The following is a 144,179-nucleotide window of genomic DNA, read 5'->3' as shown; positions in this document are numbered from 1 at the left end:
GTCAGTGATGGGAAAGTGGGAAGAGTTCAGTCACAATATAGTTGACTTTCAGGAAGCACAAGTTGATGAGGATGTTAGTGTGGGAGACTACTACGAGACACACAAATTGGGGTTGTTAAGATTTTATTTGTTCACAAAGACCCTGACCAGTGGAGATGACACAGAGGAAGGAGTTGATAAACAGACAGATGAACAACATGAAAACACAACAGAATCTGGACAAGAGAAACACACAATGGAAGGGGTCGAGCAGCTGACACAGAAAAGACATAACAGTGAAAATCAAATACACACAGTCGAAGATGATGAGCTAAGCACTGCCACAATGTCAGCTGTTTTCTGCAGATGTTCAGATTATTGATCTTACATCTTTGTGTAATACATCAGAGGTCATTTTTGGTCCTTTGACAGGTGGGCCGTTTTTAGGTGATCTTGATGACACACTCATACATGAGCCAATCCTTGCAATAGAAGACTATCAAATAAACACCCCCACCTACACCTCAACTCCTATTGATGCTGAGACAGCTTCTGCTAGACCACCAAGTCCTGCCAATGAACTTTTGCATGTGACTGTGAAACTTCACAGAGTGACTCTCTTAGATGAACTGATTGCCCAATTCAAGGATGAAGCAATGATGACCTACTCTGTGAAATACAGCTTCATTGATGAAATGGGGGCAGATGCTGATGGTGTGTCCAGGGATGTATACGCTGCCTTCTGGACAGAATTCCTAGACTGTGCAGCAGAAGGTGCAGATGTGAGGGTGCCATCACTCTCCCCAAAATGGCAAGAGGAGGAATGGAAGTCTGTTGGCAGGATATTGGCCAAGGGACTGGGGGACCATGGGTATTTCCCATTTCGCCTGGCACAAGCCTTTACAGCAGCAGTCATATTTGGTGAACACTCTGTTTCACCTGATTTACTGTTTGACTCCCTGATGTTGTATCTTAGTCAGTCTGAGCGTGATCTCTTGTCCACTGCTTTGCAAGAGGCTGTTGTCGGCGATGATGAAGAAGAGCTTCTTGATCTTATGGATCGCATGGGAGTAAGAACAGTACCAACACAAAATAACTTGAGAGCCGTGCTTCTCCAGGTCGCCCACAAGCAAATTATCCAGCACCCAAAATATGCACTGGATAATATTGCAGAGGTTGCAGGACCAATACTCAGGAAGTTTTTCCCCAGTGTACAGGATATGAAGAAGCTGTATGAGGACATTAAACCAACAACACGAAAGGTGATTAAGATGATAACAGCTTCTCCAGGTACTTCAGCAGAGAACCAAAGTTTGCGATTTTTACATCAGTACATAAGGGGATTGGATGAAATAGGTCTCCGGAAGCTGATGAGATTTCTGACTGGGTCTGATGTCATCTGTGTAAAAGAAATTCAAGTCACATTCACCTCTTTGGAAGGGCTAGCGCGGCGGCCAATTGCCCATACTTGTGGCCCAACCATGGAGCTGCCATCAACTTACAACAGCTATCCTGAGCTTCGAGCTGAAATGGAGGCTATACTGTCCAGCAACACGTATGCAATGGACATTGCATAAGAGTGGCTAAGTGACTTATGAACACATACACATTTTTCTCTTCCCCATCAGTGCCAACGTTATAGGTTTAGACTGTGTGAATGTGGAATAGAGCATGTAAGGAGAAAATGTGATTAACTCAGGTGCTGTGTGATTAGTGCAAAATTATTTTTATTGCATTTCAAGATTTTGGTTTTATTGTATCAAGAAACAATAACTTACACAGACTTACTACTTACATTTTTTGTTATCAGAGCATGTAAAAAGAATATGTGACTAGCTCAGGGGCTGTGTGATAAGCACAGATTGATTTTTTTATTTTGGATATTTTGATTTAAGACACTTTTGTTATCAGTCTAGGATGAGAATGTTTGGACATTAGAAATACTTTCATCATATTTTCACTGTTAAATCATAATAGAATTTGAACCTCTACCTCATGTCAGATGTTAATACTGACAGTGTTTGTTAATCTGCTTGTTACTGTACATTAAAAGGTACTTTGAGGTGTTTTTTTTACAAATACAATCACAGGTTGCTGTCTTGCTTTGTACAGCTGTCTTCAAAAAGATTGTGTCTTAACTGTTGAGTCATGATATGTTTCCACCCACAATCCTAAAAGTGGACATGTTCCTTTTGTTATGGGGTGCTTGTATTGTGAAATGTTAAAGTAATCAAATGTGTGTAAACTCAAAGAAAGATGCATGCCCTAATAAAAGACGATATGCTTCATTTGCTGAAAGTTTAATGACAACTGCATTTCACCATAAATTTATAGAGTGACGTTTCATTCAAATACATAAGAATAGTTGATCTGAACTGTTTATATGTTTGAGAGATGACATGATAATCACCAACTAATTTTAGATACATACATATTAAACCAAATTTTGTTACATGTAATTGTTTGGCTGCAAATGACATTGAGACAAATTCATGAGAGAAACATAAAACAGGAAGGTATATTTCCTAAATGCTACAATAAACAGTAACTATCAAAAGAGAAAAAGGTTTCACTGCTCGGTATTAACAGGTATTGTGTCTGTAAGAGCTACATTTGACATGCAGCACACACCATTGTGGACAAGATATTATAACCTGTTTGATTTATAATAGATAATGACTGTCCTTTTTGTAGGCTGCTCTTTTTACAATGCATCCAAGATTTTCCATTTTTTTGGTTTAATACAAATCAGTAAAAATAGACTTCCTTGGGTAAGGGAATGATTAATTCTATTTTCACATGAAACATTTACATAAGGAGTAAAAGGACGATGCAGTAATAATTAATGCGCAGTACTGTTGTATTCATCACCTACACATTAAGTCTCACAGAGGAAACCAAATATCAGTCACTGTACATACAGTATCATGTGAAACCAGCCGATCTGTGCTGCTGTGGAGGCGGGAGCTGTCTGAAGGTGACAGAAGATGCCTGAATGCTACGATGGCTGAGGTTCTGGATTTGTAGCCACTCCACTGAGGTCCACTGTCACTGCACAGCCCAGAAAGCGAGCCACATGTGGTGAACAGTCCTGCCTTATCTTCTGGATCACTGGGTGTGATGATGTGCACTGTGCAACCTTCAGCTTCAGTTCATGACACTGTTGCTGCCATGTTGAGGGGTTGGAGGCCACACATGACCCATATGCCTCCATCTCTTTATGGCAATACTTTGCCGTTATATCCATAGCAGCCTGCATGTTGCTCTTTCAGGCTTTTTCTGACACGATGAAGCTAAATAATCAAGGTTACAGCACCAGTATTCCTACATGTGAGCCATCGTGATGCAATATTTCATATGCAGCTATTGGACTGCCAGCACTTCTTTTGATGTGTCATTTTTCCATAATTAGTAGAAAGAGGATATACAAAGCACAAAGGGGAGATGTCCATCAGTAAAGAGTTCACAGTTATTTACAGTTTGAACACAATACCCTGTACAGTGAAATTAGTGGTCCATAACATTTTCTACCCTTATGTGGAGGCTTATATCTAGTCATTTTATCCAGTCGAGCAGGTTGTGATCATTAAATTTGAGCTCGTATGTAAGCACGTAAGAACTTGTAAAGCTCAATGGCTTCCTCTGGAGAGGTGGGTGGATGAAGACTGTTTTCTGCCATGGCAAGGCAGCAAATGTCAAACATTGTATCATCACAGGGATACGGTCCTCTCTGAAGGCATTCCTCTCTGCAGGCTTCTATCTTTTGTTGGGATACCTCTTTCAGGTACTCTCTGGCACCAAAAAGTTGGGGTAGGGTGTACATCATCACTGGGCGCCCACATGGAGACACAGCATTTCTGCATGGGCGAATTCTGTGAGTGTTCCAGAGGTGAACAACTTCCTGCAGTTCTCTCTAAATATAAATAAAAACAGAAAGTGAGAAAATCAGTTCACACATTTGCTATACCAACTGCAGTAGATATTATGATGCCATAAACTAGCCAGTAATGTAGTTTAAATCAGCTCCAACTTAAACATCTGCAATAGTAAACCGTATCATGCAATTAAAAACATCAAAACACTGATAGGGAACATTTTATTGCATTTTTATACTTTTCATACTTTAAGTACTTTAAATATATACTGCTGATAATACTGTCCTTTTACTTTAGTAAGGTTTTGAATATAGCCTAAATGGAGTGAGCTCTTTTCACAAATATCAGTAGACCTATGATATTAGTACCACACTAAAACTAACCCACTACACAGGACGACGCTGAAGTTAGCCTCCGATTCGCCAGCTTCCGATTCGGCACTTAAGGGGAAAGTTAAGGGGGAATTAACGTCACGTGCAGTGTGACTGTTTGTACACTGATTGTCTGTTTTTTGTGACACTTCTTGATGTAAAAACATTTTAGACATTTTAGGTAAGACATTAACTTTGCCTGACACCCGCTATTGGATTTGTGAAACGTTTATTTTATTTGTGAAAATGCTAAAGGGAGATTTCACCGTTTTTGTTTGATACCTACAGACCTCATTAGACCTGGTCCAGATCAAGAACCACTGTACCCAGACTTGTCAAATCTGGATTAGATTAATCTACAGGCCCTGAAGATTCATTCAGACACAGTTTCTGATCTGTGAAACCTTTATTCTATTTGTGAAAATTCAATAAAGGCAGATTTCACCGTTTTCTCATCATATAGACCTCATTAGACCTGGTCCAGGTCAAAAACCACTGTACCCAGACTTGTCAAATCTGAATTAGATTAATCTACAGAGGCTAAACATTCATTATAACATAGTTCCTGATCTGTGAAACCTTTATCCTATTTGTGGAAATGCAATAAAGGCAGATTTCACTGTTTTCATGGCATATAGACCACATTAGACCTGGTCCAGGTAAAAAAACACTTTACCCAGACTTCTCAAATCCGGATTAGATTATCCTACAGAGGCTAAACATTCATTATAAAACAGTTTCTGATCTGTGAAACCTTTATTTCTATTTGTGAAAATGCTTTATTTTCACAAATAGAAATAAATAGAAATCTGCCTTTATTGCATTTTCACTAATATAATAAAGGTTTCACAGATCAGAAACTGTGTCTGAATGAATCTTCAGGGCCTGTAGATTAATCTAATCCAGATTTGACAAGTCTGGGTACAGTGGTTCTTGATCTGGACCAGGTCTAATGAGGTCTGTAGGTATCAAACAAAAACGGTGAAATCTCCCCTTTAGCATTTTCACAAATAAAATAAACGTTTCACAAATCCAATAGCGGGTGTCAGGCAAAGTTAATGTCTTACCTAAAATGTCTAAAATGTTTTTACATCAAGAAGTGTCACAAAAAACAGACAATCAGTGTACAAACAGTCGCACTGCACGTTACGTTAATTTCCCCTTAACTTTCTCCTTAAGTGCCGAATCGGAAGCTGGCGAATCGGAGGCTAACTTCAGCGTCGTCTACAACGGGTGGTACTTCTGCTTTTGGTGAAGTAAAACATCTAAATACTTTAACCACTAAGCAGGTGTCACAGTATTATTCTGACATAATATAGCACTATGGAAAAAAACAACATAAACGTATTGCAGTTCTTACCTCTATTATTTCAAGACATGTGAACTGAATGAGACTTTTGTCTAGGAAGTCACCAGAAAAGGAGTCTGAGTCTTTTAGATCTTGGAACAGGTTCATCCAGAACTGTGCGTGTTGCCTCCTTAAAAAGCCCCACCAGTTCTCTATTCGTTGGTTGTGATTGCTCGAACCATACAGATAACATCTTTGCGAAAAGTTGTCCAGATGATCGTGCCTCAAGAACATCTGCATCTGTTCAACGTAACAGTTCTCGGTTCCGAGGTCCGAACGAATTCGGGCAGCAGTTCCATTCCTTGATGACACCTCATCAATGAAGTATTGCGCGATTATCCTGGGATCACTGTTTGTAGAGTAAGCGTGTAGCCATATCATCATTCGTGAAAACCCATCTATTGCACCATTGAGGCAGATCCCGTACGGTTTGAGTTTATCATATGAGTCTACATGCCATAAAAAGTTTGGGCCTGGATTCTTGTACATACGCCGCCGAAGGCGATTCCGGCGCCTCAGCTGCACACCGTGCGGATCCAATATTTTCAGCAGTCTCCTGATCGTCTCTTGAGTCACAACGTAGCCAGCCTGAATGCATTTCAAATGCATCATCTTGTATCCGTGGAGCATGCCGTATCTGTCCAACTGATCTTGGAGAAACATTGCTATGTCTAGAAGATCTGAATGGGCTTTCCTTCTGAACAACCGCAAAGTCCTCAGGTGCCTACGTAAAGTGGATACACTTATGGTAATACCATCTATATGACTCAAAGACAGGACTATCTCCCAGTGTCTTAATCCCAGATCAAAGTAGAACTTGATCAAACTAAACAAGTCGGTCATGTTGGCCTCCATTATCGAGCTTTCACAAAGGAATGAATGCGTCTATTGTTTCAAATGCTGTCTAAACTCAGAAAAAAAATTATTCAGAAAATCAGAAAAAAATTACTCTGAAAAACAGAAAGACAAAATAAATTACTCTGAAAAACAGAAAAAAAAAAATTACTCCGAAAAACAGACCAAAAAAAAAATTACTCAGAAAAACAGACAAAAAAAATTTACTCCGAAAAACAGACCAAAAAAATTACTCCGAAAAACAGACCAAAAAATTAATTACTCCGAAAAACAGACCAAAAAATTAATTACTCAGAAAAACAGACCAAAGAAATAAATTACTCAGAAAAACAGACCAAAGAAATAAATTACTCAGAAAAACAGAAATAATTACTCCAAAAAACAAACCAAAAAAAAATTACTCAAGTGAATGCAATACGCTTCCGTAATTATATACTTTCAGAAAATTAGGCTACAGTATTAATATTAGCTGCGAGCCTCTGGGCCAGTATATGTCAAACATAGTAAGCAAATTATTTATCTCCTCCTTTTTTATTTATTTATTTTTATATTTTTATATTTTTATATTTTTTATTAGTTAACTTAAGGCTCAGTATTTATCCACCCATATCCATAGGCCTACACTGTAATGTGATGGTGACTACTTATCTTACCCAGGTCCACTTTCTGCTCTCAGATTCTTAAAGGAGTCATCACCTGGTTTTATACGTATCCAGCCCCCCTTGGATCGCTTTGGATCAATTCGTAAAACTTATTAGAAAAAAAAAAAAAATTTTAATCAAACATTGAGCTTGTTCTGACCATTTTTCGTACCGCGATTTTATCACGCGAGATTACGCGCGAGGTTTTGACTGGTCCGGATGTGCATTGTATAATATGTAATGAGGCGCGCGTTGATTCGCCGCAGGAAGGACAGAGCCGGGGGGGCTTGCCTGCATGCAGACTCCAAAACATAATGGCGGCGCTTCGGCGATTTCAGGTAGCGGACGGGGCGGGGTTGGGTGGTGAAAGAGGGGTGGGCTTATGCAAGTAGCCGCCACGGTGACGTCACCGAAGGCGCAGAATCAAAATCTCGTGCTTTAGGAATGCACACCCTTGTGTGCATTCCTGTTCGGAAAAAGAGCAGAAGCGAAAAAACGGCGCCACTTTCAAACTCCAGCCTTTCAGGCAAGTTTCAACTGAGGTCAAACACAGATATGCATGTTTTAACAAGAGAAATTGCGATTTCCTGGTGATGACTCCTTTAACAAAGTTCTCTGCTTCAGCTGGCTGGTTAAAGATGCGAGGCTGTCCGTTGTGTCACCAACAGCCGTGCGGGAGGAATCATGCCGTATCGGATCCCCATGGCTCGGAGCTGCTGTCTCACAGCGTCAAACTCTCTGTCTTGAATAATATCGGTCTCTTTGCCCTGGCAGCTTTTATCACGGTCGTTTTATCCTTGTAATTTAAGAACTTCATGATAAGAGTCCTTGGTGCAGCAGCATTTGATGTACTCTTCATGCCGACCCGATGCGCTCTCTCCACTATCAGAGCGGTGCGTAACGGTGCCAAGTTCAGAGCCTCGGGTAGCCATTTTTCCAAGAAGGCGCACGCGTCCTCTCCCTCTGCGCCCTCGGGTAGGTTAACCAGTCTCAAGTTAGATCGTCCCGATCTGGCCTCCAGATCCAGCACTTTTTCCTCAAGACCTTTATTTTTTTTTCAAGAGCTTGAACGCTGGCTTGCAGACTGGTGATGCTGTCTTCTGCTGTGGATATCCGGATTTCCGCCTCACCGACCCGTTCAGTACACTCATTAACATCTTTCTTCACATTCTCTATTGCTGACAAAATGCCATCTAGTTTGGAGGAAAAATCAGATTTCAAGTTTGCAATTGCAGCGAGTATTGCGTCTGAGCCTACTTCGGCCGTCATTCTCTTCTCAGTCGGCTCGCTGTTTTCCTCCTCCATTGCCTCGCGTGTGCTTGTATTAGCCTCGTTAGCTTCTTGGCTAGCTTCAAGGTTCAGCTTAGAAGTGAAGTTGGATAACTTCGACTGAACCGGTGGCTTGCTGGCGATTTCTTGTAGTGTGAGGCATCACATCTGTCCTGAGACGTCGTTCAGTGTCTCATATACCGAGTATTGTCCAGAGAGTATTGTACAGAAAGATAGCGGAGCCGAAGCGAGCACGTCCTCTCAGCAAGCCGCCATTACCGGAACTCTCCATAATTATTTTACCCCTGATTCCTTTACAAGAAAAACTAATAGGAATCCTCACCTGAATGTCCAGTATCCAGGTATTATTATTTCCCCCCCCCGAATATTTGGCCAAAAAAGTTACTTTATCGATTTCAAGTTATTGCATCGTATTGTATCGTTCTAGAAAAGCGATACAATACTGATTACACTCCTATCCCATAGTGTATATCTGTTCATGGGCTCTGTGTCACTATACAAATGTAAATATACATATTACATCTAGCCCATTGTAGCATTGGAACCTAATCCATCCTGAGCCTTTTTGAGAGCCTTTTAATAATTTATTTGCAATATTTGCAGAGTTGTTTGTTCCACAAGCAGCTGGGACACCTACGGCTGGTCCTGCACCCCAGGAAAATAACAGTCCACCAGCCCCCCCTGTGGACAATCAATCTGGAGCAGGAGCAGGACCAGAACCAGAACCAGCACCAGGACCAGAGCCAACACCAGAAGGAAGATTTGTTCTTCACCTTCTACCTGTTGTTTCACCATCTTCCCCATCTCAGCCTCCTCCTCCTTCCTTCTCCTCTTCTCAGCCGTAGCCTCTTCCTCCTTCCTTCTCCTCTTCTCAGGCGCAGCCTCTTCCTCCATCCTTCTCCTCGCCTCAGCCTCCTCCTTCAGCTTCTTTCTCCTCTTCTCAACTTCCTCCTCCATCTCCAGTTTCCTCTCTGTGTACCGCATCTTCTTCCCCAAAAAATAAAAGACCCAAAATGAAAGATGAAATTTAACTCATAAATGTACTTAAAAATAGTTTTCCTTTATATTTCAAATCAAGTTAGTAGGGTTGCTACATTACTCTTGATTTTAATCATCTTTTTGTCTTTTTAAGAATGCAGAAAACACAGGACCCAGAAGGTGTTCCTGTTTGAAAGTGTTGTGGACAAAAGGGTTTCAAATGTAAGTATGTTTTGCTTCTTTATCTTGGTTTTATTGTAAAATACAATGTCAAACCATTTACAGGGTTATATAAGGAGAGCAAAGTGTTGTTATTTTATGCTTCACAAGAAAAAAAAGTAATGGTGTAGTGTTGAGGATGGATTGAGGACTCTCCCAAGCTGCTCTGTACTCTGGTGGAGTATCTTCATCCAGACGGCAGCAGTGTGAACACTCTGTGGCTGGGTGGCTGTTGTATGTAACTTCTGGGCTCTGTGCAGACATCTCACTTCACTGATATCACTGATGGTCTGTAGATTGTACCAATGTTTTGGTAAGATTTTCTCACCGCTACAGAGCCTTCCTGTCCTGGGCTGTGCACAGACCGTGCTGTTTTGTGATGTTTCATAAAAATATATTTCAGGGGATGTACAGACTTTTCTGTGCTTTCATGTGTTTTAACCAAAGTGGTGATGTATGATGACCCACCCGGTTCTCGTTTATGTTGATTCCGAATAACCTACAACTGTTGACCTGCTCCACCTCAGCTCCACTTATGTAGACAGAACAGTGTGTCTTTTCCTTTTTCTTTTTTCAATCGGCTCTTTGGTTTTGCTCTTTCTCAAAGTGAGAAATACAGAAAAGTTGTAGTTTGATTTAAGGTGCGCCGTATGATTCACAACGTCAACTTATGTACAAGTAACATGAAAGAATTGAAAGAAAACACTCCACCTTAAAAATTTGAGGCACTGTAAAAGTGTTTGTTGACAGACAGGCTGTCACCCCGCTTGCAATAAGGTGTGTGTGCGTTTGTGTGTAAATGGGAGAGGGAGAGGGAGGGAGGGAGGGAGAGAGAGAGAGAGAGAGAGAGAGAGAGAGGGAGAGAGAGAGAGAGAGAGCAGCAAAGGGCCGCAGGTCAGAATCCAACCTGGCCGTTGCAGCACTCATTCTAACAATCCCGTGCTAAGATGTGCGTGCACAGATCATTTTCTGCACTGGATAAAAGTGTCTGCTCCACTTCGCCATGTTGTTGTGGCGTCTGTACTACCACACGTCACATCCTGCTGAGAGCTACATCCAATCAGCAACTGGGCTTCTCTCAGGGGAGAAAAACGGCCCTGCTCTGTCACAGGGCCAACAAACGGCCGCTGAAACGATCGCTCGAGCGACTCGCATGCAAATTAGGGGCGTTTTGGCGAGATAGACCCACCTCCTAATGGAAGCCTAATGGAAACACACCTATAAAGTCATTGCTGTTTAATGCAGCCAGTAAAGGTGGTGTCATCCTCATTTTTGACTATAGTTCTTCTCAATGTCTCTGATTGAAGTCAAGAGTGTAGTTTTATGTATTACATATGTATTATCCATTACATGTGTAAAAGCACTGAAAAGGTTAGTCAAGTGTTAAGTTGTTCGTTAATGTAAATGTATCTTTTAATGTAAATGTATCTTTGTAATTCAAAAAGTAACATTCTTAAACATCCAACATTATATCCATCATGCTATTTGATTTTTACATTAAAGTCACGTTTTTCATGGAATTCTGTTCCCACTCTCTAAGAACCGTAATTTTCCAGTGACTATGCTTCAGCCATTCTTCCAGAACCCACATAAGACTCTCCACTTCAGTGTTTCATTAACATTTACATTTAGGTCATTTAGCAGACGCTTTTGTCCAAAGCGACTTACAATAAGTACATTTGTCAAAAGAAGGAAACAAAGAAACCACAACGTATCATTGCCGATAAAGTAAGAGCTACAAATAGAACAAGTGTTAGGTCCTCATCTGAGTAAAGTAGTACCTCAAGAGCAACAGTGCTATGATCAGAGTGCTATAGGTAAGGGGGGGGGGGTGTTCATCCCACCACATCCCAAAGGTGCTCTATTGGATTGAGATCTGGTGGCTGTGGAGGCCATTTGAGTACAGTGAACTCATTGTCATTTTCAAGAAACCAGTCTGAGATGATTGGCGCTTTATGACATGCTGCGTTATCCTGCTGGAAGTAGCCATCAGAAGATCGGTACACTGTGGTCATAAAGGGATGGACATGGTCAGCAACAATACTCAGGTAGGCTGTGGCGTTGACACGATGCTCAATTGGTACTAATGGGCCCAAAGTGTGCCAAGAAAATATCCCCCACACAATTACACCACCACCACCAGCCTGAACCATTGATACAAGGCAGGATGGATCCATGCTTTCATGTTGTTGACGCCAAATTCTGACCCTACCATCCGAATGTTGCAGCAGAAATCGATACTCATCAGACCAGGCAACGTTTTCCAATCTTCTATTGTCCAATTTTGGTGAGCCTGTGCGAATTGTAGCCTCAGTTTCCTGTTCTTAGCTGACAGGAGTGGCACCCGGTGTGGTCTTCTGCTGCTGTAGCCCATCCGCCTAAAGGTTCCACGTGTTGTGCGTTCAGAGATGCTCTTCTGCATACCTCGGTTGTAACAAGTGGTTATTTGAGTTACTGTTGCCTTTCTATCAGCTCCAACCAGTCTGGCCATTCTCCTCTGACCTCTGGCATCAACAAGGCATTTGTGCCCACAGAACTGCCGCTCACTGGATATTTTCTCTTTTTCGGACCATTCTCTGTAAACCCTAGAGATGGTTGTGTGTGAAAATCCCAGTAGATCAGCAGTTTCTGAAATACTCAGACCAGCCCATCTGGCACCAACAACGATGCCACGTTCAAAGTCACTTAAATCACCTTTCTTCCCCATTCTGATGCTCGGTTTGAACTGCAGCAGATCGTCTTGACCATGTCTACATGCCTAAATGCATTGAGTTGCTGCCATGTGATTGGCTGATTAGAAATTTGCGTTAACGAGCAGTTGGACAGGTGTACCTAATAAAGTGGCCAGTGAGTGTATATATATTATAGTATGAGAAAAATGTTTTCATATCCACCCAAAGCAAGAGCGCACGATCCATAATGTATGTAATCACAGCCAAATCGGTTTTCTCGAACCTCTGATGTTTCTTGAAGGTTTGCTGCTGTGAGTGTGCGTGTACATATATATATATATATATATATATACGTATATATATATGGCGTATATACGTATATATATACGTATATACGCCATATATATACGTATATATATATATATATATATATATATATATACGTATATATGTATATATATACGTATACGTATATATATATATATATACGTATATACGTATATATATGTATAGCTGCAGATATATATCTGTAGCTGCAGAAGAACACGTTGCCTCCATGCTTCTCCGATATAGACTCTTATTACTGTGGTGTTTTCATTAGCGACGGTCCACTTCAGAGGGAGAGAGACTGCCGAGGTGTCCCTGTGGCCACAGAGGAGAACGTCTTCGTCACCCCCTTTGACCATTCTTCAGGCAAACACACAGACATATCCCCAGTCCCCCCTTACACATATTACACATACATACATCAACATAAATAAAAAGAGAGCTCATTATTTTTTTTATTTTTTTTTTGCTGGCCAGCCATTTATTGTTATTTTGAAAGGACAATTGAAAGACTCTTATAAAAACCTGATCGGTGATTCTTTTTATTTTATTTTATATGTTTATGGGGTAAATACTCCCTGTTGAGTTATTTCAAGGAAGTATGAGTAAATTGTGTTTCTGTAAGACATAAAGAGGTGAGATGTATTTCAGTCCCAGAGTTGGTCCCTGGGTTGGTAGTAAACTGCTATCAGGACTCTGAGTGATTCTACTGTTTGGTTACACTAGCACTGTAGGCGTGTTGCTTTTTACATTTAAAGCTGCTGTAATGGCAGCGCACCCGACCCCAGCCATTCCTCCCGCGGGTGGTGAGCCCACAGGGTGGCTGAGGAGCGGTTTCCATGTTGCTTCTTCTTCTTCTGCTGTGCCCAGCCGGGCTCTGTGGCAAGACGTCCACCAGGTGCTCGCTGACGGGCCCTCCCTCTGGGCCTGGCTCCAGACTGGGGCCCTGGGCTTCTTCCGGGCCGGGTCACTCCTCTTCTTCCTAGATTATTCATGGGGTCTTTTGAACCATTCTTAGTCTGGCCCCTCACCTGAGACCAATTTGTCATGGGAAACCCTAACAGGAGCACAAAGCTCCAGACAACACAGCTCTCATGGTCATAGGGACACGCAAACCTCTCCACCGCGTTAAGGTGATGGTTCCCGGAAAGGTTTTTTTAATTTATTGTGGGAAACCGGAGCACCCGGGGAAAAACCCACATGGGAGGGGATAATAGGGGAGGGGATAATAGGGGAGGGGATGAGGAGATATTTAATTTGGGGCCAAATTGTTTTTTTTCTAGTGGGGGGGAAACCGGCGCTCCCGGAGAAAACCCACACGACACAGTACAATTCACTGTGCCGCCCTTTTTTTTATACACTCAACAAAAATATAAACGCAACACTTGTTTTTTCTCCCATTTTTCATGAGATGGACTTAAAGATCTAAAATTCATTCCAGATACACAATATTACCATTTCTCTCAAACATTGTTCACAAATCAGTCTAAATGTGTGATAGTGAGCACTTCTGCTTTGCTGAGATAATCCATCCCACCTCACAGGTGTGCCACATCAAGATGCTGATCTGACATCATGATTAGTGCACAGGTGTGCCTTAGACTGTCCACAATAAAAGACCACCCTGAAATGTGCATTTTTTTTTGCTTTATTGGGGTCTGGGGACTCAGAACCAGTCAGTATCTGGTGTGACCACCATTTGCCTCATGCAGTGCAACACATCTTCTTCGCATAGAGTTTATCAGATTGTCAATTGTGGCCTGTGGAATGTTGGTCCACTCCTCTTCAATGGCTGTGCGAAGTTGCTGGATATTAGTGGGAACTGGTACACGCTGTCGTATACGCCGGTCAAGCACATTCCAAACATGCTCAATGGGTGACATGTCCGGTGAGTATGCTGGCCATGCAAGAACTGGGACATTTTCAGCTTCCAAGAATTGTGTACAGATCCTTGCAACATGGGGCCGTGCATTATCTTGCTGAAACATGAGGTGATGTTCATGGATGTATGGCACAACAATGGGCCTCAGGATCTCATCACGGTATCTCTGTGCATTCAAAATGCCATCAATAAAATGCACCTGTGTTCTTCGTCCATAACAGATGCCTGCCCATACCATAACCCCACCACCACCATGGGCCACTCGATCCACAACATTGACATCAGCAAAGCGCTCACCCACACGACGCCACACACGCTGTCTGCCATCTGCCCTGAACAATGTAAACCGAGATTCATCCGTGAAGAGAACACCTCTCCAACATGCCAGACGCCATCGAATGTGAGCATTTGCCCACTCAAGTCTGTTACGGGGACGAGCTGGAGTCAGGTCAAGACCCCGATGAGGACGACGAGCATGCAGTTGAGCTTCCCTGAGACGGTTTCTGACAGTTTGTGCAGAAATTGTTTGGTTATGCAAACCAATTGTTTTAGCAGCTGTCTGAGTGGCTGGTCTCAGACGATCTTGGAGGAGAACCTGCTGGATGTGGAGGTCCTGGGCTGGTGTGGTTACACGTGGTCTGCGGTTGTGAGGCCGGTTGGATGTACTGCCATATTCTCTGAAACGCCTTTGGAGACGGCTTATGGTGGAGAAATGAACATTCAATGCACAAGCAACAGATCTGGTTGACATTCCTGCTGTCAGCATGCCAATTGCACGCTCCCTCAATGCTTGTGGCATCTGTGGCATTTTGCTGTGAGACAAAACTGCACATTTCAGAGTGGCCTTTTATTGTGGGCAGTATAAGGTACACCTGTGCACTAATCATGATGTCAGATCAGCATCTTGATGTGGCTAACCTGTGAGGTGGGATGGATTATCTCAGCAAAGCAGAAGTGCTCACTATCACACATTTAGACAGATTTGTGAACAATGTTTGAGAGAAATGGTAATATTGTGTATCTGGAATGAATTTTAGATCTTTAAGTCCATCTCATGAAAAATGGGAGCAAAAACAAAAGTGTTGCGTTTATATTTTTGTTGAGTGTAATAACATATTTTTACAGCATACATTATTTTCCGAATTATAAATTTAGGGTCAAATTGGGGCACAGCGCCTACTGCGCAGACCGATTCTTTGTTTGAACCTCCTGAAGAGGGATTTCTTCTTCTTGGGGGGCTGCACCTCCTCTGGCAGCTCCACACAAGGAAGACTTTGCTTCTCAGCTCCCTGAAGAGCACCACCATTCACAACCTTGATGTCTACTGGTACCTTCTCCAGCTCCTGGTCATGGGTCTTTTGCTGGAATTTTGCCTTTAGCTGAGATAATTCAGCTTGGAGGTCCTTGTTGTCCTCCTCGGCAGTCTGGAGGTCATTTGACAGCTGCTGGTTGGCGGAGACCTGTTTTCTCAGGGCCTCCTTCGCCAGCTCTTGGTCCAGGGTCTTCTGAGATGATTCAGCTCGGAGGTCTTGGTTGTCCTCCTCAGCAATCTCAAGGTCATTTGACAGCTGCTGGTTGGTGGAGACCTGTTTTCTCAGGGCCTCCTTCGCCAGCTCTTGGTCCAGGGTCTTCTGAGATAATTCAGCTCGGAGGTCTTTGTTGTCCTCCTCAACAGTCTGGAGCTCTTCTTGGAGTTGAACTAATTCAGCTCTGAGGCCTTGGGCGACCTCCACCTCAGCCTGGATATTAATGGTTTTCTCCAGGCTGATTAAGGCCTGTAGTTCCAATTCCTCATCCTTTTCATAGTTGTCCTGCCTGAGGCTCTGGATCTCCTTCTCCAGCTGTAGAGACTTTTGCTGGAGGTCTAGATAAAACACCTTGAGGTCCTCATGCACCCTCTGAAGATCCTTATTTTTCTTGATGGTGCTATGAGCTGCAGAGGGAATCTTCTTTTTGGTCAGGGTCTTTGGCTGACTTGCCCTCTTGAGCCTCACCAGTTCACGACGGATGGTCTTCCCCCGATTAATGTGCATTTCATTCAGGGTCTTTTGCCATTGGAGCTCCCTAGTGAGCCCCATCCTAGTGGTGAACTCTTTAGCATTGATTCGCTGCTGCTCATGCAGCTTTGATTGCAGCTTGTTGATGGTCTCCTGATGGGCCGGTTGGACACGAGGCCTCCTGTTGTTTCCCTGCTGCATCTTGGCTGCAGAGGTGATAGTTTACAAGATGGTACAATGTAAACTGGCCTTCGCCGAGGAACAGATGGACGAGAAGAGCAGACTGGTGGAGACAGCCTGCTCCAGATGTAAAAGTTCAGTCACTATCTGTTTGAACGTAGTTGAAATTTCGTTTTTCTCACAAAGATGTTCAAAGTTAAAAAATTCACTTGATTCACTCTCAATCACTATCTCTCAGAAGGTTCTGTCTCTCTCCAAACACCAATAACTCCACGCTGAGTTCTGGTCCACGCCTTAATTTATAGACTCGAGCTGGGGACATCCCGTGATGTCACCAGCCATCAAAGACATCGAAGACATCAAAAACATCAAAGCACATTGCACATTCCACATTCCTAATTGAAAAAAAAGAAAAGAACTTTCAGGTTGCCATGGTAACCGCTGCTCTTAAAGGTGTGTACATTGGTTTTTCATTGACTTCAGCACCTCAAAAGTTTGCCATACTTAAACTTCCAAATGTGATTAAAAGTGTAAAACGTTCACAAGACTATGGACTTTATTGGGTCAAACATTCATGTTGATGGTCCGTACGGTTTTCCTGATATCGCAGTTTGAGTTTGGTGAAGTTTCAGATGTTATAATGGGTGTGAATGGCACGGAATCTTCAGCTAGTGTTGATATAATATAATATTTCCAACTCGCTCCCAATGCCAAAATTGTGTCTCCAGAGACATCAGTTTTGGGTGAAAAAGCTAAACTTGTGCCGGTCGTATATATACAATATAATAAAATACACCTGTCCAACTGCTCGTTAATGCAAATTTCTAATCAGCCAATCACATGGCAGCAACTCAATGCATTTAGGATGCATGGTCAAGACGATCTGCTGCAGTTCAAACCGAGCATCAGAATGGGGAAGAAAGGTGATTTAAGTGACTTTGAACGTGGTGCCAGACGGGCTGGTCTTTGGTTGTTGGTGCCAGACGGGCTGGTCTGAGTATTTCAGAAACTGCTGATCTACTGGGATTTGCACACACAACCATCTCTAGGGTTTACAGAGAATGGTCCGAAAAAGAGAAAATATCCAGTGAGCGGCAGTTCTGTGGGCGCAAATGCCTTGTTGATGCCAGAGGTCAGAGGAGAATGGGCAGACTGGTTCGAGCTGATAGAAAGGCAACAGTAACTCAAATAACCACTCGTTACAACCGAGGTATGCAGAAGAGCATCTCTGAATGCACAACACGTGGAACCTTGAGGCGGATGGGCTACAGCAGCAGAAGACCACACCGGGTGCCACTCCTGTCAGCTAAGAACAGGAAACTGAGACTACAATTTGCACAGGCTCACCAAAATTGGACAATAGGAGATTGGAAAAACGTTGCCTGGTCTGATGAGTATTGATTTCTGCTGCAACATTCGGATGGTAGGGTCAGAATTTGGCGTCAACAACATGAAAGCATGGATCCATCCTGCCTTGTATCAATGGTTCAGGCTGGTGGTGGTGGTGTAATTGTGTGGGGGATATTTTCTTGGCACACTTTGGGCCCATTAGTACCAATTGAGCATCGTGTCAACGCCACAGCCTACCTGAGTATTGTTGCTGACCATGTCCATCCCTTTATGACCACAGTGTACCCATCGTCTGATGGCTACTTCCAGCAGGATAACGCGCCATGTCATAAAGCGCCAATCATCTCAGACTGGTTTCTTGAACATGACAATGAGTTCACTGTACTCAAATGGCCTCCACAGTCACCAGATCTCAATCCAATAGAGCACCTTTGGGATGTGGTGGAACGGGGGACTGTCTCTACATGTCTCCCTGTGATAGACTGGTTACCTGTCTGTCTCTACATGTCTCCCTGTGATAGACTGGTTACCTGTCTGTCTCTACATGTCAGCCCTGTGATAGACTGGTTACCTGTCTGTCTCTACATGTCGGCCCTGTGATAGACTGGTTACCTGTCTGTCTCTACATGTCTCCCTGTGATAGACTGGTTACCTGTCTGTCTCTACATGTCTCCCTGTGATAGACTGGTTACCTGTCTGTCTCTACATGTCAGCCCTGTGATAGACTGGTTACCTGTCTGTCTCTACATGTCAGCCCTGTGATAGAATGGTTACCTGTCTGTCTCTACATGTCACCCTGTGATAGACTGGTTACCTGTCTGTCTCTACATGTCAGCCCTGTGATAGACTGGTTACCTGTCTGTCTCTACATGTCTCCCTATGATAGACTGGTTACCTGTCTGTCTCTACATGTCTCCCTGTGATAGACTGGTTAACTGTCTGTCTCTACATGTCTCCCTGTGATAGACTGGTTACCTGTCTGTCTCTACATGTCTCCCTGTGATAGACTGGTTACCTGTCTGTCTCTACATGTCAGCCCTGTGATAGACTGGTTACCTGTCTGTCTCTACATGTCAGCCCTGTGATAGAATGGTTACCTGTCTGTCTCTACATGTCACCCTGTGATAGACTGGTTACGTGTCTGTCTCTACATGTCAGCCCTGTGATAGACTGGTTAACTGTCTGTCTCTACATGTCTCCCTATGATAGACTGGTTACCTGTCTGTCTCTACATGTCAGCCCTGTGATAGACTGGTTACCTGTCTGTCTCTACATGTCAGCCCTGTGATAGAATGGTTACCTGTCTGTCTCTACATGTCACCCTGTGATAGACTGGTTACCTGTCTGTCTCTACATGTCAGCCCTGTGATAGACTGGTTACCTGTCTGTCTCTACATGTCTCCCTATGATAGACTGGTTACCTGTCTGTCTCTACATGTCTCCCTGTGATAGACTGGTTACCTGTCTGTCTCTACATGTCTCCCTGTGATAGACTGGTTACCTGTCTGTCTCTACATGTCTCCCTGTGATAGACTGGTTACCTGTCTGTCTCTACATGTCAGCCCTGTGATAGACTGGTTACCTGTCTGTCTCTACATGTCAGCCCTGTGATAGAATGGTTACCTGTCTGTCTCTACATGTCGGCCCTTTGATAGACTGGTTACCTGTCTGTCTCTACATGTCAGCCCTGTGATAGACTGGTTACCTGTCTGTCTCTACATGTCGGCCCTGTGATAGACTGGTTACCTGTCTGTCTCTACATGTCGGCCCTGTGATAGACTGGTTACCTATCTGTCTCTACATGTCGGCCCTGTGATAGACTGGTTACCTGTCTGTCTCTACATGTCGGCCCTGTGATAGACTGGTTACCTATCTGTCTCTACATGTCAGCCCTGTGATAGACTGGTTACCTGTCTGTCTCTACATGTCAGCCCTGTGATAGACTGGTTACCTGTCTGTCTCTACATGTCTCCCTGTGATAGACTGGTTACCTGTCTGTCTCTACATGTCTCCCTGTGATAGACTGGTTACCTGTCTGTCTCTTCATGTCAGCCCTGTGATAGACTGGTTACCTGTCTGTCTCTTCATGTCAGCCCTGTGATAGACTGGTAACCTGTCTGTCTCTACATGTCTCCCTGTGATAGACTGGTTACCTGTCTGTCTCTACATGTCAGCCCTGTGATAGACTGGTTACCTGTCTGTCTCTACATGTCTCCCTGTGATAGACTGGTTACCTGTCTGTCTCTACATGTCGGCCCTGTGATAGACTGGTTACCTGTCTGTCTCTACATGTCGGCCCTGTGATAGACTGGTTACCTGTCTGTCTCTACATGTCGGCCCTGTGATAGACTGGTTACCTGTCTGTCTCTACATGTCAGCCCTGTGATAGACTGGTTACCTGTCTGTCTCTTCATGTCGGCCCTGTGATGGACTGGTTACCTGTCTGTCTCTACATGTCACCCTGTGATAGACTGGTTACCTGTCTGTCTCTACATGTCGGCCCTGTGATAGACTGGTTACCTGTCTGTCTCTACATGTCGGCCCTGTGATAGACTGGTTACCTGTCTGTCTCTACATGTCGGCCCTGTGAAAGACTGGTTACCTGTCTGTCTCTTCATGTCGGCCCTGTGATAGACTGGTTACCTTTCTGTCTCTACATGTCTCCCTGTGATAGACTGGTTACCTGTCTGTCTCTTCATGTCAGCCCTGTGATAGACTGGTTACCTGTCTGTCTCTACATGTCAGCCCTGTGATAGACTGGTTACCTGTCTGTCTCTACATGTCAGCCCTGTGATAGAATGGTTACCTGTCTGTCTCTACATGTCACCCTGTGATAGACTGGTTACCTGTCTGTCTCTACATGTCAGCCCTGTGATAGACTGGTTACCTGTCTGTCTCTACATGTCTCCCTATGATAGACTGGTTACCTGTCTGTCTCTACATGTCTCCCTGTGATAGACTGGTTAACTGTCTGTCTCTACATGTCTCCCTGTGATAGACTGGTTACCTGTCTGTCTCTACATGTCTCCCTGTGATAGACTGGTTACCTGTCTGTCTCTACATGTCAGCCCTGTGATAGACTGGTTACCTATCTGTCTCTACATGTCGGCCCTGTGATAGACTGGTTACCTGTCTGTCTCTACATGTCGGCCCTGTGATAGACTGGTTACCTATCTGTCTCTACATGTCAGCCCTGTGATAGACTGGTTACCTGTCTGTCTCTACATGTCAGCCCTGTGATAGACTGGTTACCTGTCTGTCTCTACATGTCTCCCTGTGATAGACTGGTTACCTGTCTGTCTCTACATGTCTCCCTGTGATAGACTGGTTACCTGTCTGTCTCTTCATGTCAGCCCTGTGATAGACTGGTTACCTGTCTGTCTCTTCATGTCAGCCCTGTGATAGACTGGTAACCTGTCTGTCTCTACATGTCTCCCTGTGATAGACTGGTTACCTGTCTGTCTCTACATGTCAGCCCTGTGATAGACTGGTTACCTGTCTGTCTCTACATGTCTCCCTGTGATAGACTGGTTACCTGTCTGTCTCTACATGTCGGCCCTGTGATAGACTGGTTACCTGTCTGTCTCTACATGTCGGCCCTGTGATAGACTGGTTACCTGTCTGTCTCTACATGTCGGCCCTGTGATAGACTGGTTACCTGTCTGTCTCTACATGTCAGCCCTGTGATAGACTGGTTACCTGTCTGTCTCTTCATGTCGGCCCTGTGATGGACTGGTTACCTGTCTGTCTCTACATGTCACCCTGTGATAGACAGGTTACCTGTCTGTCTCTACATGTCGGCCCTGTGATAGACTGGTTACCTGTCTGTCTCTACATGTCGGCCCTGTGATAGACTGGTTACCTGTCTGTCTCTACATGTCGGCCCTGTGAAAGACTGGTTACCTGTCTGTCTCTTCATGTCGGCCCTGTGATAGACTGGCTACCTGTCTGTCTCTACATGTCGGCCCTGTGATAGACTGGTTACCTGTCTGTCTCTACATGTCTCCCTTTGATAGACTGGCTACCTGTCTGTCTCTACATCACTCCCTATGATAGACTGGTTACCTATCTGTCTCTACATGTCAGCCCTGTGATAGACTGGTTACCTGTCTGTCTCTACATGTCAGCCCTGTGATAGACTGGTTACCTGTCTGTCTCTACATGTCTCCCTGTGATAGACTGGTTACCTGTCTGTCTCTACATGTCTCCCTGTGATAGACTGGTTACCTGTCTGTCTCTTCATGTCAGCCCTGTGATAGACTGGTTACCTGTCTGTCTCTACATGTCAGCCTGTGATAGACTGGTAACCTGTCTGTCTCTACATGTCTCCCTGTGATAGACTGGTTACCTGTCTGTCTCTACATGTCAGCCCTGTGATAGACTGGTTACCTGTCTGTCTCTACATGTCGGCCCTGTGATAGACTGGTTACCTGTCTGTCTCTACATGTCAGCCCTGTGATAGACTGGTTACCTGTCTGTCTCTTCATGTCAGCCCTGTGATAGACTGGTTACCAGTCTGTCTCTACATGTCGGCCCTGTGATAGACTGGTTACCTGTCTGTCTCTTCATGTCAGCCCTGTGATAGACTGGTTACCTGTCTGTCTCTACATGTCGGCCCTGTGATAGACTGGTTACAGTACAACTGAATACAGGATAAGCGGTAGACGATGGGTGGAACACAATCAAAATATCATTTTTATTTTGATCTTGTATATTTGGGCAACTTCTAAGAATTCCCTTTGGGATTAAAAAAGTTGTATCTTATCTCAATACTTTGTGTACCTTTCACTAAGTTACATTTCTTTCAAATGCAGGACTTTAACTTGTGGCAGTATTTTTTTTACACTGCATGATAAATGTGCTTTTGAAATATTTTTTTATATTTGAATGATAGAAAATGGTGTTTTCAGTCAGAATCAGAAAGCGTTTATTGGTGTGTATTTGCATGTCTTTGTTTACCGCCTCCATGAAAGCAGATGGTCCGCTGTGAGCAGACAGGTCGCATTTCAGAGCAGCCAGTCAGCGCCGCCGCGCTCCACAGCGCCCCCCTCCGGCCGGCCGAGACACTGAGACCAGAAGCCGTGTGTGTGTGTGAGCCCCGGTGAGCGACTGAAGACACAACACCGCTGTCTGCAACTCCAGGTAAGGAAGGAAACACACAGCCCGACATTTAACGTTTTATTTGTTGAAATCAGGCGTGAAATGACGCGCAAACATCGCAGCGAGCAGCGCAAAATAAAACCCATCGCAGCGTCGTAATTCACCATCGGCATTTCGTCTCGTCCCTTCATGTTTCCTCGGTCCTGGTGGGAGAGGTCGGGCCTCGCAGCGTTACACTGATATCACGCACATGGATGAAATGCGCGTCCTCGTACAGCGGCTCGTTTTGCACATTTCTGATGTTTTTTGTTGTTGTTTTAATTGAATCGAGCGTCGATCCTCCAGCAAACACACAAAGGTGTTTTTCTTGCAGCCTCCCTCCGCGTTTTTCCTCATTTCCTGCAGAAAAAGCCCCACAAACATCTCCATCCTCTTCCTCCGGAGCAGGTTCACACTCGGGATTGTAACAAGACGTAATCCGGCACATATAATATCTATAATCTCATTATTACAGAGTCCCAGGAGGACAATGATTCAGTGTTATTTCGGTGACACGTATTGCGGCTCTGCTGTGATTCCAGCGTGAATCTGTGTCTCCACGTTGTTTTTCTGGATCTTTCTCCTCTTTCTTGCTTCTGAGGGCCTAAACGGGTGTCGAGCATCGATGTACGTGCAGCTCCTTTATTCTAACCAGCATCTCTTTTATTCCATAATAACCCGCAGCTCACGCAGCAAGCGAGCAGGTCGGGCGGGCTTTTGCGTTTTAATGTGAAAGGATGTCGGCTATATATATATGATTCATTGCATTATTTAGGGAGCGGGTTCTCTGCTGGGAATCGGGGACGATGCGGCGCCTTGTGCGCAAATGCCAAGCCCATTTTTCATCCGACGACGGTGGAGAGTGAGCAGCAGCAGCAGCAGCGCAGCAGCAACCGGGCTGCTTATCTGACACATATGGGCTGGTCTGTAATCCGGCTCGGGGTCAGCGGACAGGATGATGGCGCAGTAGGTGCACGTTAAAGCCCGATGAAAACAATAGGGCTAATGCGCTGTTTTCGTGCCTGTATAGCCTGATACCTGTGATCTGCAGGACTCCTTCACATCCTCAGGAGCTAGTCTGCACAGGGCCGTAAACCTGCACTGGGGGCCCAGAAGTGAAAGCTGCCCCCCCCCCCCCCCCTTTAGAGACAGAATCCTGAAGAAATAAAGTCCTGACCCCTCGTTGTTTTCTGAAGTAACGTTTCCTTCGACAATATAAAATATAACATCTTAGTTCTGAAGCTTTTACTAGTCCACCTTCGCAGACTCGTTGTGTGTCACGTGACTATGATGTCGTTCCTTTATAGGCTAAGGTTACTTAGCTCCCGTTCACATTCCCGCTTCAAAGCTCACAAGAGTTGCGTGTCGTGTACGTAAACGTTTTGTTTGCCACAGAGATTATTTTCTACAATAAAACAAAGAAGCTCCCTTGGCTTTGTGACGGAGGAACCGTGGTGCTGACTTCCTGTTGGCTGAGAGCCATCCCTGCAGCGCTTTACCATGTGTTCAAAGAACCACCTCCGTTATTAGTATAACAATCTATGAGGAAGTTTCCAGCTCATTCTACATCTAGGACAAGGAGGGGCTTCATCCTTTAGTCGATGCAGGTTCACAGTAATATTTCAGGGCTTTGATCGAGACAATCGCTCCTCTCAGTTCGGCCGCTGACGTCATCGAGTCATCGGCTTCGGCGACGTTGAACATTATGAAATGAGTCCGCGCCGTAGCGCTCCATTTAGCCTTGATTGGCTGCTGCCTCTTGTGGGCTTGGGTCCAGAGGCGACCTCATCCTGCCGGCCTCGGGAGCTCAGGCTGGCAAAGACCACCAACATCACTGGAACGTCTGAGCTTGAGTCTTTTTACAAATCTGCTTAAAAAGAAGAAGCTGTACGTTGATTTATCGGACAGAAAAGTCATCTGCAACATTTTGAAGCAAAAATACCAAATATTCTAACACAATTTCATATTTATTTCTGTTTAATGCGACGACTAAATATACTAAATATTAACTCCTCTCTAGTCAGTCAGACCTGAAGGAGCCTCTCAGATGAGAGTCTGGTCCGACTGCCTACAATGAAGCCTTCAAAGATCACCATGGCGACCATCACTGAGAATCTTTAAATAAATAAAAATGTTTAGGCTTTAGACAAGGGAAGCAAACAGTTTTGAAGTCGTCACCTCGAGTTTTGGGGAATCGTTTTGACACTTTGAGTAACATGATGTTTATCATTATTCCTAGATTATTTACACTTTTTCCCCATCTATGTAAAGACAAATGGATTCCCAGGCAAAAATAATACACTTCTCTTGTGTGCATTTGTAAGAAAAAGAGGAGATGAATCTCCCGTCTGCAGAGAGGAGAAATGCCAGCAGGCTTTAACAACGTTCTTGTACTCTGTTAATTGACGCCATGCTGATGGAGGACGGTTCATTTCACCGCTGATGAGTGTGTTCGTGTGTGTGTGTTCGTGTGTGTGTTGTGTACATATTGAAACATGCAGCAGCTGGAGGTGACTTTGCCTTTTGCACCATGACGACGGCAGAAGAATCACTCCCGCTTCGATAGCGTGTCACATGTGTCTTGTTTTTTGAGGGAGGCGTGGGGCGGTTAGGGTGTGGTTAACATCCTGGAGGTGAGGAAACAAAGGCTCCACCTTCAGCTCCTCCACGTTCGAAAGGTAGAGTCGGTGGAGAACACACAGAGAGGGAGACAGAGAGGGAGACAGAGAGGGAGGGAAAGTAGGTCAGAGATGGAGAAGCGATGAAGCGAGAGAGCAGCGTCCTCGCCTCTCAGCTGAGCTGCGAGGGCGCCAGTGAGCCGGACGGCGTTCCCGGGTTTCCGTCCTAGTCAACACAGAAACCGTGACGAAGGAACGACATGATGTATTTGGATGTCGTCGCTGCTTTTGTCAGTTTTAAGGTCCATGTTATGTTGATATGAGACTAGATTTCGTCTCAGTTTCTATTTGATTCAACCAGAGATCTTTCTCAAGATTCCGGGTTTCGTAACATGGCTGCATGTTCACTCCAGTGATGTCTGGTGCATCACACACACACAGACAGTTTTGGCCTGCCTGTCTTGCTGCTGGCGTCGTGTCAACGTCCCGCCGGCTGAGCTCCCTGCAGAGCCGTCTTAGCCGGGTTTGCTCGGCAGTCGTGGTCCTGGGCCAAGATTACACTTTCACACGGCCCTGAGAGCTGCGTCAGCTGACCTTTCAGCCCCGCAAAGAGCGCTGTCATGTTCCCTTTCTGCAGCAGGTGAACGTCCCGGAAACATTTAGCAGAACTGTAATATCTCCGCCGTGCTGCAGACTAACGTGCATGTACAGTTTACCCAGTTCTCTTATCAGCCCTGTTTGTTTGCTCTCCGGCCGGCTGAGCTCCCGGATGCAGAGTGGCTCCTCAGAGCGAGCGGCTCCTCAGACTGGATGGTCGTTGCTGGCGAGTGTGCAGTGTCCTTGTTGTTGGGACTCTGTCATGCGTAATGCTACAATGGCGGTTTTGTTCCGGGAGCCCCGAGAGCATAGAGGCTATTCATTAGGAGTCTCACACGGACATCTCACTGCCATTTTTATTTTAAATGGCTCCTGATGTTTAAATGATAAGTCTCAGTGTTAACAAGCCTATGAAAAGTTGGTTATTCTGGCGCTTCCAGACCTTTCTAAATCACTGCTCATCTCAGCGACTCAAATACTGTAGGCCCAACAACAGCCAATCAGAGCCTCTCTGGCAGGAGAACGAATGGGGACGTTATGTTCATGCGCCACGGCAAGAAAAATTACAAAAGGCGGCGCCGCGAAAATGGCGTCAAGCGCAGAAGAGACGGACGGCGAAGCAGCGACTCAGGTTGCTGTGAGTGAACTCTTATGAATGGCAGATTTCTTCAAATGTTAAGCTAACGGCTTCTAATGTGGACGCTTGCTTCTGATTGGTTAAGAGCAAACAGAAATCTGCAATTAGATCTGATCGCTGTAGTTTTGCATCAAACCAACATTGTGCATTTGTTGCGGGACTATTTTCAGCGGTGGATGAACACATTTGGTGCTGTAGAGAGCATTAGTGGCAGCAGGACGTGTGTTTTTAATGGAGTAAGAAGATTAATAGGATGAATTCATTGTTGGTTTTTGTGTTTTCATGATATCGCTTGTCCTTTTTTACGTTTTAGAAACATAAACACACTTTAGTGTGACGAGGACGACGCTTTAAATCTTTCTAACGTGTCTCCTGACCTCGTTCCTGCCTGTTTGCTCTGAACGTGTGACGCTGTTTAAACGTCCAAGGTCGAGGACATATGAATGTACACGGAGGGGAAGGTCACATAGCTGAGCCAAGTGCCCCTTTTCACACGAGACTTTATTGGGTGGAGTTACCACGGCAACAGTTTAGGCATTGCTGGTTGTAAAGAGGCAGTTGCATCACTGTGTTGTGTTTGAGGAGGGGGGGTAAAGAACACCAGTGGTGGAAGAAGTACTCAGATTATGTAAAGAAAAGTTCCACTTTGACGATGTATAAATACTCCATGAGGTGTAAAAAATCCTGCATTCAAAGTCTAATCCTGCTCCTAAAAGTTCAGTGAAGTTGAAATGAGACCCAGAGTGGCGTCGATTTTCAAGTCTGCGTCTTCTGTTCGCCAACATATTTCTGAGGGAAACAAGAGGCAGGACTTAATGTTTGGAGCAATCTGATTTGATGGTTGATGGATGGATGTCATTAATGTTGATACCAGCTGATGAAAGCACGTGTCTTTTATATATTTAACCCTAACCTAAAATAAACGTTCAATATTTCCTCTGAAATGTAGAAGTATAAAGTGAGATAAAATGATGAAAAGTACACTTCTTACGTAAATCTACTTTACTATTATATTACTATTATTATTGTTTACTGATCAGTGATCGATGGTGATTAGCGGTATAATCTCAGCCGTCCTCGGCCTCCGACCGATTAAACTGAATCCCGTTTTTGTGCCAAAGATGACTGAAGCCGACAAATCTGCATCGCCACGGCAACGCGGAAAGAGCAGTTTGGATGTGGAGACTGATTACGGCATAAGCTGTCGGCTCGTCTGTTTGTGTAAAAACAACAACAAACATGATCCAAACTGAAAACTGCTGATGTAACAGAAGCTCGGGTTTAATCTGACGTGTAATCTTCTTTTTATGAGATGTGACATCATTCAGATCTCGCCGGTGGTAGTGACCATTTACTTCTCGTGGGACAGGACAGTATTACAAAGGTCACAGATTTAAAGTACTTGTACTCTCTTCTCATGCTACAAATATTGAACACTTTACTTTGATACAAATTAAAATTTTTGCATGCAAAACAAAGAAAGAAAATCTAAAATGTGATGTTTCAACTATCAAATTGTTTATAAAAGTTCATCTGAAACTGTTTATCAATGATTTAAATAACATAAAATTATTGTTGTTAATCATTTATTTTTCACTTCAAAACATTTTATGGTTCCAGTTTCTCAAATGTGAAGATTTAAATAATATAAATACTGTATATGTATATTAGTAACGATGTTAAGGTTTTGAAGTAAACAAACTGTGACTACATTTCTCACTTTTCTCTCTATTTTTTATAAACAAAAAATCTATTAATAGAGAAATCATCAGCTGATTAATCAATGATGAATATAATCACTAGTTAATAGTTAAGCTCCACTTAAACCAAGTACAACAATAAAATCCTGCTTTTACATTAATACTGAGTCATGATAGTCTAATGATATAATAGATACAGTCACAGGTTAATACTTTTACTAGTTTTTATTTATTATATTCATATTTGTACGTTTACTTAGTAATACATCTGAATACTTCCTGCAGCACTTTATATTTGTAGTACTGGTAGTATTCTCATCTTGATGATGGTAGTGTTGCTGATATGTGGCGGTGCAGAAACGCTCTTGTGCAGAGGTGGTTGTTTGGGAAGTCGTGACGACTCATGACAGCGAGGACGGCGTGCACATGGCCAGGAGGGACTATATTTATCCGTGGGGCTGTAACACGACGCGGTGACCCCACGTCAGCGTGTATAAATAACCGGTCTTCACCGACTCAGTGTCTGTTTACATTTGGTGGTGACGGACCTGGTTCCTGGTTCACCAGAAGACAAAGCGTCCACGACGTGTGCCATCAGTTGTGTTTAGTCCCAGAAACTCGGTGGTTCGATCCTGGTCCGCCGCTCTGCAAAGAAAAAAGTAAAAATGTGTGAATGTACAGATGTGTGAGCGGTGAGTGTCATGTGAGCCGAGCCGGACTAACTGTGGCGATCCTCTGCAGCCTGACCTGCAACCGGCCATGGACTACGTGAACAACGCCTCCAACAGCTACGGCTCCGGGGAAGCCGTCAGCTCCTCCTTAGCCAACATGAGCATCGGCGACCCGCGCCACCAGGAGAACGGCGTGATGAAAGGTCAGAGCCCATTTTATTTATACACCACAGCATCACACGGCTTTACGTCTGCACGGACACAAACACCTCCATCCTCCCAGCCTCGATCCGGATCAGGAAAACCCCCACAAACCTGAAAGCTGCCCCGTCTGCAGCGACCACGGCTGCTTCATGTGGTTGAATCGTTTTGGGTGAAAAGCTCACGATCATGTGAAACAAGTGGAAAAAAGATCCTGCTTTAAAAAATACAGGATGCAAAACCATATTTATCCTTTAATTAAGCAGGGAGACCTTATGATTTATGATCTTCTTCAAGATTATTTGATTGTTTTTCACAAAAGAAAGATGTGATGTGTATTATTTGTGCCATTTTAAGGTTAGCTGTTAGCAGTTAGCCATGCCGTCCAAAACAATAAAAGTGAGCAAACTGTTCTCCTCCAACATTTCATATTTGTGGAATAAGAAGTTTTAAAATGATTCATTTTAATGACAAGATTTGGTAGAATTATAAAATCATATTCTGTGGATGTCAGCTGATTTCATTATAAGTAACAAATATTATTTTGTATTATTTAATGGTAACACTTAATTTTAACGCCCCTATTTAATTTTCTGTGGCATTAAAAAATAAATGCAACATTTGAAAAACAAAGTGAAAGTGGAAATAGCCTGTTGTTTGGTGATAAATATTCCAATCATGTGACCCAGCTGACTTGTGGTTAAACATTGGATCCCACGGGTCAAAGGTCAAGTCAGCGCTTTAATCCCAGAACATATTATCACACAATCTCAAAACATAGATAAATAAATATGTGGTTTTCCTAAAAGACCCTGTGGTCTGTGTGGATCTGGGGGCCGAGGGCCCGGGGCCCTGCACTTTCAGCTGCGCTTTGTCTTAATCAGCTTTACATAATGGATCCAAGAGGAGCTGGCCCGGCCCCGAGTGGCCGACTGCAGCTGGGCTCTGTAATCCAGACATCTGGGTCAGAACGAGCTCCGTCTCCGCGTTCGCATCATTCAGTCCAAACAATCAGGCTTTTAATGCCACGACACAGAAGGATAAATACATGTCTTGTTTGTCAGTCAGAGTTTTTCCAGATAATAATGACCTACAGTTTCTCCCCCCCTCGTCCCTTCTTATCAACCACACGGCCAACTAGTGCGTAGCCTAGCGTTCCCCAGTTTACAGCCCTCGCTAGTGCACTCGTTCTCCCCGTTCTCACTCCACGTCATCCACCTCGTTAACAGGAAGCAGCAGCGCCCGCCGTCGGGTCCGCCCGCCCACGACCCAAGTGAGTATCTCATTGGTCGGTAGAAGACGTGTTATTGTTGGTAGTGGTAGTTAGTTAGTGTAGAGGAGATTAATCAGGAACTAACTTAAACATTTGATCCCGCTGGTTTAAAGAGAACCAAACCTCCGGGGCTGAAAAGTGGAAGTGCCTAAAACTTGCATTCTCTCTGCCGGCCAGCAGAGGGCGACTCCATGAAGACTGTCTGCAAATCGGGTTTTAGCTGGTCCATCATGAATCATGTAACTGATGTCGGTTTTCACATTCATGTTGTAATAACTTGAATATGGTGTTTTTGAGTCTCTCCGTGTCTACATGTGTTTCTCAGATTCTATGGAGCATATTTATCATCTAAATCATTATTCTTTCCCCAAAATCCCATCACGTTACTTAAAGTGCATTTGGTTAAGATAAACTGCATTAACAAATTCCACTATAATGAGTCGTGGTTGATTGGATTGCAGTTGGATGTTGCGCGACGGCATGACGGTTCGGATATAAATGCAACCAAAACGCACCGAGGCGGACTGTGATCCGCTCGGGTCGGATGGATGTTTATCTGGGCCGCCGTCCGGACTTTGGTTCCCACGTGGTGTTGTGTTGTTTGCAGGTGAACAGAGCCAAAGTAGCGCATTTTAAAATGTAATCATTTTATTGGCAAATCAGCTTGATAAATGTGAAAGTTGGGGCTTTGTGACGGGCGGCGTCTTGAGGCTGATGTCTCAGCGTTTTACGCAGCGGGGTGCAAGCCAGTACGTAATGGATCTCAGCATGATGTCATATCAACCAGGTGTTAATGTAATCGGGTTATTGCGTGACAACATCACTTCATCAAATTCATCACAAGGTTTTTCAAAAAATGTGTGCAAAATTGCGAGTTTATGCATCAGATTAATATACATTTTCATGCAAATGTAAAATGGGTTTATTATAATCTTCCAACCAGGTTTGAATGTCTCCCATGAATCTGGATTTAGCAGCTTAATAACGCCGACTGAAGGTTTTAACCATGTAATTCTGTTTCACAGCTCGATCATGCAGCCTGCAGCTTCACCTCCAGTTTACCTTTAATTCACAGAGACTGACGCGGCACTCGGTGAAAACGGGCTGATGCCTGAGTCCGAGCTCTGCGATGACGAGAGTCAACCCGGTACGACCGCCTGCACCTCCTCACGCCCCCGAACCCCCCAAAGACTTTCTCAGCCCCACCTAACCCTCGTTTGCACACTTTCAGTTCATTTCTCATCTTCCACGTTAACTTTCCTTTTTGGTTTCAGGGATTTCATTGAAGCAGCGTTGATTTTCATTAGAGCCCGACCGACGAAGGATTTTGAAGGCCGATACCGATACAAATGTTTGTTGATTTAAAAATCTGATATTTTCCGATATATATCGGCCGATATTTTTTTTTTTTTTTCAGAAACGCGTAACAAATCATGAACAGATTTCCCCAACATAAGTTATTTGTAGTTATTTATGAGTCTTCACTAAAATAATATGATAATGCAGTTTAAAAATAAACTTGTTTATTTTATTGTCACAACGGAACAGAGGAACATCAAAATATATTAAAGTTCTGATAAATAAAATTTATAAAAAACAAACTTAAGATATAAAACTTAAAGTCCTTTGAACAAAAACACAATAACAACAACAACCAAACAGAAAGTTACCAATATTAAAATACTTGGTAAGCTTCATAAATATAACTTCCAACAAGACTGGAGACAAATTGTGTTCTATAAGGGTGTTTCGTCCGTTTCATTTATCGGCCATTATAACTGCCGATACCGATAGTTTGGAAAATGCCTAATATCGGCCCGCCGATATATCGGTCGGGCTCTAATTTTCAGTTTGTTGGTTTTCTTTCTAACTCGCACTTTTCTTTATTTTCAGCCCGTCTTGGTTTAAATTCCTGCTTTTTTCTGTTTGCTCATGTGTGACGTGAAGCTGCTTTTCTGATATTTACAGCCTCCTTCTGCCTGCATCTGTGTTGTCACAAAGTACAATAAGAGCCAGTACTCAGGGTCGAATCAGCCACACATCGCTGACTAACATGGAGAATGACGGCTGTCTGTGCCTGTAAGCCACAGCAGCTCCGGTCTGGGTCGAGCGAGCTTTGATCACGAACGCTGAGAGTGACGGCGAGTCGGAAACGAGGGTCATCGGGTTGAAAATACTCAAATGTGAGAAATGCCTCAACAGGAGGGCAGGGGGCGTGGCCTCTAAGCCAAGGAGAGTCTGTCAGGTTAGGTTGAGGTCAGGTTCCCATTTCCCGGGAGTGACTGACGTCCGTTTGTCCTGCAGAGTCGTCTGCAGAGCGAGTCGGAGCTGAAGAGCCCGAGCTCTCAGAAACCGAGAGAACAGAGAAAAGCGAGAAGCCCTCGGGGGGAGAGGAGGTGCAGCTCGGTACGACTCCCCTCTTTCAGCCTCTTTGCAGCTGCTTGTGCTTTCAGTTGTTTTCCTGGCTGGAGGTTGTTGGGAAATATGTTCACCTTCTTGCATGAGAAGACTGATGCCACTTACGTGTGTGTGGGATGAATGTGAAGCTGCTGCTAGCGGCGTTAGCTTAGCATAACAACGGGGGACAGCAAACAGCGAGCCAGGCAAAGATGTAGAATAATCAATTCATGATAAAATCAGATCTAATTAACAGCGTTCAGCTGCAGATGCCAGTTATTTTCTACATTCATCAATTAATCATTTGGTTTATATACCATAAAAAATATTAATATGTTATACATATATTAAATGCTTTGCTTGAAAGATGTAACCATTGTAATTATATATTGTCAAAATAGTCGCTAATTTATTTTCTTTTAATCAACCAATCTGTTAAAGTTGGTAACATATATACACCATATTTTAGGGTGTTTTTTACCTCATCTCTGATTGGTTGTTTGTGCGCGTGTCATAAAGTTTAAAGGCACCTTTCGTGGAGTAACGCAATTAAAAAAATGAGTCATGTAATTTGTTTTTGCTGTTGTTTAATTAGTTATATTGTTATATCTTGTTTTTTAAAAAAAAATCCAGACAAACACTGTCAACAAATAACTCCTACGTTGTTGCGTATTCAACAAACAACGTGTTAGTGAGAGATCTTTAGCAGGCTAGCTGTTTCCCCCCGTTTCCAGTCTTTGTGCTAAGCTAAGCTAACCAGCATAACTTTTCCTTTTCCAAGTTTTACGACCAAAAGCTGCTTCTCATGTTCCTGATTTTTAAAAGCAGATGAAGCTCACTGTGTTTGTCCTTCATCATTGGAAGAGTTTTGTTTTGGTTATTGGCTTCTTCTTTTGCTCCGATAGTTGGTAAATAAAAAGATGGCTACATCCCGGCTGTTTGAATGAAGGGAATGGAAAGGAGAACTCCATCGTTATCACATTGATTTCTGTGGATCTGAGTGATATGTTTAATAGCCGCTTGCTGTGGGCTTTCTGCATTATTAACCAAAGGCACGCTGTGTGGGCTTCGTATTGATTGATTTGCAGTTAGCGAGTGTATTAATCAGCCTCTGAATGACAGAAACTCATTGCTGATGTCTTTGTCTTTTTGTCTCATCGTGTTGGAGCAGCAGCAGCAGCAGGAGGAGGAGCAGCTCCAACAGGTAGGCTGCTCCATGTTTTATCCATGACATTAATGATGTTTATTTAGTGCAGGAGATGATTATGAAGGCCGTTACAACTCCAGGTGGACAGAAACATGTTCTCTGCTGTCTGAATAATCCTAGACTTTAATAATTCATGATTTAAAACCGTTATTCAGAAAAACATGTTATTGTGGATTGGTGCTTTATGTTTGCAGTTGAATTATGATAAAATGATATGCGCTGAATATATATGAAAATATCATTCAATTTGCTAATAAATAAATATATTTCTTTATTCTGTCATTAAATGACTCATGATTGAAATTTAAGATACAATTAAAAGTATTTATATATGTATTGTGTTGAGGTAAATGTAATTATTATATGTATTTACAGTTTCTGTTTCTTAAAATCACATGCTGCGTTCATAGAAAACAGTAGCAGGAACTCTGATTGGTCAGCTGGTGTGTTGGTGGGAGTCCGACCAATCAGAGCTCCTGTTGCTGCTCTGCTCAAATATTACAGGAAACAAATTAATTATATAGAATATGATTCACAGACACCAATAGCCTTTAAAAAATGTTTAATGTAATTTTGAAAAGGTTTTATTATTGATTCATAATCTATAATTGTATCAGGTTCTATTGACCCGAGTTAAATAAGTGTATACATTTATTATGTATATTTTTTTATTTCCATAGTTGTTGCTGTGTTACACTCCAGATCAGTTTTATAACTCTTTAATCATTTATTTCAAAGGTGTTTCGGGGGGAACTGCATTATTTTACAGTTTACAGGAGTTCAAACAGATTTAAGTTCATATTATTTTTATTTTTCACAATGAAAATGCAAAGTTTTAGTGTACTGTTGTTCATTGTGTCCACCTGAATGCATCATGTGTTGTCTGTCGCCCGCCGTGATGCATTAATGTTCACTTCCATCTCATTTTAGTTTCCACTGCCGATCACGTCTTGCACCTTCACCTTTCATAGCTCTCAGTTCTTCTGGTCAAAGAAATATTCAAATCCTTAGTTTTTTTATTTGCCTCACAGTCCTCACTTGTCCGGTCCTGTTCACTTTATCATTCAGTTTTTTGTTTTCAATGGGGAGATGGAAAACAAGTGCTGTGAATGTTTATTAATCTGCTTTCCAAACAAAATAGCGAAGCCCGGCGCTGCTGCTGCTGCTGCAGTTGCCGCTGAGTTTGCGTTTGCGGGCGACGGATCAAGTCCCATCATAGAGGGCAGTGACTTCCCGGGAGCTTCCTGCCCCTTGGACCCAGGAAATGGGGAGTGTGGGAAGAGGCTAAGTGGGTCCTTGTGGGCCTCTGAAGACCTCGGCTGTGGATCAGAGGTCAGACGGGAGGACCTGAGCCCTGAGCGGACCGCTGCTGTGGATTCTCAGAGGGCGAGCAGCCTCGACGCCGCCGAGTGCCTGAACGAAGGGAGCGACCTGTCGGGGACGTATTTGGTCCGCAGCGCTGCTTTGGAAGACCTGACGTCCATCGGCGACAGAGGCTTGTGGGTAAACCAAGGGGAGGAGCTCGTCCCTGAACCAGATTTGAAGTCCACAAACGCCCCCCCAGAAAGTCCGTCGCACTGTGACTCTGAAGGTCTTCACAGCAGTAGGAAGGCTTCCCAGAAGTACGGCCTTTTAAACAAAACGCCGTCTGAAAACGGCGACAGTGACTTGTGGTCACACAGAGCCGGCCATTCAGAGGCTGACCTTTCTAATGACTCAGACATGAGTGTGGCTCAGACCACCGGCACCGCCCAGCTCCAGAAAACTGCCCCCCAAAGTTCCCCGGCCAGAAAGTCTATGGTACCGGTCGCTATTTTCAAAGGTCTGTTTGCCACCATATTCACCAGTTAACTCCTCCCACTTCTTTCTTTTCTACAACGCAGCTTCTACTGTCTGTTATGCTGCACTCCCACTCCGAGTCTTTTCTATTGGACGTTAACTTTGACCCCCGAGGAGAAGCTTGTTGTCCTCCCTCCCCACTTTGTTTTCTTCCATGTCTCCATCTCATGCTCACCCTGCTGGTTCATGCAGCCCACAGAAAAATCTCACCTTTTTTTGGGTTTCCACGAGCACTTTGTGTCACCATGCATGCTGCATATCACCAACGTTTAATTTCCTTTTATTTGCTGTGTGAATGTGTTGCAGCACAAACTTGGTAGCGAATGTCTTTCACTCGGGTGGAAATTAAGAAGTCTTAAACTCTGCTTCTCTCTTCTGCCTGTAGTTCAAGCAAAGATGGATAACGGATCTGCAGATAAGGTACGTGACCCAAAGTATTATTAAACGTGTCGCTCATTTATTTTTTTAAAGGGATGGTTCTGGTTTGTTACAACTTGGAATGGATTTTTGTAGCTTTGTATCATCTTTTCTATCAGATACTGCAGCCAGGAGGCAAACTCAGGTTCTGAGAAGTGAAGCCAGAGCTGAAGTGCCTTAAACCTACATTCTCTCTACTGGCCATCAGGGGGCGACGCCTCTCTGGTTGTATAGAAGTTAATGAGTAAATGACTCTACTTCTCTCTTGATGTATTATCTCAGTAAACATTGTAAACATGAGTTTATGGTCTCAATCTCTAGTTTCAAGTCTTCTTCAATCCAGCATGATGTTCATTTAGTACATTATGGTCCATTTAGAGTCCACCAGACCAGAAAGCAGGGGATGCTTTAGGGGCGGGACTACCTGCTGATTGACAGGTCGCCTACTTTAAAACTTCAGCTGTAATGTTGACCTTGAATCATGAAGCTAACTTTGTTAGCAGCTTCACACCAGAATCCAAATAAATCCAGATCCAGTAAGGTTGCTGCTCGGGGTGCCACTCTGCTGCTTGTGTTCATCAGATCCACCTGTCGCTCCTCCACAGTCCAAATATGGTCACTTCCTTCACTGGTTGCAAAAATTCCAAGATGGAGACGGCCAAAAAACAAACAATGCTGATGTTTTTTTTTCTGATAGAAATGACAACCAGAACTGTGAAATTAAGACACAAGTTGTAAAAACTGGAATCATCTTTCCAAATCACGTCTGAAATTCATTTAATATTATTTTCATTTGTTAAATCGTGTCATTGTTTTATGTTCATTGTCATTCGAATTTTTTTTATTTTTTATCCATTCTTTTTTCCCTCCTCATGAAAAAAGACCCAAACTGCCACCAAACCAACTTCTTCCCTAAAAAGTCCAGCCGTAGTCACCAGGGGCAACAAAACCCAGGCCTCCTCCCGAAACGGCCCCAGCTCCATCCCTGTTAAAGCCAGCAGCCCGGGGCCCCGGCAGCCTGGAGTAAGTACGGCCCTGAATGCAGCTCAGAGTTCAGACCTGATCGGAGTTCAGGTCTTGGAGACGGATGGACGCTCAACTTCCTCAGGGAACACAAGCACCCAAACCTTCATTTCTGTTGTGAATCACCATAAACACCAACCGAAGTCATCCATCATCACCGACTGCAGTTTGTCACTCGACCAGATGAAAAGCGTCTCCACCGAAAACAAAAAAATTACTTTTCTTTGTATGTGATTTTTTCAGAGTCTCGGCGGTGCGAAGTCTCAAACCCCATTAGCCAAAACCTCTGCCAGGTCTGCAGCTCAACCAGGTACAAAACCAAAACTTCACATTTGAGACTTTTCTTTTCATTTAAATCCTTTTTAATGTATTTTTATATGTATGTGTTTTTTATAAGTAGTAAGATTTAAGGATAATTTCTACTAATGTGTCATATGTTTTGTGATGCAGCTAGTGCCAAGAAACCTCCCACTGCAAAAAATGAAAAAGGTAAAAAACTGTTAGAGATCAGTATCGTATCAGTAGCCTGATCCAGTCCTGGATCAGACTTGGTCAGCTTCTAGCCAGTAGAGTTCCTAGTCTGTTTATATCTAGTTATTATTTTTCTTTCATCTGCGACTTGTTGCAAACCCTCTGACTCATGGCTTCTCTGGATGTTTAAGATGGGAGCGGGCACAGCAGCCCCGGCACTCCCAAATCTCCCACCAGCCAAGCGAAGGCCGCGGCCGAGGTCAACAAGGTGAAGAAGATCGCGGTGGTGCGTTCTACCCCGAAATCCCCAGGCTCGCTGAAGAGCCGCCCGCCGGCGCCCCTGGCTGCAGCGGCGGCGCCCATGCCGGACCTGAAGAACATCAAGTCCAAGATCGGCTCCACGGACAACATCAAGCACCAGCCGGGAGGAGGAAAGGTAACGGGACTCTCATCTCATGTGTAAAAGGCATCAGACCTGTTTAAGAAGGCAGAACTCAGAAAGGCAAGCCGTAAGAAAACGAAAGAGAGGAATAAAGACAAATTATAAGACACTGTTTCAAATAAAGTCCAATTAAGTTTCAAATCTGGATTTCCAGATTTTTCGTGATTAACCCTAATCCGCCAAATGTTGACATAAGCAGCCCAAACTTAATCTGCTAGCCCAACATGATTTTTTCCTGCCCACCTTTTAAAGGGGCAGTGTACAACATTCAGAGCATTAATTCAGCATCCAGCAACTATTGTCGGTATAAAGACATAGCGGAGTTATGTCTCCATGAGCAGAGAATGAAGCCAGGCTCCCGCTGTGTGTGTTGTTGCTGAGCATGCGTATTGCATGTTCGTTCATGTGAAGATATGAAAATTTCATGCCCCGGCTATCCTGCAAAAATAATTGCGATTCACAATATTTTCCCGATAATCATCACAATGTGCTTAAAATTCTTACAAAACGGAATCGTATTACATTTAGTTAAGAAACTGATACTTTTCTTGCATCACAGAGAAGACACATCTTTTCATGATAATGGAAATTCACCACGATCGACATATTGTGATCGTGTTTTAGCAAATCCTTGAGACGAAACTATATTGCCCCGCCCCGAGTCCCACTCACACTGCCGGCACGTTTGCCGTAGTTTGTAATGATATCGCTGTTGTGCGATGGAAATGCTCCTAATCGGGTATCATAAACCTTAAATCAAAACCATCCCAACTGGCAACGATGTCAGTGGCTAGTTAGCTAGCTAGCTTGCTGATTCCACCATGCTTTAAACCTACACTGGTTAAAGAAAATGAGTCAAGCAGTACTAGATTGAACAGCCCCTCCGCCTCACACAAGGTACTACCTACCTAACTAGCTACCTAGGTAACTAGCTACCTAGCTAACTAGCCATCCATCTGTCTCTGGAGCTGCAGCCGTTCTCTCAAAACAATCACCTTTTTTTGTACTGGTCACATGACCACGTGTCTGCTCTCTGGCCTGCAGCGAGTTACACAAAGTCAACAGCAGCCTGTGAATGCGTCCGCCCTCTCAGGCTTCACAGCTCAGAAATCTAAACGCTGACGTTTTCATCCTTCCAGGTGCAACTCCTTGATCAGAAGGTGGACTATAGTAAAGTCCAGTCTAAGTGTGGCTCCAAAGACAATGTGAGACATTCACCTGGTGGCGGCAATGTGAGTCACTGAGGGATGAACTCAACGCCCGACTGTTGAGTATCTCTGCGGTTATAATCATGGAAACACAAAAACAAGAAGAAGAAAATGCTCTCTGATTTGTGCTTTACATTATTGAATTACATCAAAGGTAGATGGAGTTCTCAATGAGACACTGAAATCTTTATTTTATTTTTTATTTATTTCACTAAAAGCTTAAGGTGCATTTAACCAAAAGCTCAGTGATTAAATGCGTTAAAGTTGACATTTTATTAGTCATTAGATCATTTATATGGTCATTAATGTGTGAAGTAAAGAACAATTGACTTAATACTGATATTTCAAATAAAGCACTCAAATGAGTGTGACTAACACACAAAGTTTTGGATGTCAGTGTTATTAAAATGAGTAAAAAAAACAAAACAAAACACACTTTAGTCTTCATCCCTTCAACATCTCATTTCCCTCCTTTTGGTCAAATCCCTTCTGCTCTTATTTTCATTTTCCGAAGACTTTTAATTTGTTCTTCCCGCACTTCTGCAGGTCCAAATCCTGGATAAGAAGCTGGACTTGGCCAACGTCCAGGCTCGTTGTGGATCCAAAGATAACATAAAGCACACGCCCGGTGGAGGCAAGGTCGGTTTGACTCTGTTATTTAGTTTTTCTGAGCTCATGACACACGTACAGGAAATACTCCGAAAAAACGGATTATCAACGATACTGTGTGTAAAAGGCTTTCTGTGTGACGATATTAAACATTTAACTCAACACCAGAAACCTCTGGGTCAAAAGTACTTTACCCATAATACATAATATATAAATATCTGTATGTGTATAGTGTGTAGCCTTATTAATGTCAGAAAAAGGCATCAGTAGTTAATTATATTATCACACTCAATTTTTTTAACTAAACTTCCCATAATTTAAGGGTTTTGATTGGAAATATCAGAGTCACTTTTTCACAGCCCAGATTTGCATTTTTTTTTTTTTTACAAATTGGCGAATTGATGCCGAATTGACAATTAGCAGTTCCTGTTCGGTGTGTTTCCATTTATGTAGATTTCTGAAAGACTGAAAACACACTGAATCTAAAAATGATAATAAACTTTATTGATATAGCACCTTTCATAAGAGCTTTACAAGAGGAGTGAGAAACAAGTTAATAATGCTAAAAACATTTTTTAACATACAAAAGTCATAAAACAAATATGGGAAATATTAATCAACAGTGAAAGTGAAAACAATGTGGAAATCAATTTGATAAAGATATGTTTTGTGCTCTTTTCTTAAAACCAAAAAAGTTGCTTTTCTATGTGAATGTCTCCATGGTCAAACTGTTGACACTAATCTGACAAACAGCATCACGATCGATCTGAAAACCACTGAAATACTTCACCTGATGGTGGATCGTGGTAATTATACATATTTGTTAAAAACAGAATAAAAGTCCTTCCTCCTCAAAGATCTCACTTCCTGTCCAGCGCCGGTCCTCCCTCTGCTGCTGTTTTCTCCCAGATAACCGACTTTCATATCAACTTTCCAGGTAAAAATTCTCGAACAGAAGCTGGACTTAAGCAATGTGCAGTCCCGGTGCGGCTCCAAAGATAATCTAAAACATACCCCCGGTGGTGGCAACGTGAGTAGATAAAAGGATGTGGCCGGCTGGAAGCCAGAAAATCCTTCCTTGTTGCTTCTCCTGAATGCATCTTCACGAAGGGAGCAGGAAGTCAACGTGCACGAATCCTCCTGTGTGTTCAACCTCTGACCTCCGACCTCCCGCCACCGTTAACTCCTCCTCCTAACAGTTTATCATTAACATGCAGACGTGAGCATTTAATACTAGAGTAGCACTAAAGCATGGTGCAGTGGTGGGACCTCACCAAGTACATGTACTCAAGTACACAGTACACATTGAAGTTACTTCTACTTCATTTTACTGCTTCATTTTTCGACAGCTCTAGTTAATTTACACGTAAAGAGTTTATTAAATATGATTCGATGAGTCAAGCTGGATGGTTATCTGGCTGTCTGACATTAATAAGATAACAGTTAGCAGTGTGGTGAGTTCACTGACCTGTATTCCCCGTACGGATCAACTGAATGGACTAAATTACAGTTGAGGACATTTTCTATATCTGGTGGGAAAACCCAGAGTAAAAAGTTGATCAGTGGTTTTATAATGCTAGCTAGCTAAACTGTTAAACTGCTACTTCTACTAACACGCTAATGTTGCTAATAATGAGGGAAATTTACCCTTTTTTCCCAGAATTTTCACAAAACAAATGATCAGTTGTTCAATTGAAAAACTAATAAGTAGATTAATCAATTATAGAAACTGTCGTCTTATATAGAAATGCTGCAGCTACAAACAAAATATGAAATCCTGCTTTAACATTAATGAATGCGTAGTAATTATATAATAATATTATATATAATAGTCAAAAGGGACATTTTATACTTTTAATACTTAAAGAACATTTTCTTGCGTTTTTACAGTGTGGTATTAGTACTTTTACTTAATTATATCCACTACTACTATAGGTGTACTGAATCTTAGAATAGAATGACTAGTTTTGTGGGTTTAGTGTTGGCGGTGCCTTCACTGTCACGGCTCCCTGTGTGGTTTAATGCTCACGGTCTCCTGTACGTTCGATAACTCTGTTTAATCTGTGTTTGACTGATCGGAACGTTTTAAACTGGCCCCTAAAACCAACATGCATGAATCCCGTGTGTGTGTTTTTGATTCATTCAGATATTTCATCAACATTAAATCTTAATCTGCTCGCGGTGAAAAGAACTAATTGTAAAGGTCTCTGCACGGCGACAAAGGGCGTCTGTCCTCACCGAGGCGGTGTGATGAGCGCCGCGATGACCTCAGCGGGGAGACTGAACGCTTTGTGCTACGAGACAATGACTCTGAGAAATATGGCTTTAAAAAAGAAGTGTTTACATTGTAAACACTGTAATGTTCGAAAGAAAAAGGCGGGCTTCCCTTTTTTAGAGCCTCCATACTAGATCCCGGCAGCAGGTGATGCTATTTATTTTAGTTTGGATAATCAAGCTCCTCCATATGGATCAAATTCATATAATTTGACGACACGGAGAAAAGTTTTTAATTTTACAACATGCTTAAATTGAAATTTGCTCATTTTAGATGTAGCTTTGCTAAACTGTGATTAAACACATCACTTCCTCTTTAGCTGCATGTCAACTTTAGACTTTCCTGTGACGTCTGTTGCTTCACATTTAAACTGTTTTTTTTTTTCTGCTCTGTTTTGTCGCCTTCACAGATCCAGATTGTGCACAAAAAGGTCGATCTGACCAACGTTCAGTCTAAGTGTGGATCGAAAGGCAACCTGCATCACAAGCCGGGTACGTTTCACTTCCTGCAAGACCAAAAAAATAAAAAACAGTGGCCAGAAACATTTATCAAGAACAATCATTTCATTAAGTGTGAAACGATTTGTCGATTTGGTCCCAAATAATTACCTTTAAACAATGAATATTGAGCATTTACATTTATTGTATGCACGTATGTTTCTATGTATTTTTTAAACTGTTAATAACGGCGCTATCTTCTGGTTTCAACAGGTGGTGGAAATATTGAGATCAAACATGAAAAGCTGGAGTTCAAAGTTCAGTCTAAGATCGGCTCTCTGGACAACATCGGTCACGTCCCCGGAGGTGGACAGAGAAGGGTAAAGACACCACCACCAAACTCCATGTTAAAAACGCTGCGTTTACACTTCATCATTAGTGAATTGTTGTCGCCCTTCTGCATGTGATCACGTCCTGCCAGTTCTGCTGGTTGGATGGACAAAGCTCTTTATCTGCATATTTATCTTTAAGAGAGAAAATGATTCATCATCAAAGATTTAAATAGTATGAAATGATATTAGGTCGGATACATATGTAGTATTAGTGCATTAAAATGCAGCAATTTAAGGAAGATTTTATTATATTAACATTATTATGGAAAGCAAGTTTGGATCAGAATCAGGTTTATTGCCAAAATAGTGCAGCAAGTAAATAAGAATATTAATATAAAATAGGTCAAATGCGTGAGTGTGCAAATGTTGACAGTATGAAGATTCAAATAAAATGTAGGGAATTTTTAATTAGTTTGTCTGAGTCTGGATTTTGGTTTTAACCAACCGGGGTTTAGAAAGTGTTGGCCGACTTTTGGTTACCCACAATGCAACACACGGTCTTAGATTCATCGCTGATATTCCAAAGGGTTTCCCGGCCATTTTCAGAGCTTTCATCTCTCATCCTTTCCTTTCCTGAGTTCAGCGCTTTCCTTCCTCTTTTGTTCAAGCTTCCATCTTTTCCATCCAGCTGATTTGATCATGACTTATTGATTTGTTGTCGTTATGTTTCTGTTTCTTCATCTGGTTGTGTTTTATTTCCGTTGATGCCATCACATGTATTTTTGTTGCATGCCTTGTCATTCGTGTGGTGGGGCTCCTCTGTAGAGGGAGAAGGGGAAGGAAGCAGAGGGGAGTACCTCAGACAGCCCCTCAATCCCCTCCCCCGCTGTCACCCCCCCTCAGTCACCTCAGACTGTCCCTTCAGCACCCATCACACCCATCTTGACGAACCCCCTCATAAAGATTGAGGACTCCTGTAAGTACTCACATCCGCTGCCATGTCTGCTGTTTTAAACCGCAGCGCAAATGCTTTTTTTAAAACTTTATTTTACTAAATGTTAACAGATTTTCAAGGGGTTAAATGTGCAATAAATAAGTAACACCACATTACATGGAACATATGGTGTGTGGACACCTGAACATTACACCCGTATGGGACTGCTCAAGGTGTCACTTCCAAAACCATCGGCATTAATCTGCTGCTATAACAGCCGGCTTCGTAAATTCACACTTATTATGTAGCATGTCAAAAAAAGGAAAGAAAAAATAATAGTGTCGTTTTTCATTAAACAAAGTCATAAAAAGTATTAGTATAGTATGTCATTAATGTGCCATAACAGGTCACAGTAGGGTGTGTCACAAAAAATCCTACAAGTCATAGTCTAGCATGTCGAAAAAAGTCATAAAGAAGTCATAGTATAGTATGTCGAAAAAAGTCATACTATAGTATGTCGTAAAAAGTCATAGTATAGTATGTCGAAAAAAGTCATAAGAAGTCAAAGTATATCATGTAACAAAAAGTCATAGTATGTCGTAAAAAGTCAGTATAGTATGTCGAAAAAAGTCATACTATAGTATGTCGTAAAAAGTCATAGTATAGTATGTCGAAAAAAGTCATAAGAAGTCAAAGTATATCATGTAACAAAAAGTCATAGTATGTCGTAAAAAGTCAGTATAGTATGTTGTAAAAAGTCATACTATAGTATGTCATAAAAAGTCATAGTATAGTATGTTGTAAAAAGTCATAGTATACTATGTCGTAAAAAGTCATAGTATAGTATGTTGTAAAAAGTCATAGTAGTATGTTGTAAAAACGTATAGTATAGTAGGCTATGTCGTAAAAAGTCATAAGAAGTCATAATATAGTATGTCGTAAAAAGTCATAGTATAGTATGTTGTAAAAAGTCATAGTACAGTATGTCTTAAAAGTCATAGTATAGTATGTTGTAAAAAGTCAAAGTATAGTATGTCCTAAAAAGTCATAGTATAGTATGTCGTAAAGTCATAGTGTAGTATGTTGTAAAGTCATAGTGTAGTATGTTGTAAAAAGTCATAGTATAGTATGTCGTAAAAAGTCATAGTATAGTACAGTTACAGATGTTTTGTAATCCAGCAGCATTTTGACTTCTCCTGCACCGTTCACTGTTCACAGCGTAGCCCACCGGAGGGCGCTACACAGTCCAGACGGACAGCATGTCTCACCCTTTTCTGTGACCTTCCCCGCAGATTGAGAGCCACAAACTGAGCTTCCGTGAGTCCGCCAGGGCCCGCACCGACCACGGCGCCGAGATCGTCTCCCTGGAAGACTCCCCCCAGCAGCTCAGCACCGTGTCCTCCTCCGGCAGCATCAACATGGCCGACTCTCCGCAGCTCTCCACGTTGGCCGACCAGGTGTCGGCCTCTCTGGCCAAACAGGGCTTGTGAACGCACCCCTGCCTGCACTTCGTCCACCTCGAACCACACGGCCGCGTAGAGGAGTTGTGATGCCTTCCTTGTTATTTTCACAGGACTTTTTTAGCTACCCATCACTGTTTATCCTTCACTAACCTTTGAAACTGTTCTTCAGGCGTTACTTGTAGAGAAGAAAACAAAAAAACAGATTACCAAGTAGGCCGACATGTATTTAACCCCTCTGTGGTCTTTATTTGCTATTTCTACCTTTTTGTAAGTCCCTTTAAGCGTTAAAGCTTCCCAGCAGAGCAAAGTTCTCCCTGAATCTGAGGATTCGTATATATATAGATATATATCCTGGTAAATCTGACGTCATCTAACACTTTGTCCTCAATGTGAGTTTCCCCCGGTATTATTACGATGAGACTTCCTGGTTCGTGCTTAAGTAGAAGGAACCGTTAATGGTACAACGAGGGGCGTCGAAGGGAAATTAAAAGTAAAAAAGTAGCAAATGATTTTGTCAAGGCAGAAAAAAAAGATGCGTTCAGACCTCAGTTGTGTCTTTGCTTTGTGTCGCCGCCGGCTAGCGGGGGAGGGGAGGGGGGTGGGGCGTAACCTGGATTGTAGCCTGGATTAAAAAGATGAAAAACGGAGCGGCTAGAGTAGAAACGTTGGTTCGTGTTGGGCACAGTTTTCTAATCGTATTCTGTGGATATATGACATGTATTTGATATGAAGAAACATTTGTATCGTGCCTGCTACTGTCAGTGTTATTTGAGGTTTTTTTTTGTTTGTTACTGCTCAGTTGTAAACGCGCTAAAGCTCGAGGAGGAATATTAACCGTAAGACATTTAAAATGTAACATTCACGGCCAAGTTATTAAGAGGAATACAGACCGCTCATCGTGGATTACAGTGTTTAACTGCTATATGCACATTAAAGTTAGGTAGAATAACATTCATCATAATTATTGGAAAAGTGTTCTGAAAGCGAGACTACGTAATTAACTAACTAAAATTAAAATTGCGAGATAATACTAAGCTTTTTATCGTTTAGCTAAAGCGCCATGCTATTGTAAGAGTAACATTAGCAACCATCATCTAGCGGTCGTACCAGACCACGCGAAAATGCTATTTGCTCGTCGAACGTTACGTAGTCTCACTTTAAAGGTCGGAGAGGAAAGAGAAAAAGAAAAAGTAGTATTTTAAAAATGTATTCATTCAGAATAGAGACGGATGGATGACGGGTCGAAACGAGGGGAAACTGTACAGCGCTGAGTTTGTTTGCTCACTACAACATCTGGAAACCCGGGATAGAACGTGACGCGACTCCCCGCTGGTTGCTTAAAGGTGCACCACGTTGCCAAAAGTATGTGGACGCCTGAGTATTACGTCCTATTCCACTGCTGAGGTGGGACGTAACAAGGTACAAATACTTTGTAACTGTACTTGAGTAGAATTTTCAGGTATCTGTACTTTACTTGAGTAATCTGTACTTTTGACACCTGTTTGATTTGAACACTTTTCAGGCTGAGCTGAAGGTTAGTGGAAAGTATGCAAAATTCACCTCAAACCCCTCAAGATTATATCGCTCCCCCTAGTGGCAGAACCAGTGAATTGCAACTAAAGGAGTCCACAACAACTAACTTTTGGCCATGTGGTGTAACTCATCACGGAGACGGAAAGGATTCTGAGGGAGTTCAGTGATTTAATTTAATCTGGATATTTGAATGCAACCAGCTGTTTCCCTCAATGTGTAACCTTTTAAAATCTGCTGTTCTGGATCAATATTCCCAGTGATGATGTTATCACACCACTCACATCACTACATTATGACTTCTTGCATGCGCCTCATGTAAGTAGGAGTCTGCTTGTTGCCCCCCCCCCCTCACAAAGTGGTCTCTTTGTAAATCCTGTTTTATAAACTCTTTCTGGATTTGGAAAGATGTTTTGATCTATAAAAAAAAGCAAAAAAACATGTGTGGTTATAAAGAGTCTGAACATCTGGCTCCCAGCTGTGTTCGACAGATGTTGCTAACACAGATGCTACTTTAAGTTAGCCGATAGGAAGGATGTGCTTGCAACATTACCTGCATGCTAAATTCTTGGTTCTTTTGTTTTCTTATAATAGAAGAGAAACGAGTTTCTAGAGATAGGTCATGTGAGTCGGTGGATCCTCTCACATCACAAGAGGTTTTTGTTTCCTGCAGTAACAAAACTCACTTTTTGTTTTTCTGGGTTTTACTTCTGACGCTGTACAGTTTGTGGAAATGTGATTGTTCTCGTTATTGTGCATTTGATCAATAACTGGTTTCTGATGATTCTTGTTGCTGTATATGTGTATTTGAAAATAAATGCTATGAAGTCACCATCGTCGTGAAGGATTCCAACACTCGCAGTCTCAAATCACTCAGTCGCCATGGCAACGTTCTCAGCTGCAAAAATAAGTGGTGATGGCAAATTGTCAAAGAAATCTAAATGTTCTGCTGAGTGAATATTGTGAACAGTTTTCACTGAAGGACTGAGGCCAGAACAAGAACGCCAAGTTAAACATAAATGTTTTAATGGTACTATTTACAAAAAAAGAAAGAAAAAACAATTCTGCTTTTTGATTAGGTTAACTGCTGCAACAATCGAACAGGTACATTGACATCTTGCTTAAACTACAAAAGAAAAAACAAAAACAAAACAAAAAAAACAGTGATTGAATGGCTGTGGCATAAAAAGGAGGTGTAAAATGAAAAACAACCATAGTTTTTTTTTGCATAGCAATTAGTTACTTAAGGTGTGAGGGGGGGGAGGGGAGGGGGAGGCAAGAAGAGTGTGGTTATGACACTGGTGGGGGTCGCAAAAAAACAACAGGATCCGTCTTGGAACAGAGTAGTCTAGATTTGATCAGAGTGAAACTATTAAACAGCAGAAAATATTCCCTTAATTTGAAAAACCTGAGCTGGGGGGAGGGGGGCGTCTAGCACAGAGCTGCTACATTAGTAATGTTTGCAAGAGAACCAGAGAAAAGAGGACGAGAGGGGAGGGGGTTGTGTTTGTTTAGTCTTTATGTAACTTCTCTAAAACAGCAATAACTGGACGTCAAGTGTGAAACCTCCATCTCCTGTGATTGGTTTCTTTATTTCTTTTTTCAATAAGTGGAAATCTTACCGTGTGCTGTTGTGATAAGAGTAACATTAGCATGTTTCCCAGCATGCAGCAGCGCTTTACTGTCGGGCAAGTGCTCAAAAAAAGAAAAGACACCCAGTCCTCTCTATGCCACCGTCTTTAAAAAAACAAAACAACTGAGAACGAAGAGACAGCTTGTGGACAAACTCTCCAAAAAAAGAAAAAAGAGACCGTAAAAGGAATGATTTTTTTTTTTTTTTTTTTACACTATTCATTAAAAACACAAAGAATGTGTTACGCAGGAACGGACAGAACGGACACGGAGAAAACAGGAATGAAAAAAACAAAACAACGAAAAAGCAAACTGACAAAAACTAGACTTGGCAGTTGGAGAAGTGCTCTGGTGGATTCAGGCGACCTCTAGGTGGAGAAGGAGGGAGGGGCCACATCTCAAATGTACCTGTTTATTTGGATGAGGAGGAGGAGGGGGAGGGAGGGTGAGGGGGGTATTTTTTCTTGTTTTTTAATTTGTCACTCCACTAAAAATGTACATGGGAATTACAAGCAAACTAGTCAATAGAAAACACCCTTTGGCCATATTTTGAGGAGTCCGCTACATAGTGCGCTACGAGTGTACACGCCACATATGAAACACCACTAAGCCCCCCATGTACATTGTTTAGCCTACTACAGAAAACAGTTTTTGTAACGTGTTGTTTTATACTTTTTTTTTTTTACATTTATCCTTTTTTTTTAATCTTGTGACAAAACAAGTGTAGGGAAAGGCTTCTATCTCCATAATGTTCACTAAAAACTGTGAAAGTATTAGACTGATGTTTGAATATCAAACAACAGGAACCCATTTTATATCTTATTCTGCTTTGAGGTTCTGCTCGTTAATGCCAGAGGAGCTGTGGGTGGAGGAGGGGGCGGGACATCAGCCTGTCAGTCATTCACCGTTGGGCGCCCGAGGCCTTGTGTTTGGGGCCCTCGTCGTCACCGGCGCCGCCACAAGGCAGCTCCATGTCGTCTGAGTCCAGCCGTCCGAAGGCCGTTGCTCGGCAACCTGAGATGCTGCGCATTCTGGGCCTGATGTGGGGGTCGCTCTCTGGCTCCGGTTCCAGCTCCGGGTCCTCCGGCAAGGGGAAGCCTCGACGTTCCCACGGCGCCACCGTCTGCAAACATCAGACGTTCAATAAAGGACCTCAAATCTGCTCGTGAGGTGAAGTTATACGCCTGATAACAGCAATGCAACGCTTTCATCACCCTTTTAGGTCACATCCACCTATTTAACAATATATTTATTTAAATCAATTAGTATCATTAACTCAAAAGTAGTTTTCGCGTGCTTACATCAGTTGGCAGCAACCAATATTACCACGACATTCACAATATTATCCAGATAATCATCAAAATATGCTTAAAATTCAACATCCTGGAATCACTATTTTTTCACCACGTCTTGTTTTAATAAACATCCTTTTGAATGAAAAACAAGTAAAACAATCTTAAATAAGGAAATCATGAATCATTAACTCTCCGTGCATAAATAAACAATATACATTTTTAAAAATGGTTGCGAGTCTGTTTTTTATTACATGATTTTTTATTTTTTATTTTTTTTAATCTGGCTCAATTTTTCCACTTCCACTCTATAAGTGATTTTTCAAGTTACTAGAGACGATATTCACGATTATCCCGTAAAATAAATTTACCACGATTAACCTATCGTGAGTGTTTTTCAGTCTGTATAACTTGTTATCAGTGAAACGTCAGCGTGAAGAGGAACCAAACGAGCGTTGCCATCAGTACGTACCCTCTCTTCAAAGGTGAAGTCCGGCGTGGAGCAGCGCGTGTCCTCGCTGGACAGCAGCCGGTGCGAGTCCCGGGAGCAGGGCGTGTGGGGGTTGGAGGTGGTGTCGGGGCTGGCCGGACTCATGGGCGATGGCACGTAGCTGTAGTCGTGGAGCATCGGGCAGTGTCCGGGGTCTGGGGAGGCGGGCTGAGGGGTCGGAGGGTTGGTCCCGCACAACAGCGGCGTGGTGCGCCCGTCAACAGACTTGTACGACCTGAGGGACGAGACAAGGCCTGCAGGTCAAAACCAGGGGTCTACAATACAAGACCAGCGAGGAGACAGTGACGGAGGCAGTAGTGACCTGCTGCCCCTCCTCTTGGCGGGAGCCAGCGCCATCCAAGTCCAGCGGGAACGCTCCTGGTCCTCGTGGGGCTGGTGGAGCTGAGTGAAGGCGGCGTCCGTAAGGTCCTCCACCTACACAAGAGACACCATCAGGACCCTGAACGGGTGCTCAGATACTTCAACACCAAAACAATCCGTCTTATTCATCAGTGGACAGAAACTTAAACATCAAATTTAATATTTCAGAGTTTTCAGTGATGTCCGGCCAATAACTGAAATATTATTGGCTGGACATCAGTGAATACCAGATGGGTTGATGAGGTCGAGGATTATTTACCATGTTCACCTATTAATGGATTTATATCACGCTTAATCAGACCTCTCCAGCTTTATAGAACAGTAACTCATAAAACAATCATTATGGTTCAGAGGTCTGCAAAAACACTACAAAGATCATTCACACTTGGAAAATCTCCAGCTGGTTTCTGCTAATATCACATTCCAAATGGTTCTCCATCTGAAGTCTGGAAACTGATGGGTGTTTTCACTTCTCACGCATTTTAAAGGGAAACTCTGGTATTTAGTTTGAGATTTCAGAACCAGATTTCTCCTCGAGGGCGACTAGATGAGACAAAAACAACAAACAAACCGGATCAAACCAGTTTTATTTCTCTGTGGGGTCGTTTCCACGTTGGTGTCGGACAATCTGAGACATTTAGTAGGCGTACATTGACTTTATATATGACCATCTACTCTACTGTGACTGATTTTTGGCATAATATGTAGTGACTTTTTGATACTGCATTTATTGTGATATACTATGCTATGATTTTTATTACTTTTAAAGACTTTTGGATGTCAAACTTTATTGTGACATTACTTTTTTGACATCTATAATCTGATTTGTTTTGTATAGCATTTCTATTTTAGAAATTGTTGCATTAAACACACAAACAGGGTTCAGGGAGAAAATAACTAAGGATTTTTAAATTATAAAACCAAAACCAATCTAATCTTTACTCCTGAAATTAAAGGATTCTATTTGATCTAGTGAACTGCTGCCACTAGAGACATTTGACCACCAGGTGTCACTGTTAACCCACAGCCATACAGTGTATTTAAGTTGATATTTGTATTTACAAAAGTGTATTAAATAGTGAATGCATCTCAGAGGGTTTCTGCACATTTTGAGTAATGTGGAACAAGGGAGCCGACCGAACACTTGATGGAGAGAAGAAGCCGGCTCTTACCTCCCGCTCATCTTCCTCCTCAGTTATGGGCTGAGAGAAGATGTCCACGGAGCGCCACCTGCAAACAGGAAGTACAGGAAGACAGCGGTCACAATAATGAAGGAGATAATGGCTGGGGAGGAGGAAACCAACCAGACAAGGTTTTATGCGTGATGCAGGTATTTACCTGGGTGTGAGAATCTCTTTGTACTGCAGTTTCTCCACCCGGGTGGTGGCGGCCACAGACATGGGGATCACTATGTTGTTGATGTCGAAGGAGCTTTCCCCTCGCCTCCGCTTGATAGGCTGTTGCTGCTGCTGGGGGGAACAAAGGGGGGGATTCAATATGGATGCAGGACCAGATGTCTGACAGCAGGGTTTAATCATGAACACTCATTATTAGAATTTATCAGTCAATCTAGAGAGATTTTATGATGAAGAATATCAACTGTCCAGTTAATGCTGGATTCACCATCATGAACACATCTTTAACCATAACAGAGATCTGTGTCCAGATCAGCCTGTGATTGTACTAGAAATCAGGTTAGACAGGTTTTCATGTCGTCGGGTCACTCAGAGAGTGATTTCTAACAGACGAGTTCAGCAAAAGGAAAAGTTGACTGTTGGATAACTTTGTGCTCACTGAGTGTTTTTGGTTTGGCTTTTTCTGCTTCAGTGACACCAAGAAAATTAGGTTTCAGTTTTGTTCGTCCCGGCTGCTCACACCCCTCAATGTGATATTACAAATTAGCATGTATTTACTTGTTGACGGTAAACTTAAATTGCAAAAGTTTGAATTTGTTCTTCCTGCATCCTGAGCCGTCGTGTAGCGTGACGGTGACGTAGTTGGAGGACAGGAAGAACTACAGGATCATATTTCAGTCTGGATTTCTCTGGGGAAGCTACACATCGCTCAAAAACACAACTTCCTTGTTCTCTTTCCTTGATGATGGCGTCCCAGAATATGAGTGCAAGGACACATTTTACAGTTGATATTCAGCCAGAGTATAAAGCTGAAGAAATACAGTGGGTGAGGCTGTGGCTGCAGTGCAAAAGCATATGGCCGGCGGGACCAGTGCATCAGAAGTTTGCCTGCAATGCATTCTGGTAGATGTAGGCGCTGCCGTAACGCTCTGCGAGCAGGAGAAAGCTTTCCGCATCAATACAGCAACACTGAGGAACTTATTGCTCAGTCGATACATTTACCATCAACGCTGATTAAACATCCGCATAGAGAAGTGGCAAACTTTCCTTTTTATTTGATGACAATCCGACAATGAAAACACCAGAAACCACACAGTCAATGAAATAAAAAAGTGTGCGTCATGGTGCTCTGCTAGGTTTGGTCATTTTGAGACTGCATTTGATCGTGATGCATTTCCATTATCGGGATAATCTTAAATATTGTCACGAGTGTCCTGAAAAGGTCTAGCTCGCTGTCGTAGTTTAAAAAAAAATACAGGATACAAAAATATATTATTTTTTTTATAAAAAAATTTTTTTATAAATTTGTATTTATTTATCCTTTATTGATGCAGGGAGAACTTATGATTCATGATCATCTTTTTTAAGATAATTTCATTGTTTTTTACACAAAAAAAGATGAGATTTTTAAGTTCATTTTGATGATTATCAGGATAATATCGTGGATCGCAATTATTTTGGCAGGAGAACCGTTATATAAAAACGTTCATATGACCGAGTGACAACTATGAGGATGATTTGAGTAAATCCTTACAGGTGTACTCTGGAGACTCTGGCCCAGAGGAGTGGAGTTCTCTGAAGACGTAGACAGCTGGCGTGTGAGGGGGCTGTGGAGGGACGAGTGCATGTTGGCCAGCGATGGACAGGAGCTGCTCGAGTCCAGGAAAAGTTTAGGGGAGGCTGGAGGACAGGAGACAAGACAGGAGACAAGACAGATGTTAGACGACCGCCCTCGTCATCACATTAAAAAAGGACCTTAAACGATATACGAGCCGGTCTTTGACCAGGGCTTCACCCAGAGAAGACTCACTGTCGTTTCTATCCAGCGAGTGCTCTCTTAATCTCTTGCGGCTGTAGTTCTTGTCATAGGGCCCTAGGGGGGTGGAGAGGCCCTGCAGCCTCTCGGTCTTGCACACGGCCTGGCCCTCGAGCCGGACCGTGTTCAGAACGGCACTGCTGCTGCTGCCCACGCTGCTGTCCATGGTCCTCGGCTTCTCAGCACGGTTCTTATAGTGGCTCAGTCCTGAAACACCACAAACCAGTCACACGTTATCATGCAGGTCTTCAGAATGTTTTGAAGTAAAAAAAATATCTTAAAAAAGGGCATCTGATTGGTTGTCTGCAAGGTCACAGATTCATGAGATCCACTTAAGTCACTGTAGACCTGTAAGCATGTAAACATTGGTTGCTGATACCAGAGCCGGCGTTGTGAAACAAATGGTTACTAGGAAAATGCCATTGTGAAATGAAAACAGCTGGAATTAAATGAGAACGACCTTTGATAAACTTACTGTGAAAAGCAGTGGGATGAAATAAATCATAATCTTATCATAATTCTTAGAGTTGTTTTGTGTCTCCCTTGACTCATTTGATCCTTTTAAATGTGGAACCGTTTAGGTCCCTACATTATATTCAGGGTATTTGACGCTCTGTGGACACGTGTGTGTTAAGGGCTTGTAAACTCTGCACTTTGTACTTACTGACTGCCATAAGCGAGTTGGTGAACTTGTGCTTCTCTTTGGACGAGGACAGCTTATGTTTGAGGGAGAGCTTCTTTAGTGGTTTGCTCCTCTCCAGTGACTTCGTCTGCCACTGGCTCTTCATCACCTGCTGCAGACGAAGGCCTATACAAACGTCTGAGCGGGGAGCAAACAAAAGAGAGGCTTGAGTCTTCGAAACACATAAGTTTGACATTTCACCAGATAGCAACTAAGAGAGCAGTGGATACTTCAGATTAGCCAACTGCAGTTCAACATAAGCAATTCAAAAACGGCATGCAACATTTATATTTACCAACGGCAATCTATCTACGAGTGCAAGCCAAATCCCCTGTTGTGTCGTGGGTGTAAATGCAACTTTATCTCAAATGTGTATCGCTGTCATGCGTTTGGGACAAAACAACATATTTCTTAGCAGTTAGAAAGAAGCTTAAGCTTGAAGTTAAAAAGGGAAGATATTCTTATGGTGGTTATGAAACTGTCTTGACGAGTAAAAGGAGGCAAGAACACAACACTTGCAGAGTTTCACTTAATTTAGAAAATCTTTTCTAAGAGCTTCCTGGCCAGAAGTCTCTACGGCCACTCCTTGTTTGTCTTCCCCTCTAGATGTTAAATAGGAAATGGCTGCGTAAACTCCTTTGAGCTGACCGTCAGGGAAGGAGAGGATGGGGTGGACGCCAAGATCCAGTCTTGACAGGCGCTCCAGGGTGGGCTGCTCATACTGAGGGTCCTCTCTGGGGGTGGGCCAGCCACCGCACATCACACAGCTGGGGTTAACCCTGCAGTTACACTGTATACAGCTGCTTCTCTGGGCCTGTGGGGGGGAGACAGGAAATCATGTTGCAAATCACGTGAAGCTTCACTCAATATTCAGGAATTCAACTCAACAGCAACATAGCTATAAATGTACAAAAGTTGCCAATTTATTTTACCACGGAGGCTAGTGATGTCATGTTGACAAGAGTAGCTGCATTTTAGTTCATATTAGTTTTACTTGCTGGGTATAAATGCATACAGTGTATGCCTTTTTTTAATTTATTTTTTTATAAATCAGCAGATATCTGGACAATTATTATAATTTATTGATGTATGAATGCTCTCCTCAAAGCCACCAGAAATCATTGACAGAAACAGTAATTTTACCAGGCTGCTCATTGTAAAACACATTCATTCAAACTGGACACAGACAGAATAATACTCGTCAAAACCTTTTGGTGTAAATAAACCCACCCCGCTGCCTCTCTGCCCTTTTGTGCTACTGGTTTAGCAACCAACCATTAAATTAGCTAAATAATTATAAACTTAAAACTAATTATAAACATCCTGGTCTTAGTGAGGAAATAGATGTCTCAGATTTGCTTACAGTCTGTTAAAAACTTTTAGGTACGTAAAAATGTGCCATTATGTCTCATGGTATTTTTCATTATTTCCAGTTTGTTGCACCAGTCATTATCTGGGTCATTTGACGGCCTCCCATTGGTTGTTTATACTAAATAGGCGTGGCCACATCCATTTTGTTTGTTAAATGCTTTGAGGAAAACCGACAGCAGTCAAAACATGTTGGCTAATGTTGTAACCACTATAACAAAAGGCTCTATAATAATTCCTTCCTTGTTCTAACATTTTGTAGTTCCTGCATTGACTTCCTGTTTGTTTCCGTTTTCCATGAACACCCGACATGTTTTGATCTACAATTTAGTACACAAAGAAGCCAGTTATCGCTCTCTCCTCGCAAATAAATCGTTTCAACATGAAAAACGATCATGCATGAGGCATTCCTCTTATCCGAACACAGCGTTGCACAAGGCAAATGTTGGACCCCATACTTGGTACTGAATTGCAAAAACAACAATAAAGGAACATTTTTCCTAAAACCATGAATTAACAGTATAACAGGAGTGCATATTGAACTTCTAACTGTTCTGTGGGAGAAATAAATAATTTCATTCATTTTCAGACGTAATGTCTGACAGAACCCAAAGCCACAGTGTTGTGGGAGGGAGAAAGCTCAAACAATCGGCCCATGTTTCCATTTTCCACAACCAAAACTTGTGAGTCGTCACAAGGGTTATTTCCCTTCTTTGTTGTTTGTCCTACTTTTTCATAAATAAGTCAGTCGTCTGTTTATACGGCTCATTAGGTTACAAACCAAATAACTAATAAGCGAGTGCAGCCTGAACCACACAAGAATAAAAGTCCACTTCATTGCTCTCTGCGACCAAACATTCAGCGTCTTCACAGCACTTCCACACAGATTTCAGCATCAAAGCATTTATAGAAAACACATCCCCCTGCATGATTTAAAGACTAAAGAATATGCAGGCTTCATGCACACTCAATGGCACTCACCTTGCCGTTGAGGTTGGGCACAGTGTTGGGCTGAATGAGGCGCCGTCGTCGACAGCTGACGAGCGGTCGTGTGCGCGCGGCCACACACGTGGTGTCGTAGGCCGACGGCTGCTGGTGCTTTGTGTCCGCACTCTCTGCCATCCTGAAACAACGGAGCACAATGAGGGCGCACATCTCTGACCTTCAAAATGAGACAGAAAACACATCTCGTCTCAAGTGACAACCAAGTTAAGTAAATAAAATCTGTATAAATCTGTCTAAAGATTATTTTTCCTTTCTGAAAAGCATCAACGTAAGTTAATATTGAAGATGACAATAATAATAAGTCAAATCCTCATAACTTAATCTCAGAAGCAACAGTAAGATTAGGCCTGCAACTAATGATTATTTACATTGAGATGTCTGCCAATCATATTTGGGATCAATTCATTGTTTTAATTTACCGTTTTTAAAAAAAAATTGCTTATTTTATTCAACCGACAGTTGAGACATTGAGTTAACCATCATGAATGTAAAAAAAAGAGCAGAAGGTAGAACTCGTAAATATGTAGCATTATAGCTTAAAAATTAAAAAAACATTTCCTTAGATAGACTTATTGATTTATCATTGCAGATGTGTATGCATCTCATGATTAATCATCACTAACACCCATTTTTATCATCAAGATTTTCCAGAAGTGTTTCTCAGAAAGCAGTTTTCCCCTCAGGGAACCTGAAACAAGCTTCTTCTTCTTCTTATTACTATAATTATCATCATCATCATCATTATGATCAGCTGTACCTGCTGAGGACGCCGTTAACAGGCTGCGTGTTTTGACCTTTCCACGAGCCGGGCTCTGTGTTGGAGATGTGGGCGGCGCCTGTGTGCTCCAGCCGCTCTGAACCAACATCCTGCATCGACAGATAAGACAAAGCCAGTGAGACTACACCTTGTGTTAACTGGCACAGCAACACACACTGACCAGCAGTGCTCGGCGAACAGAGGATATTTAAAGGAACGACATGAGAGACAAAACAGAACCGTCCCCGTCCGGTGGCCTTGAAATATTCAGTCTAGATTGGACTTGGCTCTTCCAAAACTATCCTGCATCATCAACACGCATAGCTGGGAACTCCTCCTTCACAAATACACAATACGTCAAGGTAACAGACTAACTTAGGTCTTGTGTTCATTATTTGGAGGCCTGATTAAATTAATAACAGTTAAAGCAGATTGTTTTACATAAATATGCCTCAGCAAAGACAAAGTCATACTATTTTAACAAGGTTAAAATAAAAACACAACTGTCCACCGACATGGAGAGGCCACACCTGCACTTGTACGACTTTAACAAACATTTGTATAAACCGTTCAAACACATCCAGAGAAACAGGCTCATCCTGTAAGAGAATATAAGTCTGGTTCATTTTCAGACTGGGAGGGACAGATACAGAAATGTTCCTGTGAACATTTTCACATTTAATTTCCACCAGATGCCTTGAATGAGAACATGTTTCCCTGATTATCAGGTATCTGAATAAACGTGTAAGTGCACACAGCAGTCAGCCGCTCACAGTCACCTACCATGTGACGTCCAACACTCTGCCTATTACATTTATAATGTGGAGTCGCTTGCACTCAAAATTTGCCTCTCCTCTCCGCAAGAGTGAGAATTTGAATGAGAGAGAGTGAGAGAGCAGCTGTGGTCATGGGATCTACAGGGTATGAGAGGAGGAGAATAAAACCGCATTTTCTGATTGTTTCATGGCAGTGACTTTTTTTTATTATATATGTATTATTAGGAGATCCTTATACATTTACAATTGCTTTGAGCTACATTCTTAACGTGTCTGTTCCAAACCTCATCAAGAAACACCCTGTAGAATTAACCCCACAAAAAACAGGTGCAATAGAAAAAAAAAATAAAAGCTTTATTTGCTCAGAAGATAAATGTCTTATCAGGAAGACACCACTATGAAAAGTGTGGATGCCAAACGCCTGTTTAACTCCTTTAGGACAATCTTCCAGAAATTCAATCTACAACCTCTCCAGCATAGTTCAGACAATGGTATTTTTTTAAGAATGTTAAAATACCGCATTTTCACCTCCCAATCAAATTCCTCATTCAGATTAGATTTGTGTTGTAATGCATAATACATTTTTGATATAATCCCTTATTTTTTTTTTTAACTCCTCCTCTGTCCGTGACATAAATAGTCCGTCCATCTTGGATGAAGAAATATGATCACATTTCTTATGTTTCTGAAGGTAATGTCTTAGCTGTGGGAATTTATAAGTCATGGGCTGGGAGATGCAGTGACTTTAAACTAACAAATAAAATGCATTAACACTTTTGAATGAATGCACCGAAGGTTTCATCCTGTCTCTCTGTGCCCGTGTTAGATCTGTGGGCATGACAAAACGTTTGACTGAGGAATGAGAACGAGCTGCACACCCTCCTCTTTGGCCGGGACTTGGACCCCCAACATGTGGTCCAAGTGCCTAGAAGAGCCCCGAACACAGCCAAGAAAGATGTAAAGAGGAAATACAGGCAGGGGACGGGGTCTCCGCAGATACAGACATGACCTCACACTTATAGTAATATTATTAGTAATATTTTTTTATGGAGATAAAAGATTTAGTTCGGGATGCCTTTCTTGCCAGAAATTAAAGCCGTTTTTGAGGCTAATTCTTGCCTTAAAATAATTTATTATGCATTCAAATTAAGGCCCACATGGCCTTGCAGTTGTTAAATAATTACCACAATGTAATCACCCAATAATAAAAAAGACAAAAAAGAAATTAAATCATTTCTGCCTCAATAATCACAGAAAAACTCCTGGAGATCCTGGGGAGCTGAGATTGGGTGAGAATGCATGAAAGCCAGATTCAAAAACTTTAAACTGTTAAAATGCATCTTAATTGATAAGCCGTCACAAATTAAATTGGTTTAGCCCCAAGAGACAGAATATGGCCCAAGCACAGCTGTACAGGAACACAAGCTTCTGTTAACTCTCACTCTTCCAACTCACCTGAGTATTTACAGGCTCCGTCTTCACGTCTGTCCCACTTACAGCCGCTCCGCTGGGGGAAACACCTCCCATCTCCACTGAGCCCTAAACAAGAAACACCTCAGTGTTATACTTCCACCACAAATATAAGTACGAGTATATTTATATGACAACTCAGTGTTTTTCTGCACATAAGCCATCATAGTTAAATTACAGTCTGACATTTTAATAGACAGCTGTGTGGCTCAGGAGGTAGAGCGGCTCGTCCACTAATTGGAAGATTCCCGTTTCCTCCAGTCCGTATGTCATAAGACAGCTTCTACCATCAGCCTAATATTGTGTGTGTAAATGGGTGAATGTTGATGTGTGGTGCAAAGCCCTTCGAGTGGCATGAGGACTGGCGATGTAAATATGCAAGTCCATTTAACAATTTACAAACGGACGGACATTTAAACCCAAAAGTGAACAACGTACCTTGCTGGCGCGGATCTGTCTGTAGATGTCCGTCTGCTGTCGGATGCGGTACTCCAAGTCCGAGATGTGGGCCTGAAGCCAGTTCCAGTGACTGATGATGGCAGCTCTCTCCACGGTGTAGCGGCTCTCTGCACGCTTCCATCTGAGGGTCGAAAAGGGGGTGTGAGATTAAGGATTACATTTGCAACAGAAAACCTAACCATTAAAATAAAAACACATACAAATAAAATGATGTATAATTACACAGTTTCAGCAAATAGTAATTAATAAAAGAAAAAACAACCATTTTATTTAATGTGAATATGTTCTCCGTTAATGTATAGAGTGCATATCTTTGGTTTTAGACTGGTGGTAGAATAAAACAAATAAATATAGAAATAAAAACAAATAATATTAACATACAATATTTTACGGTCAACATGGACCTGGGCATTTTTCACCGTTGTCTGACTTTAAAGAAAATCATTTGATTAATATATAATTAAATTGAACCTCAGTTGCAGGCACAATTTCAGTATATTTGTTTTCTCAAAATGGTAAAGACTTTGAATCATCCTATCAAACAACATACAGTGAAATATTAACATAATACTCAAACTGATCATTTAGAGCACATTATCTAGTGAGTCTCTGAGCATTTCCCCTGTCAGACTGTAGAGGTCAGTGAATCAGCATAACACAAAGCTTCCAGCAATTGCAACTGTAAGCACCCTGGGAAAATCCTTCACACCAAAAGACACAACACAACGAGGGCATGCATCACAAGTTTGGGAGAAAAACAAAAATGGGGCTTTTCATTGCAATGATTTACTTCATGGCAAACAGTGAATACCAGCCGAGAGCAGAGAACTCCATTTTACCAGTATGACACACAGAATGGGCATTTCAAAGGCGGACATGAGAGGAAAATGTCTGCTCTTGCACTGTGCAGCAGCAGCCACGGAGGGCGCCGTTTCATCAAAATACAGGCTGCAGCGACCATGGCTGAACAATGAAAAAAAAAATGACTCAGATGGCAGACAAAGATAGACCTTGCACTCCTCTGCGCGTTCTCCTCCCCACACCCGTCTCTGTTTTCAATTTTCTGAGCTCCAGCAGGATGGAGGAAGTCGAGAAAATGCTACTGCTGGGAGAGCGAGGAGAGACGGGAAGGGGAGTAAAAAGGGGGGGCAACAAGGACTGGGAAAGCTCTGGCAGCCTGAAGAGGAACAGACGGGCTTTAAAAGCAATCTACAGGCCGCAGGGTGCTGGAGGGGGTGGGGCTGGGTCAGGGAACAGTGCGGCAGACATTGGGATAACCAATAATCCAACCAGTCATCCTGTCTTATTGTGGAGCTGAGCGGAAGGAGAGTTATTGTGGCTTTGATGCAAACATCAGCCAACAATCAGTAAAATGAAAGATGTCTTGATTCCTCCCTTCACTAAGCAGCGTTTAGCAATCTGTGGCCTGTTCACTACAACGCAGCATCTAGGACAGCACAGAAAATACAGCTGCAGTGTCACCTGCTAATAGCAATTTTTATTGCTACTAAACGCTCTTACACACTGGGTGGTGGTGAATGTTCACAAAACACTGCATCGCTCCTGAACACGCCCATCGCTGGTGCATCAAATCAATGTACTGGCAATCCATTTGCATCAGAGAGTCCCCCACGGAGACTCGTCTCAAAACACCGCGCAAATGTGTATTACACAATCTACTGCACAAACTCTCGAGCCTGTTTGCCATGATTCGCCAAGTGGTGATGGGAAGGCTGAACTACCTAAAGGGAGGATAGGCCAAGTGTGATGCCCCTCAGGGTAAACTGGAAAATGATCTCAAGCAGATTCCAGCTCTTCCTCATATAGAAGACGTCTCAGCATGCGTTAGCCTGAACAAAGGAAAGTAACATCTACTAAAGTCACAAAAAGGACTCCAGAAGGATCATGCTTACGATCTGGCCCCTGGTTGCTATGTTTTTATAGGAGGTTGACGCCCGGGAAGGTCACAAATATAGCAAAATGAAGAGAAAAGACAAAGCCCAGGCCGAGGGCAGAGTCTTGGCAGATATAGACAAAGACGGATTCTTTTTGTACGAGGTCTACAAGGAAAATCCAAATAATTCTGCCTTTAGGTAAAATAGCAAAACCACAGTGAAGAAATACTCTTTTACAAGTGAAAGTCATGCACTTTCACCACTGCCAAGACCTGATAACGAGTCAGGGACGTGAAGAATCAGGCAAGGACACGCCATGACCATCACGTGACACTTGTGAGGAACAACATCAGCCGTGATTTGTACGACTTCCATAGTTTATTTCAACATGGATAACAACTGACCTTGTCTTCTATATTAGCAGCTGTTGTGCAGTTGAATGCTGCACATTATAATGCTACTGCTGTCTGCATGTGCAGGTGGAAAAGCTATTATTTGAGCAACCGCCAGCCATACCGAATGGACGTTTGAAGGCCCGGTTTGCGGCGATGGATATAAAATGATGGGTTTTGGTCATCTGTGCTCGTTTTGTTCTGCACAGCTATTGTTAAGTCGAGAAAGGAACTGTAAACGAACAAAGCGTAAACAATGCTCTCCATGGCGACTTCCAGCGTCTTGGCACAGCTACAACGAAACAGAGGGGAAACGAGACTTATCTTGACTAAATCATCGCGCCTAAGTTAGGCTACAGAAACCAACCTTGTAACTGTGTTGGAAAAATACAACTTTCCCCCCCACTAAATTTGTCATTGTTTAGGTGTGTTATTACAGTGAGTACAATTCCAATCGTATTTTCTGTAAATTAGCAACCCACTGCCGAGGAGACAAATCTTCTTGCCGTTTCTAGGCGGGATGCACAGTAAACGTGAATGTGATATTGGTTTTCAGGCGTTATTATAGACTATTTCTGAATAGGTTATAAACTGCTCATGTGCAAAGAGTGAAAGGAAAACGTATCACTGTGAATGTGGCCTCAAACTTGACATGCCAAGTGAAGACTAGAAAACATATTGAGTTCAATGGAAAAGAGCTGGCAACCACAAGTGCAGATCATAGTGAAGTGGAAGCAGGAAGAGCTAAAACTGTTGTTTCGTAAAAAATAAACACAGAGGCCATTATAAGTGCAATGACCTTAATCATCAGAGTGATGAAGGAGGATGAGGAGGAGGGGTCTGTGAGCAGCCCCCCTCCCCCCTTTAACCAGGACATATTTTCCTCCCCCTCGACTCCCACACACAAAGCACCAGCAGCAATCACTACAGCAGTCGTTTTCTAGCTGTCAGCACATTGTCCATTGTGGTGCTTCTCTGGATGCAGCGCATATGTTGTATGGTGCTGGTGCACCCCTGTACCATACTGTTCCCACCAAAACCAACACGGCTGCTCGATGCACGTGGCCCGGCTCTCCACAAAAAAAACCAAAAAAAAAACCCAGCAGGCCTTCAGGCGGAGCTGGCCACTGAGCAGGCTGACCCATCTACCTTTCCACTGGAAATTTACCATGAACAGAAGACACGTGGGATGTTCCTTCAGGCTGAGAGAAACAATTTTAGGTGCCGTTCAGTCACAACTCTTTTCATGTTGTGCTAGAAGTGAAAAAGGCACACAATCACATATTTCTATCACCATTTATATGGCAAATCAACAGCATCTTGTCAACAATTTCAACATGTTTCTGCCCTCCTTTTCTTCATTGTATGCTTGTTAATAGTAGGGAGGGGGGGACTTCCTCTCCATATGGACACACAATTGAAGGAGATTAACTCCCTATTTGGTTGATACTTGTATTATGCTACATGTAGAATGTAATTGCACAATAAAATGATTATCTGTCCTTTTCATGCTCATTATCAGCACTCAACAGCACTATGAACACCTCAGTAGAGCGCATACATGCAAGTCGTATATGGAGGTCTCAGAGAAGTACTCAGAGAACTAAGTACTCACATGTGACCATTACCCATTACACCATATCCCACACTACACTACACAGGGAGCAGGTCCTCCTCACAGTGTTGAGTCTCCCATGTTGCACCGCCACGCTACAGTACAGTAGCCCAATACTGACAAAGTAAACACCGGTTAGCCGCCGTCTGCCTTCCCTTGCTCCTAAAGTAGTGTTAGCAATGCAAGGTTAATGCCACCAACTACTACACACTGGACCTTTAAAGTCATATCAACCTGACTCAGGTCTATGACCATCAATAAAAAATACATTTAAAGTTCTAATTCAAAAATCTTTGTCCAACCAAATCCCTGTTTTCTGTAATACCAATGCACAACAATACCAGAGATCAGTAGGAACAGACCACAATAAATATCAATGAATACACAGGAGGTTGTGAATAAAGCTGCTTCTAAACAGAACAATCATGCAGCCATCCCACTCAGATCCGTCTCACGCCTTCTGCTCAGATCGGGACCCCTCTTCAGTTGTCTCCGACATTTTAAATGCACAAAAACATCGTTTTAAATTCTGGTTTGAAGTGCAGCCTTGTCCCGTTTTTCTTCTTTCAATATTGTGTGCCACAACTCAACACAACAAATCCAGATGGAGGTAAGGGTCTCTGAACCTCCAATACTCACTCTACAAATCATCACAATAGTTTTCCAAATGTAGTTATTTGGCTGGCAGACACCTAATCTAAACTGTATTGGTATTAAAATGTTGGCTTAATTTGGGCTAAGGGTCAATTACCTAGATTATGATGGAAACTTTGTATCAAGATTAAAGATATTCAATATTAGTTTCACACAGAGAGTCTGCAGATTGGTGGTTACACCGGCTTTGTCTTTTCACCCTGAAACGAACAGGTTCAGTGTGATCAGTGTGTGATTTCAGATACGGCTGATGTTTAACACTTCCCCCACTTCCACCTCTGTACCTTTCATACAGAGCAACAAGGCAAAATACCGGTGCAAAGATCCCATCTTGCACAAGCTGTGCAAAAGGGGCTATTAACTCCAATCATGGGTAAAAAAAAAAACAATCACTTGATCATGCCAGCCCTGACTGGGCCCATGTTAGACTTCCACCAGCAAGTTATCTTGTTTCTAGAGGCAACCACAAAAGACGCCAACACGCAGATGCAGCAACACTGAGCTGGTATTATGATGATTTTTGCTGCCTTAAGGAAACATGCTAGATTATAAATGTTGACTACAAATGGGTAAAATTAACTGTGATAATATGGGGAGCATATTCTGATTATCTTAAAACAGATTCTCTTTATGATTTCAGGCTTAGCATACCTTGTTTTGTGCTGTATTATACAATACTATTTTACAGCAAAATCTTTCCGATAAATTCACCAAATATTAAATTAAAAAATGGATTAATCAATTTGAATAAGTCGTTAGTATTGGCCCTATATCACACCCATATTCATATTTGAAAACATGAACATCTGCCAGGAACACTATTAGGAAGAGATGAAAAACAGAAGCCTCCTCACATTTTACCTTTCCATATGAAATGAAAATACCACTTTCAAGTATACTTCACAAACAATTCAGTCGTCACTCACGCTTCTTAACAAGAACAAGGGAAATCAAAGCAGCAGTTGTCATTTTAATTTCTTTGTTCTCTAGAGTCAGGGATTTTCAAAGCACATTCAAAAGAGCTGAAAATTATCCAGAAACTGAAACATTTCAAGAGACTCAAAGGGGGCTTTCTTTTTCCAGGTTTCTAACTCACAGGACAGCTGGTGAAACTCATCTCTTACAGGAAGAAACTGCTCGGGAGCCGGGATCGAGAGCGAGGCAGGCCGACAGGGTGTGGGGCAGGAAAAACTAGAGAGGGCAAATTCAGCCAGAGAGCTGCAGCAGTCATTACATAAAAGAGGGGGGTTATGTAACGCCTGTGGGTTCGTGTTGAGGAACTTGGGCCGAGCTAAACACATCCAGATGTGTCAAACAGGACAGAAACCTATACAGGCGCTCACATATATACATAAATAAGAGAGGAAAAGAGGGGAAAACATAGCCAAGCCACACTAGACTGCAGAGTAATGCTGAGCCATAAGCATGAAAGGCATGCTGTAGTCACAGCCAACCTAGTTACCCTTATTCACGAGCAGCAGGCAGACAGACATTTTTACTGTCATACAAACAACACGGACTGTGGATCATCCAGCCATGTCTTTATCAACTGCAAACCTTTTAGTGCCGGTCAGATAAAAACATAATTCTCAACATTTTCACGGTCCTGTCTGTGATGGATTATGTAAGATTTCCTGATGAGCATTATTGTTGCCTCAGAAACAAGGAACGGTGCCCACTCGCTCCTTATCAGGGAACAAGCCGTGCTCCACGTAACATGGCTAAACGAACAGACGTCCCATGAATATGCAACTCTCGTGCATTAACCGTCTGTCATTTTGCAGCTAGTGTAAAGGCGGCCCTCATCATTCTGTCTGAATCCGGCAGCACACACACCCTGCTAGAGGCCATTGTGGACGTCACATTCACAGACAGACACATACACACACACACTCTGGCTTGGGCAGAAAGGCCCTGCAGCATAAGCACAACAACAGATGTTGGCTGGCCCTCAATCCTCTGAGATACGGGAAACCACGTCTACAGTATAGACAGGGATGACAGGATTAGTTGTAAGCGACGCACTGCATCCAAACAAGCAGCTCGAATAGGTTATTTTCCACACTGCTGCCAACTCGGCTGACGTTAAATAATTGAGGTGTTGCTGCCTCAAGACGGCATTATACAGTCTGTGGTGTTGACCGGTGTTGTGCTGTAAGACATTAATTGGCAACCAGGACAAAATGAAAATATGGCATTATGGTTATACACACATGCGCACACACACACACACACACACACACCCTAATTCCTTAGACTAACGTGTTCACAATGAGGGAAGGTTGGCTGGCTGAGAACCAGTTTTTTTACCTGCTGTACAAGGATTATTATACAATGTGCATCAGATGGCTGCTTATAGAGGCATTACAGATGAGCAGTTTTATATTTCCAATGCAGGCTTCACTCACGGCACAGAGGATTCTTGGGTTTAAGCGTGCTTCCACTTGGCAAAAATTTGCAAACCTGCTCAAATTGCATAGTTTTTGCTGAATTATGTAGCAAGTAATACAAGCCATGAAAATAAAAGTGTTGTGCTCTTATAAATCATGGCTGGACCAGTTGTCAAGCACGTGCAGGTCTGGTTATTTTTGAGTGAAAGGTGACATTGGGTTGCTTAACATATGTGGGTCAGCATCTAAATATTATGATTAGTTAATCAGCCAACTAAATTATCAAATTAATGAAATGCCTCCCAACACTTGCGTGTTCTTCATATTATGGGTCATGACCAAAAACAATCAACATATGCTAAATACACATCGTAATTCAGATGTAGTTACTGATAATTATATTCAAATATACAGGCCAAAATACCGTAATACACCTGGTCTGGCAGATTTGATTTTTCCATCAGGTACAAAATGTTAAAAGTCGTCATTGAACACGCTAGCAAAGTGCTGTAGTTGTTGAACAGATAAACTCCAGCTTCATCAATGAGGTGTACAAAGCAACAATTTGTCAGATGTTTTGGAGGTTTCTTATTTGCAAAAATTGAAGTAAAACTCAACCCTGTAACATGTAATACTTGGATCTCATATCGACGATTAAAAGGGGTGATTGAGGTCTCTTATCCACTAGGGGTGTAACGGTACATGTATTTGTATTGAACCGTTTCGGTACGGGGTGCTCGGTTCGGAACGGAGGCGTACCGAACGAGTTTCCATACGGACATATTAAGTAGAGGACCGCATTTGTGGAGCGTGCTGCAGCCGCACATGCGCAGTTGCGCACACCGTGACACAATAAACAGCAGTAGTAGCGGACGTCATGGCTAATGCCGCTAGCGTTGGCAACAAGCCAGAGTTGGAGGACCCTCCCGCGACATTAAGGTCTCCCGTTTGGGAACACTTCGGCAAAGCGGTTTGCCGACATTGTTCATGTGAGGTCGGGTATGTTTCTGGCAACACGTCAAACCTGTTGACGCATTTGAAACGGCACCACCCCACGTGAACATCGCTACAACGAGGAGAAAGACGAGCGTAGCGTTAAGGCGGGTCCACACCGCACCGACTGCCCGACTCGCGTCGGTAAATGAAGTCGGGCTACTTAATATGGCCGACTCGAATGGCGGATTACACATTTGAATCGGCTGAAATGAACGCCGACGTGGGCCGATTCGAGCGACCACACCAAGGAGACTCATTTCACGGACGCCGACTCTCTCAAAGACGCCGATTTTCGGTCCGGTGTGGACCCGCCTTTAGTGCAAACACAGCTCCCCACCGCATTTAAACAGCCTCTCCCTGCCCTGTTCAATTTTGCACATCAGATGGAGAAAAGATTTGTTTTTAAAAAAACAGTCTGAGCCTTATTCATGTTATTTAATCTGAGCAACAACTTGAAACTATTTAGTGTTGCAACTGTTCAATTTTGCACATCAGATGGATAATTTTTTTTAAAGAAACAGTCTGTTATTTTTATTTATTTTTATTTTTTAAATAAATATTTTAAATACTTGTATTTATAATTTTGAGTAGCATTCTAGCTCCAGTGCATGTTCCTACTGTTAAAAGCACAAAAGTAATAAACAACTAGCACATTTATATTTTGCATTTTGTTTTCTTACTGTACCACCCCTATTATCCACTGTTGATATGTTTAAACAAACGCCCAGCGCTAGCTCGAAACGTAGCGGACAAGTGTAAGCTAGTTCGTTGAGATGCCTCTTGGAGAACGGTCCTCTCTAGTAAAGAATGATCCCATGTACATGCCAGAGGATTTTATTGTGATGGGTGGAATGGAAGGAGTGAAGCAGTGACGCATTGTTGTCCACAACATACAAGTAATAAAGTTGTTGCTGTCTTGGTGCATACTAATGGAGTTTCTGCGTTATTATTTTTTATTAAATTCATAAAGTAAAGGTGTCACTTTACACATGGCTACACAAGCTTTCTGCATGTAGTCCAACTGTTTTGCTTAGTTTGCCAAGTATCTTACAATTTGTCTTAAAACTAAGCTGCTGCTGGAGACAAAGCAGCCTCTCCTCCCTCTACCAGCGGGACCTACAGGCAGCCATTCATCAGCAGAGGGAGGACGACAGAAGAGAGCACCAATAACTGAACCTGACTGATGGCTGTGCTCTTCATTCTTTATAATCTTCACGCAAGAATAATACTTATTTTATTGACATCTTAGATCTGAGATAGAGTTTATATAGTGACTTTGCTGTTATAAACATCACTGCTACAGAAAACAACATGCAGCCTAGTTATGTTCTAATCTGCGTCTGAATTTAAAGGAAACCAGGCTGACACAGGAAATGTAAATGTAGCGAATATACATACCGTAAAACTATATTTATCACAAGTCATCTGGTAATCTACTGCTTTATAAAACCATATTTATGATGATTCTGATAATGGAAATTCACCACGATCAACTTAAAATCCCAATATCTTCCCTACTCTAGTAATACCAAATTACCTTCCCACTGCTAAAAGCTGAATATGCTCCACATATTCTTACAGTACACATAGTCCTGATTGTAATCAATAGACTAACATTATTAAACGAGGCAGCATAAATCGTCAAAACCAGCCCTGTGTCCCGGGTCTTCCTCCGTGCTCAGAACAAAGTCCACCAGTTAACCGCTGACAAAGTCCTTCTGTGGTGCGTTGGCCTCAACATGAGCTTAGCTCAGACTTTTGCCAACAGTCACCTGGAGGACTTTGCCAGTGTGTCCTGAGCAGGAGAGCAGGAGTCCTGCACTGGGGCCTGGAAATCAACCATTTTCTCTTCAAACACTTGTTCAGCTGAATTTGTAAGGTAGCAAGCAGACGACATTATGGCTTTGAGAGTATTTAGCAGCTCCAAGGACAAAAGATTTTTTTTCACAAATGCATTTAAATGATTTAAAATATTGACGTCAACGTCATTGATTACGGTGATTAATCACGGCAGCCCTCGTTTGCTGGAACAAATTAACTGTAGCTGAGTAGAAAAAAATGGATTGGTAATTTTTCCTGGTTGTTTAAGGACATTAGAGGGAGCTTAGTCAAGATTTGATTAATATGCAGCGATAACTGAAATGAGTTAGGCAGGAGTCATAACACTATTGTACTGGGGAAGCTGCCTTATTCCTGCTGGTGAAGCTGAATAAAACCACAGCATCCTTCAGATGCTTTCTCATGCATGGAACTACATGTAGGTCGTACTAAATTAGCTGTTTAAAGGCTACAAACATCTATAATTAAGCTCGGCAACCAAACAGGGCTGGTTGTTTTCATGAGAGCATAAATAGTAAACGCGCACACACGCAGCTTGCTAATATAAAACACAATCATCTGTACTGACATACAACAATGGGTTAACGCCTACACTCAACTATGAATCGATCCCCCATTCATGGACACCTTGACAGCATATAATCAATGCAGCCTTTTACCGAATTTTCCTTAGTGTGGCATTAGGGTTGGGCCGATATCCGGTTTCACCGATTCGGTTCGGTGTACGGGCTAAACCGGATTAATTTATGCACAAACCGGTTGAACTGGCATTTGTCCACTTTCTGGAAAATTAAAAACATCAGCGGCCTGTGCCGATGGCGTCACGGCACTAAATCCAATGTGCCTTTTATTATTAATAAGCAACAATAATGACAAGTGATTAAAATGATAGTGTTTATTTATTAACGTATCGGCAAGTGTCCAGTCGGCCGGTGCGCAAAATGAGCAAACCGAGGCCAGAAGACAGAGATCACATTTCAGTCGAGGTGGGAGATGCGTCGACATAAACAAACACGAGGTACTGTGCGTACCTCGTGTTTGTTTATGTCGACGTTTTGAGGACGTGTTACTAGGCAACGCACCACCGGAGCATTTAACGTGCTGAGAACGTAAATCTGAAGATATAAAGCTGGTAGTTGTTTGAACGAGGCCGCCGTTGTATGCAGAAATAAGTATATGATGCACAGCAACTTGGCTTGCGGTTGAAGCGTCATGTAAATATGCAAGACGAGCAAAAGTTCACCTTTCATCGTTGTTTTGAAACCACAAGCTAATCGGAATTCAAACGCTCATTGAATACGTGCCACCATCAGTAATCGCACTCCTTGTCGCTCTGCAGTTAGCCGTGTTTGTAGCTGAGCTAATCTCAGAATGTATTTTTGGGTCAGTGCAGCAGATTCAGTGAGAGCAGCTCACATCTCACTGACTAGTTAACATAATTTAATGTTTAAGTAGTCGGCTGGATACTTGTTAATGAATGGCCGACAGCTGGTGCTTATTGAAAACCCTGACAAACAAAGAAGCCTCAAGAAGATTTACTTATGGTGGAAAGCACCTACAACTTCCAAGGGTTTCCATTTTCAACCCCCCCCCCCCCCCCCCAGCTATAACTTACATATAACTACTTATAACTATCTTTTCTTGGTGTGGCGGTAAATGATACATCTCAGTATCATTAGTAAACAGTAAAAAAAAAAGGACTTTTCATTTCAATGCAGTCATGCTATTGTGTTACCTTAAGGTCAAGTACATTGCCCAGCTGCCAGGACTAACATAATGAGATCATCAAACTTCCTCATTGCAACATTTATCTTTTGTTATCTACATATTACTTCTATATCTTAACAGTGTTAGTTAGGTCACTGTCCATTTGTTAAAGTGGCGTAGTAGTTTAGTTCTAAAACAAAATTAACATTGGTAATTTTACAACTCAAAACAATCATGTTTACTACCTCCGATGTACACATCATGACGACTGCACCTCCTCGCCACATAAAAGTGGCTCACTGTCCATTCTCCTTGAAAACGGCATGCTATAAATATGCACATTAACTGCCAGAACACCTCCTTTGACCTATAATGAGGTCCATTGATTATGAATACATGTATTTTTTCTTCTTTTCAGGCACACAACACACACACGCATGTGCGCGCTTCCTGTTAGGTTATGAAAATATTTAGGTCAATGGTCAAAAGCCAAAAGAGGAGAGGATAATAAAAATCAGTGTTTTCAGCTTTGTTGTCAATAATCAACCCAATCCTACACAGGTCAGTAAGTCCATTAACACTGCTGACCCATCTGCTGTATCCCCCCCCCCCCCCTCCCCCCTCCTTCCAACCACTAATGACACAGAAATTACGTCTCTTGTGTGAACTTCCCATGGAATACATTTGCAAGCTCCGTTGAAGCAAACCTGGCATCACAACAGGCAGCAAGTGAAAACACAAAACCCCACATGTTCTGCAAAAACCACCACAACTCTACGTTTCCTCCTTGCTTTCAGTTCCTTGCTTTCAGTTTTAAACCAAAACATTCATCGGCTCTGTGGGCGCTCACTTGTTCGCTCTGCAGATAAACAGAACGTTCAGTTTCAGCCTCGGTCTCACTCAGCAGGAAGCACTGTATGACGAGAGATTGTTTTACAGTGCAATCCAGCCTGTGCGTTCCCTACAGGTTGGTACCACCCACACGACTACACATGCTCTCTGGCTGAACGGTATCTCCACCCCTCCCTGGAGTTTGATCCAAGCGCTACTGAGGCGGACCAGGCAGTTATAATCGTCATTAGCACCTGCTAGGACTGAGTAGCATATTGCAGGGCCTAGAATCACAGGGACTTTCACAGGAGAGTTGAAGAGCTCAGAGCACCATGGAGAGGGTGTAATGAGAGTAATGCTAGTAACTTGTGCAAGGGGAAAGTGTAACAGAACAATATAGTCAACTTTAGATGAATCTCATTGGGAATGGTTACTAGGAAACCTTTTCCCCCCACATGAATGCTGCAATAATCCCCCAATTGGCCTCAGCAGTGAATACTTTAATACTGCAGAATCATGTGTACAGCTATAAATAAGCTCGTCTCAGGGGGCAAGGACACTTTTACTTACATTTTGACGTGCCTCTGCTCAATGTCCACTCTGGTCAACTCCTCCTCCTCCAGGTCAGAGTCCCCTCCAGAGCTACTTTCTGTTACATCTGAGTCAAAGGCGCTTTCTGCAGAATGAAGGTTGGCGGATCCACTCAGATACAGCCTCTCAAGTTCCAAGGGCATGGAGCCGCTTTTCAGAAAACGACCGAGGCCGTCTCTGTTTGAGGAAGAGTGGCGACCAGTCCTCCATGTAGCTGTAGGGGTTGCAGTCTCCGATTTGCGGTTACTGGCCACAAGCCGGTTGAGAGCCGAGTCCAAGAAACCGCCCAGCTGCTGTTGAATGTGCCGCTCCACCTGCTTCGCCTGTACAACTTGAAGACGTTTGCGCAGGCGCCGCAGTCGGCTTTCAATCTCCGATTGGCGGCTGCTATTGAGAAGGGTGCGCTCCTTAACATGAGCATCAAGGCTGTCCGAGGAAGAAGTACAGGGTAGAGGAGGCTGTGGTGCAGGTGTGCAAGATGGGGAGCCCTGCTGGCTGCTACCTGGTCTCTCCCCATCAGAACTATGTGGCTGACTGGTAGACGTGTAGGGATCAGCCTCCTCCAAATTCACTTGTTCGGTGGGGTTAGGGTTGTCATGGGGATAGGGGGAGAGTGCATTAGACTGTAGCACTGGTGGATTAAGGTTCTTTCCCTCTGTATTTTGAGAAACCCCAGAGGAATGTATCTGTTTTAGGGTTCCTTTCACTGGGATATGCCCTGACAAGGTAGCCGTCAAGGTCTCGGAGTCCAAGGGCAGGTTCTGGGACTGAGAGTCTGTGGTGACAGACTGCTTGTCACCATTCACTGCCACAACAGAGCCAGGGCCAGACATAGTGACCAGCTTCTTGGCCAGGCCATTGACAGGTGCCATGGGCTGACCACCTCCGTTGGTGCTGCCACTCATGAGGCTTTTGAGCTGGCCGCCAGAAAGTTCAATCGCCTGCCTCTTCCTCAACAGGAAGTCTCCTCCGCCGTTAAGCAGGGAGCTGGGCAGTATTCTGTGGCTTTTCAACACAGATTGTTTGATAAGGACTCCTTGCAGCTTGATTGACTCCTTAGTTGAAGGGACAGGTGTCACATCAGAGCATAGGTAAGAAGCCACCAGTGGCTGGAGCTTTCCCAGGGCCGAGGCCTGAGCCACAGAGTCGGATTGAGGCTGCTGTTGCTGCTGTTCCTGGTCGCCGCCACAAAAGTCAAGAGGACAATCTTCGGACGCGGCCTTGCACTTAGCGGGGCCGCTGCTATGGATGAGGATGTTGCTGGCGTTACCGTTGTTCTCTGCACTGGCCGGTGAGAGACTTGAGGATGGGGCAGCCAGTTTGAAGCGGATGTGGTGAGCTTCGGCTGGGGCGTCGGTGAGAGCGGGCGCCATCGCAGCCATGCAGTGCAGAGGGACGGGCACCGCGGCCTGCTCCACACCACCCGCTTACTGCCCCACCTGAGGACAGCCTGAAGAGAAAGGAGAGAAAATAAAGACAGAAGGGGAGACAATAAATAAGTTTAACAATGTGGTCTAATGAACTCAAAATCAAATTATGATCCGAGATGATGTGAGAGGATGTTGGGCGGAGACATTTTCCTATCAATTCCCAGGTAACATTCACATCCTTGTACAGTGATGGACCACATAGTGTAAACAAATGCATAGACACTATCTACAACATATTTAAATACTGATTCAATAATTAAACAGTCAGCTCTACCAAAAATCGAATTTGTATTTGTGAAGGAAATTAAGTTCATACGGACAGACAACTTCATAGGCTATGTATAATGAAATGCAGCAAATAATATACAACTTCAATAAACTACGTATAATGTACATAAATGAGTGTGTGTGTGTGTGTGTGTGTATATATATATATATATATATATATATATATATATATATATATATATATATATATACATATATACATATATACATACACACACACACACATACATACAAACATACACACACACGTATATATACACACACACATATATATATATATGAATTATAAATAAGCAACGTGAAGGCAGGCTGTACAATAAAAGCTTCAACTTAAATACTTGCACTACAGGTTCTGTAACCTTCTAGAGAGTGGAAAATTACTAACATGAAAAAAAGAAAGTAGCATTTCCAAAACATTTGGTACCAGATATGATCAATGAAAATGCACTAATACCATTACAAGTCTTATATACACCGATTTAAAAACAAAACAACAGTAAATGTGTTCGACTAATCAAGTTACAGTCCTAATCAAATTAACTGGTGACTCACTGACATTTCGTTTGGCCTACTGGTTCGAAGTGTCGCTAAAAATGAACCCTACAAAAAGGGACCACAGAAAACACTTGAGATGAAGAGGAGGAACATTTGATAGCATTCAGACGTTCACTTGATTCTATCGAAATTCCAGAAAATGTTGTCCAACATCCACTGTCCCTCGTCAAAGACTCACATTAATTCATACCAAAAATGATTGGTATGCACTGACCTTGGTGAGTGAGATGCTAACGATATACATGGAATAACAGCAGACATCTGAGCTGCTTCCTGCAAAGCCAATAAATAATTCCCACTACACCCATGCATGTGTGAACAAGTCTTAATTGTCATTTACTCACAAGGCTCCTCTTTAAGGAATATGCATTACAATTAAATTCTGTGATTCCGGTGAGAAGGAAGATGTAGGGGAAAAGCCAATGCAAACGGTTCGAACCCCACTGCCCTACATGTGCCCTGGTAGGTCAGTGTGCAGCAGGAGTCCACACAGGCGGTCTAAGTAGGTGGATTTAGGCCCCGGCATTAGTCTGAAGCACATGATGTCATCCTGACTCCCGTTCCTGTGTCAATTTCAGCTGAACCCATTACACCTTCCCCAATTTCCCCAGGAGCGATTACCAGCAGAATGATGCTAATATTAAAAATGTAAAAGAGAACAATACAGTGGTTGAGGCGGAGTATTGACTCAGTGGTCTCGTTCACATCGACTCTCTGTATATCAAACTTTGAAAAAAAGAATAAAGCCTCCCTTCAAATAATACAAGATAAAGGGAGAGCTGCATCTCCGCGTATCGTCTGCAGGGTCAGATGAATGGGGGCTCAGTATTTCACCGCAGTTTCTAGTCAGCGCGCACTACGCCATGTTGGTATTTCCGAAGCAGATTATGCAATGCGATTCATCTAGCTAAAAACCGCCCATTCCGCTCCAAACACACCGGACTCGTTCATGCTCCGATGGGGGCAAATTAAACAAGTAACGCTGGTGGACGTTAATGTAAACACCAGTATCTCTGTGAGCTGTTAAGCTAAGAGATGCGACAAAAAACGTCCACATCAAACGTTAGCCAACCATAACGTAATCACCAAAAATGCCTTCCTGGTGTTTACAACAACACAATGTACATTTTAAAATCGGAATGTAGATGTACGCGAGTGTAATAACGTCGTTTCGTTATCTTGTTACCAGCTTCCGCAAGAAAACCCACATTAACATCAGCGCTGTTTTGTATCAGCGAGCCGCGGCGGTAGGAAGGAAAAACACGGATCTCCACATGAACAGACAAGATAAACATCTCACTAAAAAACGAGTCACTCTTATACAGTACATGCACATTAAATGTGCTTCTGGCTAACGTTAGCTCGGAGGGGAGAAAACGCTGCTGATGCAAGAAACACACAACCTGCTCGAGGAAGCCCAAACCGCAATGAAACGCCATCTAACCCTCATCACATTAGGTCTCTTGTTCTTTTTACACCTTTCGTTAAAGTAGCACCAGTTTAGCGATATTAGATTTTGGTGAACGCTTTACGCAAACCTCACTAGGCAAGTAAACATGTTAGTTGCCGACTACGTAACCCACGCGAACCTCGGCGATACTTCTAGCCAATAACGCCCAAAGTAATGTGTATAATACGTTTTTAAAAAGGGGGCAACACACGGGTTAACAGCAGGGTTAAATCCAGGTGATGCAACACAACGAATGTGGTCAGAAGCCCACTCGTTGTGGATCACAACTTATCTTTAAGACCCTATTGCAAAAGTGGAGACATGGTGTGCATTGCAATTAGACGGAGGAAATAAATACAGACGGGGCCTGTTGTTGCGAGTGACCGTGCTTTGAACACGCTCGTGGGCGATCAAACCAGCGGGGTTACATTAATGCACATATGTCAGGGAGCAGAGAAGTTGGGAGTAGACCCTGCCAGTCTAGCTAGCTCGCTAACAAAGAAAAAGGAGGAACCTACCACGTGACGAGGTTGCACTATCCGAGGGAATTTCGGCAACAATCCCCTGCAGTTTAAGTGGGAAAAAAACAAGGGTCCTAACACACAAAAAAACTCGAATCGATCCCTATGCCATTAAATAATCCAACAAAAAATGCAACCAGATCGGCCCTGAAAAGGCCCAGTTGACGGAGCCGCTTCGGGTCTCGTTCCGGATTCAGGCGAATGGGCGAATCAACGGTCTACACCTTGCTCGAGCAGCTAGCTTCGCCTCGCCGCTAACGAGCAGCGAATATAATGACAAGGCCGCGAATCGCTTCGCTCTACTCCGATTCACGTCAAATGTAGGCGATTTCCCGGTAATCCTTTACCAAAAAACACGATTCTCAGTAAACGGAGGGGTAATCCAGGCGGTGGGTTTGTCGCGAGCCTTTTTCTCTCGTTTTAGGGAGAGACGCTTAGAAAATGGCGGCTAGCTCCTCTCCCTCGGATTTGAGTCTGACAAACATAGGAGGGCTGTGTGTGTGTGTGCGTGCGTGCGTGTGTCAATGTGTGTGTGTGTGTGTGTGTGTGTGTGTGTGTGTTGCTGGTAGGCGGGAGACATTTCTCATACTCACCACTAGAGTAAAGGGCAGATAAGAAACGACAGAAAAGCTCAAAAGAAGACACCACAGGAGGGCATTGTCTACCAGAAAAACAACATAGCGCAATGTCACTTTAGCGCGAGTTCAGACGCCGCGATGAAGCTGCTGCTGCGGGTTGAACTGGAAACATTAGCACGGTTACATGCGTGATACCTGCAGTAAATACGCTATCATGCTTGAACCACATGGCTCTTATCCATGCAGCAGCTGTACACACAGTCACTCGTCTTCTAAATGGCTGAATAATAATAAAAGTGATCACCATGTTCCATGTTTTCTTGAAAGGAGACCCCCCTTCTACCAGGAACCAGATCCTCCTCCTACTGCAACACCTCTGTGAAGGTGCAGGACTTGTTATATTCAGCTATAATATACATATAATACAGGGTTCTCATTCCAAGTCAAATTCCCTGACTTTCACCGACTAAAGAGTTGAATCTCCAGGCCTCATAATGAAGGTAAAAACAGGCAATCTTTGTGTTGAACAACAAGAAGCAGCCTTGGCATTGTAAACACATTAATTTGTGAGCTTTGAGAACAAAACCTAAAGTTTCCACTGCTTGAACGGTGCACAATTACTCTGTTATTTGTTGTTGACGTGTGCTAAATTGTCCCTGGAAATCAATGTAACCATAACAACCACTCTACGAAACAGGAGGGAAATCATTAAATAACCCGGTAAATTAAAATACAGCGTGGGAAAATATTACATTTTGATAAATGGCAACTCAAATTTAAACATGCTACAAACAAAATTCTCAGATTCCCTTTCCCTGTCCGAAAAACAAGATTTTACAATTCCCTGATATTCCAGAAAGTCACTGACCCGTGTAAATACTAATAATACACCACCAACATTATGTGTAAAAGCAGGGCTGAAAGCACCAAATAAGAAAAATGTGTACAAACTAAACTACAGCTACATTGTTCTCTGCACTGTAATTCAATTAAAAACATCAGCCTCTGAGATTTTGTTTTGTTTACTCTGTGTCAAGAGGTTGGTAATTGGTCATTTGAGGCTGTGGATTAAGATGTTTTATAATACAACACCACAAACTGCAGCATCATAGTTATGTAAGATAATTCTAAAGTCTCAACAAAAATATGGAGAAGCACCATAATCAGACAAAATTTGTGCATAACCTACCACGCAACCTACACACCTTACTAAGACAGTAAAGACATATCTGAAAACTGAGTATTCATATCTATTCTACTACCTGTACCCAACGGCAATGAGCAATATCTCTTTTCTTTAAAGAACAATATGGCTTAAGCATATTATTTGTAATAACTTGCACTGTGCATACATTGCATTTCTTAGTTTGAACACTAGATGTCGCTGTCATTTTGAACAACTACTTGACCTACATTGATTACTAGTCAATGAAAAGATTTACCTCACTTGATGAGGTAAACAGGGGAGTGCTGAACATTTCATAAATGTTGGGGAAATGTGTGGATTTGCACAGGAGTCCACTGAAGAGTTTACAAAGAGATACAAATAAAATATTTAAGACGTTTTGTTCAGTCCGTGTCAGAGGTTGGTGATAGGTCATTTGAAGCTGTAGCTCGATGATCGCGTTGTAGAGGATTAAGATGTAATAATAATAATAATAATAATAATATTCTCAGAATACAGCAACACCACAAATTGCGTGGTAGAATACGGCTGGGTATCGTTTTAAAATCTCTAATACTAAAAACGTCTGTGTATGTTAAATGCTGTCCAAACACAAGCAGCATTATAATGATTATTGCATTAATGCAAAAATGTTTTTGTTTTTTAAATTGGGAACTACTTGATGGGCGGTTGTATTAAATTGTACAGGTATTGCTATACGCATGTCCATTCCCTGACAACTAGAAAGTAGACATGGCAGTGTTATTGCATACGTATGAGGCCTTGAATTTAGCACTAATTTAATTTAATAATAAAGAAGAGTTTATTTAACAGCATGTAGCTAGCCTTCACGGATAAGAATTAAATATATTTAGCTACAAAATCTGTCATATTAGTGACACTGATATCTCACCTGAGGAACTGCAACATCAGTTGCATCATGTTCAGTATTTGCTGGGATTTATTATGAATACAGCATGACGTTATGGTGTGGCAGTGGTGGGACATATGCTATTTACTCCTTTTAGATGAGTTATTATTAATATACGTTTTAAACTGCACATCCCAAAGATAAGGGATGTGCATTCCATGTTGAGGGAGTTCAAATTGCTTCAGTAAATCACCTGTTTTAACATTTCCATTTGGTGACTTTTTAAACTTCTATACCTTTTAAATAAACAGCCGTTTATTACTTTCTGTGCACTGGAGGATTTTCCCAGGAAAGTTTTGTTGCATTTAGATGCAAATAAACGTCTTACTTCAGACAGGTCATACACAATCTCTGTGTACGATCGGGCTACCATAGTGAACATGCATTATCATAAATTATAAGTGATTATTCATGTGTGCGCACATATGTGTGTGAATGTGAAGGACTAAAAAAAAAAGGGGGGGGGGGGGGATCCATCTTCTTTCAGGAGAGCAACAGGCTGCGCAAAAGGTACTTCCATCATCCTCCAGCTCCTCCAGGGGGATTCAAGAGGCCTTACACCCCACACTTTGTTATGGGACATGTTATCCATCAGCATCGTTTCAACTCCCCTCCCAGTCGGACCTGAACGACCCTGATAAGATGCACCGTATGCGCCTCCTTCCCGGGTGAAAGGCCAGCCGGGCACCCCGACATGGGACACTCACAATCTCACCGCTGTCGTAGTTACCAACTCAGAGCATCATGACGTCGCACAGGCTTCACACAACAATAATAATGACAACTGCTCTTAATAAATACCTTTAACTCCATTGTTGAGATGCTCCATTCAATAATCCGAGGGGCCATAATCCAAGTTAGTGCGCGTGGAGGTAACATAACACCTAAAAAACGAACAAAAAAGCATTAGTTTGATCTTATTCAAACACTTCGGGTGGTTTTAGTTGCTAACTTAACTTGACTATTTTACGTCCAGCTGGCATGCTAGCGCTAACCGGGCTAACGTTAACCTACAGCGGACGTTATCATCGCAAATGTATAATGAAAAAGTTTTACATGTGGACTAATAGTAACACCGAGTTGAGGAATATAAGAGTAAGTTACTAAGGGGGGGCTCTTTGTTGACTAGTCGCACCCAATAATGTGCTGACAGCGATTTATTTTGGTGATACAATTAACAGTAGTTTCTATCAGCTAGCTAATGTTAGCCCCGGCTAATGTTTGACGTAGTAAGCTAACGGCCAATAACAGCCCAAGTTAGCTAGCGGACTAAGCTAACGCTAAACTAGCTTGTTTGCTTCCCGATCCCATACTGACTTCTCAATGACTGCCGTTTTCTTTTTCTTTTTTTGCCCGTTTGGCAGAAAAAGTGCGTTGAAAAAATCTAACCCGCTCAAAGCGAACAGCGGATAGTTTAACGCAACCGAAGTCGCTTCGCCGACAAGTGGCGCGTTTGTTAGTTTTGAGAAAAATAAGACAAAAATCTTACTTACCTGCTTGTCCTGTTACTAACCGTTTCGACTTGATAACAACCGCCCCTCCGCGCGTTCCTATTGGTCGTCGCGTCCATTCGCGGCTTCCCATTGGCTCCCCGCCGCCGTCACTCTCGGCGAATGCCCGTACAGCGGAAATGTGGGACGAAAGTTCACATCACGAAACTTCATTATCCAAAGAAATGTGTTGTTTTTAATTGGAAAATGTCTCCGCAAGCTCCGTCTGACTTATAAACGGACGCTTTTGCCGCGAGGCTACACGAGGGACGTGCACGTGCCGTCGCATACTAGCTACTTAAAGTCCAGCCTGCGGTGTTTTCACGCAATCTCACTGCAAAAACACCTCATATTTCTGCTGCCTCGTCTTCGGGGCTTCACTCAGAAACGACCCACCGCAGCTCACAGCACGATCAAAAAACATGCATACGATGCAGATAGCTGCAAATGAGTTTGTTCAATGTGTTTTATTTCATTTGATGTATTGCATCAAATGCTAAACACGTTGTGTTGCTACTGGTGGTGATGATATTTGGGTGGTTTGGGTGTCTCCATCATTTAACCCCAAAGTAGGACAGGAGATCTACAAGAGAATACTTCTCCTTTATAAGAGTGGAGTTCAAACTGGAGCTGACGAGACCAGAGAGGAGTGGAAGTAGAGATTAGGGTTAGGGTTGGGGCGTTATTATTGATATATAATATATTTATGTGGAGATCCACAGTCTGACATTGGTGCAAAGTTATTAAGTACATTTCATGTTATACATTTCTTGAATTCCACCGCCCCCCACATTCACAACCAGGGTTTTCACTTTTTTAATGAATTATTTAGATGATAACATGTCTATAATGTGCTGGACTGTAGGCCCAGTTGGTGTCACTTTCTTTTAATATCTGTCTTGAGAAAGTGAACACCCAAACCCACACACATACACACACATTAACACTCAGATCTCAGACTCCCTTTATTAACGCTCATAGGAAAACAGCTAAAATAAAGATCTAAAATATAAAATAACGTTAGACAGCAATGCATTTCACCTCATATTACATTTACCTTATATCCTGTATCATATCAATCTACAGACACTGTGGTGGAGACGTAGAAGAAAAAACTTTCATTTTGTGTCATTTCAATGGGTGATTTGCTTATGGAGCAAAGTAAGTCAGTACTTTTCTTTACTTTTGAGGTACTTGTATTTTACTTAATTTAACATTCAATCTTCGCTACTCGACTTCATCTCAGGGAAAATATTGCACTTTCTACTTCACCACACCGCACTTCACCATTTTAAAAATGAAAACGTGTTGGATTTATTAAATAAGATATCACACACACTACACACAGTATTCACTCACCCATTCAAATAATATAAATCAGGTGTTCCAATCACTTCCATGGCCACAGGTGTATAAAAGCAGCACCTATGCATGCAGACTGTTTCTACAAACATGAAAGAATGGGTCGCTCTCAGGAGCTCAGTGAATTCCAGCGTGGTACTGTGATAGGATGCCACCTGTGCAACAAGTCTAGTCGGGAAATGTCCTCCCTCCTAAATATTCCACAGTCAACTGTCAGTGGGATTAGAGCAAAGTGGAAGTGATTGGGAACGACAGCAACTCAGCCAAGAAGTGGTAGACCAGGTAAAATGATGGAGCGGGGTCAGCGGATGCTGAGGCACATACTGCACAGAGGTCACCAACTTTCTGCAGAGTTAATCGCTACAGACCTCCAAACTTCATGTGGCCTTCAGATTATCTCAAGAACAGTGTAGAGAGCTTCATGGAATGGGTTTCCATGGCGATCAGCTGCATCCAAGCCATACATCAGCAAGTGCAATGCAAAGTGTCGGATGCTGTGGTGTAAAGCACGCCACCACTGGACTCTAGAGCAGTGGAGACGTTCTCTGAAGGGACCAATCACGCTTCTCCATCTGGCAATCTGATGGACGAGTCTGGGTTTGGCGGTTGCCAGGACAACGGTACTTGTCTGACTGCATTGCACCACGTGTAACGTTTGATGGAGGGGGATTATGGTGTGGGGTTATTTTCAGGAGCTGGGCTTGGCCCCTTAGTTCCAGTGAAAGGAACTCTGAATGCTTCAGCATACCAAGAGATGTTGGACAATTCCATGCTCCCAACTTTGTGGAACAGTTTGGGGACGGCTCCTTCCTGTTCCAACATGACTGTGCACCAGAGCACAAAGCAAGGTCCATAAAGACATGGAGGAGAGAGTTTGGTGTGGATGAACTTGACTGGCCTGCACAGAGTCCTGACCTCAACCCGATAGAACACCTTTGGGATGAATTAGAGTGGAGACTGAGAGCCAGGCCTTCCCTCCAACATCAGTGTGTGACCTCACAAATACACTTCTGGAATATATAAACAATTTATTAAATATTTACTGCTGTTCAGCTCACCTCAACAATATTTACCATGTCAATGTTTTTCATGTGTTTTGTTGGCTTCAGTTGATGCGTCACCAAATTCCATTTTGTCTTTACTTGTGTGTACAGGTTACTGAGGCAAAAGCAGCACAATACTGCCATGTACAATTACTACAATAAAAGTACCCAAGTACTCATCAACAGCCTCTGATAGTATTAAATATTATAGCATATTATTATTATTATTATTATTATTATTATTATTATTATTATTATTACCGTATTAATGTGTAAGCAGCATTTATTATTATAGGGATCACAGTTGTGTGTAACTATATGTACATATTACATATTCTTGAGTGTGTATTAGCCAGATGTGTCAAAAGTACAGATGTTCTTTACTCAAGTAGAAGTACTGATTCAACTTCTTTACTCAGTGAAAAAGTACAGCTCTGAAATGTATTTAAAGTATAAAATAAAAGTATTTCTATGCAGGACATTTCCACTGACTGGTTTTTTAAAAGGCTAACTGAATCATCGATAATTCCCCTCAAATGCATTACAACTAAAGTAACAAGCCTGTTTTGAAAATGTGAGGAGGAGAAAGTATTTGTTTTAAAACGCAGAGAGGGAAAGTAAAAAGTTTAGTACAGATACCTGAAAACTAAGTACAGTAACAAAGTATTTGTACTGTTACTGTAGTGATGAAACTCTTAGATCCCATCCTCTGTCCAACATGCAAATATGTATAAAACAAGTTGGGCAAGTAAAATCTAATTAGAATAAATAAAATATAGGGAAATCAAATCTGACTGTGATATACAGATAGTTAAATGTATAAACTGTGAACAGGTTGTCGACTGTGATACACTGATGTTTATCCCACTCTTCTCTTACAGACCGTTAACTTGTGACCTGGATGGAGACCAGAACCTGGACTCTTCACAAGTCAGTCTGCAGCTGGAGAAGCTCCATCATGTCGTACCTCCGCTCTTCATCCTCAGTCTCTCAGCTTCAACCAGCAGGTATCAGAGCTTGTGCATTAGTAGTATTAGTATACGTACATGTATTAGTAGAGTAGGTCTCGGCCTTCAGATCTGTTATTTTGCTCCTCAGCGAAAATATATATATATATTTTTAAATGTTTTGCTTCATGACTGGAAACTTATTTAGGAGAAAACTTTGTGTAGTTGTAGTGAAGCAGCACTAGGTGGCGCTGAAACATCACACTGAACACCATCACCCTAGGGCTTCTTCTATGAGCCTCATCATGATGTTAATATGTAGTTTTAAGTTGCATGCAAACATTCCATATGGTTTATAATAAGTTGTGGAAAGGAAGTACATTTACTCAAGTACTTAAGTACACATTCTATACTTTCTTCTCATGTCACTTTCTACTTTTACTCCGCTACATCTCAGAGGACAAATATCCTACTCTTTAATTTCACGACAGCTTTACTTACGTTACAAATTCAGATTGTTTGCACACAAAACATCTAAAAATGTAAATGTGCAGCCGAAACAGAAAACAGGAAGTTAACTGGCAACTATTTTCATGGTTGTGGCTTTTCTTTATTACTGATAATATAGAAAATAATCTGCAGAAGAAATCCATAATAAAAAGAATCATAAATGAATGGCTGAAAACAAGCTCCACCTCAACCAACTCCAACAGACAAATCTGCATGAGTGATAATAATCTAATGATTTATATTTAGTAGGTATTTACATTTATGTACTTTTACCGAAGTAACATTTGCCAACATATGTGACGTGAGACGGACAATGTTGGACAGAACCAGACTTCCTCACACTGGGCGGGAGGAGGGGTGGAGGTGGGGGGGGGGGGGGGGGGGGGGACTGGAGCCTAACTGGGTCACTCTATCCCAGTTGTGTGGTTTACATCTGGACTGGTTTCCTGTATGTTCTCAGCTCTGGTGCATATAAATGCACCGCAGAGAGCCAGTTGGCATGACAGCGTCCTCCTGGGATGTCCGCATCACCACCACCACCTTTCATCATCATCATCATCATCATACAGATCCCCCTCCAGCTTTACAGCCGTTTATCTCATCCTACTGCATTTATATTCTGTGCATCTCCACAGAAGACTCACGATGGCCAACGGCAGCTGTTAAGTGTTCTGGATGTCCACGTTACATTCGGTGTTTTGGAATTAAAGTATAAACAGTGTGAACGATGTTCGCCTGCAGGAGTGAAAGAAGTACTGATGTGTTGTTAAAATGTTGAACTGTTACTGTTATAATCACATTGTTACATTCAAGAAGTAAAAGTAGAAAAGAATTAACAGCTGAGTAAAGGTATTTGTCGGGCAGAGCGTGTTACGAGTTTAATTACCACGTTGTTCACCGCTTCAACAATAAATGCTGAAAAAAATACACGTTTCTTCGTATTTTTATATCAAAATCCAAAATCTTTTTCCTTCTGGAGAACAAAATATGACATCTGCTTACATCAGCTAGTAGCAACCAATTACTACCAATAATATCATGAGTCCCATCAATCAATCAGAGCTAGAGGTCATGAGGTCATCTTTTCAACCAAAGCAGAAGTCCTCCCAACGTTAAGCCCCGCATCTCAGAAATACATACCATACAGAAAATCCTGAACTCCACTCCAGCCCGACTTTTAAAGTGAAATATGAGAATGAAGCGTTTCGACTCAGTGGCTCCCAACGTGCGGGGCTGAGCCGGCGGCTCGCAGCTAACGGTGCTAACAGCACAAACAAACCGGGGGGACAGCATTACGCTGCCGTGACAACGCTGTCGTTCGGGGCGCCATCATCAGCTCAGAGTCTATTAATGTTATTACTGATATTTTAACGCATATTTTAATTACTGCTGGTGGAGATGAAGCAAATTTACTACTTTACGTTATACATCATGTACATTATATTTATAGAGTTTAACGTACGTCAATGTATCACATTTTATAATTTGGTCATATATTATGTTTGTAAAACCTTAATTTGTACCGTAACTACAAGTACTTTTACATTAGTAACGTACTTGTGTAGAAATACTGTGTTATAAATAAAAGTCCTGCATTGGAAATCTAACGTCAGTGAATTTAAGACCACTTGTTATTCAGGATCTTGTGAGATTAATAAATGTTATATTACTGGATTATAATTAGTGATGCGTTCATGTTTCATCACTTTAGTGTTGCAGCTGATAACTATGGAGCTCCTTTTAACTACTTTATAAACTGCTGGGTAGCTTATCCCATAATTTATTTGTTGATTTTGCTCTTTTGTTAAATTAAATTACCGTGAAGGTGAAACCAGTGTGTCGTTTCTGCTCTTTACTACAAAACACACCAACAGTAAAACAGTAGCTCCTCTCCAGACAAACCAACAGTCATGAAATCATCAGCTGAGGCGAAACCCTACTTTAAATCAGAAAACGTAGATGAATCTGTGAGACGGCAGTCGGAGTCGCCCTGAAGCCACTCTGCAGGCAGCGACAAACCTGGAAGGGCCCTGAAAAGGGTTTAACATGGAGGTTCACATCCGATTTAATGTTCCAACGATGTGATCCTTTGGAAATCAACATGAAATACTGTCAGTCACTTTGTGCAACTTGCATTAACATTAAAAGCAGCAGCTCCTTTTGTTTATGCCGTTGATGATGCTGAATGTTGGGGGGACCTCGGGTCAGTCTGTGGGGGGATGCGGTTCAGGAACCAGAGGGGTTGCCGGTCCACAGGATGTGGAAAGGCTGCTTAGAGTGAGGCACCAGGTCCCCCAAACCTGGTCCGCGTGCCGTGTTCTACCTCCCCACTGCTCCCAATACTAAATGCTTCACAAGTGTCTAACAGTTATTAAATTCATCCCCATTTATATTCTGTGTATCGGCTTCTTGCAGATCTTCACTGATGTCGACGGCTGCACTTAAATTTCCCCACTGTGGGACCAATAACAGATTATCTTAAGTGTCGGAGACGTCTTGTTCTTCATTTGATGCACATTCAATTTAGATGTCTGGATCATTTGGAGACCAGAATCCAAAATAAATTCTGTCTGAAAGGTGACTCGCAGGAATGGAAGGAGCAAAGTGGCAATACCTTTCAACGTGGACGGCTGAGCCGGCGGCTTGCAGCAAATGGCACTAACAATTCGAACAACAGCTACAGCACTTGGGAAGGCGTTGCCAGCTGTAACCGCTGTGTGAGTGCAGAGCGGCGGTTGTGCTCTGTAAACAAAGCAAGGAGAAGCTGCAATAACCACACACACAGAGGGAGAGTGACTTCATTCTCTCTAACTGTAAATTGACAATGGTTTGATGCTAATATATCCCTTCAGTGAGACTACGTTTACACGACGGCCTCGCTGTGTCCATCAAACGCTTTGTTTTCTCAGCGTTATGACATCACGGCGAGTATGCGTACAAAAACGCAATAATTTAGTTTGGACGAGTTAACTCGGTAATCTGTTGTTGTTAAAGATGTCGTCTTACTCAGGCACGGCTGTTTGACTGCAAACGTAATATGCATGTGTGAGGTCGAGCCTTGACATCACCGTTTCCATGGGGACCAGTATTGCTAGTTCACATGGCGATGCTGGATTTTCTTATTCAAAAGATTTCACTCCGGAATCTGGTATCAAAAGTCTTCATTTGCAACCCCCTAAAATGCTGTCGTCGTGTAATCAAATATCCAGAACATAAAAAATACTTTTGCGTATTACGTTGAAGACGTCGCGTAAACGGCCCTGCGGGATCCTCATCTGTCAGCCAATAATAAGAGAGTGTCGTCTCCATGCCGGCTGATTAGAAGCAGAAGAAGCTTCTCTCTCGGTTTTTCCCGGCCGGAGAGAAAATGCTCACTTGTGCAGAAGGATCTTATTTAAGAGCCGAGCTCCCCGCCGAGACGCACACACACACAAAGCTTAAAAGGCTCACACGATGCTCAAGATGTATTTCTTGTTTGCTTTGGTCTCAGGGGAAGGTGGAGACAAATGGCACCGGGATGCCGAGCCTTTAAAGCGCCTCCCCTCCACAATAAAGCGAGCTCAGTGTGTATTTTTGTTCCTATAAAAAAACGAGTTCTTTAAATAAACCTGATGTCAACAATTGTTGAATTTTTCATTCCGTCAAATGCAACACACAGTTTATTGTCTCTTCACATCGTTTTAAGTACGAAAAAACAACAATATTGAAGAATAAATAATAATAAATAATGTTGTGAGTTACATTGTGAGCTTGTTTTGTAGAGATGCCGTTGACGATGCTGGAATGATGACGTGTCACCGCGGCTGCCTCTTCCTGCTGACGTTCCTTCGGCTGATCATCAGCTGAATGATCACCATCATCAGAACCTGCCTCCAGTTTGAGCTCCTACACAACCGTTCAGAAGTTTGTAATCTGCTGCCACAGAGTGTCTGAGAGGACTTCTACATGTCTGCATGGTTTTTCATGCTTTTAGGAGAAGTAGATGTCATTTAGTTCATGGGGAACTCAGTCGGATGTCTGTCAGAGTGAAAGAGATAAAGAGCCTTTGGAGCAACAGTGGAATTAGAAGAAATCAGCAGTCGTCAGTCAAAGAAACCGGAAGCTTAAGATTTAAATAGGAAAAGCTTCCTGTTTCACAAAGAGGATTAACTCAGTATTTAGGAATGATGGAGGGTCACTGATGCTTAGATATAGATATTTTTAGAATAGAAAGAGAGACGTCAATGTAACAGCTGATTACAAACTTTTGAACAGCAGTTCTGGTGTTATGTAATACCCCTCGAAAAACCCTTCAATCACCGATGGAGCAGCTTCACAGATCGCTGGCATGATTTACATTAGAATAACGTCACAGTGGCATGTGAAATGTTAAATTATATCAACCAGTCACGACCAGAGCTCACACATATGATGGCGTACCGGGGCCATGTAGGTAAAACAACAACAACAGATCTGGGGAAAATTACAAGAAAAAATTATCTGAGACTATAGTCACACATTTATGAGAAATATGTCAGAAATTTACTGTAAAAAAAACATAAAAAAAACATATTTTTTGTGTAAGTATATGAAAGGAAACTCAAATTGTCTGAGATCAAGTTCACCTAACCTACAATGGCCCCAATACGCTGTTACACACACATCACTTGAAAGGGATGAAAACAAAGTGAGTTCAGGGCGACAAAAAGAAAGATGATATTCACATATAGTTTGACATAAACAGCAGTTGATAAAAAATGCACAGGTGCGAGGCAAACTGGTATAATAGGAATGTGGACTGTGAACTGCTGATCACGGATTAATGTGCCCATGAGATTCACAGTGTGTGGTTTGTGGTTTTTTGGTTTATATTTGTGACTTCAACCCTCCCTCCCTGATATATATATATATATACCACAGAAAGTCACCTGATAAGATACGAGAATTAACTTCCTGGTTGAACGAAGCTCATTCGTCTCAGCGGCTGCTGGTAGAGACGTGTCGGTCAATAGTAAGTCTCTTTGTTCGGCTGAAGAGTTTTGTTCCAAAAACTCTAAAAATCCATCAAAGTTCATCCTTGACCTTCAACTCTCCTGTTTCGGTTCATTCACTGGTCTCAACAGCAACCGTGGAGTAAAAGTACTAATACAACACTGTCAAAAATACTATTACAAGCAAAAATAGTATAATCGGGAAACATATGGTGTAAGTATTAAAAGTATGTTATGCTATTATATATAATATCATATTATTATTATTGGTATCTCCATCGGGAGATAATGAGATCAGCTTTGTGTGTGTGTGTGTGTGTGTGTGTGTGTGCATCTATGCGTCTGTCCACAGATAATGTTGCATACCACTGCACCAAAAACTTTTTGGGAGCTCATTTGATGATATGACTAACTATAATTGGTTAGTTTTGTAGGTTTTGTATGTACAAATCTTAATTTGTAACGTAACTAAAGCCGCTTAAATGTAGCGACGTAGATGTTTAAAGTAGCATATTTCTACTTAAGTGCAGGACTTGGGTTACATTCCACAACTAGCTACCCCCACTGCTTCCTGACTTTATGCTAAGCTAAGCTAAGCTAACTGCCTCCTGGCTCGATTCTTAACATCCGACAGCGATAACAGATTTAGTAATTTAATGCATGACCCTTAAATCGCGGCAGATCATTATTTTGGAACAAAACTCCTCAGGTAGAAAATGAATGGAATGTGTTCAAACTTTCTGGAAAGTTGATGAGAGTAGCACGACCGCACCAAGCTGGCTGAGAACGGGGGAAGATAGCACAACATCAAATTAACAAACACTACATCCAGACATGTGAGAGAGAAAAAAAAAATATGAAAATCTTGATTGTAATAAGTTAGTCGCTGCGTTTTGAGTCCTCTGGGTTGGAATCCAGTTCAGTTCAGTCCAGCAACACCAGCCCCGAGTTCTCACTGACGTCGGATAAAAACAAAAAAACACAACAGAGACTATCCATGGCAGGCAAACGTTAAAGAATAAGGAGTGCTGTACATTCAGACCCAGATTCAAAGTGGCCCAGTTTGGTCACGTGCATCTTATGATCCACTAACCTCCAGGTTTCACAAAGTCTGCAGTGTCCTTTATCTCCATCCTCATCCATTTTCAAGTCCGTGTAATGTCCCCCCTGAGGTTCGGGAGACGGATGCAGCCTCCCTCCACAGCCTCGCCTCACAGAGTATCTCAGCGTTCTCTGGTGATGTGGCAGAAAGCGATGACGACGGTTGCCGGGTCTCCAGGACGACAGCGGTCTCTCATAGCGACGTGGACTGCTTGATGCTGTGAAAGCTGACCCGCGAGGGCGACGTGGGGATGGACATGGCCTGGGTCATCCGGGCTCGGATGGAGTGCTGCTCCTGCCAGCGGTGGAACCGCTTCCTCACAGCCGACCGCACCTGTCAACCACAAAAAAAGTCAGCTGATGGATCATTGTGTTACCGTGGTAACTGTTTACTGAAATGTTATCTGGTTTGGTTGGAGGTTATGTTCTGGGTTCAGTCCGTTTGTCAGGGAGAAAAGGCGCTGGTCTGATGTTAATGGAAGGCTGGAAGATATTTCCCCTCAGGGAACCGTCCTCGGCCTGCAGGCCGGTGCTCTCCAAGTGCCCTTCTCGCTCTAAATGCATCTACTGCTGCCCTTATAAGGCATAATATTTAACTCATTTTAACAGGCAAAATTCTGTCTATTCTGCAAGAGATATGCAGATCATTTACTGATCTACTTGTGATATTAAGTGAAAAAGTATTAGTATTTGTATCAGTCAAAAAAATTCAGCTTAGCATTTAGTGCAGTTTACTTTAGTTAACTGCAGAAATCTGCCTGTCATTTTCTTTTATCCCTGTTAACTTTTCATTGGTTTATATTTGTTTTTCTTGCAGAGAAATCCATCCCTGCAATGTAGAACTGACTTTTTCCACACGTGTCGTTAACAAACATGCTCAATCGTTAATGATGATTAAAAAGTCGCCAAAATCAATTGTCTCCGGTGATCAGCGCGCGGTCTCGAAAGAAAAGCTTTAACCTCAAAGGCTGATGCCAAACAATCACTGAAAAACACATTTTTTACATCTCTAATTCGCCGTGTTCGGTGTCCTCGCTTCGGACACACATGTTTAGACGCTAAATGTTTTCCTTTCCTCCCGAATGTGACGGCACATATCCTTCGTTCATCTGTCTCATTTCTTTACTGCTATTCTCAGCCTGGAACAAAACACTAAATCAATATCCTCAGTGATACACATGTTGGTTAAGCCCCTTGTTGGTCCAAGATGAGATATTCATTCATCACCCAGCTGGCTAACACAGTATTGGGTTGGGGGTGGGGTGGTCAGCAGTCAGCTGATATTCCATCCATGTGCAACTCGAGCGACAGCTTGTAAAATAATGATTATTCCGTGATGAGATGGAGTCTTCAGGCTGTAACGCCAGATTAGGATTCAGCCGAAGAGCCACCAGGCCGCCTTGATTAAAACCCCAAAACATCTGACATAATCCCCCGTTATAACGGCGGAAATGTCAAGTGATACTTTAATTATCTTTATGGCCACTTCGTCTTCATATCAGCGTCTGTTCAGCGCCGTCGGGCCGGTCAGAGAGCATGAAATCATGATTCATCTACACTTTTAAATCAATCAAAGATTTCTTACAAATCGATTTTTCTCAATCAGCTTCCTTCTCCAACTGATCACACGTGGACTTGATTTATATTTGTTTTCTTTTCATCAAAGTTGGATTTTTCTTTTTTTACGTGAGAGAAACTAAAAAATGAAAATAAGCAACGAAAAATAGCGTCAGTATGAAAAATGATATATGAGAAATAAATCGAAATGTATAAAAATAAAATAAAAAAGAATGCAAATTACTTTCAAATGTAATTGTTTTTGCTATAATATATCACTACCGAGAAAAAAACAAAACAAAAATAGGAGACACCAGGAAATTACACCAACTCTCAGGTTTAACTGCAGAAACTGAACCTGGACGTGACTGGAGATGGTGCTACGCTACAGTTAACGTCTTTAGTAGAATTAAATAAGAAGAACACGATGATGAAACCACCGAGCTATTTTAACACCAAAATTATATTTATTTATTTGTATTTATCAGACGTCCCCATGGCGACGGGTGAGACTGGAGGCTCCTGTTAACCAGACCAGAATCACGGGTCTGTAAATATGGAGTTAGTCCTCTGCATTCAGTCCCTGGAGATTTCATCTATTCTCATCCTACTGTACTTGATCTTTGCTTCTTTCAGTCGTCAGTCTGCTTGAACCTTTTAAGGCGTTCCGTTCTCCATGTACAAAAGAAGCCTTTCACTCAAAAATTACATTTGTAAAGATGACTTTCTGTAACCTCAAAGAGAGAAAGACCTTTCAGAGATACACTACTCACAAAAAGTTAAGGATATTCGGCTTTCAGGTGAAATTTCAGGATGAACCTAAAATGCACTATAACCTTTACAGGTGAACTTAATTTGGCCTTCTCTTGAATGCACATGTCCAACACGGAGCTGAACGGCAAAATTCACAACACCTGTTTGATCCTTGAATCGACCAATCAATGTGGTTCAATTAGAATGGGTATTTAAACAGACCTCTTCATCATGCTGTTCACATGTTGACATCATGAGACCAAGACGAAGTGATCAACAGCACCTCGCCATTGCGAGGCTTCAAACAGGAAGTTGTCAGAGGGAAGTGGCCAATGAGCTTAGAGAGTCACAGAGTGTCATCAGCAGGTTGCTACGGAGACACAGAGACTGGAAGAGTCCCAGAAAGCAGAGACGTGGACGTCCTTTGGTCACATGACAAGTTATAGAGACATTGACATGTTTTGTTGTGCACCACTGCTGCTGGCTTTTGTTTCAATAAATAGTTTGAGATGAGGAAGTCACCATTGCAAGCTTCTACTTAAATGCCCTACTTTCATGGTATAATAAATTTCACCTGAAAGCCAAATATCCCAGACTTTTTGTGAGTAGTGTATGTATAACATATATAAATATATATATTCCAATTACTGAAAATAATAACACTACTTACTATTTTTAATATCATTACTAATAACAATATCATATATTAAAGCAGCACATCTGCAGGCGTCCATATTCATATTTCTGTTCCACTTTGAGTGGATTTCACCGCCGATTTCTCCGTGAGACAAAATTAAGGCTGACGCTGTCAGAAGGAGTAGAAGGTGATGTCATTTATCCATGACAAGCTTTAATTGTGCCCTAAATATGAGAGCCCCGGGCTCCATCACTCAATGCCCCCTCACAAGATACACAGAAACAGCCACCAAAAGGGAGAGTGGAGCCGCCCGAGACGGGGGTTCGTATAAGTTAGTGCTGGAAGCATAAAATGTGTGATCGATTAGCAGATGTGAATGTGCTTACCTCGCTGTTTAGGAAGCAGTAAAACACGGACACAAAGAAGCCCTGTGTGGAGAGGAAGAGGAACAAATCATCATCATCAAAACATCATCCGGTGTGAGTCACATGCACAGCAGCTCATTACACACACACGCATTAATTCAGTCGTCACCAAGGGGTGGGGGGGTGGGGGGAGACAATTAAACAGTCCACTTGTTACAATTACTGTCATTGCACACAATAAAATACGCCCACACAGGCGATGATATTACACGCCGTTTGTCCAAAGCTTTGTTTAGCGGGGAAATGAATCAAACCTGGAAGGACTCCAAAAAGGAGTTGAAATATATGAAGACGATCTGAGAGATCTCGTCTTCCCCCGGGTTGACGAAGAACAGCATGTAGGTGATTCCCAGGAGAGGAAGTAGTACCAGCGTCGCCTTCACGGCTTTCCTGCGGGGGAAACCAGACAACCGTGATGGAGAGACCGCCATGCTCCACCACCGCTGTGTACATATGGGAGTATCTGAAGAGGTTTGACCCTCGCAGGTGGATTAAACCTACCTGTACTGGATGGTCTCCGACGTGGTCGAGGCTCGCAGTTTGGTCATCAGGATTCTCACGATGTTGAAGAGGAAAATGAAGTTGATCTGTTGGGAAGATCAAACACAGGAGATGAACGTGAGGTGTCAAAGTGTCTATCAGGCTCGGATGGTGTTACGGTTCAGTATTTAGACATCCTGACCCATTGTCAGACGCTGTTCTATCCATGATGCTGTTGTGACGTGATGTGTTGCAGTGACCAGACCACCACCAGAGGGGCGTCTCTATAGCGTAACAGGCAGATGAACTCAGACAGATGCGACTCAGTGTTGCCATCTTTTGTTGCCTTAAAAAGCTGATAGTTTATAGTCGGGATTTATTATAGTCAGTTTGGTAGAAATTTGCTTTCAAAAGAAACGTGTTAGAAATGTCTCATTTATTTTATGTTCGTTTTGATCAGGTTACAGGTCATTCTAAATAAACTGATTGGTGGCCTCTAAAAGCGGATCAGATGACAGAGCTGAAATAGCGACACCACAGTGAACCTGGTGTCCGACACTTTAAGGGGGCGTTTCTGCATAATTGTTATTAGAGTATTTATTATGATTTTATTAATTTATTTTTTAACATGCATTGATTTATATTTTTTCCTTCTTCAAAAGGCTGAACTTATGATAATAATAATACTATAATAATAGTAATTAAGTATTTTTTTTACATGATGTCACTAATTAAAACAAAGGGTGTCATTATTTCCTCCACTGCTGTTTACGACAGCAGGACGGTGTATGTGGGTGTTTATTTGGGATTTGTCAAATAATTCACGCCAGCCTTTTCCTTCAATATTGCTAAATCCTGTTTCTTGGATATCTTAAGTGAGATTATCTCCCCCGCCGATGTGATGAATGACAAGAGCACTAGTGAGTGGTGCAACATGGAGGCAAAAATAGCTGTAGGAATACTTTCCAGGGCCAGCTGACCCGACCTTGGCCCGAACAGATGCAAGCAGGCATTCATTACACCAGTCCTAACTAGCCGCACGCATTAGTGCTTAAGATGCTTAATAACGCCCTGCGGTTATCCCTGATAGCAGTCCAGCGCTTTACTGCCAACGCTAACAGCCAGCCATGGTGAAAGGCATGGGCAGATACGACACCATCACCCTGATTGGAGACATCACAGATATTCTGGTGACCTGCTGATGATCCTGCAGGATCGAGTGTTGGCCAAGACACAAAAACGCCAGCGAGAAGCTGCTCTTGTGAGCGAGACGTTTTCAGTGAACGTAGCAGAGAGATATTGGAGGAGGCAGATGTGTGCTTTAGGGGGCGAGTACAAGGGGAGAGAGCGAGAGAGAAGCATGAAGTGCCTTTTGGAGAGATTACTTTTTGCAGCCGAGAGAGACAGAAAATAAGGGAACGTGTTGTTTCTGACAAGGATGGGAAGGTCAGTCCACCACTGGAGACCCAGCGGGGAGAAAACAGCCCAAAGTGAGCAGAGGAATGGTCCAAATCACCACAGCGATGGGGGCGTGGCTGTTTGAGAGGGTGAGGGCGTACAGGTGCAGCAGAAATGGTCTGTCGCAAGTACAAGTCCTGCATTCAAGGTAAAAGTACACAAAAGTATTAAGGACTTAAAGTAACTGTACTCATTATGCAAAACGGACCATTTCAGAATAACACATATAGGGATTTATTTATTGCTTATTTGTATAATACTAGTACCTGTATATTCTATTTATTTGGGATGTAACAGGACACACATTGACTGAATTACTATATTTCACAGCACAGTAGAAGTACAAGTACCTCCAAGTAAAGGACCAGCTGCACTTTCCACCACCGGACCGAGGACGGTATTTTAGAAGTGCAGCCAGGAGGGAGTCACTGTAGTCCAGACGAGAGATGACTAAATCTTGTAAAAGGAGTCAGGCCGAGTCCCCGGACGATCTGACAGAATCTGCAGGATCATTCAACACGAGTCCCGCCGGAGGGTTGAGTGTCTGGCTTCACATGGACCGTCAGCAGAGCGAGGAAGAGTCACAACAACAGCCAGTCCCGAAGGTGGTCCACGTCGACTTTAATCCTCCAGCAGCACGGGGGACGGGTTTTTTTTGGGCTTTTGAATTTTAATGCTAATGTGGCGTGAATTTTTTGGCAAGGGTGTGTTTGATTTTTAATTTTGGAAGTTCCACCTCAGCTGCTCTAATAAGTATTTAATAAAACGAGATTCACACCCTCCAGGACAAAATCGTCCCTATTAAAAGAATCTCAATATTCTGTTCTCACGGCCATTACAGCTTTAAGTCTTGCATTCTGTTGTTTCAGGCTTTCAATCTGGAGCTCTGGCTTGCATGCATATGGAACTAACCCAATGTTAGATTAATAAGTCCTCCTACACCTCTATCGTATTTCATTTTGTGTTTTCCAAAAGGATTCCCACATGCTGCAGAGATTTATCCTTTACGCTCCACAGGTGACGTTTCACAACTTCCCATGAATCACTCCGAACACGTAGAATGTGCTTTGGGCTCTAACGTTTCACGCCCCGTCGTTGCATTTTTAAAGACATAATAATAAAAGACTAATTGTATCGGCGGTTTATGTAAAAACGCTTCTACAGCGTGACGACAAGACTTCTTACCACCAAGACAAGAATCATGGGACCCTGGTAGATGTAGTCCGTGTAGACGCCGGCTCGCTTCCCAAACCAGCACCTGAAATTAAAGCAGACGTCCTGGTTACTTCTGACAGGCAGACGGATTGATTTACTTTTTATTTGTGCAAGAGGAAAACAAACAGTAGTGAATTTACAGATATGATGTGTGAAACAGGAGAGAAATACTCTGGTTCATATGAATATAAGAGAAAATGCAGAATAACAATAAAAAGAACAAAACGTGACAAATGTGAAACAAAACAGCTAAATGTACTAACAGCTTAGTACATGTATGTACATTTATATACATACATGTATAGCTCATTTATGAGAGAAAAACAACATAAAACAAAGCCAACAAGGCAGACATTTATATTTTTACTCATTGTTCTCCATAAAAAATATTGTTGAAGTATAAATCTGTGCTCAGGAGTTTAAACACGTGTGATTAATTTCCCGAATATGAATTGTAGAGGGAAACTTTGATCAAATGGCTCCTAAAAAAACTTTTTTCCTACACCAATGGAAACATCTGACGGTGTAATTAAGACTATTTCTAATAAAAATGATCTTGGTTAAATATCTAGAAACGGTAAGAGTAAGAAAAGTCGCAGCGCTGGATAGCAAAAAAAATAAAGTTTATTTTAGAGGCATGCCTTCCATATCCTTTAATAATGTTTATGTTTTTGCATGAGGTTCTTCTCCAAACTACGACAGCAAAGCAGTGTCTCCTTTACTTCAGGTAAACGCCGTCTTCCTGACGGGGTACTGAAGTGGTTATCGTTAATTTAAAGGTGAGTTTGAAGTCGTACGATAACACGGATAAGCAGCTCACGCAGCACCACTTCAAACAATCCAAACTGTCCCTTTCAGGACTTAAATGACATGTTTCTTGGTCATAAACCAGCTGCAAAAAGAGACCATTTTATATCAATCAGTCCCTAGTGAAGAGAAAACGGCCACATGGGTAAAGTGTAATTAAGAATATCGTGCGATTTGCAAATGTGATTACTGCTTATTAATAGACATTCGTCTCCTTAATGCAATACGGTTTGACTTTTTCCTTTTTCTGTTCTCTGATGAGCGGCTTCACAACAGAGGGCTTACTTCTCGTTGTCGTAGTACAGCTTCCCAATCGCCCAGGCCACGATGATCGGGAACGGTATACCTGCGAGGCAAAGCAGAGACAAAAGACACAACATTCTTTCATCTTTTTCTTCTATATACATCACACAATATCCCTGGGGGGGGATTTCACACTGCAATATGAAATCTCTGTTTGTTTGTTTGGTATTGTTGCTTATCCACAGACTCGAGCCAAGACACGTCAACAACCTGAGTGTTTCTTTGTGAGTGAATTAAAAGCTTGAGGATAATGCGGAGCGATCGTCTGATTTACTGACTTATGGGAGTGTAACTAAGCAGACGAGCATCCGTTGCCAGCCACCGTGTCACACATGTAAGCCTCACGAGTCTCTGGAAACACTCCACTTCATTAGCAACGCGCCGTCATCAGTGTGGTGTCAGAACCTCAGGAAGATCTACTCTCACAGGCTCCGGATTACTCTGGAAAAATGGTCATTTGTCTCGTTGCGTTCATCTCCTGTCCACGGCCATCTGCTTCGATGACACGTCGGCTCCCGACGCCCGAGTTAAAGTGAAGCAGAGCAAATCAAATTTGATCTTATTTATGTTTTCACGGCCGCCCTGAAATGTACTGCCATCTTCCCCCCGTCACACGGAGGCTTCACGCTGCCCCCCGGGGGAAATGTAATCCAGATGGCACAATGCACCTAATGTTAGCAGCAGATAGTTCAGTTTGACAGCGTGAAACGGGGCTGTTGGTGAGCTCCTCACCAATAAGTTTCCAAGCTGCCACACCGAATCCTGGTATCCCATCAAGTCAACGGCTCCCATTGTTGTTGGATAAATGCGTGTCCGACCCTCAGATTGTTCCACTCGGGTGAAAGTCTACCAACGGTTCATCATTTCAAGAAATAAAATACACTGAGAAACTGACTCATGAGGTTGTTGGAGGCAGTTAGCTTAGCATTAACACCGGAAGCATGGGGAAACAACATTTCGTCCCTAACATAAGCCTCCAAAGCGTAACGTAAACTGAGTTTTGTACTTTTATTCATTCTCCTCTCTTGATTTTCTTGCTTGGTTATTATTACATCATAGATATTTTGGGAAAATACACTTTCGTCGAGAGTTTGATGAGAAAATTGTTACCACTTTAATGTCTGTGTGCTACGTACTGAGCAAGGGCCTGTAGGCAGTTAGCTTAGCTTAGCATTGGGCTGGTACATTGGGCGAGTTTCACTTCGCCTTCGCATCTTAAGACCCACCACCGGAGTCTGATTAACCAATCAGGGTTGTCTTTTCACGCGTTGACATCTTATGGGATTGTAAGTGTCAGGAACACCGTGATTCTATGTTATCAATCTTCAAAGTGTTTCTTCTAAAACGTCTCACGACTTCTTTTAGGGCGTTCGTATAGCTTTGCTCATTGGCGTCGCGGTTCAGCGTACTCACACCAGCCGATGCAGATGAACATCCACTTCCGCAGCTTGTCGGTGGAGTAGGTGAGGACGATGGCGGTGTGGAGGTAGCAGCCCTCGCCGAACATCCAGAAGAAGTTGGTGGAGTGGAAATAGTTGAAGGAGGCGGTGACGAGACGGCACCACACCTACCGAATCAATTCTCCTATTAGACATTTTACAGTTTCTCATCTTACTGCCAAGCATAATATGTAGGTGACATCATTATCATTTCAACAGGAAGTTCTTCCTTGTTGGTTTGTATAAAGGTAGCTTCATTTGACATTTTTTGGTATTTTTGACGTTTTACATAATGCAATGCAGATACAATTAGATTCATACAATTACAGCTTCATTTGACATTTGAGTTTTTTTTTTTTTTATTGTAATACATTCAAGAAACATGCTTTTTTTATGCCTCCCATTGTTGCCCAGCAACAATCGGGGGATAACTGAACCGGGAAGAGCCCTCACTTTTTTATGCTTCAGTTTGACACCTTATTATCTGGAGCTCACGAACGCAACAGCGTATAAAGAATACTTTGGAACAAGGAACAGTACATTCATTTAAATATAATTAATTTCAGTTAGAGGTTTATATGCAGGACGTCATGAAACTATTTAAAGGATAAACTGGTGAAATCTCATGAAAATACAAAAAACAACTTAAAACTTAAAAAAGGTTTTCTTAAGCGCTTCTTGTTAAGATAAATTATTATTAAAAATACAATCCGAGATCAACAGCTGAAGCGACACGTACCACGTTGCTTTCGTGCACTTGAGGACTCATGGTCATCTGGACGATGAACCAGGTGGCGTTCCTCAGGATGAAGGCGGTGATCAGGTTCCAGTGGATGATGTTTCTCAGGCAGCGGATGCTCCTGTGAGAAGAACACAAGGGAATAATCTTTATAATCTCTGATATTTATGCTTCTTTTTCAACATATAAAAAGAATAAAGTATAAAAAAAACTCATATTGAAATTAAATACTTCAAAATTAGAGTTTAATTAACTCTAAATAGTAATAAAATGACTTGCTTTCTTGTTTAGTTTAATGAGATACCAATATCGTGTCTTTGCGCAAAGTATTCAGCTAGAGACAGAAGGTGATTAGCCTAGCTTAGCATAAAGCAGAGGTGTCAAAAGTACAGTCATACTGTAAGTATGTAGTACAGATACTTGTGTTCAAAAAGTACTGATTCAACTTCTTTACTCAAGTAAAACTGAGGCTAACTGAATCTGGTGTCATATTAATATATAAAAATAATGGATAATTCCCCTCAGAGTAAAAAGTACAGACATTTGTTTTAAAATGTCAGGAATAAAAGTAAACCAGCTGTTAGAAAAACAAATACTCAAGTAAAGTACAAATACCTGAAAATTCTACCTCTACTAATACGAATGAAGTATTTGTACTTCGTTACTTCTACCCACCTCTTTCATAAACAGTGGAAGAAGGGAGGAAACAGCTCGCCCGGCACAGAAAACTCACATTTTTGCCCTTTTATATACATAATATGGTAGATGTATTTTTTAACTTTGGGCGGAGCCAAGCATTATGCTAAGCTAAGCTAAGCTAACTGCTTCCTGGCTCTAGCGTCTCAGACAAACTGGTGGGAAACACTTGAATTAAATATCTTCTCTACTAGTTTGAGTCTTCCAGTCTATTTGGAACATAAGCTCAGAGTAGTAAAGCATTGCTCCACTCTGACACAACCCTTAAAAGTAAACAAGCCAACAACGATGATGAGTATGAATAATGAAAGTAACATTTTCCCATCACTCCCCGGTGCCCCTCCCCCGCAGCGTCACATGAAGTAACATTCCATTCCCACTCTTTGCACTCCTGTTTGTATAATGCCCTGAATCCCGGATGTTTTTTTTTTTTATGCTGTAAATAAATCGACCTCGGGATACAATTAAAAGAAACCGCCTCAGAGTGAGCGGTCGAAAATAGCAGCACACGACCGGGTGGAGAGAACGAACCATACCGCGGTCACGGCGTCGGCCTCGCTCGCCGCCACCGGCTGATGGTGTTGTCATCCGGTGAAGGCCAGCCGTGAATCACATGATTTCTTTTTGTTTTTTAGCATGCATCACGTCTTAATAGGTGTCACTTGCGCTGGCTGCCTGTGCTGACTGAGGCAACATTTTTACTGTTCTGCTCTTCTGACTGTACTTTTTCAGAACAATAAAGAGAACAGCAGCCCAATTAAGACAATAACGTGCAGAAATGCTGCTGCAGTTTTTGCATAATTATTATATTCTTACACAGGAGTGAAAGAAAGGCAGCCTTGAGGGTAAAGAAACATGTAAAGTTGTGTATTATAAAACGTGTTATCCCACAAATAAGTTACCCCCGCCCCCCCCCCCCCACACACACACGCACACACACACACACACACACACACACACTATATCACAATGTTATTGGAGCTGCCATTAGTATTACAAAGCCAGAGGGTTTTTGTTTTCAAACAGTTGTATTCATTACGCTGTGTGACCTCACTTCCTTTGGCATCCCGCTGGTGGGGTCGGCTAGGCCTGATGGGTATTAATTAAGAGGAAATAAATAAATAAATAAAAACATTTGTTCTCATTCTGTTGCTGTGTTAAATGTTCTGCAGTCTCTTCATATGATTTACATTATATCACTACATAATATATATATATACACTGTATATACTAGGGGTGGGAAAAAAAATCGACATTGCAATATATTGTTGTGCTCTCTGTCGCAATAAATAAATCGATACACTGACGGCAAATATTATTATTATTTTGGGTCTACGGGTTTTTTTAGACTCCCGTCGGTGCGTCTGAGAGTTTACGGTTCTCCGGAGCGGATCCGCGGGGGCCGCCCGCTGCCCGGGATCCTGCCTATTTAGGGGCAGGATTCCGAGCGGCGCGCTAGAGTTTACGGTTCTCCGGACGGAGCAGAACTGCGGGTTCGCGGTGCGTAATTGTAAGCGTGGCCGTGTGCTGGCCGGTGCTGTTGTGAGCTTCAAGCGCCTTTCACACAGCATTGAGGGCATGAGGACCCACTTTTCGGCCGGGCTCGATTGTCTATTTACGGGCAGGATTCCGGGCGGCGCGTGTTTACCGTCCGCCGGAGTGGATCTGCGGAGCCGTGTGCTGCCCGGTGTTGCTGTGAGCTCCAAGCGGTTTTCACCCAGCTCTGAGGGCATGAGGCCCGACTTCCCAGGTACTGGATGGATGAACATAACTCTGCACATAATTGGTTGCGTACTGAAATGTGCACAATATTTCATTTAATTCTGTTGTTATTCTTATCTTGTTTAGCTATTGTTAAACTAAAACGGGCCCAAGTTTACATAAAACAAGTTGCTACTGACTTTTCAGAAAGCACTGTCCTGGTTTACATATGACATGTTATTAATGTTCATGCACTTTAATGTGTCCAGCTGGACGGTGTTTATTCATTTGTACATTGTACGAAGTTTTGGAATTTATTTTTTATGCATATTTTTTCTTTTTCAGTCACATATCGTGATATATCGTTGATGAAAGTTCTTGCAATATATCGAATATCGCAGATATCGTGTATCGTGATATTATCGTTATCGTGGGCCAAATATCGTCACAGTATCGAATCGTGAGTTACCCGTATCGTCCCACCCCTAATATATATATATATATATACACACAATCATACACACACACACACACACACACATCTATGTATGTATTTTAATGTGTGAACTCCTCCTCAGGGACCGATAAAGTATCTATTGTAATTGACATGCTGAATGACTGTCATGTGCATTTGCTTCTCTCCCTGTGAAACGTGATGACTCACTCTTCTCTCCTCCTCCCATCACAAATAACCGGCTTCGTTAGCTTGAGTGCGGCGCTCACTGCTGCTGCTGCTGCTGCTGCGATAAGACGGGTCAGAGGTGTACGGTTCAATATCCGTTGTTTACATTTCCAAAAGAGGGTGGCTGTGGTCTAATTCATTAATGTCTTCCCCTTCCTGGTCCGACAACGCGGCGAGGGGAGGCGTGGGTGAAGGTGAACAGCTTGCCCTCACGCTTGCTGACTCAGCTCCCCCCCCCCCCCCCCTCCGAATCAATTTCCTTTTCCAGGTTATACCCCAACGGCGGAGCAGAGCTAATTCCAATGTAAAGCTACAGTCTCGTGCACTTTCATGCAAGTTACGCTTCACCTGACTCTTCTGGTTGAATCATCAGAACGGAAGGAAGCTATGTAACAGTATATGTGGTTGGCTGCTGACAGCATAGGTCGCTTGTGTTCCTCGGCGATCGAAGCCCTGACATCGCAAACGCGTCTTCGCTTCAGTCTGATGTTCAAACGCAGATCTGCACCGAGAACATTCCTGGGGCTTCTGCAGTCTTTCAGTGAGCTTTTAACCAGAGAGGAACTTTCTGTGTGTCCCAGATTATCCGACTACAAGAAACATCCTCATTTAATTTCCCACCTATTAGGGTAACGAGTAATGAGGATCAGCCCGGTACGGAAGGAGAATGCTGAGGCAGCAAAACCAGCTGCAATGTCATTCTTCTGGGCAATTAACAGTTCACTAAGCCCCCCCCCCCTCCACCTCCACCTGCTCCTCCGTCTCCATCAGTGGAGCCCACACTGTCACTAACTGCACTCACTGAATCAATAGTATAGAGGCAGACAGAAAGGTGTATAATATGTGTTAAATAAACTAAATTAAATTAAAATTAAATAAAAGGATAAACCAAGAAAGTAAAAAAAAAGAGAAAAGTGGAAACCAAAAGAAATGAAGGAACAACGTTGTTCCTGTAAAGCTGTCAGACCCTGGTCAGAGCCTGTAAAATGTCTTTGAGTATCCAAAAAAGCACTTATGATTTATTACTATAATAATTTGAGTAAGTGTGGGGAAATGGGATCTTCCGACTGGCACATGAAGGCAGAATTACAGCCACCAAGCAGACCAAACTGGGGCGACAGCTTTCAGCTGGTAAAGCGATCTCAAGGTCGGCGGTTCGATCCCTGACTCCTCGTGTCAGCGTGTCTTTGCAAGTGAACTTTTGCACATTACTGCGCAAATTGGTACTGAAGTTTCATAAAAAAAAAAAAACTATATTTACCATCATTTTTGAAAACTTTATTAATGTTTCCAGACTGACTTGGTTCTTTCTCACCATGTTTTTTGCACCAAAACACTAAAACAAATTCCTTGTGTGAACCAAATGAGAAAATCAGAAAGCTGATTCTGCTGCACTTTGGATAAAAGTCCTTAAAAGCAGACATGAATGCATTTACTTTCCACTATTTATTTGGACAAACGTAACAGAAAAAGAGGTTTTCCTCGGAAAGCTAATGGCCGTGATACAAACACACAATATTTCTTATTATCTAGGATATATACCATGAAGAAACACTGTGAAATTGGAACTCACAGTGCAATTTCTATTCTGTTTAGCTGTCATCTTACAGACAGCCCCCCCCCCCCCCCCCCCCCCACAAAAAAAAACCCCAAATGCTCCAACTGCCGTTTCAGTGTTTCTCAGCCCTCCCAAATCTCACCCTCCTCTCTGCTGTAATCCTTTCCATTCTCGCTTTCCAGTTCCACCACGCTGAACAGGAGTGTCAGCCTTTCTGTCCATCACACTGGCAGCAGCAACCTTCCCTTAAATGCTTCTCCATCTCATTAAAAAGTGAAGAAGGTTGAGTAATAAACGCCAAACTCCTTCACCGACCCCGATGCCATTTTTAGCTGGCCAACACTCCCCCTCCCCCTCCCCCTCCCTCCGTCCGAGCCACACAAACATGGGTTGTGCATAAACGCTGTCCTGCACAGCTTCTATCTATCATGTCTCTCTGTGGCCTTTCATGCTTTTCTCACCCCCGGGGGGGGGGGGGTGGCAGGGCTGGGGGGGATCGATAACAGTCCCGGCTGTTGCGGGCGCTAAGACCTTTTTGTCGTTAACGCTCGGTTTATTTCGGTTTGCCAGAGAAACCCATTCCACCTTCGCCGGTTGTCCCAGCAGGCCTCCGAGAGCCTGTTTTGGTTTTCTGAGATGGGTCTATTATTCCCATTTGTGGGGGGAAATGTGCCCTAGTTTTTTTGCGGGTGTCTAAACCCTTTTTACATCTGCGGGATTGAGATAGGGAAGGTTTCATCCCATGACCAAATGGTTTTTGAATAAGAATGCGAGGCGCTTTGAGACGAGGCAATCTGGAGAATTCTGACGTTTCTGTCACATCAAGGATGTCTTTAGGATTATCAGCGGACTGGCGGCGGCGGCGGCGAACACTTACCTCAAACACAAGAAGAGGAAGAAGGCGACAAGCAGAGCCACCATGGAGATGCAGTGACCAAGGAAGTTTATGATCACGGCTATTTGGTAGTGCATCTTGCCTTTTTTCTGCAGGGGGAGAAAGAAACACAGGATGAGTCTTTGGGTTTTTTTCCTGATTTACAGAAACAATATTCTCAGGATGAGAAAAAATACTTCAAAGACTGAAAACACTCTTTGCTCTATTTTCCGTTTTCGTTTCTTTTTTGTTTTGTCAGAGCAGACTCCTGCTGCTGTTTGGAACAGAAACTTTTAAAATAACAAAAATGAGAAAATATATGTCACGATTCACATTTGAAGCTCTGGTTTTTAACTCCTACTACATTATTAATAGCGACAGTTTTTTTTTTTTGGTTACATAAAATATTCTAATATGAAATAATATCAATAAATAGCAGCTATTTGTAACTCAAAATACCCAACAGCCATGGACGGCCCCCTTCTTAGGAGCAGGACACCCAGACTGAAACAGTGTAGATTTGTGTCAGATTTAGATTTTTTTTTTTAATCAGATTTGGTTGTTCAACAAAAGAAGATTAGACTGTTTTATTCATATTAACTAATCCTGAACTCAGAGTTTCAGAGAAGATGAAGATGACTACATTAAAATATTCTAATGCGGCCGCCGATGTTCAAATGTGCAACCTGATCTTAGTCAGGTTGGGAAGATCTCAAACACAGCACCCCTCAGACACCAACGCTTCCCAGGACCGTGGCCTTAGTCCCCATTGTGTCCTCTGTCCCTGCAGGGAGGGACGGGAGTCCCCGTGTCCTCGTCCCCAGTTCAACTGGGACCAAGGCGGACTGTGCTCAGTGTCGCCAACCTACCTGATCCATCTTCAAGCATGGATCCCGGTTTGTTTATCAGGCTTTGTGGAACTGATTTTTAAAGTCAACTCAGGATTCATGGACATTCAGGGGGCAACCCAACCAGTCGGCACCTTTTACTAGTGGATATTTTGTCTGTCAGTGGTTCATTTTTTATCTGAATGTGGTTCATTTCTGTCTCTTTGTGTTTTTTCCTGCAAGATTTGTTAAACAGGTTCTGTTGCTGTGCCTCTATCCGGAAAATCCATCCATGTTACTCTTAAGCCACCGATGATCACACTGGGTGCCAATCAGATATTGACCCCTGCGATCCCTTGGGTGCCGACTGTGCACACGCTCACATGCACGCTCCCCGCATGATGCCTTCTGGTGCTTCTGCAGCTGGAGGTTTTACATAGAACACATCTTCCCTCCGAATCGCTTGCCGAAGACTCCTGTCTGTGACTCAGATATCCATTGTGATCGGATTTCCCCCACACAGCCAACAGTAATCTGGGCTGTAAGTGGATTTACGTAACCCACTGGTGTCTACGCCCAGATTAAATGTGGACAAGTTTAATCTCTGCCTCTCCCTCCCTGAAACACATCATCCCATTCACTTTATTTTGGTGCAGAAGCTCAAATCTTTAACTCTTTTTAACATTGAAGTGCAAAAATGGGACTGAGTCTTTTTCTTATAATACATGAATGTACATGTTGGTAAGATGCTTTGTTTAAATATAACACACACACACACACACACACACACACACACACACACACACACACACACACACACACACACACATATATACTGTATATCATTATTATCCCTCTAATATCTATTGCATGTAATAACCCTCCCTCAAAAACTATATTTACTTAAGTTTCTCACTAAAGTTTACAAGATTACATTTGAAGACACGATTACTGAAGAGCATTTGAACGCATCATAATGTAACTCAATGCAACCGCCATTATCGACCCACCGGCTGCTAACAGCTAATGTGAACTAGCTCTCCTCAACACAGATTTGTGGTTCACAATCTATCAGGAAATAACAGGATGGAGCAGTAGTTTGCACATAGAAGAGATCAGGCCGGATGTACAGATCCGGTAGTTGGTGACATATTTTGTTGTTATTTTTCCTGTGTAATGTAAATGGTATTGGATTGTATTACTTACTTATTGTAAGTCACTTTGGACAAAAGCGTCCTAAATGCTAAATGCTCTACATTTAAAATGTAAATAAATCTGTGCATTGACTTGCTGATGACCTATCAAGCATTTTGGGCTATCAGAGGCATTTCAGATCAGTATACAAGCATTTTTATGTGTAACAATTACATATTACAGATTGAAGAAAAGGCCATGAATACGTCCTCCGCTACTGAGTTCTCGTTTTGTCGCCTGGCTAAATGTTATGTATGTAAAACAGTGTGAAAAAGGCAAATTTCAGGAGAAACCTGACAAGTGAAATCAAATCAAAGGAAGTGGTTTAAAGGAGACTCAACCAACAGTCCATATTGTGTGACGCTAATAAGAGTCCTTAGCCATCTGAATTAGACAAATCATGTGTGTACTCTTGTCTGGGGAGTTGCTTTGTGTATTGTCCCAGTAAAAAAAAAAAAAAGGCTAAATATAACTCTGCTGCAGTAAAACGCATTTCCCCAAACAAGGAATTTAGAATTTGCCCTCCATCTTTTACAGCGGAGTCACGCTATAAAAGGATCATTCCAAGGGTAGTGCAGCAGGAGGGATGATTACGATGATTAGTGACTACACATCCAACGATTACTCTTTCAATGCACATATGAGTGCAGTGATATAGATCTGGAGGGAAGAAAAAAAAGTGAATCAGCCCTTTGACAGACACGGCAGGACTAGCAGTCTAACACAGGGCATAGATCAAGCAAACAGCAGGCTTTAAAATGGATAGCAAAGCTCAGAGAGGCGGGGGTGGGAACGACAGCAGGATAATATAGGACCCACCCACCACCAGCTTCAGGTCTCTGGGAAAACATGTGGGCCACAAGAGTCAAACTCAAACCTGACTCACTCTAGAAGGTACAAAGACACTTATCGTGTACTTGAGAAAGTATCCTCAAGCAAGTCCAGAGAGAAAAAAAGATTTTTTTTTCTCCTTCAAACAAACCAATAAGCTTTTGATCCACACAGCTTCTCTTCCCAGCTGGACGACTGAATATCCAGTTCAATACAGGCTGGACTTTAAAGAAAAGTTTCTTCGACCCCCTCTTCTTTTCCCTGATGTCAATCACGCCACCGCAGCCACCTGGTGATTTATGTCAGCGCCTCAAAAAGGAAAGAAAATCAAACACATTTTTAAAAAGGCTATATCCGTCTTCTGCAGGGATCGATTGGACATCAGAGTCGGAGAGTCTCTCTCAGAAAAACACGAAATGAAGGGGCTCATTCCACCACATGCCACAGATCTATGGAGCACAAATGTGTAAAAGTACAACTGTACTGCACCTGGTGACATCATTTGATGGGTTAACATACTTTCAGTTAGAAGTTGAACAAAATGAATTGATCCCACAAACAAGTCTGGATCCAAAATCTAGTCTTGGACCTGTATTCATAAACACCACAATATGTTTCCCATATTCATGCCTGGTTGAATGTGATTTCAGACACCCCTTAAGTGGACTATACCATTTCTTAACATTGCCATAAGTTGAAATCATAGACTGTATATAAGAAATGGTTGTAGTCATGGTGACATCACACGTTGGTTTGTGGACTACAGTATTGAAGCCTTGAGTTCAGCATTTTGGCCGTCGCCATCTTGGAATTGTTGCAACCAGTGAAGAAGTGACAATATTTGGATATTAGGGGAACCAGATGGCTGTTGAAAACCACAACACCACACTTTTTAGGTGGAGAGTCAGGCTAGCTGTTTCCCCCAGCTCCCAGTCTTTATGCTAAGCTAGTACTCTTGGCTGCAGCATGATACTTAGCGTACAAAGAAAACTCAGACTAAAGAGCCATGAACACAATATCAGGCTGAATAAATTAAGTTAAACAAAATGGAAATTCAGGCAAATTAAACCTGTCACGTTGCTGGAGATGCTAACTAGAGCACCCAATGTAAATCAATCCGCCGCTGAAATGAAAGCACTGCTGTTAGACCTGGTTGAGTACTGTATTTTTTAAAGATGTACATCTTCAGTGTTAAAACATATAGAATAAAGCCAGCTTGCTTCTTTAAATGCGGGTCAAGGTTATGGATAACATGGCTTTAAAAAAAACAAGTGAGCTGATCGAATCAGCACAGGTGGGAACATGTTTACGGAAACGCAAGTGTTTAATATTCAGTTTGGTTTCAGCAGATGTCCAGGTCAGGCAAAACAAGCGTACGGGGGTCACATCTCACATGTCATTTTATATTTCACATACAATACTTTTAAGTATCTGCTTGACAAAGGCTGATTTAGGTCAGCATGTTCCGTCGGAAAGCTTTGTCAATCCTAATCAAAGTGAGCGCTCATCACCCATCATCTGCATATCACAATGCAGCATCCAGGTGGAGGCTGAGAGCCTGCAACACACACAACAGCCAACAATAGCAGGACCTTAACAGACCAGCAGCATCCTGCTTCTCCAAACCAACCTCAAATGACAATGCGGTTTAAAAAAATAAAGCCTGCGTTGTGGTTTGCCGTTTCTTTTGAGGAATTCCAAAAATGAAACTCTTTTTGTTTTTGTGCATTGGAAAGTTAAATAGCTGCAGGTGGATGAAGACGATTTCAGGCTCCCACCTACACATGAAACCTGCCAAGACGACTTTAAAAGCTGCATCGCCTGTTCAATGCAAAAACACTCATTGTGCTCCTGAAGCCTTCGAGTGATGCTGTCGGGCATTTCGTCGTACATTCATGGAATCTCTTTTTGTCTGCAGTGTCAGTTTGAGGCTGCAGGCTCGGAGCAACCAAACCCCCCAATCCATATTTACTATAAATAAATGACCGACCAAAGACCTGCCACACTTATCTCCCACTGTTGGCTTTTGATTATATTTCATGCTTCAGGGGACTTTGGTGAAAAGTCTCATCAGGATACATGTGCACACAAACAGTCTTACCTCTTCGTGAAGTATGGCCTTACACATGGAGTAGTTCCCCTTCAGCGCCCACGTCCCGTTGGCAAGACACTTCCTATAAACATTATCTGCACGGAGAGAAAGAAGGATAAAGACTGTTGTTAGAAAAAAGATATTCTCATATGTTCATTCATTTTTTAATTAATCATTTTTACGTTTTTTTTTTGGCCTGAGAATCTACAAGATGTGAATTCTTGTAGATTCGGAGTGGCACCGCGACCTTTTCCGCTTTTGAGACTAATAGGGAAAGATGCCATTCGAGGTACGAGCTGTGACTTTTCACAAGTTTGCTGTCAGGACAGTCTGCCACCCTCGGCCGGACCCCCGTCATCGTTCTTTACATTCAGATAGACCACCGAGGAGCTGTGTTCAACCAACGTCTCACATGAAACGAGTGTTTGAGCCACGTTATCCTCGCATCACGCCGCTCACAAAAGATGAACATTCCTAGAAATGAGGGTTAGCGAATGGCTCGTCCTGAAGGGCTGCATTCAAGACACAAATGTTTCTTTTGACCGGCTACATCTGCACACTAAAAACCAAAAGGTGAGATTTTATTACTTTTGGTGTTTAGTTTGTGGATCCAGCAGAGTGCTGTGAAGCTCACTTGATGTTACTAAGCAACCGTGAGGTGGCACTGGCAAAATAAAGGCAGAAAAAAACAAACGTCCAACGCTTTCATTGGCAGTCATGAAGTCAGTTGACGTGTGTCAGTGGTTTCATTTAAAAATATATTATATTCATTTTAAAATCATGACCAGATTCTGTGTAAAAGGCCTTTGTGTAAACTATCTAAATCAAAGACTGGTCTATTTTTAGGTTTTAACACACTGAAAGAGGTACGAGTTGTACCTTGTTCTACCAGGAACTGAAAAGGGTTCTCCTACATGGTTCTAGTAAGCAGCGTTCTTTGCTAGAGCGTAGGAGAAGAAAGGCAGGTCTGGGAGTTATTCATGTTATTGGGTAATTATTGAGAGCTATATTGCCCCGACACAATGAATAGGCATATTTTTAATTTCAATGTCTGTCACCTCCTTTAAATCAAAAGAAAGACTCAGACTGAAGCCGAGGCGGAGTGAACAAGTGCACATTTTCTATTTAAATAGACACAATTTCTGCTCTTTGCTTGAAAAACCACACTGGTAGGGGGTCGACATGAAGGCCCTGACAAATGATGAGTCAAATCATATTATTTGCATGCAGGCTCACTCCATCACAGCACACATTTCTTGCCACATTTTCGGGGCAGAAGTGAAATGATCTGTAACAGATTTCACATTTTGTCATTTCACATTTATTAAGATGGAGGAAATTAAATCATCAAACAGGACACGCCAGAGTTGAAGTACTGCAAAATGAAGCAATTGGGGGGAGGGGGGGTCAGAAATATTTTCAAGATTACATTTTACATCTGCGGCCGTCTGCAGGTGAGAATCTTACAATCAGACAGCTCAAGGTTCAGATAGTTTAAGTTGTTAGCACATATTATATAATATGACCAGGGTGAAATAAACATAAATAAGATATAAGGACCATAACGGGTTGTTTCATCTTCAGGAGACGATCAGCAGTGAGAGCACGTATGTAGCGCGGCAGACAGTTAATCGCTCTTCCCGTCACAAAAACGTTTTCCAGCGAGTCTTGTGGAAGGATCTGACCCCGATGTCGAGGCGGGTCGGCTCGGGTCATTGGGAAACCTTTTCCACTGACAGTTTTCAGAAGTGGGTGCAGAAAGTGAAGTTAAAGCTGCTCGAGGAAAGCTCTCAACATCCCAAAACAGCGTAAGATTAATACAAATTGCATCTATTTCAGTAGTTTGAATAGCAGATAAACTACAGCATCTGTACAGGTAACGTGGTCCCAGACCTCTGTGCTCGTTATCAGCTTTTTTCCCACAGTTGGAATGGTGATACCTAATCAATATTTTTAAAATAATGACGGCTTACATGCCTACTTTTTTTTGTGAAACAGAGAATTATCGCCCACCTTTAAGCTCGTTTTTTTGGTTTTCTGGGATTCACAAGGGATAAGTCTGTATTTTACTTGACTTTACCAACATTCCCCCAGATATGACTGGAAATATGAAGGCCTGTGTAACATCCGTTTCACGTCTACTGCTCTCCTGTTTCTCCAGCGACGAGAGGCGACCACATAAAGAATTATCTATCGAGATTTGGCTCTTTTGATGGATTTGAGCTCACTGTGTCTGGCTGTGTGTCTCCATGTTGTGTAGCGAGATGAGCCTCCAGAATTTGCACACTGTTGTGGAAAAATGAATCTGCCCAATAAAGATCAACAACCAGGATCTGCTTTTTCTCCGAGGTTTATTCCACTAAGTATTCTCATCTGCAGAGGAGGGACTGGTCACCCCTGCCTTCTGATGCAAAGGATCAGAATCAGCAGGAACGACCCTGAGTCCAACAACAATCTCCCTTTTAAGGAGGAGGAAACAAAGGACGGATCATGTCCTATCTTACAAAGACAAGATGTACAGGCAAGGTCAAGATTTACAGAACACAGTCCTGAAATTATCTTATGTCAATGTGGCACTCATGTTCATATCATCTACAAACAGACATTAATTTTCGTCATAGCATAACAGTCAGATGAGGAGATGCGGATCGACGTCTGGCCTGACAAATATTCTGATTATAAAGTACAAACATCCAAAATTCCCATTACACACACAAAATGCCGTCATCTCTAATTTCCAATGCATCCTCCATCATTTTCAGCCAGGAAAGAAGCAGGAAAAGGAGGAGGAAAAACACATTACCAGAGGTCCCTGGGTAATACTGGTCCCTTTTAGTTATAGATTTAGGAAAGGAGCGTTGTTGACGTTGACTTCAGTTACTAACGACTGTCAGGATTATCGACACTAATGTGATTCATGTTACTAACGACTGTCAGGATTATCGACACTAATGTGATTCATGTTACTAACGACTGTCAGGATTATCGACACTAATGTGATTCACGTTACTAACGACTGTCAGGATTATCGACACTAATGTGATTCATGTTACTACCGACTGTCAGGATTATCGACACTAATGTGATTCATGTTACTAACGACTGTCAGGATTATCGACACTAATGTGATTCATGTTACTACCGACTGTCAGGATTATCGACACTAATGTGATTCATGTTACTAACGACTGTCAGGATTATCGACACTAATGTGATTCATGTTACTAACGACTGTCAGGATTATCGACACTAATGTGATTCATGTTACTACCGACTGTCAGGATTATCGACACTAATGTGATTCATGTTACTACCGACTGTCAGGATTATCGACACTAATGTGATTCATGTTACTAATGACTGACGGGATAATCGACATTTATGTGATTCATGTTACTAACGACTGTCAGGATTATCGACACTAATGTGATTCATGTTACTACCGACTGTCAGGATTATCAACACTAATGTGAATAACGTTACTAACGACTGTCAGGATTATCAACACTAATGTGATTCATGTTACTAACGACTGTCAGGATTATCGACACTAATGTGATTCATGTTACTACCGACTGTCAGGATTATCGACACTAATGTGATTCATGTTACTAATGACTGACGGGATAATCGACATTTATGTGATTCATGTTACTAACGACTGTCAGGATTATCGACACTAATGTGATTCACGTTACTAACGACTGACAGGATTATCGACACTAATGTGATTCATGTTACTAACGACTGTCAGGATTATCAACACTAATGTGATTCATGTTACTAACGACTGTCAGGATTATCGACACTAATGTGATTCATGTTACTACCGACTGTCAGGATTATCAACACTAATGTGATTCATGTTACTACCGACTGTCAGGATTATCGACACTAATGTGATTCATGTTACTACCGACTGTCAGGATTATCAACACTAATGTGATTCACGTTACTAACGACTGACAGGATTATCGACACTAATGTGAATAACGTTACTAACGACTGACAGGATTATCGACACTAATGTGATTGACGTTACTAACGATTGATGGAATTATCGACACTAATGTGATTCACGTTACTAACGACTGACAGGATTATTGACACTAATGTGAATAACGTTACTAACGACTGACAGGATTATCGACACTAATGTGATTCACGTTACTAACGACTGACAGGATTATCGATGCTAATGTGAATAACGTTACTAACGACTGACGGGATTATCGACACTAATGTGAATAACGTTACTAACGACTGATGGGATTATCGACACTAATGTGAATAACGTTACTAACGACTGACAGGATTATCGACACTAATGTGATTCACGTTACTAATGACTGATGGGATTATCGACACTAATGTGAATAACGTTACTAACGACTGACAGGATTATCAACACTAATCTGATTCACGTTACTAACGACTGACAGGATTATCGATGCTAATGTGAATTACGTTACTAACGACTGACGGGATTATCGACACTAATGTGATTCACGTTACTAACGACTGACAGGATTATCGACACTAATGTGATTCACGTTACTAATGACTGATGGGATTATCGACACTAATGTGAATAACGTTACTAACGACTGACAGGATTATCAACACTAATGTGATTCACGTTACTAACGACTGACAGGATTATCGATGCTAATGTGAATAACGTTACTAACGACTGACGGGATTATCGACACTAATGTGATTCACGTTACTAATGACCAGTGTTGGGAACGTTACTTTAAAAAAGTAATTAGTTATAGTTACTCACTACTTGTTCCAAAAAGTAACTGAGTTAGTAACTGAATTACTTTATAATAAAAGTAACTAGTTACCAGGGAAAGTAACTATTTGCGTTACTGTAAAAAAAAAAAGTTGCTTTATGTCAAAGAATTTGGATTTTTCTTGTAATGAGATGGCAAACTGCAGTCTTGTAGTCTACTCCTATAGTCGTGTAGCGTGTAGTCTTGTGTATAATAATTAAGATCGCATTCTCCGCACCTCGCATGCGGGAATAATTCAAACTTGAGGAGAAATTATACAGTGGGAGACGTTGTGTCTGTCATATATCACAAAACAGGGTCAGAGCGCACAGCAGTAGACATAATGACCCCGGTGCCTCGAGCCGCTGCGCCGTTCATCATCATCATCATCACCACCGTCTTCACCATCCGCGCTCCACAGCTATATCGGATTCCCGTCCAACACCAGAACGGCGGGACACCGGGGCCCGCGTGGCCCTCGCGCGCCGCTCAGACCAGCAGCAGCCCAAACTCCGGCTTCAGCTCGCGGCAAGTTTGCACGTTTCTCCACGGACAACAGGCTGCCGAGACCAGGCACGACCTGAAGACGTAATCTTACTATACATCAGCCAATAATTGCTGAGAGGTTATCTCATCCTCCCTTCTCTCATGACAACACGCGCACGAGTCCTATCATGAAGTTAAAAAAAAGTTAATTGTGCGACTTGAGTAACGTGCAGTAACGGGGTGTCGGCAATGATAACCGCGTTATAGTGACAGTCAAAGTAATTAGTTAGATTACTCGTTACTGAAAAAAGTAACGGCGTTAGTAACGCCGTTTATTTCAACGCCGTTATTCCCATCACTGCTAATGACTGATGGGATTATCGACACTAATGTGAATAACTTACTAAAGACTGACAGGATTATCAACACTAATGTGATTCACGTTACTAACGACTGATGGGATTATCGACACTATTGTGATTCATGTTACGACTGACGTGACAAAATGTTAATGTTTCACGTTAGTTTCACGTTAGTTTCATGCGAGACATGAACGGCGGCCTCCTGGATGAAAGTCCTGTGTTTGTTTGACTCGCCCTCCCTCTGTGGACTATCTCCATCTTTCTACCAACTGATCCACCCAGAATGCAGCGGGGTGGTTGCGTCACATCCGAACGCTCACACGCTTAATGAGTCAGGGGCCGAGGGGCATCATTTGGACGACTTGGGAATGAGAACAGTTTTGATGATACAAGGTTTGATGATGAAAAAAAATGACAGATCTAATTTTTTTACAGTAATCCCTCCACACTGAAGCCAACAGGTCAATCTGATCTAAGAAATATGCTAATCAGCCAATTTTTCTGGGTAACTGATTAAGATTTAATACAAGACAGATCATTTTCAAGGCTCTCCGTCTTGGAAATCATCTCTCCGACAGAGACATGTATGAAATGTGTCCACATCGGTGTGTAGACGGAGGCTGATGACCTTAAAGACATGGTTTAATAATGAGAAACTTTGGGGAGGGTAAGAGATGAAATGGGATTGCGTTGCCGCAGGGCAGAAATGTGCAATGAGCTGGGTATAAATAGCACATTGACAGTGTAAGGGGACTGTCACCCCCAATCAAGATTACCTAGCTTGTGATATTCCCTAAAACCCAAATGCAATATCCTAGAGAGCTTCACATCTGTCTGCAGAGAATTATGTCAAAGTCAAAAGTTCTGCGATGGACTGACTGAATAGCACACACAGGGGAATTCAGAGTTTCCTAAATTATTTGGATTCTTAATGGAGAATATTTAAGGATGACATTTTCCAATTGAGTCCATTTACGGCAGTTTCTGCTATCAGTATTTTGGATTTTAAACTTCTTCATTTCTCTTGAGAAAATCCATCCATGCCCTGGCTCACTCACATTTATTTTCAAAGAGCTCCCATAATTCTCTCCGTTTTATTCCAAACAAATTTACACAACACTGCATGACTGGACGACTTTCCTCTGGGTTCATGGTCACAAATAATTTGAATGGATTAAAGTCAAAGCAATAAAGTCGCTTCATTTAGATTTATAAAAAACAGAGGTGTGATGAGAATTCATAAATAAAATGCGTAAAAAGCAGACAAAACCAGGCGAAAAACATCCCAGCAGAGCCGAAAGCTTAAAGCTACAAATGGCAGCGTCTTCAACTCAGCAAAAGGACCTTGAAATTAATACTTTCTGGCACCGGACCACAAAGTGATTAATGGCTGCTAAACCGCTATACACAAAACCGACCATAAATATCAAACATTTTATAACAAAAGACTGAATGTCATTGAAGATATGCGTTCCTGTAATAAGCAAATTAAGCAGCCCAGTCGTAATCCTCTTTGTGTTTTTAATTAATTTCTTTTTGGGATTACATTTGTCTCCTGTTGCTACAGAGCTACAGAACGCAAACACAGAAATATGTCAAAAAATTCTGAAGAGTGAAAGCAGTCTTCGAGATAAAGCATAAAGAATGGACGCAGGGGGAGACAGCTAGCTTATGCTCGGTTTAAAGTGAGGAAACATAGATACGTAATGTGTTTGTTGAGAAGAAAGAGGAAAAGAAAAAGTGCAGACTTTGAAACCTTGATAAGAAACAAAGGTGAGGAGATAAATCAGAAGCACCTGTGAGTCGAGGGAAACTAAACAAAGAGCAGCGAGAGGAGAAAAATATTTATTTGATGATGAAGCTGAATCGACAGATTTCCTTTCCTCTGGTCGGTGCTTGTTGCACAAATTCCCTGCTGAAAGAACGTATTTTATAATCTGCATCTTAAATAACTTTTGTTTTTTCATTTCTGGGTCAATTCTGGATGAATTTAGCAACAAAACTTCACAGCTAGCTGACTGGCTTCTTCTCCATGGCAACGGAGGTTGTAAACCCATATATATTGTGACATTATCCATGAGAGCGCCGTGCTTCTATGTTTAGTAACAATGAGGACATTATGACTTGATGTAAAACATCTGGGCTCATATTCCCTTTACACTGTCAACTCTAACATTTCTGCACTAAACTGTACAACTCTGATATTGAAACAGGATTCTTCACAGTATTTCTAAATATCTGTAGTGAATCTTTTTCTATTTATGTTTCTTTGCAGTACATGTTTTTGTGTCTCTCTTTCACCAATAAACTAAAGCAAATACCTCATATGTGAAAATACACAATACAATAAACTCATTCTGATTCTGAAAACAAATAAAATCACACATTAAAGTATAAAACAACAACAAAGAAATCTAATGTCGTACAGTTAATTTAACGAATAAATAAACGGGCTGAAAGTCTATTGAAATTCAGAATAGTAAATTCTCGTAGTGTGACATGTTTAATTTTTGACGGACGCTGACCTGCAGCTCTTGTTGTCTTCACATCACTTTGACAGAAGGATGGCGGAAAGACAATATACAGCTAAGCAAACTGATAAAAATAGACAGTAAACACTCCATTTTACGACAAAGAATAAATGTCAAGAACGTCTCAGTCATTTCCTCTGATATTGTTGGCTGTCAGAATGCATGAGGGACTTTTACAGCTGCAGCAAATTAAATTGGATTGAATTCCCAGGAAGCACGGTGGCGGCGTTATTATTACTGTCAGTCGTTTCCAGCTGTTGAAAAGGCCCGTTTCCTTCCAGTTAAAATATGTGAGAGGCAAATGATCGACAGCGACCCGGGTATCGTTTTCACCTTGCCAGTCTGTGTGTGAGTCAGCACGCCAGAATGTGGTCCAGGCGCCGAGGGCGGCAGGAACCATAGGAGAGCTTTGACTACTTCTGCCTGTCTGTCTGCCTGCCTGTCTGTCTGTGGACAGATTTTGAACTGGGTGCTGGGAGGGAAGGAAGTGGAGATGGTGACCCGAGGCGCAGCTCGCCTGGTTCTGTCCAAAGTGAGAAACCACACAATCCAACACCTAAATATTTGGTTTTCACCATGTTGCATTTGAGGATGGGACGAGATGGGATTTTATCATGAATTGAGATTTTTTTTTTTAAATATGGTGAATTTCCTTTCTCAGGATATTTGGGAATGTCGTATAACCATATTTAAATAAATGTGGAACTATTCCTTTAATGACTTGAATTGATTCAACACTTTCGGTCAGTGAAGATGTGAATGCTTGTTGGAAGAATCTTTGACTTTTTAGTCTCAGTAGCGCATGTAAACATTCACACAACGTTCATGGATAATGTGAGAGTCATTGATTTCCTGTTACGGGACGTCTCACTCGGACTGCAGTGGCTCCACGTTATTAACATTCTCCTGCGGTCGTCTTGCAGGTCGCCTCCGACAGAAGTGTAAAACACCATTTGCGTCGGTCACAATCTCAAGGTCCCTAAAATATATTGCTGACTTCATTTTTAGTGGCTGCTGCCAAACTGCTGAGTTGCCAGCAGGGATATTACAGGCAGACGGGGAGTTTTGCTTTTCTTTCTTTCTTTCTGTGGACCGTCTTTAGAAGGCTCACAGACGCGTTCATTGTTGTACCCTGCATCGTACATATCAGCTTTAATCTTTGTTTAGTGAGCGGCTATTGTTGTCCCCGAGTAGATGTTAAAAGCAGCGACTGGCCTGTGCCAGGTGCTAAATCCTCCTGTGGAAACAGGAGCTGGAGGTGCTTGTGGATGGAACACCGGCAGCCCTCCAAGGCCGGAGCCAAAATGATCCTCTTAATTTTATTTCCAAACACTACGGGCCGTGCAAACAAACCCCTTAGTAACAAAGATCAGAGGGTCCTCTGTGGCAAAAAAGAAAGAAAAAAAAGCCAAGCAGAGCAGAAATGTAATGTTTGGGCTCTGCATTGGCAAAGGTGCTGATCCAAATTTATTCACACTTACTTAGCGGTTCAACACATCGGATCAATGGCTGCAGCTCAGAAGAGTCTTCCTCCTCTGTGCATTCTGAGCTGAGGTCTAATTAAACCGCAGCAGGGAAGAGAACAACATATTATTCCCAGTAAATAAGGGTTTTTTGCACAATTGCAGAAGAAAACAGTGAAAAATCTGTAACACGATGTGTTTACTTTGTTTATGCAGGTCAGCCGCCGTTCAGAGCTCAGGGACCGCTGTAAAAGGTTCTGTACTGGGAAGCAGCATTACTTATGGATGTTCTGACTGGGCTCCATTATCCCAGCCAAGATAATTGGGGTTCAAGAGATTATCCCATTAATCCTCAAAATATGCTAAAAACACTTAGAACGGCACCAAAACATACTGGAGTCGTATTTTTATTGGGTCACAAACAAGATGTCTTTTTTTTAATACACATCCTTTAATCTTAAATAAGATGTTTTTTAATGTGTTTTTGTATCCTGCATGCACCATTTTATGATCCCGTACTTATCTCAGAGCACATTTAAGGTGTTAAAACAGCACTTTAGATATGTAGCTGAAAATATTTAGTTTAATGTCGCAACATAATTTAATATAAGATCCAGATTTTGCAGGATTTTAACTTCTGCATGAACAGAACCAGAAGTAACTGAACCTCCTGAAAGCAGAAAGAACAATGCAGCACTTAGAGAAAAGGCTAATCAGAGAAAAGCATTGAAACGAGTTAATTTGCATTGAAATCAGGTTGAAAGAATTCCAATAGCTTGGCTGATTATATACTTCGTCTTTTACTTTTTTTAAGATTTTCAGTCCAAATTGTCTGATATGGTAGAAATATTCTGCATAATAAACACTGGTAAGCTGGTAAATGTGGTGGAGTGAAAAAGTATTTAATTCCCAATCTATTATCTAATAGAAGTGCCTTTAGCAGTGGTGGAAAGAAGTACTGTCCTTGAGTACAAATTCAAGGTACTTAATGTGAGTATTTCCATTTGATGCCAGTGAACACGTCTTGTCCTTCCATGATTTGACAGCTTTCGGCAGTTTGCAGATCAAGGCGTTGCATAAAATTTGAATGTTAGTTGGAGATTAAAAAGTTTATGCAAGTAAAACCAACCGTTTGTTGATCAGTTAGTCCAATGAGAGGCAACTACTTGAGTTTTAGCATAATTTAGAGAGGGTTTGCTACATTCATTCTAAATATTGTATTTTTTTAAACAATGTTTAGGTTTGGACTGTTTCAGTTTCGTATTAGTTTCTGGACAAATTGACACATGACAGAAACGTTTCATCTATAATAATAATCACCAGAATTGCACCTGAAGAACATGGGAAAAGTTTTCAGTGGAAACTGGAGCAGCTCTGAGCTGAGGGGAGGAATCGATGGTGGGTTTTTTGGCGCTGGCTGTTGCGTCCTGGCTCTTCTGTGTGGTTCTGCACCACCAGACGCACCTGGAGGCTTTTACAGAGGACTGCGTAGTCTGGTTTTGGATTGAGGTCTAAAGAGAGAAGAAATAATCTACTTTTCGTGTCCGACTTACTGCAGGAAAAAAAAACAAAACCGCTCCTCGCATCACTTTTACATCGTTCTCTTTTGTCTCTTCTGTCTTTGATGTTCCCCCCGTCTCCCCGCCCACATGCAGTCGAGAATTAATATTCAACGGATGTTGCGGTGCTCCAGCTCATTCAAACACTAAAAAAGCATTCAATGCGAGAGGGAGGGTGAGCCGGGGTGAGGGTTTCTGTAACCCCACTGATCGTGAGGACTGCCCTAAGTAAAAGTGCAACCCCCCCTCCCTCCTCCTCCATCCACTTTGACTGGCTCTAGACCAGGCGACTTGCAGCCAGTCGCTGACATGTGCAGCCACATCGACACACTTTCAGCTTACATATGAAAATGCACCGGCCCCCTCCAGGGACCATTAAGGGAAAGTCAAGCTTGGGAACGAATGGCGAAGGGTTTTTTATGTGTAACAACTCCGACAGCTACGGCGGGCTGAGTCACGGACCCAGAGGAGGGCGTGCAGCGCCACGGGCCACCTGTCACGAGTCAGCGGCTGAGCGGTGTGGACAACGCCCCCCGGACGTCTGTCAGCCCCTCCGTTCATATGTTTGGCAACACGCCGTCGTGGCCCTCGGAGAGCATCGGGCATGTCGAGGAGCTCGCCCTGATCAGCGTCTGCTGATCGCTTCAATTAACTGCTTTCCGGACGCCCGAGTCCCAGCAAGAAGAGTTCAGAGTTTTTTAAATACTCATTAGATGTATTCCACTTTTAGAAATAAGGCAGGATTATTCATTTATATAAATCAGAGACGATGTGAGACGATGTTTTCGTCATCGGCCGTTTTAGCCAAACCTGTTTTAAATAACTTAAATAACGGCTCAGAAACTTAAATCCTGCATTTGTCACAATCCAATCCAATGTTCCAACAACTGTTTCATAGTACGGCTGTATCATAGTACTGCTGTATCGTAGTACTGCTGTATCGTAGTACTGCTCTATCTTAGTCCTGCTGTTTCATAGTACTGCTGTATCGTAGTACTGCTGTATCATGGTACTGCTGTATCGTAGTACTGCTGTATCGTAGTACTGCTCTATTGTAGTACTGCTGTTTCATAGTACTGCTGTATTGTAGTACTGCTGTATCGTAGTACTGCTGTATCGTAGTACTGCTGTATCATAGTACTGCTGTTTCGTAGTACTGTTGTATGGTAGTACTGCTGTTTCATCGTACAGCCATTTCATAGTACTGCTGTTTCATAGTACTGCTGTATTGTAGTACTGCTGTATCGTAGTACTGCTGTTTCATAGTACTGCTGTATCGTAGTACTGCTGTATCATAGTACTGCTGTTTCATAGTACTTGTAAATGTAATAATTACAAAATCACAAAAACAGAAGATATACATCGTAAATGCCATAAACACAGGTGCCAAAATACAAAAATAGATTTCCATAAATCACATTTATTGCAACTAATGTGCAAGTTTTGGAGGAAACGTAACTCCTCAAATGTTGATAATAAAACTTTATTTGTATAGCACTTTGAAGAGGAAAACAGCCAATAAAAAACAGCATCAAACAAGAGAATATAAAATTAGGCTCCAAGGATGTAAAAGTAAAACCTTGTGAAACTTTTAAAAGCTGTCTAATAAAAGAAAGGAATTTTAAAGAGGTTGATAAAGTGTCTGACAACGCATTTCATTTGTTATTTCACCATAAAATATCTGTTCGTAGTGAGTGCAGCATTATATATATAGAGGAAGATCCTGGTTTAATAGAGGAAAACCTGCAGAAACAGGTTTATCATCATTTAACTGAAACCACAATCTTCCTCAGAGCACCACCAAAGCTCACTAATTAACATGTTTGTTTGTTTGCTATTCACCAGAGCTAGGCTAGCTGTCTCGATGCTAGGATAAGCTAATTTAGCTGTAGCTGCACAATCAACACGAGCAACATCAATTTTTTTTAATTAAATGTCCAACTGTTCCTTCAAATTAAATATATTCTATAAATTACTACAGCTCTTTTCTCCTTTCATATTACTGCTGTTTTATAGTACTGCCGTTTCACAGTACTGCTGTCACAGTTCAATTATTTAACTACATTTACACAGGTGTGAAAAAGTACCATTTTCAATCCATTACTTTTACTTCCAAGAGAGTCGTTTTACGGTGTGGTATTAGTATCTTTACTGCAGCTAATATTCTGAATAATAATAATATCCTGTCGTCGTTGCAGGTTTCTCCTTTTGTACCTGGAGAGTAAAGCTTAGTGGGTCGGGATGACACCTTAATATTTCTGGGTTTTGAGTCCAGTTCGTGGCTCCTTATTCTGGAGCAGAAAATCTGCATCACTCTTCTTCTCCTGAGAAGCCAATTAAAAGCCGCTGTACTCGTCCTACTTGTGCTCTCAATAACTCTTTTCAAAGATTTGCCTTTGGAGTGCGGCTGAAATTCATCCCAGATCCTCTTTCCGTACCAACGACTCGGACCAGAAAGGGGACGCTCACTCGCGTGGATTTGAACTCTGCAATAATCTCCCTCTGGATCTGAAGAGCAGCTATATCCACTCAGGCTTTTAAGTGGCCACTCTGGACACATGCAAGACGCCCTCGCCCTCGCCACTTATTACGGTCCTTATACCAGAGATTAGCACTGAGACCTTGTTTGCCTAGAGATATAGCGGTTTATCATCTTCCTATTCTCCTTACATTTCAAAAATATATTGATTTCCTTTGCTCTCATGTAGTGAATATGGTGTTACTGAATAAAATAAAACATACATAAAGTGGATCAGCTGTGTAGACAAGCAGTTACTAATGAAATGGAGAATAAACTAACTGCCTGCATTTTAATGCTCATCCGTCCTTTTTGAATCCAATAAATGATTTCATTTTAAAATGCGCTACTTTGGCTCTGACGCAGCCACAGTAACGACTCTCTGCTCTTTATTTTATTATTTTTTCTACTTTATAAAACTTCAGGGAACTTATTTATTTATTTGTTTGTCCTGCTCCTTGGACGTTTTGTGTTCAGGTCACATTGAAAGTTTCTGTGAATTAAACATATGCTTTAAGGAAATTTGTGTTAAGAGTTTATCAATCTCCTTGATTAGTAATAATGGGTATCGGCTCTGAAAAAGCCTAGTCCCAACATTCTTTGTTTTTTATTATTTATAGGTGAAAAATATGGCCGGGGATGTGATCTAAAAGGGTTGAAAAGGCATTTTTCATTACAGTAAGTCTAATATTGAGATACTTTACTTGAGTATTTACATTTTCTGCTACTTTCTACTTCTCCTGAACTCTTCCACTCCGTCTATTTGACAGCTCTAATTAATCTGCAAATTGAAATTTAACCACAAACCTGTGATAAACATGTTTCTGCCTTCTCCTCCACTGCTACTCATGGAAATTCATCAGAGACATTTGTGCCATTTAACCTCCACTAAATAACATCGTTGTGAAAGAAATCTCTCACAGCTGTGTTCACATTAGGTGTCCTTGACGTAACAGAAAGCTAACAAACTGGTGCTTTTAGCCCAGAGTGACGAAGACAAAAGTCTGTTCACATAAACAAGACGGTTTGTGCAGGAAAATGAACCATTTAGCAGATGAAGTGGCGGCAAACAGCTTTGTTAAACTTTCTCCCTTTTGACCTCATCGGTGAGAAACATTAAATATTTAACAGGGATAAATAATAAATTGCTGCTTAAAATAGACCTTAAAGTGGACGATATGAGTGAGGACTCAATAGGTAAGTGATTCGGTCATAAATCTTCATAAAGTAAACACTTTTCTCAGTATCTGTTGGTGAAGTCAGGTCTTTTTTTAAGCTGCACTTGAATGGAGATTCAGTTAATCCTGTAGGTGAAATGAACCTTGCAGTGTCGTATTACCGGTGAACTGAATTATAACCCGGCTCACTGTCTCCTCTGATCCTGCGGGGGTTTTACACTTTAGATGACCAACAAACACATTTGCTTTCATCTCTTATATTGTGCATTTGCTGCGTTTGTGTTACCTTCAGAGTGCTGCAGCGCCAGAAACGAACACACAGCCACAGATCCACATCTGATCACATTTTAAACCTCTTTGTTTTGCATTTATGGAAGTTGTAGTTACTGGTTACGAGAATCATTCTTGAAAACATGAATAAAACATCAATATACGATAGAGTCAAATATCTCCTGATTCTGCAGGTTAAAGGATAATATATATATATATATATACCGTATATATATATATATATAAATATAAATGTCACCCTTTTGAGAGCAAATTTCTTTTCAGAAGAGCACCAGAGAAGTAATTTACAGAATAAATCTGTTTGTTGCAACAATTTACTTTCAGTTGAGACCTCAGAAGAAACTGCGGAGCAAAAGAGTTCAGGATGAGGTCAACACCAGGGCAGAAATCTGAAGCACTTCACTCACACACACACACACACACACACACACACAAACACACACAAACATATATATATATATAGACAGTAGCGATTTATCCTTCATTTTGTAACATTATGCCATTTTTCTTTTTCCATTTACACTCCAACACGATCATTTCTCACAGCGGGTGAACCACTTGTCCCGTCTTCAGTGCATCACACTCCTCTCTTCTGGCACACGGTACTCTATTATCTGCAGGAGCCCTACTTTGTGTACACATGTTGTTGTTCTTTGCACATTTCTCTCGCTAATTTGTATGCTCATGCTAATTTCTTGTGTACACAATTACGTAAACAGGATTTGCCCAAGGGGATGGAGACGAGCGAGAGGAAGAGATGGGAGGAGAAATCAAATAAAATCTGGCTTTCAATCTGTAGTTTCTTGTTTTGCTGTGGGAGCCGACGGCGAGGACTTACTGGTGGTGTTGTATCTGACACCGTAGAACATCTCCGGACAGGGTCGTGACACCATCTGGCCGGCGCTGCTCCTGGGCCAGCAGGTGCCGATGCCGTCGATGGAAGTGTCACAGGAGAGTCCCGAGCCTGCAGCGCAAGAGGACAGAGATCTCAGATACTGACGTACATTCCTGGCATGGCTCAGGACCACATATAGCCACAACTAAAATTCTGACAATGTTCCAGTGATCTTGGCAATAAATCGTGGGAGCTGAAAAAGCTTGTTTGCATGCACAGGACTTAATGATTGCTCCAGAGTGGCGTCCCCCTGTGTCGCCACATCTATTTCCAGCATTGTTCTAGTCTTTGATGTTAGTGTTTATAATCTGAGTTCAGATCAAACTTATTTCCCTCGTGGGATATTGGAACAACAACTGTGTTTCGCAGCGGCGTACTGAATCAGTTTCAAACAGTGTGAGGATGTGTCCAACTCACCGCTCCACGGACCGGTGGCGTTGCTTAGCGTTTGGTTCCAGGAGGAGGCCAGCGCCTGCACTGCAATCCAGAGAGGAGAGTTTCATCAATAACCTTAATCTTTGTTTGCACACTTCAGGAGGAAAATCACATTACGTTCAGCTTAACGGCAACAGAGGGTGAGCATTAAAGGGCGAGGGTAAACACTGGTGACAGACTTTTCCCCAAGCAATAACGGGACGGCAGCAGCAAATATGAATGTAGACATGCCCTGAGGGTGAGGCTATTATTTCTGCAATAACTCAGGAAGAGTTAGATTTTTAAAAAAAACGGAAATAAGGATGGTCTTTGGGGCAAAGTTGACACTTCAGTGTAACGCTTTTTTTTTTTAACAATGTCCACACCTGAGAAAATAAAAAATAAAATGAAAACGGAGTAATTTAACAGTCCACACAGGGAAAATGACAACACCAGTTGTTTGCACAAAAACCTATAAAACAACAGATATTTATGTTTTATTGACTTCTAGTGGCTGTGTGATTTACGGCTCTTGTCTGCTGTGAATTACTGAACAGATTTGTGAAGCCTGAACCGTCCTCCATGACCTTTAAAGGGGTAAGACACACTGAAACATCGGTTTACTTTCAATGTTGGGCAGTAAATGTGATGTCTTCTTCAAGCGGTGGTGTAAGGGATCACAATTTTAAAATCAGTAGTTAAATTAAGTTACTAATCCTGGTTAGCTGTTACTTTGGCTTGTTAGCTGTTTTAACTGGAGTTTGACATTTGTCTGTAAATGTGAGAGAGCAGCTAGCTTCATAAAACCAGTTTTATCATGTACACTTTGCATGTTAGCTTACTAACTTTAGCCGCTGATAAACCAACATTAAGTAACCAGGCTAAGCTAGCTGCGGTCATACCTCCACTCTCCTAACAGAAGTAGCTAGCTTGTTACAGTGCAACATTAAATGTGAAATTGGGAGCACGTCTATAGCCTCACAACGGCTCTCACCATGCCGTTGAGCCGTAGCATCGCTAGCTAACCGTGCTAACGGCACTAATAGTTGAGCTAACAGTGGTTTACCCGAGGGCAGGCGGAAGCTAGCGGGGCTCGGTCACATAACACCAAAAGCTGTCCCAGTTATGGAAACGAAGAGCGGAGAAACTAGCATTAAAAAAATATCCAACCTAAAATCATACAACAGTAATTAAATGAAAAATAAAGCTCAGGCTTTTTTTTGTAAATCATTTTCTTCAATAATGTTAATCATCAGCTAGTGCCAGGTGAGCCAGGCCCGTTTATGCTGCCTTCACATGGTATCAGATAATGGTAAATACGAGTTGCAGACTCGAAAATTGTACTTGAATGCCAAGTCGTAATTACGAGTGTATTTTTAACAACAGTATCAGCTGATGCTTGCCTAAAAGTTTCTGGTTCCAGCATCTCCACTGTGAGAATGTGCTGCTTTTCTCTGTTTAATATGATTGTAAAATGAATATTTGAACCGTTGGTTGGATGAAACAAGACGGCAGCACCTTGGGCTTGGAAAAACTGTGAAGGCCGTATTTTTTATTTAACTTTAACATTTGACATTTCATAGATAGAGTGACTAACTGATTAAGTAATAAGCTGCAGCCCGACTTGACACTTAACGTTCAAGAGTTCCACACGCAGCCAAGTCATCACGGAGCAATGTGACAACATAATAACACAGCAACTTCTTTATGAACATTTAACCCAAAGGCAGATACGGGCAGATCGCGGCTGTGCATGTGGCATCTGGATGTGTGCTGCAATTTAACGCCGTTAAATAATCCATACTTGTGACTGTGAGGTCTACGCGGAGACGGACTACTAAGAAAAAACATTTGGCAAAAGAAAACAACAAAACACAAGTCGTGATATGACATTTTTGTGGTTGTTCAATGGAATTGGGTCTGATTAAATTGATTAAATCATAAGTGTTTGTAACAGCCTGGGGCAGTTGGCGTTGTATTAAAACATTGACTTACACGAGACGTTTCCTGACAGCATGAGCAGAGCTTCACATGTCAGATCTGCCAAAGAGCCTGAAGGCAGGAGGCTCATGATGGCGCACACCTGCAAACAGAAACACACAAACAGAAAAGAGTCACAAAGCAGTGAATCAAACATGAGGAAAGCATGTTAAACACGGCCATCTCTTCGCCTCTTTGATTCCCTCGTGTACAGTCGATGAAGTTTAATCCGACTGAAAGAGTCTCAGCGCCCTTGAGCAGATGATGCATGCATTAACAGCCCCTCTTGCCTAATTTGGAGCACTTTGTAGTGCTGTAATCATCCCCACGCTCCCCCTGTCAACGCTCTTTCATGTTTACAGATGTAAGGATTCAGTAAAATATAGGGGCTAAGCGGTTACTTATTCGCCTTCATTCAAACTATTTCTGGTTGAGCATCGTGTGCGTAGTCGCGACGAGCCCACTTTACACGCATGCAGAAGTGGGGGATTTTTAAATAATGCACGTGATTCAGAAGAGGTTATGTGCACGTATCTGCCCCGGCCTCCAAGTCCCAGCTTGTATGTTAACAGCAGGCTAAGATGGCATCTGCTCCATTTACAAACCTGGCATTGGGAAAGGTGAGAACCCAGTTTTGTTAAAATGACAGCACGATGGATTAATTTTCCATCCGCCCACTTTGATCTCAACTGGATTTCTTGTGACTGGGAGGAAAAAAACAAATCTGCATTGTGCTGCACGTTGCATTGGTGATGTGTGGAAACCAGTTATCGCTGCCGGCACACAGGCAGCATCCGTCAGAGGCGTTTTTAAGAGCGGCAATGAGGACTGGAAAATGTCATCAGTTTTTTGGTCTGGCCTCTCTAGTTGACCCCCGTGTCGGAGCAGCTGTCATTGGCTACGAAAACCGTGGATACCAGAGGACGGCTACCGTTACCATAGAGACGATGTTTGGTCTCCTCCTTAAAGGGAGAGTGTGTGCGATTGGCATCATCTAGTTGACTGCAGCCCGCCAAATGCAAAGCAGTGGTAATGCCGTTCACCTCAATAACCAGGCGGCAATGCTGGAGTGTCTTAAACTGTCATTCTCTCTGCTGGCCACCAGAGGGCGACTCCTCTCTGATTGTATAGAAGTCTATGGGAAAATGACTCTACTTCTCTCTTGATTTATTATCTCAGTAAACATTGTAAACATGAGTTTATGGTCTCAATTTCTAGTTTCAAGTCTTCTTCAATCCAGTATGATATTCATTTAGTACATTATGGTCCATTTAGAGTCCAACAGACCAGAAAGCAGGGGATGCTTTAGGGGCGGGGCTACCTGCTGATTGACAGGTCGCTACCACGCTACCAATGCAGTTAGCTACTAAGATGACTTTAACACTTAGCTGTAAAGTTGACCTTGAATTATGAAGCTGACTTTGTTAGCAGCTTCACACCAGAATCCACATGGATCCAGATCCAGTAAGGTTGCTGCTCTGGGTGCTGCTCTGCCACTCATGTTCATCTGATCCATCTGTTGCTCCTCCACAGTCTAAATATGGTAATTTCCTTCACTGATTGAACAAATCCAACATGCTGAACTGGCGACGTACTATTCTTATTTACAGACTATGATAAGAACACTACTTAAGGAGAATGGAAGTCAGACGTGGATCTGTACAGCTCACTCACTGAACTCAAAACAACAGCATTGTTGTTACTACTAACTCTGGATGACATCACACTTTACTGGCAGGCTACTGGTCCCACAACACATGGAGGTCTACATCTCATTTTCATTCCCAATTTGAAACATGATTTTATCCATCTGCTTTCCTGCATACACCTGTGTTAATGTGGCGGTCCGACAGGCAGACCAGCTGGTAGACTCCCATTACCATCAAATCAATGAATTAATACATCGGCCTACAAACACTGTTGTTTTCTTTCCTGGTGTAAATCATGCCAGGCCGACCCTCAACAAAGCGTATAATCTCTGTATCAGGGTGAAGATGGCCCAAATCCACTGTGATATAAAGTAAAGAGTAGGTCATAACGCCCATCGCTGCAATTCTACATAGATAAAAACAGCTCATTTTAAGCAAACTACAACACAGCTTTTCTTAGTTTCAGGGGATTACACATTAATGAAAACATAGTTATGAATATTAAATCCCATTTCTGTGTAGAGATTCCCCCCAGATACTACACTGTGCCTTTAAATAAAACATCCCTCTCAGGCAATAATGCAACTGAAACACAGTAAAGATTTCTCCCTTAAGACAGAACATAAAGAAAACGTTGCTTTGAATAACTAAAATTCCTTTTTTGTGTGTGTGTTATTAAATGTGACGGTGAACATTCATACCTGCCTGGTGAGATACCAGCAGTGAACACGTAAACCGCTGGACTGGCCCCAGATCTGTTCCTGATGTCTTGCTGCGTCTGTTTCACGCTCAGCGAGTCCTGGCCGGGTGTCAGAGTACAGTAACCCGCTGCGCTGCTGTCTGTCTCTCCACATCTGCCCATAATATAATAAAGCTCAGCAGCACGACGGACCGCCGGCACATCAACATCGGGATGAAACAAGCGTGTATTTAATCAGTGGGGCGTCTTGTCTGTGGTGGAAAAATCACTTGAGTGACATACTCAATAATTATTAGCACACAGGTGCCAGAAGCCAACAATACTTTCATTAGATACCGGGTGTGGAGGCCAAGAGTACGGCAAGGCTTGTGCCTTGATTGGCAATTAGCAGCTTGACCAATGCACAACCATAGACTTATGCCTGCCACACACATAAAGATTTTATAAATCTCAACCGATTTTTTTTATCTGTGAGAGACCCCACACATGAAGATAAAAAATCTGTGATTTAACAGTTTTGATCGTATTGTGTGTGGTGTCCTGCGATATTCCAAACACAGCACACCACACACATAAAGATTTGTCTTCTGACGCACTAGAATCTTGTCCCTCAAGCAAGAAATCTCGCGTGAACAAACGTGATCAAACGTGATCTGACGTAGTACTCTGACTGACCTGTGGGGGCAGTCACACCAAAAATAGTCATTGAACTAACTACAAGAAGAAGTGAAGAAGAGCGAGTGTAAACCGGTGTAAACTAATGGAGGACCAGCTGGATACCGACTGCATGATGGTGGTTTTGGGATTAATTAATTAATTAAATATTGTACAAACACTCGTGTGTTTGCCAATGTTCGATAAGTTGATCCTCCATATCTGAGGTCCACCTAACTTTAACTGTCTTCGCCATATTGCTGATAACCAGGGATATCGTAGCCATGGAGATAGCTCGTTATAATTCCGTGTTCAGTCAGCTCGCTCTTTATTGGTTAAATTCAATATTACGTCACGTTGGGGACTCCCGATTGTCGGCTTCCCCCCCACACAAGACGATTTGACACCACAACGTTCTCCGCCGACAATCGTAAATATTGAACATGTTTAATATTTACGATTATCGGCGCCGACTGATTTCGGAGCTGATTGTCGGCCGAATTTCACTCTTAACACACCACACACTACAAGAGAATCTTATAAAATAATCTTAAGAGCTTAAGATAATCGGGCGATGTCTGTCCGTGGTCGGAAGGGGGAAAATCGGGGCAAAATCAACCCGATTATCTTTATGTGTGTGGCAGGCATTAAGAAGTGGACATTGTCATGGTGACGTCACCCGTTGGTTTGTGGACTACTTTTTTGAAGCCTCGAATTTGGTCAACCGTCTTGGAGTTTTGCAACCAGTGAAGGAAGTGACCATATTTGGACTGTGGAGGAGCGACGGGTGGATCTGAAGAACTCTTGAAACTAGAGACTGAGACCATAAACTCATGTTTACAATGTTTACTGAGATAATACATCAAGAGAGAATAGGCTAATTTTCTCATAGACTGAACAATATAAGAGAGGAGTCGCCCCCTGGAGGCCAGCAGAGAGAACGACAGTTTAAGCACTTTAGCTTTGGCTTCACTTTAGCCTTTCATTTTAAGTTTGAACAAGAAGCTCAGATATTTCTCTGCCGTTCTTTTAAAGGCTGCTTTGTGGGGGTTTTACAGCCCTAAACTGTGTAAATGTGAATGTGTTCCAATCTCCTGATGGAGATTTAAAAAAACCTTTTTAATTTGGCTTTTACTTTGGGTTCATTTTAATGTCATTGTTATTGTTGTTGTTTTTTGTTCAGCACTTAGTAACAAGTAAATTATTATACTTTTCATTTCATTTCCACACTGAGCTGCATGGTTTCATTAAGACACTCCTAAGAGACTACTTAGTTTTTGACTCTTTGAATGTTGTTGACCCCACACATGAAGATAAAAAATCTGTGATTTAACAGTTTTGATCGTATTGTGTGTGGTGTCCTGCGATATTCCAAACACAGCACACCACACACATAAAGATTTGTCTTCTGACGCACTAGAATCTTGTCCCTCAAGCAAGAAATCTCGCGTGAACAAACGTGATCAAACGTGATCTGACGTAGTACTCTGACTGACCTGTGGGGGCAGTCACACCAAAAATAGTCATTGAACTAACTACAAGAAGAAGTGAAGAAGAGCGAGTGTAAACCGGTGTAAACTAATGGAGGACCAGCTGGATACCGACTGCATGATGGTGGTTTTGGGATTAATTAATTAATTAAATATTGTACAAACACTCGTGTGTTTGCCAATGTTCGATAAGTTGATCCTCCATATCTGAGGTCCACCTAACTTTAACTGTCTTCGCCATATTGCTGATAACCAGGGATATCGTAGCCATGGAGATAGCTCGTTATAATTCCGTGTTCAGTCAGCTCGCTCTTTATTGGTTAAATTCAATATTACGTCACGTTGGGGACTCCCGATTGTCGGCTTCCCCCCCACACAAGACGATTTGACACCACAACGTTCTCCGCCGACAATCGTAAATATTGAACATGTTTAATATTTACGATTATCGGCGCCGACTGATTTCGGAGCCGATTGTCGGCCGAATTTCACTCTTAACACACCACACACTACAAGAGAATCTTATAAAATAATCTTAAGAGCTTAAGATAATCGGGCGATGTCTGTCCGTGGTCGGAAGGGGGAAAATCGGGGCAAAATCAACCCGATTATCTTTATGTGTGTGGCAGGCATTAAGAAGTGGACATTGTCATGGTGACGTCACCCGTTGGTTTGTGGACTACTTTTTTGAAGCCTCGAATTTGGTCAACCGTCTTGGAGTTTTGCAACCAGTGAAGGAAGTGACCATATTTGGACTGTGGAGGAGCGACGGGTGGATCTGAAGAACTCTTGAAACTAGAGACTGAGACCATAAACTCATGTTTACAATGTTTACTGAGATAATACATCAAGAGAGAATAGGCTAATTTTCTCATAGACTGAACAATATAAGAGAGGAGTCGCCCCCTGGAGGCCAGCAGAGAGAACGACAGTTTAAGCACTTTAGCTTTGGCTTCACTTTAGCCTTTCATTTTAAGTTTGAACAAGAAGCTCAGATATTTCTCTGCCGTTCTTTTAAAGGCTGCTTTGTGGGGGTTTTACAGCCCTAAACTGTGTAAATGTGAATGTGTTCCAATCTCCTGATGGAGATTTAAAAAAACCTTTTTAATTTGGCTTTTACTTTGGGTTCATTTTAATGTCATTGTTATTGTTGTTGTTTTTTGTTCAGCACTTAGTAACAAGTAAATTATTATACTTTTCATTTCATTTCCACACTGAGCTGCATGGTTTCATTAAGACACTCCTAAGAGACTACTTAGTTTTTGACTCTTTGAATGTTGTTGCCCGTAATATTTAGTGCTTCGTGTCATTAATGTGTCGTGGTGACCGTCACTTCTGTGGTTCTCATCCCTGAAACAAACACAAAACAAAAAGGAACAAGAAACAACGGAGCAGAACGCCACAGCGCTGAAAGAGTGAAAAAAATCTGCTCAAACAAGCTGATTTGCATCGAGAGCAGTTTGAAATATTTACACTAGACGGGTTTCAGACTAAGTTGATCTCATGTTTTTGCATACAAATATGCAACACAAGGAAGAAAGTATAATATTTCCCTTCGCTCTGCTTGAATAGAAGTGTAAAGCAGCTTTTACACTGCTGCATTTCATTTAACTGCACTACATTTATTTGACAATTACAGATTCAATAAATTATGTTTTTATGATGAGCTAAAGACTTTATTGATCCTGGGGGGGGGGGGTTATGATGCTACTACCTCGTCTCAAGTAGATTTGCATGTTGCGGCTACGGTTGCTTGAGTATTTACACCACTGTCAAACAGAAACAATTAAACAACGGTCAATTCGGAGATTTGGATTTATTTAACTTGTCATCTTTCAGACTAGCGGAAAGAAAACATCCAACGTGCACATTTAGTTGTTTAAATTCACCAGAAGACATTAGATGATGCCTCATTTGCAACAGCATTAAAAAAAAGGTGTAATACAAAACACAATTGCCTTAATGTCAGTAATCAACTGGGGAAGTTGTTGGGGTTTTTTATTATTCAAGCTGCAGCGTCTCCAACATTTCTGTAATTTAACAATCCATATCTTGTTTTTATCTCAATGGGGGTTTTTTCCAAACAGACTCTCAATCAGAAATCCACTTCAGCAGCTCTTACATCCACTTTCATTCCTCTTTCTACTATGAAGGTTTGTACTGATGCGGTTTGTTCATATAACATTCATAGTCGGATTTCTACAACATGTTATTACTAAAAACATGGCGGAAATTGATGTGTTGACTATATTTTCTGATTTGTGGAGAGATAAAAATAGGAAAATTCTATTTGTTTAGTTTGTTAGTGTATCTCAGCAGTGTAGTGCAGTACTTGAGTAAAAGTACTCGGATACTTCCTGAGCAGACGTGGGTTTCAGGGAGTGAAGGGGGTCCTGGTGGTCTCAGAACAATGGGGGGACGTGAATAGAAAGTAGGAGGGATTTCTTTGTCTATTCTTTGTGCGGCGGCTCTCCTCAACGGACAATGGAGGTGAAGTGAGCCACCTCGGGCATCTGCACCATCACCAGCCAACCAACAAACCAACCAACCAGCCAGCCAAGCAACCGACCAACCAACCAACCAACCAACAAACCAACCAGCCAGCCAAGCAACCAACCAAACAACCAACCAATCATCCAGCCAGCCAATCAACCAACCAACCAGCCAACCGACCAACCAACCAACCAACCAACCAGCCAATCAACCAACTAGCCAACTGACTGACCGACCAACAAACAAACCAACCAGCCAGCCAGCCAACCAGCCAACCAACCAAACAGCCAATCAACCAACCGACCAACCAGCCAGCCAATCAACCAACCGACCAACCAGCCAGCCAATCAACCAACAAGCCAACCAACCGACCGACTGACCAGTCAACCAACCAACCCACCAACCAAACAAGCAACCAGCCAACCAGCCAACCAAGCAACCAGCCGAAAGTCCTCATACTTCAGGATGTGACTCATCTCTGGGAAGCAGTTTTTTTTAAAACACTTTTCTTTATGGGACCCATAAGAACGGGGAGTGACATTAACACTTGTTATCTCCTGCGTCCTAAATCTGGGTTTTCCTTTTTCTTTCTCAGCATCAGCATCTGAGCTCCAGTCCCCTAAAGAGAGAGAGGGGGGGGGCATGGGATGATTTTCCATCCCATGCCATCTTAACCCAAACACCTGGTTCGTGTTTCTGTGCAGCTCGGTTGCGTATTTGAACCAATACGATGCAAATGTTTTGTTAATAATGCAGAAGCAGAAAAACTCGTTAGTTCAGAGAAAGGTTCTAATGAAATGGATACTCGTAATAGCTAACAGACCATATGAAACCTCCCTCTCCATCAAGGTGTGAATGAGAAACATCTAGTTGCTGTTATTAAGCTTTTTTTTAATTCCGCGTCCAGTGAGACCAGAGAACTTACCTCGAGCAGACTGAAGCATTTGCGACGCATTTCCACACCTTTAATTCTCACATTATGTCCATGTGCGTCCATAAATGTCTCACCCGCACCGACGCTCTCCCGCTGACTTCGCGCAAACTAAAGTGTTCAAACAAACACCTAAAAAAAGATGCGTCTCAACAGTGAATCACCTCCAAACGCGCAGCGCGGATGATATTATGATGCATTGGGAGGATTTAACGAGGCGTCAGGTGTCCTTTCTCTGCGTCCGGGTCGCTCCGGCAGTTCGTATTACCCGGACTGGAAATCCAACCCACCCTGGAGAGACGCGCACAGTCGGTCCGGACCTTACCGCGCCCTTCACGGCTGGCCACGGACCAGAGAACTCCCTTTTTGCATGCGCGCTTTACTCCGCAGGTTACACCGTCGTGTTGTGTGTGTCTCCCCTCCCTCCCTCCTCCCCCCTGCAGCGCTTCACATCCAGCTTGCGTGTCCTGCGCGGAGGTTCAGATCGTCTCCTCCTCGACGCGCCGCCCACGTTGTGCCACTTAAAACCGGAGGAATGATAACTCAATTCCTCGTCGTGGAGTTAATTACGCAACGCTGGCCCACATCCTAATCTGTAATCCCACGGGGGATCTCGACGTCACTGCTACGAGAAAGTTAAAGGACGCGGGGAGAAAACGCGCGCATTTACTGAAAGGAAGATGAGCTGATCCAGCAGAGGGAACCCTTTAAACACGTGGCCCCGTTTTCAGAGGAATTAGCGCCAGCAGACTGCGAGTTAGCGGATCTGACTGAAGACGGACAGATGGTCCCACTGGGTCAGTAAAGTTAAGCGTCTCTCAGAGGGGGTCTGTTTGGAATACAAACAACAAAATACTCTTTCCAGACAAACCCCACGTTCAAATGTTAGTGCTCAATCAATTAATTAATCAATCAATCAATCAATCTGTCAGTCAGGATCCTCAGTGAGGTCCCTAATTAAATCTGTAGGCTCATAAAAGGAAATAAAGGAATGAAAAGAAACAAATTGCATTCTGTCATTTTGGACCAATTATACTTTTTTGGCCACAAGGAGGCAGCAGAAACGAGCAGAAACACAACACTGACATCAGTGATCTCATTAGGAACTCGTTAGCAAGCAATTTATCTCTAAAGCAGATTCTGTTCTGTTTATTATTATAGACTCTTATAATTCGTAGTATTTAATATAGTAAGTTTAACTCTATAAAAAGCCAATATAAAAGTATTTCCTAAAAGTGTGTATCCTAGGAAATGACGGCGAGGGACTCGTGATGATGGCGAGGGACTCGACAAGGGACGTGTGATGGCCACATGGAGGCAGCAGAAACAAGCCGTACAGCACAACACTGATATATCACCTTCTAGATTGATACGGCGAACTCGTTAGCAAACACGTTCATCTCTATGAAAACATTCTGCATGTTTGGTATCATGAACTGTTTCGTTCGAGCAGGCTTTGGTCAATGAATGCAGGTCGACGGTCCGTGTGGAGGGCAATGGAGTTGGTCGAAATGCACTCTGGGAACCCACCGATGATTCAGCTTTTCACTGGTTCTAAATTAGCTTTTAAACTGACGGCGAAACAATAGTACACGTCGTCTCTCAACTCCAACTGCAGTTTTCGCATCTCAGGTTGCTAATCGGACCGTAAACAGTACACGCAGAAGAAAAGGAAGTCTTGGCATAGGTATCGACTACTCCGAGAAATATAGTTCCCTAATTGTTCCATAAGTATTTGGGATCCAGTCAACTTACACATCAAGCGCTAACAAAGCAACATCCACCCCACGAAAGTAAGTCCAGTATTCTCTCTATTTTAGCTCTGTTTTTGGTCCCCACCAACTAAAGTCTCCATTGTCTTCACCGGCTAGTTTCTAACTGCTGTTCTACTGTTCGGCAGGTTTTTACATCAGATTTTAAAAAACAACACTATGCCGTAAGAGTGAATGAAAACAGTTAAGTTGTGAGACATAAAAACAAAACCAATCAAAGATGGAAAAAAAAACGCTCCGTAGATCTGAGAGGAGCAACAGAGCTCAGTGACAGTTCACTGGTAAGCAACCCCCGTCAGGTCGGACTTTGATGATCTATTGATCTGTTGTATCAAAAATATTGATTGTAATATTGACAACCTCTCTAACAGATCTGTTTTCATGCTCCCTCACGTTGTTTAATTTTAAGGTGAAAGGTTGGGACAGAAAAGGATGAAGTCATTTGTTGGGGACCAAATATTCTCTTTGTGCACTTTCTTAAATATTAGATTTATTATATATATATATCTATTATATATATATCTATTATATATATATATATATATATAAAGATTTGCATATAAAGATTTTCAGATTTTCAGTTTTTTTAATCCGTATCGTACCATCAGGCTGGATGTTTCTCCTCGCATGTGGGAGGAAGGGACGGCTGGCGTCTAATCTCCGCACCGCCGAGGCTTCCGGTGCACAAAACGCTTTATGCACACTGCGCTAAAGCTTTCTTTAGACTCAGTGACATGCAAAGAGGCATTATTCTGAAGATGCTTTAATCCAAGGTGACAGTGCCCTCCCCTGAGTGTGCCATCTCGTGAAGTGTCAGTGGTGACAACAAGGGGACCGTGGTGAACCGGGTTACGTGGTTAGGCTTGGACCTATTAGCATGCTGCATGTAGGACACCATGTTCCCAAACCGCTGCACGCTCACACACCTGTCCAGGTGTCGAGAAGCATGTCGACGGCGGTCACGCTACTCGTTAGTGGAATTTGTTTTGGGTCTTGATGTTGGATGTTCAGCGAGGCCACCTGTGCTTGTATAAGACGCTCCGTCTAAACCCCCTTTTTCCTGCAGCTGGCCGAGTTCACCATGAAGCAGACTGGAGCTGACCCCCCTCCTCCTCCTCGTCCTCTTCTATCTAATGTGAAGCACAATTTATCTTCAATATAGACATGTCACATCCCTGGCTCTCCATGGTGTGTGTGTGTGTGTGTGTGTGTGTGTGTGTGTGTGTGTGTGTGTGTGTGCTGAGGGTCATTCCAGATGCATGGTCGATGGCGAGGCATGGCGTGACCCACATGCACCCGTGAAGGTTCTGCTGCAGGTTTCTGCTGCAGGTGTTCCCTTCACATGAGAGTGCTCACTGGCATCCGTCGCTGGCAGCTGCTCACTCTTTGTCCCGTTTTTCAGATCCTGCATGCTTATACAATAATCTATTAAAATGTCTCTTTAGCTATTAAGACGAAGGTCTGAAAGAAGAAGTGCTTGCACCAAAATCGGTGCAGGTTCTAGGGATGGCTCAGAGGTCGCAGCTACGCAGAACGAAGAACGAAGAGGAAGAACGTAGATAATGAGGTGTTCTGCAGAAGAATGGACCCACGTTTCATTCTGTTTGGGGGACGAACCAACATTCTCACACAAAACTGTGAGAATAAACAAAATGTTAGGGTTCCAGGCTGTCGATCGAACCAAGCAAGCAATTTGAACTTGGGTATTGTTTCTGTTGTTGTTATTTAATAACGTTTTAAGATAAATAAATGAATCAAGAGAATGATCAGCAGAATAAAACTGCAGTTCAGAGACCACCGGGACTTGATGTTGCTGGTCAGCTGCGAGCAACAGCTGACAAACGAGCAAGTGATTGCGAAGCAGGAATAAAACAGCTGACGCCGATCAGCTAATGCAAGCGTGACTTTGGAGCTCCGCTTGAATTAACACCGGGCCGTTTCTGCAGCTGGCGACAGAATCACGCAGCATCAGCATCAACAGCAGCAGCAGCATCAACAGCAGCAGCGGCAGCATCAACAGCAGCGGCAGCAGCAGCATCAACAGCAGCAGCAGCAGCAGCATCAACAGCAGCAGCGGCAGCATCATCAACAGCAGCAGCAGCATCATCAACAGCAGCAGCAGCAGCAGCATCAACAGCAGCAGCAGCATCAACAGCAGCAGCGGCAGCATCAACAGCAGCGGCAGCAGCAGCATCAACAGCAGCAGCAGCAGCAGCAGCATCAACAGCAGCAGCGGCAGCATCATCAACAGCAGCAGCAGCATCATCAACAGCAGCAGCAGCAGCAGCATCAACAGCAGCAGCATCAACAGCAGCACCATCAACAGCAGCAGCATCAACAGCAGCAGCATCAACAGCAGCAGCAGCATCAACAGCAGCAGCAGGCCAAATCTTCTCGGTTGGTTGAGAGTTTGAATTATTTCCACCCTTTTATCGTATGTGTCTCATTAAATGATTTGAAAGTATCTTTTATATCTGTGAGTGGATGCTTTCACCAGATGCCCAGTGCCGACGTGCAAAAGGCATATGTGGCAGCTGTTCGATGGTTCCCAGTGTCCCCCATGTGACCTGTTTACATCAGCTGCTAATGCTGAGGACGGGTTACATCTCATGTGTGTACAGTAGCAGTGGTGATAGAAATAATGTCTATGGGTTTATTTGGTCGAGGTTCATAAAACAAATATAATATATAATAATAATAGATTGGTTATTTTGTTACGCTGAGGGGAAACTTCGTGGCTACGGTTGATAAAGGCGAATGCCTGACAGTGATGATGATGCGTCACCCGGAAAGAAACTAAAAAGAGTCAACTAAGCCGACTCAGACGGCTGATGAAGATGAAGCTGTTCGAAAAACTACGTTTGAACGTCTTCATTTTTCAGGGAATTTTTATCTGCCGAAGAAGTCTGTCCCCTACAATATATTACGTTCATATAGCATTTTAAATTACGTTACAAACAAATTTCTTATTACGGATTGTGGTCGCAGTTTTAAACACATGGTTGACTGAATTTTCAATGCAACCAAACTTCTTGGTTATAAAAAATCCTGCTTTGACTTAAACATTTTATGTTATGGACAGCAATTTTGGTTTCACACGGGACTCAAACAGCGGTTTCCTCTGTGAAAGTCCTGTTTGTTTGACTTTCACGCGTTGTGATTAGAAACATCTTTGCGATACATCAAAAAACAAACATAAGCTAGAATCAAATGCAATGCTTGAAACGTGATTTGTGATGCAGTTTTGATGTTTAAGCTCTGGAAAAAGCATGTTTGAGTTGAGGTTGTTTCCCCAAAATATCGTTGTCCAAGACTAATAATGAAGGGTCGATCTCAACTCTTAAAGCTCAAAATCGTGTTGTTTGAACATACATACATTTACATGACAACTCATCAAACTGTTTTTGCCAATGAAGACAGTGTATTGTGCCCGAAAGCCCCAGAAGAAACAAGTTAAATAACCTGGAGTTGAGTTTTTTGTTTCTAAGGTCTGGAATTCACTTTCAAACTCAAGTTTTCATGGAAAGTTGCATCATCTTCATTTTCATGACAACTGAGCAAACTCAAATTGCTGATGAAGGCCATGTGATGAGGTCAAATGCTTGAAAACAAGTAAGAAAGTGGACTTTGAGTTTAGATTGTTTTATCA

At 42.3% G+C, this 144,179-nt stretch overlaps 3 protein-coding genes across 23 annotated transcripts; 1 reads left to right on the top strand and 2 right to left on the bottom strand.

Moving 5' to 3' along the window:
- Positions 1-22,982: 22,982 nt before the first annotated feature.
- LOC311032773 (uncharacterized protein) lies at positions 22,983-47,411 on the top strand. 19 transcript variants are annotated; one of them, XM_084039791.1, is made up of 16 exons: positions 22,983-23,106; positions 29,397-29,529; positions 30,669-30,800; positions 33,105-33,206; positions 34,375-34,401; positions 36,629-36,663; positions 37,543-37,683; positions 37,927-37,993; positions 38,134-38,172; positions 38,346-38,590; positions 39,736-39,828; positions 40,351-40,443; positions 41,351-41,443; positions 43,098-43,179; positions 43,399-43,505; positions 45,684-47,411. In XM_084039791.1, the coding sequence occupies exons 2-16, from the start codon at positions 29,415-29,417 to the stop codon at positions 45,879-45,881; spliced, it is 1,569 nt and encodes a 522-aa protein (XP_083895917.1). In that variant the 5' UTR covers positions 22,983-23,106; positions 29,397-29,414; the 3' UTR covers positions 45,882-47,411. The 19 variants fall into 19 exon arrangements, with proteins under 19 accessions (XP_083895917.1, XP_083895933.1, XP_083895916.1 ...); XM_084039807.1 differs by lacking the exon at positions 22,983-23,106 and adding an exon at positions 26,770-26,955; XM_084039790.1 differs by lacking the exons at positions 22,983-23,106; positions 30,669-30,800 and adding exons at positions 26,780-26,955; positions 31,876-31,947.
- A 977-nt stretch (positions 47,412-48,388) lies between these two features.
- On the bottom strand, positions 48,389-82,215 carry LOC311032771 (KAT8 regulatory NSL complex subunit 1-like). 3 transcript variants are annotated; one of them, XM_084039786.1, is made up of 16 exons: positions 82,189-82,215; positions 81,497-81,579; positions 73,757-75,227; positions 60,847-60,988; positions 60,394-60,477; positions 58,163-58,272; positions 57,382-57,523; positions 55,681-55,846; positions 55,015-55,170; positions 54,345-54,557; positions 54,069-54,214; positions 52,518-52,648; positions 52,352-52,409; positions 51,121-51,233; positions 50,781-51,033; positions 48,389-50,139 (listed from the first exon to the last, which is right to left on the bottom strand). In XM_084039786.1, the coding sequence occupies exons 3-16, from the start codon at positions 75,157-75,159 to the stop codon at positions 49,918-49,920; spliced, it is 3,339 nt and encodes a 1,112-aa protein (XP_083895912.1). In that variant the 5' UTR covers positions 75,160-75,227; positions 81,497-81,579; positions 82,189-82,215; the 3' UTR covers positions 48,389-49,917. The 3 variants fall into 3 exon arrangements, with proteins under 3 accessions (XP_083895912.1, XP_083895911.1, XP_083895913.1); XM_084039785.1 differs by lacking the exons at positions 81,497-81,579; positions 82,189-82,215 and adding an exon at positions 78,019-78,494; XM_084039787.1 differs by lacking the exons at positions 81,497-81,579; positions 82,189-82,215 and adding an exon at positions 78,019-78,494 and having other exon boundaries at positions 52,518-52,645.
- Positions 82,216-91,601: 9,386 nt separating this feature from the next.
- LOC311033070 (corticotropin-releasing factor receptor 1-like) lies at positions 91,602-139,094 on the bottom strand. Its single transcript, XM_084040248.1, has 14 exons — positions 138,753-139,094; positions 130,857-130,944; positions 128,865-128,924; positions 128,391-128,516; positions 112,396-112,481; positions 107,446-107,552; positions 101,932-102,052; positions 101,167-101,320; positions 99,736-99,796; positions 98,614-98,686; positions 95,992-96,077; positions 95,745-95,880; positions 95,452-95,493; positions 91,602-92,452 (listed from the first exon to the last, which is right to left on the bottom strand). The coding sequence occupies exons 1-14, from the start codon at positions 138,822-138,824 to the stop codon at positions 92,312-92,314; spliced, it is 1,353 nt and encodes a 450-aa protein (XP_083896374.1). The 5' UTR covers positions 138,825-139,094; the 3' UTR covers positions 91,602-92,311.
- Between the last annotated feature and the right edge of the window lie 5,085 nt (positions 139,095-144,179).

The sequence above is a fragment of the Eutrigla gurnardus genome (genome assembly GCF_963514095.1).
Source record: "Eutrigla gurnardus genome assembly, chromosome: 22".
Taxonomy (NCBI): Eukaryota; Metazoa; Chordata; class Actinopteri; order Perciformes; family Triglidae; genus Eutrigla; species Eutrigla gurnardus.
The sequence above is the reverse complement of the archived record's forward strand: the minus strand, read 5'-3'. Positions and strand labels throughout refer to the sequence as shown.

Bases quoted from the DNA above. Each gene is read 5' to 3' on its own strand.
- LOC311033070 (XM_084040248.1), bottom strand. From the start codon at position 138,824: ATGGACGCACATGGACATAATGTGAGAATTAAAGGTGTGGAAATGCGT. The intron at 112,482-128,390 runs GTAAGTCCTCGC...CTCTCCGTGCAG, and splicing joins TGTCAGATACAACACCACCA to ATAATGTTTATAGGAAGTGT. The intron at 96,078-98,613 runs GTAAGAAGTCTT...TCTTCCCAACAG, and splicing joins CCATGATTCTTGTCTTGGTG to ATCAACTTCATTTTCCTCTT.
- LOC311032773 (XM_084039789.1), top strand. From the start codon at position 35,494: ATGGAAAACAAGTGCTGTGAATGTTTATTAATCTGCTTTCCAAACAAA. The intron at 39,829-40,350 runs GTGAGTCACTGA...GCACTTCTGCAG, and splicing joins ATTCACCTGGTGGCGGCAAT to GTCCAAATCCTGGATAAGAA. The intron at 43,506-45,683 runs GTAAAGACACCA...CCTTCCCCGCAG, and splicing joins CCGGAGGTGGACAGAGAAGG to ATTGAGAGCCACAAACTGAG.
- LOC311032771 (XM_084039786.1), bottom strand. From the start codon at position 75,159: ATGGCTGCGATGGCGCCCGCTCTCACCGACGCCCCAGCCGAAGCTCAC. The intron at 58,273-60,393 runs GTGAGTTGGAAG...CTGTCGATGCAG, and splicing joins CGGAGCCTGTAAATACTCAG to GATGTTGGTTCAGAGCGGCT. The intron at 55,847-57,381 runs GTGAGTGCCATT...TCCCCCCCACAG, and splicing joins TGCCCAACCTCAACGGCAAG to GCCCAGAGAAGCAGCTGTAT.